The 144,179-nt window shown below is 41.1% G+C and overlaps 1 protein-coding gene and 1 long non-coding RNA gene across 15 annotated transcripts; both read left to right on the forward strand.

The window, feature by feature from the left end:
- Nucleotides 1-18,856: 18,856 nt before the first annotated feature.
- Nucleotides 18,857-91,270, forward strand: LOC132663666 (uncharacterized). 14 transcript variants are annotated; one of them, XR_013551495.1, is made up of 13 exons: nt 18,857-19,013; nt 19,308-19,564; nt 28,926-29,104; nt 32,423-32,623; nt 41,999-42,395; nt 42,945-43,048; nt 44,508-44,649; nt 52,625-52,700; nt 54,406-54,519; nt 54,692-54,851; nt 57,379-57,543; nt 70,317-70,425; nt 90,595-91,270. XR_013551495.1 is itself a non-coding variant. In XM_078436056.2 (11 exons), the coding sequence occupies exons 6-10, from the start codon at nt 43,016-43,018 to the stop codon at nt 54,813-54,815; spliced, it is 489 nt and encodes a 162-aa protein (XP_078292182.1). In that variant the 5' UTR covers nt 18,857-19,013; nt 19,308-19,564; nt 28,926-29,104; nt 32,423-32,623; nt 41,999-42,395; nt 42,945-43,015; the 3' UTR covers nt 54,816-54,851; nt 70,317-71,420. The 14 variants fall into 14 exon arrangements, 1 of the variants encoding a protein (XP_078292182.1); XR_013551497.2 differs by lacking the exon at nt 90,595-91,270 and adding an exon at nt 75,887-78,029; XR_013551498.2 differs by lacking the exon at nt 90,595-91,270 and adding an exon at nt 70,714-71,420.
- A 1,421-nt stretch (nt 91,271-92,691) lies between these two features.
- LOC132663668 (uncharacterized) lies at nt 92,692-99,303 on the forward strand. The gene is made up of 3 exons (XR_009603209.3): nt 92,692-93,301; nt 97,188-97,405; nt 98,509-99,303. It is a non-coding gene; the product is annotated as an uncharacterized LOC132663668 (long non-coding RNA).
- The last annotated feature ends 44,876 nt before the right edge of the window (nt 99,304-144,179 follow it).

A 144,179-nucleotide genomic window follows, 5' to 3' on the forward strand; every position in this document is an offset into this window, starting at 1 on the left:
CAGAGCCCGACGCGGGGCTCGAACTCACGGACCGTGAGATCATGACCTGAGCCGAAGTCGGACGCTTAACCGACCAAGCCACCCAGGCGCCCCATCACCTTTTTATAATCTAACTGGAAACAAGCAGAAGCAGATATCTAAGATTTAGGGAAGATGTAAAGGTAAAGAACTTTAAATTCTCTCTTAGAATTTTGTTATCCTTGAACATTTGAAAAAGTTATCATTCAGTCTTATTAGAGAATTGGTTTTGAGAACCACTGGTCTTGTCTCTGATCATCTTTGGGCATGGTATTCCTTTGTTACTCTGTAAGCAGTTTGAATTTAGGGACCTCGTGTAACATAAAACTTTTTTTCTACCCTTTAAACTCTTAAACACTTAACTGATCCAATCATCTTTTAAAAAATGATTACTTATATGATTTTTTAAGTAAAGTTTACTTATTTTGAGAGAGAGAGAGAGAGAGAGAGAGAGAGCAAGCAGGGGAGGGACAGAGAGAGGGAGAATCCCAAGCAGGCCCCTCAATGTTAGCTCAGAGCCCAATGTGGGGCTTGAACTCAAACTGTGAGATCGTGACCTGAGCTGAAATCAAGATCCAGACCCTCAACCGACTGAGCCACCCAGGTGCCCCATTACTTGTATGATTTTTAAATGTACTTATCATAGAAAAGATTGAAAAGCCAGATAAACAAAAAGACAAAAATGTTTGTTATCTTACTTCCCATAGAGACATCCTACTAAGATGAGATGTGCACTTCCAGTCTTTTTTCTGTACGTGTGTTTAAGTATGACTACAATATACACACACTTTTATAACAACGGGATCCTAAACATAGGGCTATAACTTAAAAAATTTCATGTATTAACATATCCATCCTTATGTTGGACATGTTTTTGCTAGGGTTTCCTTTTGAGCTTATTAAGAGTAGATTAAAAGTGAATGAATAAAAAAAAAAAGCACCTACAAGAAACTTACACCTGTATGTAAAACAGGACATCAAAGAGGAAGTAATGCAGAATTGAGGAGAATGGCTGAGGGCATTTTGTGTCTGAAGCAGATGTGGTTGTTAGTGCTTAGACCTGAGTTTAAATTCAATCAACCTAATAGTCATAATCACAATGTAGATTATTTTGTATGAATAAAATAGTTACAGTTGGGTTACATGTTCAAGTCTTTTTGTTCTGTTTTTTTAATGTTTATTTATTTATTTATTCTGAGGGAGAGAGAACACAGGGAAGGGGCAGAGAGGGAGGGAGAGAAAGTCCCAAGCAGGTTTCATGCTGTCAGCGCAGAGCCTAACGCTGAGCTCGAACTTAAACCGTGAGATCATGACCTGAGCCGAAATCAAGAGTCAGAGGCTTAACTGACTGAGCCACCCAGATGCCCCCGGCCAAGTACTTCTTTGTGATAAATAAAAGGCCAACATTTATATATCCTAGCTTTATAGTTTACTAACTGCAGTCTTTCTGGGCTAAGTTTTTCTTCTTTGTGAGACGGGCGTGAGGCTAGTCTGTACCCCACCGAGCTGTTGGGAGCATTTAATGAGCCAATACGTAGGAAGTGCCTGGTGACCAGCGATGCTCAATAGCTATTAGTTATCATGACACCGCATATGAATTAAAAAACTGTAGATGGTAGTCTCCCTTTAAGTAGGCTTTAAGTCAGTGATTCTCAGCCAGGAGTGATTCCCCTCACCTCATTCCCCAGGGGACGTTTGGCATGTCTGGACACATCTTTGGTTGTTCCAACTGATGGAGGGGGTGGTAGTGAAGGGGGTGTTACTGGTATCAACTGGGCAGAGGCCATGGGTGCTGTCGCATACCCTAGAGTACACAGAACACCCCCCATAACCAGGAATTCTCCTGCCCCAAGTGCCGATAGTGTAGGTAACTGTGTTTCTGCTTTAAAAGGATGTATATGCTGTACTGTCATAGATGGAGGGGGTGACTTTGCCACCAAAGTCACACAATTAGGAAGTAACCTCTGATGATCAATTAACATGTCTGGAAAAGAGGTTAATAGCACTCGATTCACCTGGTGTTTGTGGAGATCAAATGAAAAACTGTATTTAACTCTTCTGTAAACTCAGGTACTGTGCAAGTACAGGTTCATTCTAAATTGTTTTCCTTACCTTAAATTTTTTTTTTTCATTTTCCCACTGAAGTGTCTTTTTAGACATTGTTCCCCCTAATTACTTCCTCCCATCATGACATGTTAATACTACAGGTATGCTGGGTATCTATGAAGTCTGATAGGGTTGAGAGCCACAGCCACTATGATATGCAAGGTGTGTGTGTGTGTGTGTGTGTGTGCGCGCGCGTGTGTCAGAAGAACCAATTTCACCCCTCTGTGGCCCTATCCCCATCGCTGAGAATGCATGTCCTAAATAAAAGGGAATGAATTCTGAAAACAGAAGTATTTTTTTTTTTTGTGATGCTGTGATTACTTCTTAAATTAAAAGTAGCTTGTTATTATCTGTTTTGTATTTGGAATCACACTGAGACAGCAATAGGAGACTTGAAAATAATACCGTGGATTTAAAATGCCTGTAGTCTTGGGGCGCCTGGGTGGTTCAACCGATGGACTCTTGATTTCAGCTCTGGTCGTGATCCCAGGGTCATGAGATTGAGTTCCACATGGACCTTCGTGCTGGGCATGGAGCCTGCTTGGGATTCTCTCTCCCTCTCTCTGCCCCTCCCCCGTGCGCACACTCTCTCTGTCTCTCTCTCTCAAAATAAATAAATAAACTTAAAATACGTGCTCATACAAATGAGTGGGGATTTAGTAAAATCTGCAAATGCAAAAATAAGATCTGCTAGAGGACAAATATAGAAGACACACTGAAGAGATGAAAACTTTCTAGAGAGGCTGCTAATCTGAATCTAAGCTTACCGTGAAAAGGAAACATAAAACAGGGGATTGAGAGGCATAGAATGGAGGGGAAACTGCTGGATAAGGAAGCTGAAGGGAGTCATGTTCTCTTTTCTTTGTTTGTAGGTGACAGGTACTATAATAACTAGGTAGCTTTTTTTTCTGATGTGTACGAAAAGGCAGGATTCTGTACCACTATGTCTGCAAGGCGAGGGGCACGTCTCGTGTCAGGGAACACTGGGGCTTAAGCTGTACGTTAGCTGTCTGGTCATCCCACGCAGGTCTGGAAGGAATCTTCATGCTGCCTGGCCCGTGTCCATCTACTCCTGCTCTTCCTTACTTCCCCGCCTCCCGTTTGCAAATCCTCTCTTTCAGTCCCATCTCCCAGCCTCCCTGCAATCCTTGTGGGTTCCTACTTCCACACTCTTGCTTGTAACCCCTATTCCATCCGGACTGCCTTCTCAGTGCATCATTTTCTCCCTTCAGACTCTTCCTTTTCGTTCCCGCTACCCGACGCTGACCCTGAGAGGTAGGTGTGAGCCTCACTTTACAAGTGCACAACCCACCTTGGGTCCCACAGCTGATGTGTCCAGGCTCCAGGTCTTTGGCCTCGGGGTCGGATGTGCTGTCTGCTCTGGCTGCATGGGCCTCTCTGGAAACTTGTCTGAAGCGTTGTAGATGTTTGGTGAACATTTTTTTCTCCTGGTGAGTGTACAGGTAGATACGTTTTACCTTGAAGACGGACGAATGATGGTAGATAGAACGGCCACCGTTATCTGCATTATAGGTTTTGCATTTTATTTCCTGCCCACTTGCTGGCATCTGTCAGCAACTGGAAATAAAATTTTGTAGCTTCGCCCTGCTGTCTGCAAAAGTTTTGGCGTGAGGCAAGAAGAGAGCTAAGTGTTGGTTGCACGGTATGAATGCCATACGTGTTGGTTCTCTGTAGTACGCTGTGGGTTTTTAGGCATGTGCTGTAGGTAAGTGACCACATATAAGTAGAGGCCAAGGTGTCACAGGCAGTGCTGGGTGTTATGCTGCTTAAAGAAGGAACTTGCTGCACTTATTTTTGTATCCACAGGCCTGGACTGATCATGGAACATGGTTGGCGCTCAATACATGTTTATTGAAGTAAAGGAGCTATTGTTTCTCTCCTCCTCTATATGGGGTGTCTGCCAAGTCTGTAACAATTCTCCCTTCTCTGTGAACTCAGAATTGGCATTGGCTGTTTCTTCTCCGAATTCCTGCACCCACCCACCCCCAGCCATAGTTCATTGGCCAGGGTCAAACACCTGACCATCGCTGGCTCCATTCCCATCCTGGATTTTTGGAACTGAGACAGTGAGGGACTGAGGGTCAGTCTCTGTGGCAAAACCCAGGGCATGTAAATATGGGGACTGGTGCAGAGTGGTCGTACGGATTGAAGGTTGGAGAAAGCTCAAGTTACATGCTCAAAGTCTGAAACCACTGTGTTGAGAAGAGCAGACAATATGGAGAGAAATTCTGGACAGGTTCAGTTTGCCTCTGAGTCTTGGTTGCAGTTCCCACTTGATGCCTTGAGACGCAATTGTGTTCTTCTTAGTAAATTTATTTTTGTGTTAAAGTTGGTCCGAGTTGGATTGAATTATTTGTGACTAAAGATCCTCCACCACTATATCAAGATTTCAGATTTCCCATTTCAGTGAAGGAAACCGCACCACGTAGAGAAACCAGATAAAGGGGAGAGACCAAATTTAGTTTAAAAACTATTAACAGAGGGGCGCCTGGGTGGCTCAGTCAGTTAGGTGTCTGACTTCGGCTCGTGTCATGATCTCACGGTCCATGAGTTTGAGCCTCGCGTCGGGCTCTGTGCTGACGGCTTGGAGCCTGGAACCTGCTTCGGATGCTGTGTCTTCCTGTCTCTCTGTCCCTCCCCCACTCACACTCTGTGTGTGTGTGTGTCTCTCTGTCTCAAAAATAAACATGGAAAAAAATTAAAAACTATAAACAAATCATTTGGGAATTGTCTATATTAAAAACAGATTTGAGGGGATCGGTAGGATAATGCTGAGGGGCTTCTGTGCGTTGTTAGTTTTGAAGTAGCAGGAAATTTTTCCTTCAAGGTGAAAAACATGAGGTGAGAAAAACAGAAAGTGCCTAAAATCATAGACAGTAGTCGATGATACAGCCAAAGCCCAAATTGACACACAAGAAACCCAAGAGTCATTCCTCTGTGCTTCCCAAACTTCAGCCCTCCTATCAAACCCACTGCCAAATCCTGTCTCTTTTCCCACTTAGTGGTCTCTTGGTCTGTCTCTGTCCACTCTGAGCAGCCATTATTTCTCAAAAGGAATCATGCCATGACCTTCTGTAAGTGGACCGCCAGAAGCCAGTCTTGGCACCATTGTTTCTCCACACTGTGACTAGAGTAGCCTGCTAAACATGCCCAATTGATGTGTCACCTCCTCGAGGTAAGACTTGGAGAGGCTTTCTTTTGCTCTGCCCCACAAAGCCCTGTAAGGGACCCTGGCTGTCCAGCTACCAGCCTCATATGGCCCCCACTCCCCTCCCTGTCTGTGTTCTTCATGGGCTTCCATTCATTTCCTGGCCCCACCAGTCTTCTTTGGCTATGGGGACTTTGTACACATTGTCCTCTCTACTGGAATCTTCCTTTCTGCCTTCCTTGGCTTCTCTGACTAGACCTGTTACTCCTAGCAGAGCACTGTGTGCCCATCCTTTCTACCACATGCCCTAGATATGGTTTCCCTTTTCCTTTTTTCTCCTTGTTTTGTTGTGTCTCTGTTGTAGGCTGTAAGCCCCACAAGGGCAGGGAGTCTCTGCTTTGATCCTGGCCCCTGAGAGGGTGATCGATGAATATTTAATGAATGAATACATATGTGAAAGAGGAAAAGAAAGAAAAAGCAAGCAAACCCCAAAAAAGCATGTCCAATTTTCTCATTTTTTTTTTCAAAGACTTGTTTTCCGTAATTCAGTTGTTTGTAACTCAGTTTCTCTTAGATACTGGGCTAGTGATGAACAATATTATTAACTCTAAGCTCCCTTTACAAGTAGGAGTATAAGGTTATCAGTACCTAAAATATAATTCATGTTAGTAGGACTCCTAGGCTAGCCCATAAAGGCCTGGTTAACCCATAGTGTCTCTAAAATAGTAGTTTTAGGTCCTGAAACCTAAGCTTCTGTGTGTCTTGAGAGGGACACAGGCAATATGAAGGAAAGAGGACTCCAGTTACTAGTGGAGGCAAGATGTTCTGAGAGACATATTCTAAGGTCGGCCATTTTCGTGATAAGTGTGGGATAGGCAGATGGGAATGGAGGACAGGTCTGGGGACCATCCACGGGATTAAGTTGCTCATAACCGGTTGGAAGGACTGGCTAGGATAGGTCCCCTTTCCTCTTGTGTATGTCCCCTTTGAAAGTGTGTCCTCTTAAGCAGAAGACCCTGCTTGACAAAGACCTTTCTTTGCTCTTGACCACAGAAGTAGTTGTACTTTGGGCTCGAGTTTCCACATGAGCATTTTATCCTAAGAGGAAGAAAAGGGAAGGCGTTTCCCAAGGTGCAGGGATTGGCCCAGAAGCCCTCAGAGAGCAGGAGAGTGAAGTCAGTTTGTGGAAGTGATACTAGATATTGTTGGCTGAAGAGGAAGGTGCATGGTGCTTGGGGAATGTCAAGGCAGGAAGGGAGAAAAGAGAAAACACAGACTTCTTGCCTGAGAGTAAGGGACACAGATATTCTCTTAATTCAAGAACCAGGTTTTCTGACAAATATTCCCAGAGCGCACGGCTCAGGAGAAGGGCCAGTTACTTCAGATACACCTTTCTAGAGACTATCACTTTTATTTTTGAAAGAATAATCTGGCTGCAACGTTAAGAAAAATCTAAAATCCAGAAAATACCACATTATAGAAAGAGCTCCACAGCACGAGTTGTTTTCCTGAAATGAGATCATAGAACACTCCGCAAAAGCTTTTTGTGAAAATTCCAGCAAAGAGGATTGCCTGAAATTAAACCCAGTGTTCTTTCCAAAGAGTTTTGCAAATACCATCCATGCAGTAAAAAGCATAGGAATTCTGATGAGAACACATTTTGCCAGGATTCATCACCCCCTTCTCTTTCACTCCGGAGGTGGCCTCTTATCCGTGGTTGTTGGATGGAACCAGTGAACCAAATACTTGAAACCAATTTGCTGGTTTGAGAAGAAGTTACTGATTCTCACAGCAGGTGTATACTTGGAAAATTGCATTGTTTAACTCTGCATGTGGATGATTCTTGCCTCGTACTCCTTTAAGTCAGGCTGATGGAGTGAGGCATATGGATTCTTCTTGCTTTATTGAAGTCTTCAGAGGAGTTGAAAAATACTTAACAGGTCTGAATGTTGCCTGAGTTTAAAATACTTCATGTGCTTCCCAAAATGTCTTTTTAGGTGAGGGATACTTTTTGCAAGTATCTGCATTATTCGTGGAGGAGGATGTTGCAAGGGAAATTTCTTGGGCATTTTGTCCAGTACCAAGAAGGCAATGGAGAAGACTACCAAGTTAAATAGATAGATTTCTGGATCTAATTCAAAATGATCACTGCTTGAGCTCTTGGTGATTTATTGTTGTCAGAACTGCAAAGCCCAATCAATGTATTATTTACATCAAGTTAGAATTTATTGGTCATATGATCTAAATTTGTATTCTTGAAATAAAAGGAAGCTTCCTCTATTACTGAGGAAAAGGAAGAATAGAGAGGGTATGGTGTTGAGCACACGTATACTCTGTGTATTTGTATTATTTTCATTGAATAATAAAAGCTCAAAGGAATAATCAGTATTCAACTCTTGGGGTGAAAATAAACAAGAATTCAATACATTTTGGGTCAATATTTCTTCTGGATATTGTTTAAGAACATAGGGGTGCCTGTGTGGTTCAGTCGGTTAAGCATCCAACTCTTAATTTCAACTCGGGTCATTATCTCACGGTTTGTGAGTTCAAGCCCCACATCAGGCTCTGTGCTGACCATATGGAGCCTGCTTTGGATTCTCTATCTCCCTCTCTCTCTACCCCTCCCCCACTTGCTCTGTCTCAAAAATAAATGAACATTTAAAAAAAAACTCAAAAAGAACATATATAGGGGTTCCTGGTCAGTTTGTTCAGCGTCTGACTTTGGCTCAGGTCATGATCTCGCAGTTTGTGAGTTCGAGTCCCGCATTGGGCTCTGTGCTGACAGCTCAGAGCCTGGAACCTGCTTCAGATTCTGTGTCTCCCTCTCTCTCTGCCTCTCCCTGACTCATGCTCTGTCTCTGTCTCTCAAAAATAAATAAACATTAAAAAAATATGTAAGGCGATGAAGCCACATGCTGCTAAATATTCCCCTTTAAATCCTAGAAATGTGGGTCCCACCCCACTGAAAACCTTCCTCTTATACCTTTTTCCAAGAAACATCATTGACTCAGGGAAGGTTCATTTCAACAGGAGGTCTGCCATTTTGAACTAATTTGAGCAGCCTTTGTAGTAGGAGGAAATGATTTATTGTTCCCAGTCATCATTAATAAGACCATTGTGAGCAAGTCTGCTGATAAATGTACAGCCAAAAGGGAGAGGTTGTTTTTTTTTTTTTTAATTTTTTTTTTCAACGTTTTTTATTTTATTTTTGGGACAGAGAGAGACAGAGCATGAATGGGGGAGGGGCAGAGAGAGAGGGAGACACAGAATCGGAAACAGGCTCCAGGCTCCGAGCCATCAGCCCAGAGCCTGACGCGGGGCTCGAACTCACGGACCGCGAGATCGTGACCTGGCTGAAGTCGGACGCTTAACCGACTGCGCCACCCAGGCGCCCCAAAAGGGAGAGTTTTAATTTGTGATCAGGAAAGTTTCTTTCTGCTAAACGGGGAGAGACATCTCTGGCTCCTACCTATATGGGTGTATAGTAGGAGATAGGCCTTATGGGTATTTATCAACTTCAAACCAGGAGGCTTTTAATTTTTTTATTATTATATGTTAATGTTTTTATTTTTATTTTTGAGACAGAGCATAAGCAGTGGAGGGGCAGAGAGAGAGAGAGGGAGGCAGAGAATCCGAAGCAGACTTCAGGCTCTGAGCTGTCAGCACAGAGCCCAACGCGGGGCTCCAACCCACAAACAGTGAGATCATGACCTGAGCCGAAGTTGGACGTTCAATCGACTGAGCCACCCAGGCGCCCCTAAACCAGGAGCCTTTTTAATATAGAGTCCTCATTTGGGGTGAGTAGTTGTTGGAGAAAAGAATCCAGTTAATATTTTCTTCAAACATCTGCATTTTTGGCTTTTTTTTTTTTTAACTGACAAGTTATTTCTCCTTTGGACCTCATGGTTGACACACAAGACTGTCACATGAACCAGAGAGAGAACTAAAACCAAAGAAAGGATCTAGTCAAAGGCATGCCACAGGCAAGAGACAAGCCACAAGTGGACAGGTAGCAGTATGGGAAATAGTGAATCCCCTTGGTGATTACTGGTACAGGAAACTCGGGAAGTACATGGCCCCACATTAAGGATCTTGTGTTATAATTGTCTAAAGAACACACGGGCACACCAGCCATACACTGAACATAAATAAATAATTATATTTCTAAACTGTTTTATGCTTCGGTGATTAGCAGCTTTGGGCTTCTTCTGCATTTCTTGAGAAAACCTCTGGAGAGTCAGCAGTAACTAAGACCGAGGCAGCTCTCAAGGTATGAGGCTCAGCTTCTTTAGGAATTCAAGTCACCTTGGGATTCAACCTCTAGTCTAGAGCAGGTCACGTGGCAGTGAAATTCTCCTGAGACTCAAGAGCAGGAAGGAGGGTGTGGAGTGAGCCTTTCCTTCTTTGCTCAAGGGATGAGCCAAATTTAAAGGCGGCGGTAAGAACACTGATGGAATGACATTTTTAAGATCTTCACTGATGCTCCCTCTCTGGCAGTTGCTGTTGCTTCTGCCTCCCCCCCCCCCCCCCCCCACTGCACCCACAGGTCCTATATAGGCATCATTTACTGTATGGGGAAAAACGGAGTTTTACCAAAGAACGGGGGGGAGGGAAGTCTTATGATTTTCCAAAGCTAAGACCCTAAGGGCACTTAGTAGTTGAGATGAGTTGGAGCAAAGCTGGCCTCTGGTAGAACGTGAAGGTTTGCAGGTGTGCAGGCAGGGAGGTGGGGAGACATCTCGATGCAGGTGAGGCGGGAGCTCCTAGTTGTTGGTAGGGAGGTGAGGGGGAAGGAAAGAAAGTGGTGGGGAAGAGGAGCGACAGAGAAAGCTCCTGGAAGTTGGGAGCCCCTCCTTCCTCTGGAAAGAGGCTTTGTGCGGGGAGGAAAGCAGTAGGTACAGAAACCCGAGAGGCCTTGGGTCGCCTTCCCTTTCCTGTAGGGCTCAAGGAGACTGCCAACTCCCAGAACAGAAATGGCAAAGTGGCATCCAAGGTACAGGTGTCCAAGGAACCTGTGGGAATCGAATGCGCCAGCCCAGCGTGCAGGCGTTAGAAAGAATCCCCAGTGCTCACAAGTGCCACTGGCATGGTAACAAAGACCCCACAACCTTCCATCGGCCTCTGAAGTGAGGACAGTCTTGTGAGATTGAGCCCTTAACCTGTGGGCTCTGGATAAGTCCACACAGTGTCAGAAGTGAATTCGGGGGCGCCTGGGTGACTCAGTCGGTTAAGTGTTGACTCTTGATTTTAAGGTCATGACCTCACGGTTCGTGGGATGGAGCCCTGTGTCATGCTCTATGCTAACAGCATGGAGCCTGCTTGGGATTCTCTGCACCACCCCCCTCAAAATAAGTAAATGAACTTTAAAAAAAAAGAAGTGAATTGTATTGTGGGACATCCAGGTGGTATCAGAGAATTGGTTGGTGTGGAGGGAAAAAAAAAACCCATGTTTGGGGACAGAAGTGTTTTGAGTAAACACTGTTCAGATCTTTTGACTTCCGTGTTCTCCCAAGGTACAATTCAGATGTCATTTGTTCCCAGCCACCTTTCCATCCTTGTGTTCCTTTGGCACTTTACACATTGATTATGGCCCTTTATCGAAGTTGGCCTCGGGTGGCAGACTGGGTCAGTGTCAGCTGCTGAGTGTGAACCCAGGAGGGTTCCGTCTTGTGTCCTCACGGCACCTGCCATTCGTGTAGCATTTTAAGCTGCCAGGTATTTTGGGGCCTGGTACATAATAGAGCTTCAATACATATTTGTCAAACTAAATTTAAAATTCCAAAACACATAATTAGAGAAGCATGAGACACATCCTTGAAAGAATGTTTAATTGGCATGGCTTTGATTCCCTCACTGCTTTTCTTTCTCCAAAGCTTTATTTCAAACTTTTTCAGACATACAACACAGCAAGAATCACTCACTGAATACCCATATAACAACCACCTAGCTTGTATAATAGACTCTATTATTAAATGTGTCTTTATGTATTTACAATATATTTATCCATCTACCCATCCATCAGTCCATATTACTTCTCCCTCACTGCCTTTCCAACACAACCAGTGTTTGAGAGACCTTCAACTTGGGGATCAGATCTGGGATTAATTCCTAAATTCAGCCCTTGTTTGTTGCATGACCCTGGGGGTGTGGCTTAAGTTGGGTCTGTTTCTGTCACTGGGGTGGACCATGCAGCCTACTTCATGGGTTATGATGAGGATGAAATGAGATAATGTGGATAAAGGGCCTGCCACACAATGCGTGTTTCATGTAGTAGCAAGAGAGTAAGTACAGTGTAAATATTTATGTCAACCATTAGCACTGATTTGCAATGATGTGTGCCTCTTGTGTTCTTGCTTTCAGCTCCTGCTTTGGGCTGAAATTCACAGGAACAGAGTCTCAGACTCTTTCTTGGTTATAAGCAAGAGGTCCCCAGATCTAAGAGGTCAAGGGTGGTCTGGGCTTTGGTGTGGAAACTGCATTGTGCATTCCCTGGCACAGTGTAGAAACCATAGATCTAAGAGTGGAATCACTGGGTATTTACTTACCCCAGACAAGAAGGGGTAATACCTTACCTAGAATTCAGAAGAACATTTGCTAAAAATGGAGGTAAGGGGAGAGTGTCCCTCCCATAGCCATAAACACCTCTTCCTGAGTCCTTTAGTGCAGAGATTTGCATATTTTCTGGGGGAGAGGCCCTCATCAGTACAACCTTCCACTCTAAGGCTACAGACTGTCTCCCCATCAGAGAACCAGAATTATGCTCAGGTTGTTTTTTCCTAAAATGGGCCTATAAAGTTGTGGCCTGAGAACGAAGGATGAGGTCACCTTCCTTATGGCCTCAGACCAGGCAGCATTTGGGGTTGTTGGAAGGTTGGAAAAAGAAAATCTCATCCTTTATTTCCTGCCTTTACTGTGATGTGTCCATCCCATGCCGAGTCATTTGTAATATCCTTCCTATCCTTTGGTTTAATCATGTTGAGTACAGGATGCTGTGAATATTATGCTTTGAATAGAATCGGGGTCCATCCATAGAAATTGTTTTCTCCTGCACACTTAGAGTTGGGTCTTCTTGACTGCACATTTGTGTTGGTGGATGTCAGTAGACTTGTCCCTGCATAAACTGAAAAGTGCCTAATGTTCTCCTCCTCATAATGGTTCACAACCTACATGACATATCTCATCAATCTGTGGAACTCTTTTTAAATACAGTTCTGCTCCCAACCCTTCGAGTCTGAGTCAGTGGGTCTTGGGATAGCCCACTGGAATCTACTCTTAAAACATTGTTACAAGTTATTTTACTTCACAGCCAGAACTAAGAACTACCTCTCTACTCTCAAGCTGTGGCTTTTCTTCATAAAAACAGAGATGAAGCAGGGGTGCCTGGGGGGCTCAGTCCGTTGAGCATCCGACTTTGGCTCAGGTCTTGATCTCGTTGTTTGTGGGTTCGAGCCCCATGTTGGTCTCTGTGCTGACAGCTCAGAGCCTGGAGCTGTTTCGAATTTTGCATCTCCCTTTCTCTCTTCCCCTCCCTGACTCAAGTTCTGCCTCTCTCTCTCTATCAAATATAAATAAGCATTAAAAAAAAAGATGAAGCAGGTCTTTTTTTGAGATGGAAAATCTTGGTTGACCTTTCCATTTTTGCTTTGTCTTGCATCAGTTGATGGGCATAAAACAGAAAGCTAGCTGAAATGAAAAGATTAGGAAGAGTTCCAGAGTAAAAAGTTTGGGTGTAAAGGTTGGGCATAAACTCAGGAGAAGTCTTGAGGAGAATCTTACCATAAAGAAGAAGAGAGGTTATCACAGCCAGCTGGGAAAGCAGACTGGGGATGATCAGGGAAAGGGTATAACCCGGGACAGAAGGGCACAGGCAGACTGAGTTACTGTATTTTATTCCATAACATCCAGACTTCACATTGTAAAATCCCAGGCATCTGTTGGCCCAGTGCCATTTGGGATATAGTTGTCATTGTCCATGCAGAACAGATTTGGTTGTTCTCCATGGTGGCAGAATGGGACAGTGTCCCTCAGAATTTCAGTCAGCAAACAAGTACTATCTGAAGAAAGAATAAAATCCTGGTTGTTGTCTGAAAACCTACTGTTGTCATTTGCTGGTTAGATAAAAAAAGTAACAACATCAAACCTTCAGATCAAGTGTTACTTGTTTGGAAGAAAATTCTGGAGAAAATAGTGGAAAGTTTTTTTTATAGAAATGCTTCATTCATGATGCTCTTGATGACACAGATATAAATATCATATGGAAAATGGGAGCTACATGCCAATTGTGAGTTGAAAGGTGATCCAGGAGAGCTGGATGTGAAGGAGTTTGGAGTATAATTGAATTGGAGGAGTTTTTTTTCTTTTCCTTAATGGCAGATAATAGTGATACATCTTATAACCATTGGTGTCTTACATTCAGTGTAATAGGGTGTTTGTGTTGGTTTGTACGAAGGAGAATACTGGATAGAATTCTTCTCTAAATAGTCCCCTGAAAAAGCATATATAAAACATATAACTACAGAGGGGGCCGAGGGAAACACAGATCCTTGTGTAGCAAACTTGAAAAAAATAAGTTCTCTCTCAAAAGAGAGCTGCCACCATATATTTACACAATAATAACACTTTCAAAGAAAAGAAGCTGGGTTTCACTGGAAGCATTGCTATCTTCGTGGAATTTTTCAAAAAATAAGTAGGCATGTGAACCAGAAACTAATGGGTACAGCCAGATAGGCTCTCAGAAAGTCTCTTCTGTTGGAAGTCAGTTAGCTACCACTAGGTAACATGGACCCCAGTTTGTCCAGGATTCTTCACTGATGCCTATTTTCCAGGCTTAATTTACACCTGCAATCCCTTTCATTCTAAATCAGTGTCTGATTAGAACAATATGATGTATGGTCAACCTCCTTAGGTTGAATACACTGCATAATTGTGGGAGGGCCAGGGAAAATTAGAGCAGGGCTCACCCAATCCTAAGTGTAGATACTTCATAAAATGCAGTCAGATGGATGTATTAGTGATTCGGGGCACACATCACGCCCTTGCCTTTGTTGAGCTTGTAGCTGATTGCAGTCAAGCTTCTTCCATGAAGCCACATCTTCCCTGGGTGGTACTGCTTTTGGTGGTTCTGGGGCATCTGTTCCTACTCGCTTTCATGATGTTAGAATTCGACCCCTTGTCAAGAACTTTGTCGTCCAAAATGCTGCCTTAGCCCTTCTAATCTCCTGCTGTCTGAAGATAGAATCTTGCTTTTCTGCGTCATTTCCATGTTCTGATTAAAGATACTGCATAGGATAGCCTTGGTGACGCATCATTTCTTTTCAGTTTGATCCCCATTCACATCCTGGGAGTCATTTCACATCTCAAACTCCCCTGCTTCTTGCCTGATAAGATCTCAGGAGAGGCCAGCAAACGCCTGTTGAAGCTTCAGATGTCTGATGCAGTGTGGCTTTCCCTAATTTATGCATCTAGAACTTGGAACAAAAAGAAAGAAAACACAGTTAAGTGTAATGTGACTTCTTAGTGAGTGTGCTTCTTTTTGGCCCCTGCGGGGCCTTGGAAATGGGATGACTGACACAGAATAGGTCACTGCTCAATGAATATTTGTTGATCTGAGCATGATTTTTTATTTAAAAACAAGCAGAAGAGCTTGCTTGTGGCTCTTGCTGTGAATAAAAAGCCTATTTCTTTACACCTGTCAAGGACATCTGCTTAGGGAAGCCCCACACACAGCTTAGGTCCACACTGGAGTATGAATCGACTATTTGCTAATCATGTAAATATTATTGCTGAAACGAAAACATGATTGAAGCTGGAAGTGTGAACCGAATGCAGGAAATGCCAGCTCTTTAATGTAAGCAATTAATTAGACATCATCCTTATGTCTGGTGATGGGTCCCCGGGTGTTAATCAAATCAAGTATCACCAGCTGCCGAGAGAAGAGGCTCATTCAGGAAGCATTCTTTGCACCGAAGGGGAGAGGGAGGTGGCCCTGAGATGGATTTCCTGAGACCCCAATAGCTGAAGACCCCTCTAGAGGAATTCTGGGAAACTGCTTTGCAGGCATATGTGTAAGAGATCACACACAAACACTGTTTTGAGTCAGCTGAAGTGGTAGAAAGGGCTAGAAAGAACTGGGTTCCACTCCTGGTTCTGCTTTGTTTTAGCCTTGGAAATCCACATGATCTGTCTGAGCCTTAGTTTCTTAAACTGTAAAACAGAGAAGACAACATCAACCTTGTAGGGCTTTTAGAAGGTTAAGAGATGATGTAGATGGCACCCAGGGCAATGCCCAGCCTGTAAGAAGGATTCCCCAAGGCAGTCAGGGTGGTAGCGATGGTGCTGGTTAGCCACCAACTGGGTTCTGATCCCCACTCTGCTGCCAATGTGACTTCTTGGACCTTGGACATACCCTTAACTTTCAGCACTTGCTCTTTAAGTCTCTGGAAAGGCAGGAGCAGACTAGATGGTGCTCCAGGGCTAAGTGCCCATCATCCTGTGACAGACTAGGAATTGGGACAAGTCTGTGATAAGTAGAATGAAATGTGGGGAAAACCCCACTGATACAGGGCAAGGTGGTCTCGTCAGCAAGGGTGATGCTCCGCTGGGTGTTCCTTTTTTTCATTCCACCCCCTGCCCCCCAGAGCAGGCTGGAGGCCACCTGCAGTGAGCCCTCCTCTCTAGTCCTCCCCACCACACCTGCCTGGCTGTCCTTACCAGCAAGGGGTGGCCCTGGAGAATATCTCGGCAGGATTGGTAGACACTCCACACCATGACAGGGCCACCTGGAAGGAAAAAGGAAATTTTGGGAGGGAGGGACCTGTATTGAACCATTGGGATATTTATTTATTTATTTATTTTAAAAGTTTGTTTATTTTGAGAGAGAGAGAAAGAGCACACCAAGCAGGGGAGGGGGAAGACGGGGGAGGGAGAGAGAGAATCCCCAGCAGGCTCCACACTGTCAGTACAGAGCCTGATGTGTCGCTCCATCTCACAAACCGTGAGATCATAACCAGAACCAAAACCAAGAGTCGGTCGCTCAACCGACTGAGCCACCCAGGCGCCCTGAACTACTGGGATATTTAAAATAACATTTCCTTTTCTTTGTTTTTCTTAATGCAAATTAATACATGGCTGATGTAGAGAGCTACAAACACAAAATAGTTTAAAGCTGTCACCATCAGCTACGTACATCCTTCCAGCCATTTACATATAAAACACAAATGACCTATAACACTACCACCCTATCTTAGACTATACTCATTCAGGTGTCCCCCCACCCACCCACACTGCCCCTACTCCTACATCATTGCTGGTTTAACTTTTGCTGATCTCTGTTAATAGCAATGCCCTGGTTATTCAACAGAGGTCTTCAAAATAGGATGCTTGCCTCTAGGGCATCTACAAAGCAATCGATCTGGGAACAGGAAGAAAATTTTAGAATTTCTCTTGATATTTTTATGTCTTCTTTTTAAAATGGTGTGTGTGTGTATGTGTGTGTATGTATGTGTGTATTTCAAAACGTGTAAGAATATGTCTGGAGGTGGACTGTCCAGAGCTGGGATGGTGGCTCAAGGTTACCATCAGAGACTTAAAGCTCTTTCCAACTTTCTGCTCTTGTGCCTCATGTACAGGCCTTCATTCTCAGGCTCACAGCCTCATGTTTGCCAGCTGGCTGCTTATGACCGTGCTTTACAATCTACATTCCAGGCAAGAATCACAGGAAAGAATGAAGAGCAAAGGGTGTTCGCCTAGTGAGTCTTTGCTTTTCATTCAACAAAGGGTATTTTCCTTCTCGTTGGGCAAACCAAGGAGAGGTAGCAAACTGAAAATTTTCAGCCTCTCGGCCTGTGTGGCACTGGAAGTCAAGGGCATAGGGAATTGGGAATCGTCGGGGGCGTAGATAATCCATAGGGTCTGCCACAGTCCTCACTCCAGGAAAATGCGCGTACGTGTGCAGATGTGTGTGTGTGCATACAGCTTCTCCAGGCAATTTTAGGGACAGAAGGAGACATGCCCCATAGGGCCAAACTGAGAATGAATGGAAGCTCTGCTCAGCCAAAGCCAGGGAGCATGAAAGAAGCAATAGGAGAAGGAGATAGAAAAGAGAAGAGAAAGTAAAAATATACAAATGAGAGTGGCAGACAGGGAAAGGAGAGTGGTTGTAAGCAGCAAATATTGTAATAACAGTAAAAAAGAAATACATTGGCAAAGAGAAATAAAAAGGAAAAAGCAATACTATGATGGGGAAAAGATAAACAGTCCTTGGGTATCTGAAGATACAGGGAGTGTACCCTCTCTGCCCCCACCAAAGGACCAGAAGTCAGCTCTCCAATGAAGAGTGGGAATGATGAAGGTGGTCATGAAGGAGGGGACCATTTAGTAAAAGTTGGGCCAAGTTCTGTTAACTTTTTTAAAATACATATATATATATATATATATATGTATATTAAATACATATATGTATTTATATATATATAAATACATATATATATACATAATACAAGTATATGTATTTATATATATTTTATGTATTTATATATATATTGTATATATATATATACAAATACAAATATATGTATTTATATATATATAAATACAATATATATATATGTATATTAAATACATATATGTATTTATATATATGTGTTACATATATATATGTATATGTGTATTATTAGAGACAGAGCACAGGTTGGGGAAGGGCAGAGACAGAGGGAGACGCAGAATCCAAAGCAGGCTCCAGGCTCTGAGCTGTCAGTACAGAGCCCAACGTGGGTCTCGATCTCATGAACCATGAGATCATGACCTGAGCTGAAGTTGGACGCTTAACCGACTGAGCCACCCAGGCGCCCATGTTCTCTTCACTTCTATGGAACACAGAACATGCATTAGGACTTCAAAGGAGTTCTGTAGAAGGTTTGGTACCTTGGAGAGGTGAAGTCTCATGGGGAATAGTCCAGCGGGATAAGCCCAGGTCTGTAGAATGCAGCCACATGGTGTTCCATCAGGTATTGTAAATAATTTCTAGTGGAGTTGATGGTGGCAGCTTGCAGCTAGTTGCCTGCACATTTGTGGGAACTGATCACAGTGTTCGGATTAGGTATGTTGCAGATAATGTACAATTAAGCAGTAGAATCATTAGCAGGGTCCCTGAAACCATTCCATAGGCCTAGGACAAATTCTTCCCATTTGGAAAAATCATAGACCCTCCAGTATCTTTAGACATTGTACATAGCAGAAGCAAAACATTTTTTTTTAACGTTTATTTATTTTTGAGACAGAGAGAGACAGAGCATGAACGGGGGAGGGGCAGAGAGAGAGGGAGACACAGAACCGAAGGCAGGCTCCAGGCTCTGAGCCATCAGCCCAGAGCCCGACACGGGGCTCGAACTCACGGTCCGCGAGATCGTGACCTGAGCTGAACGCTTAACCAACTGAACCACCCAGGCGCCCCAGAAGCAAAACATTTTTAAAAACAACACAGGTGTCTGAGCCGCATGTATTTTCCTCTAGGGAAGTTGGTGATATCAGAGGAGGACATCACTTTGGAAAATGAGGAAGGAAGGAAGAAAGGGGAATTCCTGATATTTTCAGAGGAAGAAATACCTGATTGCTGAAAACAGTCCATATCCTGAACAGTTTCCTAGAAATGCAACTGGTTTATTTTTATAAACCATTCCATGCATCAAACAACAAGTTCTGATGCTTCCGATTGACCAAAGAGGTAAGGGGTTTAAATGAGTTGAATAGTTTTCCCAGTATCTGACTTGGAAGTCCACCTAAAGTAAATTTTTCTATGTACATGCCACCTACTACCTGTCTCTTGTTACAAGGACACAAGCCTTGGTGAATTTGGGCCCACACTTAGGACCTCACTTAACATTCATTATCTTCTTAAAGGCCGCATTTCCCAGTACAGTCACCTTGGGGCTTAGGACTTCGATATATGAAATGTTGGGGGTGGGGCACCATTCAGTCCATTGCAATCTGTTGGTACCTATTTAACTCTGTTTCATAGTGTCTAATAACCCCAGCATTACATATGCTCAACATCACGTGACCCTGGTTCTGCAAGAAAGAATAATCATGCTGGTCATACAGTTTAAGAAGACAAAGAAATGTGTGCTCATTTTGGAAAACTTATCATCTTCTGCAAATCAGTAACCCCAATGGAAAAGGGGCCAAGATACAAATCAAAATTCACAGAAAGGAAAAAGTAGAAAAAGCTAACAAGAATATGAAGAGATGGTCAAACACATTAGTTGCCAGAAAGATGCAAGTTGACAATGAGGTATCTGTTTACATGTGCCAGACTGGCAAAACCAGGATAAGGCCAGTGTTGGTGGGGATACGGGAGCATGGGGGCCCTCACGCACTGCTGATGGGAATGTAAACTGGTGTAGAAATCCTGCGTGGGACTCTGGTGGTAAGAGCAGATGAGGTCTATGAGTACTTCCTGACCCAGCAAATCCACTGTTGGTACATATGAAGAAGGGATTCTCACAGAGTTCCTAAGGGTCCTGTCTGAATAAGGTGACGAGGCATTTCAGCTCCCCTGGGATGATCACAGGGCACACCTGTTGTCCTGGTGAAATTACTCATAGCACCCTTGTCACCCTAAAATGTGTTCACTCTGGGTATGAGGATTGCCTTCAAGACATACTTTTGGGGGTGAGTGTTGGAGGCAGTTTGGGGAGTGGATGGCAGAGTGTCCCGGGTTCATGCTCTTTAGAGACAAGTACACACGAGATGTACTGAATGAAAAAGGAAACAGGTTTATAACAATAAAAGCAACAATGATTGCGTGCCATTAAGACTCATGCATGTAAAACCATATGTTTTATTTTTTTATTTTATTTTTATTTTTTATTTTTTTCATTTATTTTTTACTTAAGAAATTTTTTTAAACCATATTTTTTATGAGAACACAAAGTAACAAAAGGGGTTGCAGTACTGAAATGGTTGCCCAGGGGCACATGAAGAATGTCAGGGGAAGAAAAGGAAGGAAGGAAGGAAGAAATTGAGAGGGTTCTTCTTAGATTAAAAAATGATAACGAACCATTGAGAAGTACGATAAACTCGGACCACAGTATCTGAAATCGAAAAGACAAGAGTTCCGTCAAGATAGATAAAATTGAAGAATTCTTTTAAGTATTCAGAAAGGTTACAGCTTTCTTGAGAAACTGGCATTTATTTGTTTGCTTATTTATTCTCTTAGGCTCTAAAAAGTATTTAAGTCTGCTTAATAAGTATCTTAAATAGGACAAAATAAACAAAAATAATTGAGTGAAGAAGGCAAAACAGAGAGTCTACAGAGCTAGGAAAGATAAAGCAAAGTTAAGTGTGAGGTTAATATCTAATATTCCTACCAAAAGGTCCTATAGAGTTTCTAGAGCTGAGTCTCTGCTTTGATGTTAAACTGCCCAAAAAAGAGACGGCTGTCACATACATGATCCAGAATATCTGTAATAACAGCCACCACAAAATCACTCCAAGTATTAAACAGCCCAGCTGTTTCCCATTCTGAGAGCAGAGAGAAATTTCTCCCTTGGGCTCTCATAAGGAGGGCATTGTGTAATGGAATAGCGACCTAGAAACTTCATCTCCACAGAAAGACGCATTTTGAAGCCATGTTGAATATCTCAGTGCTAATTTACTCTAACAGAGTTCGGGCTCCTTGAATTTCTGCAAAAGAACTAGGTTTCATTTCCAGGATACTTCAGAAAATGTTCCCGTGAATGCAGTAAACCTGTGTGGCCCACAGATGTTTGGGCTCCCCCACTTGGATAATAACCACAGAGCCATAAATTTCTGGTTATTACAGCGATAGCTGATGGAAGAGAAAAGGGTTCTCTCTCCTCCCAAATTTTGCAAGTGCCCTTGCCTTTCTGCTCCTGAGTAGGGGGCAGGAGAGGAAGAGACAGTGTCTTCCTCTATCTCTTCCTGAAACAGCTTCAGCAGCAATTAAATTTTTATGAACTAAAAACCAGACATAGTAGTTACTGCAGAGGCTGCCAGATGTAAATCTACTACGTGGAAACAGATGCCACCATAAGAGTGAAACCGGCAAAAAGCAATGCATAATGGAAGGGTTTGGTGGCAGGCATCTATAGAAAGAATGCACTGTGAGAGAACACCTACAAATGGACATTTAGGGTGTGTAGGAGGTGGTATGGGGTGGTGGGAGGTGGTGTGGGTAGGAGAGGGAAAGAGGCAATCTAGTGTTGGGTACCTTCTGGGTTTGGAACAAGTACAGTTCATCAGAGTGTGTGGAAGCCTAGTTGAAATAAGCCCTAAGTCGTATCCAATTATATTTGATTTTTTTTAATGCTTATTTTATTTTTTTGAGAGAGAGGGAGCATGAGCAAGCAGGGGAGGGGCAGTGAGAGGGGGACAGAGGATCTGATGTGGGCTCTGTGCTGACAGCAGAGAGCCCGATGGGGACTCGAACTCAAGAACCACAAGGTCATGACCTGAGCTGAAGTTGGGCGCTTAACCGACTGAGCCACCCAGGCACCCTTCAGTTTGTTTTCATCAAGTGACCTCTGCTTATGAATTCAATTTTTAAGAGCCCCAACAGAGGGAGGCATGAAAGATTAATGCCAAAATAGCTGTAATTATTGCTTGTATGTGACCCGGCAACTCAGCTTGTCAATAGGTAGAGACTTCTTAACCCCTCGAATATTGGCTGGCTTGTGACTTGATTTGGCTGATAGAATGTGGTGGAAGTCATGACGTGCCAGCTGTTTTTAAGTTTATTTATTTTGAGAAAAAGAGCGTGTGTGCTCATGTGAGTAGAGAGAGAGAACCCCAAGAAGACACCATGCTGTCAATACAGAGCCAGACCCAGGGAACCAAGAGCCCGACACAACTGGCTGAGCCAACCCGGTGCCCTGTGATGTGCCTCTTCTGAGCCTAGATTCTCAAGAGGCCTTAAGTACTTTATCCCTCTCTCTTAACATTTCGCTGAATATTGCATTGCACAGCCACCATGGAAACACGGCCAGGCCAACTTGCTCAGTGATGAGAAACAAAACTCATTTACTCACACCATCCTGGCCGATCGCCAGACTGTGCTAGACGTATGTTACATCAGCCAGCCTGTGGCCCAAGCACCAGGTGAGCATGAGACCCTGAGAGAGCCCAGGAGAGATCAGCTGAGCTGCCCTGCGACCCTAGATATGTGAGCAAAACCAAATTCTGATGGTTTTCAGCCTCTGAGTTTGGGCATCCTTCCTCCACAGCAACCGCTAACCGACACAGGACGGCTTCCTGATAATAGCCCAATAACTAACAGAAAAATGTGTCTATTATAAATGAAAGAATCCAAACAACAATATTAGAAATGAAAAACACCCAGCACACCTTGACATTCTGGTTTGTGTTTTGGGATCTTCTAAGCCAGGGAGCATGGCAGCCCCTGAGTCTCTGAATAAGTAGACAAAATGTAGTTTCTGGACTTGGCACATGGAGGACCAGACCCCACACGAGTGATCTTTAGACACTCCGCTTGGGATTCCCCGCATGGCTGCAAGGCGACAGCCATATGTCTCCCTTACAAATAAAGTGTCTGAAACTGAAGTTACCATGTCCCCATCTCCTTCTAGTTTACATGACAGAAGGTTGTTTTCTCTTAGAATATCTTAATTACTTCTAAATTGCTGTGCACCTGGTACTGTGAATTCTAGAACAGTTCCTTTCTTGGGGCACTGTTTTCCACTCTGCTGGTTTATGTCTCATCACCCCAGGGAAAGGAAGGAGGGATGCAGGCAGGCAAAAACACCTGTCACAAGCAAAGCCGGAAAATACCAGCTTTTAATTGGGTTCTACGGTGGTTTCTGTGGCCACTTCTGACCCCTGACATTTTCTCTTTGAGTTTTGTCATCAGTTTTATTTGGTTCGGCTTAATGTTTGCAGCAGGAAGGAGAGTCACAGCCAGACATGGCCCCTCTTTCCTGTGAATCACCAGCATCTGCTACACGGTGGCAGAGTCTCATTAGTACTGCTTCTGCTGGGCTGGTAGGTCTTTTGAGAGGAGGTACCGGGGGCTCCGGGATTCTCTAATGACTCTTAGGGAGGTGCCAGAGGAGGGTTACTGTCTTGGGGAGGCCATTGTAAAAATGTGCCTGTCTGTGTCCTGCAAGAAATGAAAGAATCCTTTCGTTTGAGCCCAGTTACCAGACTTCTTAGGATACCTATATTAGAAAATTAGTCCAAATTAGGGTTCCACTCATAAGATATCTAGTAATTTTGGGCATCTTTTTTGGAAGTTAAAAATGTTCTCACACTCTTTCTCCTTTTCAGAAATTAAAGAATTTGAGCATCATGGCATAATGGTTTTTGAGATGGGGCCAGAGTGCCTGGTTTTCAGGTATACTTGGATGGCTTCCTGGCTCTGACATGTGAACTGTATGCTTTGTGGCACATTGAGTAGCTTTTCTAAGACGTCGATTCTTATCTATGCAGTGAGAATGGTATTAAATTTGCCACGAGGATTAATTTGTTTAAATGTGTATAATTCTTAGCATGCTTGGAGCATAGATGTAGATGGTAAATGAGTTCTTTTATGTTTCCTTCTTATCACCCTTCCTGACTTTTATTTTTTGCTTGTTTGCTTGATTTCTTGCTTACATACAGTATTTTTTCTCTGTAGAATAAAGGAAGAGTTTTTTGGAAAATAAGACGTTTATACGAATATCTGAAACTGTATTGTTTACCCAATAATCTCACTTAGGGGAATGTGTACTGTAACAATGGCCCCAATTATTAAAAGTACAAAGGTGTATAGTCATAAAGAGATCCCATTGTTGCTTCAAAATGTCCTTCCTGGTCATTTTCCTGTTTATTTTTTAAAAAGGGCACTTTCCTCACCCTCTCTCTCTCTTTTTAATCGTTTGTGCCATTTGCTACTTATTCTCATTATTGTTTCCATGCAGGCAGTAAATTCCTATCCCTTCAACAAATCGTTAAAAAATAGACCAGTATTAATTCCCCATGGGCTCAACATGAATCACTTCCTTCTAAAAAAGATTGTCAAACAGGCTTATTTCTTCAGGCTGCCGGTTTCCGGGGGAAGCAACACTGGCTTATAACCCATCTTATATGGTTACATATCTATTGGGAGATATTTCATAATAATAAACTATGCTAGTCCTTACTAATATTTGGAATGCAATGGTCTAAGAGCACACTAAGAAAACAGTCAAGAAGGCATTGGAAGTGAAGAAAAGGGAAATCATCTTGACCAGTGAATTACTGCTTGTTCATCCCTATGCTGGGGTTGTCCAAGGTATTGCTTTTATAAAAACAAACAAAAAACCCTGCCAGTAAGCATTTTAATCCCCCATTTCCTGAAAAGGAAACTGAAGCTCCAACATTTCAGATGGCTTGCCTGAACACCAATAATTTAAACAGAGGGCTGCTTGACTTGAAGACCATGTTCTTTTGTTTTTTTTTTAATTTAAAAAAAATATTTATTTATTTTTGAGAGAGAGAGGGAACAAGTGAGGGAGGGGCAGAGAGCAAGGGAAACACAGAATCCAAAGCAGGCTCCAGGCTCTGAGCTGTCAGCACGGAGGCCGACGTGGGGCTTGAACTCATGAACCGTGAGATCATGACCTGAAGTTGGATGCTTAACTGAGCCACCCAGGTGCCCCTAAGATCCATATTCTTCCTTCTATTCCCAGCTGCCTCCAAAGCAGTGATTCTTACATTGGCTATACATTGAACTCATTTGGAAAGCTTAAAAAAAATAGCAATGCCCAACACAATACTGAAAAAGAGCAAAACTGGAAAACTCATACTACCCAATGTCAAGACTTATGGTAAACTTTCAGTAATCAAGACTGTGTTCATTGGTGAAACAAGAGACACATATATCAGTGGAACAGAATAGAAAACCACAAAATAGACCCACACAGATAGAATCAAGTGACTTTGACAAAGGAGCAAAGGTGATGGAATGGATTAAAGATGAACTTTTCAACAAATGGCACTAGAAAAACTGGACGTCCATGTAACATAAAATTTAAAAAAGTGAACCTTGTCCCAGGTGTTACACTTTTATAAAAATAAACTCAAAATGGACCATAGATCTAAATGTAAGATACAGAACTTTCAAACTGTTAGAATAAAACACAGGAGAAAGACTATGTGACCTTGAGTTTGATGATGAATTTGTAAGTATATGATGCAAAGCATGATTTGTTAAAGAAAAATTGAGAAAGTAGACTTCATTAAAATTAAAAACTGTGAATGCACTGTAAAGAAAAGCTAAGGACATGCCACAGACTGGGAGGAAATATTTCCAAACACATACCTCATAAAGGTCCTCTATCCAAACTATTCAAATGACCCTTAAAACGTGACAGGAAGAAAACAATCAAATTTTTAAATGGTCAAAAGAGCCGAACAGATGCTTCACCAAAGAAGAGAAACAGATGGAAAATGATCATGTGAGAAAATACTCAACATCGTTTGTCATTAGGGGATTACAAATTACAACAATAATGAGATAACACTACACATATATTATAATGCCTGAAATTTAAAAACTGGCATCAATTGCTGATAAGGATATGGAACAAGAAAGAAGTCTCATTCACTGCTGGTGGGAGTGCAAGATAGTATAGACGCTTTGGGAGATAGTTTGGCACTTTCTTACAGAGATAGGTGTAGTCTTTATCATTTAGTGATTGAATTACCACTATTTACTGATTTGAAAACTTAAGTTACCATTTTGAAAATTTATACCTGGGGATGCCTCAGTGGCTTAGTCAGTTTAGCGTCCGACTTCAGCTCACGTCATGATCTCATGGTCCATGAGTTCGAGCCCTGCATCAGGTTCTGTGCTGACAGCTCAAAGCCTGGAGCCCGCTTCAGATTCTGTGTCTCCTCTCTCTGCCCCTCCCCTGCTCGTACTCACTCTCACTCACACACTCTCTCTCTCTCTCTCTCTCTCTCTCAAAAATAAGTGTAAAAAAAAAAGAAAATTTATATCCATACAAAAAAACATGCATGGGAATGTTTATAGCCACTGTATTTATAATTTCCCAAACTAGAAGAAACCAAGAGGTCCCTCAGTAGGTTAATGGGTACATCTATACAATGGAATATTATTAAAATAATAAAAGCAATGAACTATCACACCACAAAAAAAGACATGAATGAATCTTAAATGCAACTTGCTAAGTGAAGGAAGCCAGTGAAAAGGCTCCATATTATATGATTCAAATTCTATGACATTCTGGAAGAGGCAAAACTATAGAAATGATAGAAAGATCAGTGGTTTCCAGAGGATTTTTTAGGGGAAGAGGAAAGGGTTGAATAAGTGAAGCACAGAAAACTATTTAAGACAGTGGAACTATTCTGTATGATAGCTATAATGGTGGATATATGATACTATGCATTTGTCAAAACCCATAGGACTTTACAGGACAAAGAGGAAATTTTATGCAAATTTTAAAAAGTTATTTAGTAGATCAGGATCCCGGGATGAAGTGTAGAATTGTGACGGAACAATGTATTACAAATACATTGAACAGCCTCACTGAAGATACGGAGGAGAAGAGGTGCTGACCTAAGTAACCTTGGAAATGAGTGGAGTCTGTAATACGAAAGGCAGAAGGAACTGTCCATAAGTCTGTACTGTAGTTGCTAAACTTGCTTCCCATGAGGGTCCGGGTTAACAATTCTGATACCACTACATACTGAAATTCATCAGTGAAGTAAACAGACAATGATGGGAGCCAAGTTTCTCAGTGTGGAGTAGGAAATTACAGAAAAGCAAGAGGAAGAGTGGAAACATCCATGTGATAATTGGATTAGAGTTGGAGACATCAATATGGACTCATAGTAGCTTAATGTAGAGGAAGACAGTTCCATACAGAAGTACTTACAGGTAAGCATATATGCATCGGTTATTATACACACACGTAATTTCCTCATTTTGTCAATGGAAAGAGTTTAGGAACGATGACACCTCTGTAGCAGTGAGCACACCCAGCATACAGATCTTGGCTTCTAATATCATTCTTCAACAAAAGGAACCAGGACTTAGATAAATGGCTGATTCTAGGACTAGGGTAGGAAATAACTAAGATGAACACAGAGCATCATAAAGTGCTCAAAAGTAAGAAAGTGCTCAGAAAAACACCACCACTACCACAAAGGGATATAGGGCCAATGAAAGAACTCCCGATGGCCAAAGCTGGAACACTGGAGCAGCAAAATAATTAAAGTAGTATTGGATTGAAATCCAAAGTAGAAAATAAATGAATCTCTATAATATAAATAAATGGAAGAAAATAGACAAATGTCCTATATCAAAGAACTCTAAAAATTTCTTGTAAATCCTAAGCCCTCAAGGAACTGGACTATAACCCCTGAAGTGTGGGTTGCACATGGTGACTTCCTTCAGAAGAGTACAGTAAGAAAAAAGGGACAAAAGACTGACTTTGTCCTGGAGAAGCCTGACAAACACTAGCTCAGCCAAAAGGTTAGGGTCAACGTTGCTAGTGACAAGGCAGGCCAACATATGTGCCCTTGATCTGGTGTGATGAGAATGGTTTCATCTCAGTGGTGTTCTTCTCAAAAGCACATAACCCCAGTCTGATCATGAGAAAAACATCAGACAAATCCCCACTGAGGGACATTCTGCAAAATATCTGGCCAGTACTTAAAACTATCATGGTCATTAAAAACAAGGCAAGTCTGTGAAACTCTTGCAGCCCAGAAGAACCTCAGGAAATATGACAACTACATGTAATGTGGCATCCTAGATGGAATCCTGGGATACAGAAAGCAAACTAGGGAAAAACTACAGAAATGTGAAAAAAGTACGGACTTCAGTTAATAAAAATGTATCAGTATTAGCTCAGCAATTGTAACACATGTACCAGACTCCTATAAAATGTTAATAATAGGGGGAAATGGCTAGAAGGTATATGGCAAATATCTGTAATCTCTTTGCAATTTTTTCCATAACCCTAAAGCTGTTCTAAAATCAAACGTTTATTGGAAAGAATTGGCTAATGCCTTGTACTACCCTGAGATTCCGATTTCATCTAGTGTGTGGCCCAACCCTCAAGACTTTAAAGAGCTGCCCAGGTGATTCCAGTATGTCTCCAGCAAAGTACTCTAAAGGAAGGGATGGAATTTCCCTTCTCCTTTCTTGTCTAATTGTAATAAATGCTCTGACCTTGTGCTTGGTAAAATAGCAGTGTGACTTAATGATTCTGGTTGTTTGAATAGAGCAGATCTTTAAGCAGACAGCCAGTGTTCTGGAACTTGGAAAGTGATACTTTTCATTAAATAAAAAATCTTGTCCAAGAAGCTTTAAGTACCATAAACAGTTTAGGAAAGTGGTGAAGGGCAGACTGTACCAAACGGATTGTCCATTTAAATGTGGGCACGGTGGGAATGCCTTCCATTTCCTTCTGCTGGGCTGCACCGTGTGTACATGGTGGGAAGCTGTCCCCGAAGTTTTAGGTGCCGTGGGTTTGGCTTTCATGAGATAGCAGGCTTATTCTCCAGGGTTTGGTTGTGACCTGTACAATAAAAGAGTCACTTTCTGGGGAGTGCGGCTTAAGGGCTCAGGGACTGTGAATTGAAGCCACCTGTCTGGTTTTCTTTGCAGGGAACCTGGCAGCAAAGGTTCTTGGGAGGGGGGTCTCATCTGGTGCTGGAGATGATTGGCTCCCCAGTCGGTGAGGAAGGGATCCTCCTGACCCAGCACCTAGACCAACCTCTGTTGGAAGAGACGGAGCTTGAGAGGCATCCCGTCCTCGTGCACAATCATGGTGCTAATCAAAAATGGTGAGACTTATTTTCAGATTTGCACTGTTTGCTTAAAACTGCAACAGGCCAGGAAATTGCTTCATGTACATAAAGGGATAAAAAAGATTTATTTTCCCCATCATTTTTCTTCCTCAGAAATGGTCATTAGTAGACATTTCTGCTTTTTTAAAAAACCTGTAGAAATATTAACCAACCGGAAAATAATTATTGATTCTTACACTATGCTAGGCACTGAGGGAGACTTGTAAAAAGTTAAAAAATAATAATAATAGTGGCCTTTAAAAAAATGTTTGTGTCTGAGAGAAATAGCACACAAGCAGGGGAGGGGCAGAAAGAGAGAGAGAGAGAGAGAGAGAGAGAGAGAGAATATCCCAAGCAGGCTCCACACTGCCAGCACAGAGCTCAATGTGGGACTCAAACTCATGAACTGTAAGATCATGACCTGAACTGAAATCAAGCATCAGTGCTCAATGGACTGAGCCACCCAGGTGCCCCTAAAAAAACTGATAGTGACCTTCTATTCTTTCCTCTAAATGATGCTTCAGTGTGTATTGAGTAACAGTAACTATAGATTTAAATTTTTTTAATGTTTATTTTTGAGAGAGAGAACATAAGCAGGGGAGGGGCAGAGAGAGAGGGAGACATGGAATTCGAAGCAGGCTCCAGGCTCTGAGCTGTCAGCACAGAGCTCAACGTGGGGCTCGAACTCACAGACTGCAAGATCATGACCTGAGCTGAAGTCAGACGCTTAACCGACTGAGCCACCCGGGCGCCCCTGGACACTAGAGATTAAAAAAAAATGAAACAAAAATCTAGGATCGGTTTCCTTTATTAAGTGGCCTATTAAGTAGTCCAAGAACTTACTGTCTAAGAGGTTCCCAACTGGGGATAATTTGCTCCCTAGGGGATATGTGACAGTGTCCAGAGAAATATTTGGTTGGCCCTACTGAGATGGGTGGGGAATGCTACTGGCATCTGATGAGTGGAGACCAGTGATGCTGCTAAATATCTTCCAATGCACAGGACACCCTCCAAGAGCACAGAACCACAATGTTACTAGTGCCAAGACTGAGACACCCTGCAAACCCAATGGGCTCTTCCTTAAGAGCACTCTGCAGGTGCAAATTAACAAAGCAAGCCTTAAAGCCACCCCCTGCCTTCCCTTTCCCCAGTGGGCTTGGAACAGGGGAGGGTCCATAGCTGAGGGGTGAAGAAAGGGTATGGGCCATGCCATCCAGGTGGGGCTTGGTGGCCCTGTTTCAGAGGATGGTCATCAGTTCTGTCGTCAGGTCCCAGCATTTTAACTGTGACGGCACAGGACAGAGGGCACGTCCAGTTAAGTCTGGCTGTTCCACAGATGACCTGAGCCCTTCTCCTTTTTGCTGCAAGCAGTCAGGTTTCCAGTCAGCCCTCAATGTGCAGAAGGCTATTCAAATACAGCTGACCTTTGAACAGCACAGGGCCAGTTATACGTGGATGTTGTCAGTAAACACAGGACAGTGCTGTGAATGTATTTTCTCTTATGACTGTCTTAGCATTTTCTTCTCTTTAGCTTATTTTATTTATTGATTAATCAACAGATCTATAAAGCTACTTGCTTTATCTATCCGTAACATAGATAACATAAAATACATGTTCATCGACTGTGTATGTTATCTGTAAAGGCTTCTGTTGACTAGTAAAGTTTTGGGAGAGTCAGAAGTTGGTGAAGGCTTTTTGAGTGTGTGGAAATTCTGCCCCCCTAACTCTGCTGTTCAAGGGTCAATTGTAATATTACTGAAAGTCAATGACACTCTTAAAATGTAAACCTAACATTGGCTCTGAAGTTGAAACTACTATAATACTTTTCTTTTGTCTTACATTGTGTAAGTATTAATTATAAGTTCAATTTTTTTTAATGTTTGTTTATTTTTGAGAGAGAGAAAAAGAGAATGTGGGAGGGGCAGAGAGAGGGAGACACAGAATCTGAAGCAGTCTCCAGGCTCTGAGCTGTCAGCGCAGAGCCCTACCCAGGGCTCGAACTCAAAAACCTCAAGATCACAACCTGAGCTGAAGTTGGATGCTTAACTGACTAAGCCACCCAGGTGCCCCAAGTTTAAATTTTAAAAGTGGCCCTGCAACGATGCTGTTCAATATTGCCACTAGCCACATGTGGCTACTTAAAATTTAAAATTCATTCTGCAACCACACCAGTCATATTAAAAGCACTCGGTAGCCACATGTCCCTACGGACTACTGAACTGGACAATGTGGACAAAGAACATTTCTGTTACCATAGAAAGTTCTACTGAACAGCCCTGCCTTATAAGCCATTTCTAAGGATCCTTGCCAGTGTATACAGTTACTGCTAAAAAAAAAAAAAAAAGGCTTGTTTTCTAGCAGCTAAGGTACCAGGGCAAATGCTTTGCATGACCTCGTCATTGTCTGTTAGAAAGACAGACATGTTCTGCTGGGAGGGACCATCTTTTGTCAGACAGGCAATTTGGGGAAGGGTTTCTGTAATGGATGCTGGGTAATGTATCAGATGATTGAAACTGATTTTCCAGAAGGCGTAACGATGTAAGATTCAAGTAGATAACCTCTGTAAGGCATTTCTGATCTAAGTCAAGTGTGTATTGTTAAATATTAATTCCATTAAGGTATGTCAGCAGGGAATTAAGATATGTGACCCAAATATATTTCTTTCTAGTAACTGAGTGTAATAGCGAACTAACGCTCAGTGGATCTTAACTGGGGGTAAGTCAGGGAGGAGGGAGGATCAGAAAGTCCTGGGAGCCCCTACCAAATGCAGAGGTTGCCTCCAAGTAGGGTTTGCCAGAATGGTGGGGCGGGTGGTTGGGTGGGGAAGGTCTTGCACACGTATATTTTCACAATGTTCCCCGTGTAAGTCCACTGTACCCAACCTGTATGAGTATTCTTTAGAGATATTAAAGATAAATAATTGGGGCACCTGGGTGGCTTAGTCGGTTAAGTGTCCAACTTCGGCTCAGGTCACGATCTCACAGTCTATGAGTTCAAGCCCTGCGTCGGGCTCTGTGCGGACCGCTCGGAGCCTGGAGCCTGCTTAGGATTCTGTGTCTCCCTCTCTCTGACCCTCCTCTGTTCGTGCTCTGTCTCTCTCTCTCTCAAAAATAAATAAACATTAAAAAAATATTTTTAAAGATAAATAATTAATTTGCCTCTTTTCCCTTGTGTGATGGGGGGTGTGGCTTAAAAAAAGATCTCTGGGCTCCACTTCTAGATAGGATTCTGTGCCCTTTGGGTGAGGCTGTTCTCTTTCACTGTCCTTCTTTCAAAAGACTCACTGGTTGTTCCTGGCTACCTGTCCCCTCTAAGACCTTTAGGATGATCCACTGGCTTTGGAACAACTGCCTGGGACATTTCCTTCCAGTATCAGGTATCTGTCTCCAGCAAACCTGTGCAAGCTGAGTATCACCATCTGGTCCTGGATGCATTTTGTTATCAGTGCTGGAAGTGATGATACGGTATGCCGCTGTCATGTGCCCAGAGGATGTGGGGGCCAGAGAGGACACTCAGGTAAGGAAATTCAGGAGCCCCATTTGTATTTTTTGCTCAGGTTTGAAGGGAACACTTCCACAGGAAGTTGGGCCCTGGGTATGTGAATGGGGCTAACCATGTTCTCGAAAAATACCCCTTGCACATCTGTTTACATTGAGAGTTCAGAGTTTGGTCCTAGACTTCAGCTCATTTTTGTTAAGATTAGAAGGCTGTTATTAACTATAGAGAAGCCTAACACTCCATCAGATTGAGAGCCAGCTCTGATGACGGATGGAAGAGTTCAACACCGTTATCCTAACCTTCTTTTAAGAGGGAATTTAAGGGGCTCCTGGGTGGTTCAGTTGGTTGAGCAACTGACTCTTGATTTTGGTTCAGGTCATGATCCCAGGGTCATAGGATCGAGCCCTGTGTTGGGCTCAGTGCTGAGCATGGAGCCTGCTTCAGATTCTCTCTCTCTCTCTCTCTCTCTCTCTTTCTCTTTCTCTCTCTCTCACACACACACACACACACACTCTAAAAAAAAACAACTGAAATTTCACTCCAATTTTCAAAGCATATTAGCTCTGAAGGAAACTTTGTGCATTTTTCACTTTTGTTTTCTCTGCGAATGCATTTATTTATTTATTTATTTATTTACTTACTTACTTACTTACTTACCTACTTAGTTATTTTGGGGGGGGTGGGCAGAGAGAGAATTCCAAGCAGGCTCCACACTGTCAGCAAGGAGCCCTACGTGGGCCTCAACCTCAGGAACTGTGAGATCATGACCTGAACCGAAATCAAGAGTTGGATGCCTAACTGACGGAGACACCCAGATGCCCCGATGCATACAAAATAGCCCTACTCCAGTCTGTATTTTCCTCATCCTGAGGTTCAGATTTTCCTTTGGCAGAAATCCAGTTTTCCCTACGATAAGTAAAACGCTGATCACTTGGGATTTTGAAAGCATAAGGTGGGACTCCTATCACTGGGAACCTATCCAGAATATGAAGTCCTTTTGATGGCATGTTGCACAACATATGACATAAGCAAGAAACCTTCCAGCAGCCCCGGCAAATGTCCAACCCTACCTTCCCGCATCTCTTTAGGGCAGCAGCACTGTCGTTTGTGAAAGTGAAAAGAAGGTATGAAATCAGGAGATGGGAACAGACTGTAAATCAGCAGGTTTGGTTCCTTCTCTACAGAGTCTTTGTGGTTGTTTCTCCTTTGAGTTTTCTAGGGCTGGAGACGTCAGAGGCATGAAATGCCCTAAGGTTGTAGAAGCCCATCAGGGTTTGTCTTTTTAGAATACCCAACTAAAAGGGGAACGAGAATCTTAAAGCATGTATAGTTTTGGCTTAAAAATTTCACTACTCTCTTGGAAGGAAGGAGGGAAGGGAGAGAGAGAGGGAGGAAGCATGGATGGAAGGAAGGGAGGGGGGAGGGAGGATGGATGGGAGGGAGGGAAGGAGGAAGGAATGAAAGAAGGGAAAAGAACTCCAGAGTGGCTTGCTGAAACTACGTCATTCATTAGCAAATGTAACTGTTATGCACCAGACAATATGGTAGGTTGTGGCGATGTGGCATGAAATCAAATATATTTGGTCTCTGTCCCCATCCTCCGCATGGGGCTCCTAAAATCCTTGCAATTGCGTTCCTTTGGCAGCACTATACTAAAATCCTTGGAATTTCCTGAGTGATAAGTGTCTTTTGTGTGCTAAAGAGGTGACTAAATATGGGTCCTTAGTTAGCATGGGGGGGGTGGGGAACCCACCAGTGAGAGAGCTCCAGCTATCAGCCTGGCCTCCAACCCCAGGCAGAAGAGAGGGCTGGAGGTTTAATTCAATCCCCAGTGGCCTGTGATTTAGGAAATCCAAAACTAGAGTTTCCGATTCGGAGCCTCATAGCCTCCGAAACTATGAGGCTAGAGGTGCTCTGAGGTTGGTCAAGACATTGATTTGCTGGGAGGGTGGGCACTCAGAAGCTATAGAAATTCTGGATCCCGCACCTCTCACCACTGTCCCTCTGTACCTTGCCCAATGCACCTCTTCCATTTGGCTCTTCCTGAGTTACATCCTTTATAATAAAACGGTAATAGAAAGTAGAGAGCTTTCCTGAGTTCTAGCAAATGACTGAACCTGAGCAGGAGTCATGAGACCTTAACTAATAAAAGCACAGTTCACTTAAATAAATGCTGGGTTGATGTTTGTCTGGTAGGTTGATTTTTGTTTTAATAGAGTGGACGCTAAACCAGCCATTTAGCTGCTGCTTAAGAAGGTCGCCCTGGTTAGCAATGACAAAATCACTGCATAGAATGCTTATCTTGGTAGCTCCATTGGCAGGAGAGTGTCTACTCAGTGAGGGAAAGAGATGGGGAACTGGGACATCAGGTCTGTTTAATAGCATTTGGAATTGCAATTTCAGTTGCCAAAGCAGTCTTCTTACCCATTACAATTCTGGCATTAATACTATATTCCAGGCTTTGAAGATGCATTAATAGCCCAGGATTTAATCCAACAGGATACATGCTGATGAGAGACTGATAAATGTTGCAGAAAGTCATTGTCATTACCTTGTTTTATGGGTGAGATAGAACAGGATAGGAGCACTTGGAGGCTGCCTAGAACATGTTTCCTTTCATAACCAGCATTCGTTTGTTACTGATCTTTTCATGTGAGCCCACCCCAGCACCTCCCCAAAAATCTGTCACAAGCCAAGTTTTCCTGTTGATGAATGTCTTGTAAAAAGATATACATTTATAAGTTCGTGGCCTTTCCTAGGAGTTATGTTGAGCCTCCTTTCTTCCTCATTTTGCTTCCCAAAGCCATTACTGAAATAAAATTAGGATGGCCACACCAGACTGTCAGAGATAGTTTCAGCCTGTATATTCATTGATCCGTAGATACGAGGGAAACTTTTCTCCAAAGATAGTGTGTGATGACCCCTCAGGGGAATTGGTGAGGGGCGCCTTCATCCTTGATCATTAACCTTTAGAGATAAAAGCAATTTCAAAGGTCATTTGCCCCCTAATGCTATAGGAGAGGAAACTGAGACCCAGAGATATTAGATCAGAAACTTTGCTGAGAACACAGCTTGTGTTCGTATATTGGGGCTGCCATAGTAGAGGACAGCATACTGAGTGGCATAAACAACAGAAATTTATTGTCTCCCACTTGCAGCAGCTAGAAGTCCAACATCAAGGTGTTGGTAGGATTGGGTCCTTTTGAGGGCGAGAAGGGACAATGCTGTTCCCACTGTCCCTCCTTGGCCTTGTCAATGGCTTTCTTTTCCCCATGTTTAGTCACATCATCATGACAAAATGATTTGAAGAGAATTAGATGCAGGATTGGCAATGGCTCTACCAAAGCCTCATCACAGGACATCTAGAAGGAAAGGTGTGTCTGTCCAATCTTCTCTTTTTACAAGTATATCAGTCAGACTGGAGTAGGGCCCATCCTCATGACCTCATTTTAACTTGATTACCTCCATAAAGACCCTATTTCCAAATGAAGTCACATTCCAAGGTGCTGGGTTTAGGACTCCAGCATGGGAATCGGGGTGGGGGGGGTTGGGGGTGCACAATTCACCCCATAACAAGAGCTGCCTAAACAGTAGCTAGAACCTCGGTCTTCCGATGCCCTTGTCCGTTTCTTCCCCTTTTGCACCACGTGCCCTTTCGTATTCTCATTACTGCGGAGGAGATGTTTGATTTTTGCACAGAGGCAGGATACAGGGGTGTGGTCAGAAGCTTCCATTTTCTCAGACATTTCAAGTGATTCGGTTTAGGAGAATATCAGGTCGAGTTACGTTCAGAGGAGTGAGGATGCTTATTAACACAGCCCAAAAAGAATCATCTTGGGGGTAAGCAATGAATTTTTTAGTATTCTGTGGCTGATGGTGTTGAACCTTTTCAGCGAGAGATGAAGTTCTCCCAGACTTGTTCCACAAACTGCAGCTGATACTATCACACTGTGATGATAAATGTGTTTGTCCAGTAATTTTCCTCTTTGATGTGGATCTCTCTGTCCCTGGAGCAAAGGCTTCCAGGGAGCAAACTTTCCTTCTGGATGTCCCATGATGAGGCTTTGGTAGAACCATTGCCAGCCCTGCATTTAATTCTTCTAACATCCTTTTGTCAGTGTCAAGATGCTGAAAGCATCTAAATGTTATGAGGGAGCCACGTTGTTGCCAGATATCTTAGGAAAGTGTTTGCACATTTGTAGGCAAGATATTTTTGTTATGTTTTGCCAAGTGGTCTTTTAGAGAAGGCAGATCTAAATAAAACAAATTAAAAAATAACAATAAAAACTTAAAAGTTTTTAGTTCGTGTTCTGTGTCACCAAGGTCAGTGTGGCTTGCATTAATGAAAATTGCTTTTGTTAAAGGTCGGAACAGAAGAAAAATGGCAGGATGCTGGACTCTTCCATAATGACCACATTTTCCCTGTTGTGATGTGGCCCACCATGCTCATTTTGAAACAGAAAAACATCATCAGCTCAAATGTCCTCCCTTCTAGACCAGGGTGCTTTTCACCCAGGGCAGCAACGGTGATGTATGACTCTGACCCAGTGGACTAAGGGGCCATTCTAACTATCTAGGACCTTCACAAGGGGTATACTTAGGTTTGGACAAACCCTACTTAACCAAGTCACAGAATATGCCTCTTGGCACTGAAAAGAGGTAGTAGTTTCTAGGACTTCCCTCTATATCCCACTGATTCTCAGTGTTTCCCAAAGCATCACCAGCCTTTCAAAATATACCAAGGGAAAAAATTTCAGTGTTTAAATGAATTTGGAAGATGTCATATTCTACACCCCCCCCCTCTTAGCTATTCATCATGCATATTGGGATTTTTAAAATTTTTTTAATGTTTATTTTTGAGAGAGAGAGTGAGCACAAGTAGGGGAGGGGCAGAGAGAGAGGGAGACCGAGAATCTAAAGCAGACTCCAGGCTCTGAGCTGTCAGCACAGAGCCTGACGCGGGGCTTGAACTCAAAAACTGTGAGATTATGACCGGAGCCAAAGTCAGATACCTAACTGACTGAGCTAACCAGGCACCCCGGAAGATTTTTTTTTTAATGTTTATTTATTTTGAGAGAGATAGAGCAGAGGGGAGGGGAAGAGAGAGACAAAGAGAATCATAAGCACTGTAGCACAGAGCCCATTATGGGGCTCGAACCCACAAACTGTGAGATCATGACCCAAGCCAGAACCAAGAGTTGACTCATGATGCATATTGGAATATTGAAGGCTTTTGTGATGCCTTGTGATGAAGAAGCCATTTAACTGTCTTTAATCAGGTGTTTGCAGAGTCATCTGATCATGGGACCATTTGTTCATGTAAAACCTATAAGTTGCACACAACACATTTTTGAGAAATACTGTCTACGATTTACGTAAGTTGAAGAGATCTATTAAAGCACCATGTATATACTGGAAAAGAATGTAGATAAGTTCGTAGATGATCGAGCAAGAGCTTTGCAGAGATATCCCTGTAGATACTCGTGTGACAGTCCTTATACTCGCCCACAAAAGATTCCTTGTGGCTGTTGGCGGGGATGGAACACTAGGCTGGGCTGGCCAGGCTTTTCATTCATTAGGTTCTTTCTTTATTGTGAGGGTGTGGATGACTGTGTGTGTGTGTGTGTGTGTGTGTGTGTGTGTGTGTGTGGACTGGATAATCAGATGGCTTACAAAAGAAAAAAGTATCGGGATAACAATCAGAAGGCGTGAAGTGTTTGTGGCCTTTGTCATAGATTTGTGATGTGACCTCTCACAGTTCTGTCCCTCCTCTGGTCAGGGTGGGTGCCACTGAATAGCCTGGTACCCCTCAGACATAAGGCAGGCCTTCCATACCCAGCAGGCCTCCCTGGATACTTGGGACCTCAGCAGAGCTGCCTGAAGGTGAAGAGGGGGAGAAGGAGGTTGTCAGGCTGATGACATCATGTCTAAGTGTTTGGGTCACCTCCGGAGGCGCAGAGTGTTGGGTATAAAGGGCTGCGACGTGGTTGAAGGAGGCGTGAATAGACTTTCAGATGTCCTAGAGCAGCCACACACCCCAGCCTGATTGGGCAGGATGCTCATAGTTAGATGCGGCTACAACAAAGACCCTCAGAAGTGATTTTGAGCTAACTTAAGGAAAAAAGAAAATATTTGGGGTAGGTATTTGAGCACGTGATGGAATTGAAACAGTTTGAACAGCCACATCTTAAGAAAGTTCAGAAGCATGAGAGCTCCAGGGATCTGCCTTTAATTCTGTTTTTGTGAGGCTCAGCTCTCATTTTGGGTAAACATCCACTCTGGTCCATTTAGCTATGACACATCTGTTTGTTTGGGAGAGAGTGGCAATACTTTGATCTTGAGGGAAATCGGTCCTCTCTCCAGCCCCAGGGGATGAATGGTGACAGTCTAAACCAGTCACAGTAATGTAATTTCCCTTTGTCAGTAACTGATCTAGGGGTGGCCATGTGACCCAATACTAATGTAGGAGATGTAAATAGAAAGAGGCTGGATACGGATGCCGGAAAAGCTTTTGTCTTCTCAATAAAAAGGAGCAACAGAATCATGGGACATGGCTCTTTCTTCCTTTGCTTTGCCCCGTCTCTGGCATTTGGACCCAATGCCTGGCGATGCAGCAGCCATGTTGAGACCATGAAGTGACAAGCACCGGATGAAAGTTGTGTTCTAGAAACAGAGGGTGCAAAGGAGAAAGAGCAAGGTCCTTCTACAGCGAAGCCGCCACAGTGACACTGGACCGAACACCTGATTTGTGCTTATTCGAGAAAAATGGTACCCTGGTACTTGAAATCACAGTACACTTTACCTAATATACTTGCAACCAAAACCATTTCTAGGTGAAAAATTAGTTAGTATAAATACAGATGGTGGGAGCCAAGTCCCCATGATCAGAGCAGGAGTCTCAGATCTTTAAGGGAGAGAGAGAGTCAAAACTGTCTACGAAAGCCATCTGGAGCCTTGAGATCTCACCACGGCTGCAGAACCCGTAACACCTGTCCTAGATAGAATTAATCAACTCGTTAATTAAGTAATTGTACTGATTTTATTGATCCCTTGCTATCTACTAGGTGTTTTTCCAGGTACTGGGGATAGACTGGAGAAGACAGAGAAGGTGCTAGCTCTCATTAAGCTGACATTCTAAAGGGAAAACAGGCACTAAACAAGAATAATAAACCAAGGGAGTCCTTTGAGAAAGCGGGAGGTGCTGTATGAAATGGGAAAGGAGTGTCACGATGGGAATTTATAGGAGGTGTGTGCGTGGCAAGCCTGAAATGGTGATATTTGAAGTGAAAGTTGAGTTGCAGAAAGGAGCCAGCCGTGTGAGAAGAGACCCAGGCTTTGGGAGGGATGCTGGTGCAGAGTCCTGGGTAGGAGCAAGCTTGCCTGCTAGAGACACAGAATGCATCCTTAACAGGGGTCCCCTGGGCTGCCCGTGTTCATCTCTTGCCAACCCCTCTGGCCGCTGGGTTCTCGGGCTTGTGATATATCTCAAGGCTGCCGACAGGATTTCCTGTGGCACAGGCGACTTTTCCCATTGCCTCTGCTTCAGGCTGTGAGAGCCCAGGGGATGGGATGGCTGGGGAGGGTCTGTGTAATAGACTGTGATCAGAGTGACTGCTGTCCTTTCCCTTCGAGAATGGACCCGTTGTGCTTGGCCACAGCACTGAGGCTCCCCGGGGGCCCGACTTCCTTTGGAACGGAAGACTGGCATAGCATTCTGGAAAGACTGGCATAGCATCCAGCGGGCTCATAGCTGCTTCAGCACCATGCCACAGTCACCTCGAATTACCGTCACCACACTGGACGTTTCCCTGTGGAAAGGCCAATGCAGAGAAGTAGGAAGCCTGGTACCTTCCCCTCCCCACCAGCTGTGGCTCCCAGCCTGCCATGGCTGGTCAGACCTGACATCATTTTCTTCCCTTCCCTTCCCTTCCCATCTCCCATCTCCCATCTCCCATCTCCCATCTCCCATCCCAGTTTATTTTTGAGAGAGACAGAGCATGACCTGGGGAGGAGCAGAAAGCAAGGAGACAGAGAATCTGAAGCAGGCTCCAGGCTCTGAGCTGTCAGCACAGAGTCTGATGTGAGGCTCGAACTCAGGAACTGCAAGATCATGACCTGAGCCGAAGTCGGACACTTAACCAGACCTGACATCATTTTCAAGGGATACTTATCAGTAAAGCAGTCCCCTGAGGTCACAGGGCTAGAAGCTTCCTCACAGGTCCTCCTGCACTGCACTCCGGACCTCATGTATCTGTCAGTATCCAGAACAAAAGTGGCAGGTTGCCTGAGGAACCAGATATTCACCTAGTTCTGGTAGAGAATCCAGTTCTCTTTTCTCTAACACTTGAACTTGGGGGCAATGAGAACCACTGTTGCAATCTCCCTGGGCTGTTAGGTTTCTTCCAGGGCCCTGTGTCATTAGCAGGACCCCAGGATTGTGATGACTGCTCCCCTTAGGAGGGCAAGCTGGTGAGGAAGTGCCCAAACTACCATTTTGAAACCTGGTTCACTTCTAGATCTGGGACCAATCCCCAAATACCAAAATTGAAAGACACTTTGGTGATTAATACCCCTCCTCTTACAGATGGGGATAAAGGGGGAATGGCCCGACCCACTACGGAGAAAGACTGTTTGGGACCCACAAGCATCTTTCTCAGATGTTTACAGCGTCTTGTTGTAACATTCGCCGTGACTTAAGGGAACAAAGAATACAAGCTCACGCATCAACGCCGTGTATAAAGCTCCCCGTGCCTCTGTCTGGTTTGACTTCCCATCCTATGCGGTGGCCATTTTCTCATTTCACAGGCCAGGAAAGTGAGGGGGATGAATCCATTTAGTTAGTAGGTGGCAAAACTCAACTCCAGCTTGGTTTTTATTTAATGGTCCTCCCAAGTCCATTTCTACTTTTGTCCTTGGTAGGGGAGGTGCAAAACAGAAATTAGCCGTAACTCAGGCAGCATGGGGTGCACAGCTGGTGTTCTCAGGTGCCAGAGCTCTAAGGAGAGGCTGTGACTTATAGTGAACCACCCCTTACGTTGGCGGGTGAACACTTCCCTCTTCCAGCCCCCAGATCTGAGGCAGGGCCCCCACGGATCCTAATGTAACTTGGTGCTGTCATCTCAATAGCTGCCTCCACTTGGTTAAATGCCACCTCCCGGACACAGTATGGCATGTAAAAGCCCAGTCCATTAGAACCAGCGGGCTCAGTTCCAGCACTTCAGGTGACTGGAGGTATCCATCACTTAACCTTGCCCTGCCTCAATTTTCGGAGCTATAAAATGGGGCCAGCAGTAGTACCTTCCTGGGAAGGTAGGTAAAAGACGTAAAGCATTCAGAAAAGGCAAGTGCTCAGTAAATGTCCGTTGTTTTCCCCATTTTCTCTCCACACAACAGAAGAAACTCTGCTAAAGAATTCTGCATTTTCTCCAGCGGTACGAAGAGTGTGTTCACAGTTCCTGATGACTGGTAGACATCCCAGGGTGAGAAGTATCTATAAGACACAGTCATGTGCAGTTCACAGCTTGACTCTGGAGAGTGATCTCTTCCAGGCCCTCTACTACAAGGGTATTTTCTTTTTCTGTCACTGTCACCCCTCCAACAGCAGAAGTTTCTGGCTCACCCACTGGAGAGGCTAAAGCTTGCCTGGAATTATATTGCTTACAGAATAAAGAGAAGTCAGAGCCTCTTATGTAACTTGAAGAGTAGGAAAGATCCAGTGATAAAAACCAGTGCCCTGAACTTTTGCAAAGCACGATCAATCGCTGCGTACGATCCTCCGGTCCTTGGCAAGGTATCCTTCGTCTGGTTTTTGTAGACTAGGAAAAAAATTAATGAACCCACTGCTATTAGATTGTGTATTCATGCCTAAAGGCTGTAAAAAGGGTACTGTTTCAAGTTAGTCCTGTCATCTAAAATACATCCCCTGTTTGCTTAAGGTTTCTCAGTAATATTCTTTAATTTGATCGCTACCTGTGAATTTGTGTATTTCCTCACACAGAACTGATTCTCCCTCCCCCCTTTGTGTTTCTCTCTTTCTCTCTCTCTCTCTTTTTTTTTTTGCTTATACTTTTTTGTTTAGATTATCTCTCTACTGACCTTTCAGTGGCTTACCTTTTTTTTTTTTTTTTTTTTTTTTTGCAATGCACAAACAAGGCTGGAAAACAGAGCCAAGATGCAAACTATGAATCAGCCGCTCAGCTTCACATAGTGAGTGCACTATGTGCTATTTCTGGCCAGAGCAGATGTGGCCTTGGTGGGCTGCAAGGAACAGTATCTCTCAGGTAAAAATAAATTACGTAGATAAGGACCAAGATGATGCATATCCTTCATTCGCAAACAGATCATGAACTGGGAGCTGTGTGGAAAGACAACCGGATTGGGAGCTAGTGTCCTGCCCTGGGTTTCTTCCACATGACCCTACCACCCGTCAGCCGTCTGGTCTTGGTGAGTACGTGTGACTGACAAATATGTTTTTTTCATGTTTGTTTACTCATTTCGAGAGAGAGTGAGCAGCGGGAGAGGAGCAGAGAGAGGGGAGACAGAGAATCCCAAGCAGGCTCCACACTGTCCATGCAGAGCCTGATGCAGGGGGCTCGAACCCATGAACCGTGAGATCATGACCCGAGCCAAAACCAAAAGTTGGACACTTAACTGACTGAGCCACCCAGACACCCCTATAAATACATTTCTTTTTAAATCAACAAAAGCATAGGACCAACACAGTAATAAAACAGTGTGCCACCATTGAGTCCCGGGCTATCCTGACATTTTGACCAGCTCACTTCAGACCTGGCTGAGTACTATGTGGATTCCTCCTTGATCCTCTTTGCCTTCCTCCTGCCCCCAAGATAAATGCTGCCTTAAACCTGCAGACTTGCCTACTTCTTCTGTAGACACCTACATCTTTCAGCTGTGGCTGCTGCATACATTCTGCATGTTTGAAAACTTTAAATGAAAGGAAACACGCTGTATATATTCTGTGACTTTTTTTTTTTTTAATTTAGCATTAGATTTCAGCAACATAGCTCTAGTCCATTCATTTTAACTGCTCTTTGCTATAGTGTTTCGTGAACAGACCACCATTCTCTTTTTGAGCAATTAGATTGCTTTGAATTTTGCACTTTCATTATAAACGCTTCAGTGAGTGTCCTTACCCATTTCCTACACTCACATACAATTTCTCTAAGATAGCATTTTTTCAAAATATTTTGGCTACACCCACAGTTAAGGACATACTTTACATGTAAACCCAGCACATGCACAGGCTACGTTTGTGTGTGTGTGTGTGTGCACATATATGTGGAATAAAAGTTCCTCAAATTGGGACCCTTATTTTGCATTCAGGTATAATCCAGTTTAGGCTGGTCTAAAAAAATATCCTGGTTGCAATTTACTAAAGTGATCCTCTGACCCCCGTTTCCACTAAGAATTGGGTAAACACTGTTCTGGGACCTGTACCTACACATGGAATTGATGGATCATAGGTTAGACCCATTTTCAAAGTGAGGAGTTGATGCCTTTGTGAGTTCTTTTTATGCACTGAAATGGATATTTGCATGTAGCTAGCACTCTAGCTAAAGGAGGCTTTCTAGCATTCTAGAAGGAGGCTTTTAGGGTTATTTTATGTGTCGTATGTTTAGAAATGGAAGTCCTGTTTTAATTTCCTGAGCTTTAATTTTTCATATGTCACAAGATGCCAGAACAAAACAAAAATACTGGACTTTTCAGTATTTTGCAAACTGCTTTCTCTTCAGCCCCAGGGTCCTGGGGAAGATTTCAGGGACTGCCATAGGGTGTGTAAACTGGGGGTGGGCATCAGAACAGGGAAGGGGACAGAATGAGTAGACGGGCGGGGGAAGGTGTGCAGCTTGAAAATATATATTTTTTAATGTTTATTTTTGAGGGAGTCCAAGTGGGAGACGGGCAGAGAAAGGAGGACAGAGGATCTGAAGCGGGCTCTGCGCTGACAGCAGTGAGCCCCGAGTGGGACTTGAACTCACAAATCGTGGGATCATGTTGGATGTTCAACCACTGGAGCCACCCAGGTGCCCCAGCTTGAAAATATTCTTAAGTGATGGGTTTAGATGCTCTCTACGGCTCTTTCCAGATCTAAACTTGAATCAAAATAACTTTGGGATCCCTGGACCATTTAAACTTGCAACCAGAACTAAAGAACATGACGGTTTGGGGTATACAGTTCTGGTAAGCCGTGCTGGCCCGCCTAAGAGCTGGCCTGTCCCTCCTGTCACTCTAGGAGTTGGTGTGGACAGGGTGTGGTAGGTCCTGGAGGGCAGTGGCTTGGGACACTCCAGATGGGGCTACCATTTCTCTTCTGTCATAGGGGCTTCACCCACACGGGGCTGCTCTAAAAAAAACTTCTGTTTTCATCATGCTTATTGATTCTGTGATGACCAGGGGCCTAAGATACATTTTTTTGAGCTCCATTTCTGCCACACCGAGTGTCGCACATGCTCACAGTAAGGCTCATTCACTCAGCGGGGTACACGTATGGTTAATCATTATATTCGCAGAGACGGAATTTTATTATCAGTTTAATGAAACTCTTGAGCTCCTCACAGGTTTATTTTTGCCTTCCCAATAATAGTAAAGGCATTAAAAAAAAAAGCCTGGTAGTAAGTTGGTAGTAAAGTGACTTCGGGGTGGGCAGATGGTAATTGATGTAGACTCATAGATTCCTTCATAGGCTTGCTCTCTGTCTCCTCCGCCTGCATGACTGCCTCCTCTCAGATCCCAGCCCCTCCCTGCAATCCGTCCTGCCTGCATTTCATCTTCCTTAATCACTGTTTTCATCACCTCACACCCATGCTGAGAAACTCTCTGGGGATCTTCATTCTCCACCACATCCGAATGCCAGCCTGTTTTCAAGGCTTCTCTTAATCTATTCTTTCCTTACCTCTCTGGCTTTATTTCCTTTGCCAGATGTGGTTCTGGTTCCTGTGGTTTAGAGAGAATGGGATTTGGGGGCACACATCACCCCCCACCCCCAAAATTTAAAATCTGCATCATTTTTCTTCAGCACAGTTGAGCCTACTTGCCCTAAACAAAAACACACATCAGCAGGGATTGCTTCCCTCGTGCTCAGGCCAGGGCAGTGGGGCTGGGGGGCCCTCCGGGGAGAGGGCGTGCAAGGAAGCAGGGTATGCCCCTCTGCCTCGTATACTGGGAGAGGATAAGCACTGAGAAAGGTGACTTGACTCACTAAAGTCGTTTGTGGAAATCTCTTCTGTTTGACAAGACAGGTAGAATGCATACAACTTAGAAGGCAAATAGGAGACAGATAAATTTGAAGACAGATAAGGCTGGTTAAAAACCTTGGAAAATGGCACACTCCGTATAGGGCAAAATTCAGCAGATCACTGAGCCCCGGAGAAGATGCCAGTGGGGGCTGGTGAAGGAGACTCCAGAGAAGGCTTACCTACTGGAGCAGGCTTATCCCATCTGCAAATAAATTCTTTTCAACTTTTTCTTTGTGTGTGTGTCTGTGTGTTTACTGGCCATTTCCATTGTTTTCCAGAATGATTTCCAGAAGTCCTCATTCTTCCACTTAGCAGCTGTATGATTTGGGGCAAGTTTCTTTACCCATAAAGTAGAAGTAATAATGGAAATAGTTATTTGGGGTTGTTGGGAGGGCTCAAGGAGATAACGTATCTAAAGAGCACAGGGGCACCCGGGTGGCTCAGTCAGTTGAGCATCAACTCTTGATCATAGCTCAGGTCTTGATCTCAGGGTTTTGAGTTCAACCCCACCTTGTGCTCCACACTAGGTGTGAAGCCTTCTTGGTAGGCAGGTAGGTAGATAGATAGCACAGAACATGGTCCAAGATAAAATATTAGCTATTATTCTTATTGTTGTAATTGTTACAAGTATATATTTTGATTTGAGCAGCTGCTGAAATTCTACTTTCTCTTAAGATACCTTCAGGTCACTCTAGTTTAGTAAACATTTACTAAGTGCTCAGTATATGCTGGGCACTGATAGGACACTGATGATCTTGTAGATGCTGACCTTGCCCTTGGGTAGCTTACCTTCTAGTAGGGAAGGCAACCCTGTAAGTGGATGATTCCGGTTTAAGGCTGGGCTGCCCTATACACTCACCACCAGCTGCATGCAGCTGCTGAAACTAAATTGAGATGTGCTCTACATATAAACTGGATTTTGAAGACTTGGTTTGAAAAGAGAATGTAAAATATCTAATTAATAATGGTTGGTATAGGGGAGCCTGAGTAGCTCAGTCTTACTTACTTGTTAGTATAGTCTTGATTACCTGCTGAAATAACATTTGGGGTATGCTGGGTTAAATACGCGATTATTTTTTTTTTATTGAAGCCCAGTTGACACACGATGTTACATGGGTTTCAGGTGCACAATGTAGTGTTTCAACAAGTCTATGCATTATGCCGTGCTCACCACAAGTGTGGCTACTCAGTCACCATATGATGCTATCACAATACCACTGACTACATTTCCTGTGCTGTACCTTTTATCCCTGTGACATATGCATTCCATAACTAGAAGCCTGTGCCTACCACCCCTTTACCCATTTATCAGTCTATTTCTGCTGTTTATTCCCTTTTTGTTGATTCCATATATAACTGAAATCATATGGTATTCGTCTTTCTCTGACTTATTTCACCTAATATATGCTCTCTAGGACCATCTATATTGTATATTTAGGACCATATGTTGCTATATGTATATATATTCATATATATATGTATATATACACACATTTATATACATACACACACACACACATACTACATGTTATTTGTCCATTAATCTATCAGTGGACACTTAGGTTGCTTATACATCTTAGCTTTTGTAAATAATGCTGTAGGGATGCATATATCTTTACACATCAGTGTTTTCTTTTACTTAGGGTAAACACCCAGTAGTGGAATTACTGGATATATAGGGTTTTTATTTTTAATTTTTTGTGGAACCTCCATACTGGTTTCCACAGTGGCTGCATCAGTTTACATTCCCACCAACAGTGCACAACGGTTCCTTTTTCTCCATATTCTCACCAACACTTGCTATTTCTTGCTTTTTGATTGTAGCCATTCTGTTAGGTATAAGGTGATACCTTTTTGTGGTTTTGATTTGCATCTCCCCGATGATAAGTGATGTTGAGCAACTCTTCGTGTGTCTGTTGGCCATCTGTAGGTCTTCTGTGGAAACATGTCTCTTAACATCCTCTGCCCTTTTTTAAATCAGATTATTTGAGGTCTTTTGGTGTTGAGTTGCATGAGTTCTTTGTGTATTTTGGATATTAACCCTTATTGGATATGTCATTTGCAAATGTTTTCTCCCATTCAGTGGTTTGCCTTTCTGTTTTGTTGACGGTTTTCCTTGTTGTGCAAAAGCTTTTTATTTTGGTGTGTTCCCAATAGTTTGTTTTTGTTTTTGTTTCCTTTGCCTGAGGAGACAGATCTAGAAAAATGTTGCCAAGGCCAATCTCAAAGATATTATTGCCTTTTTTTTTTTTTTAAGAGTTTTATGGTCTCAAGTCTCCCATTTAGGTCGTTAATCCATTTTGAGTTATTATTTTTTTTTTTTTAATTTTTTTTTTTTCAACGTTTTTTATTTATTTTTGGGACAGAGAGAGACAGAGCATGAACGGGGGAGGGGCAGAGAGAGAGGGAGACACAGAATCGGAAACAGGCTCCAGGCTCCGAGCCATCAGCCCAGAGCCTGACGCGGGGCTCGAACTCACGGACCGCAAGATTGTGACCTGGCTGAAGTCGGACGCTTAACCGACTGCGCCACCCAGGCGCCCCTTGAGTTATTTTTGTATGGTGTAAGCGGTCCAGCAAGTAGCTGTCCAGTTTTCCAAACACCATTTATCAAAGAGACTCTCTTTCCCTCCTTGTATGTTCTTGCCTCCTTTGTTGTAGATTAAGTGACCACACAAGTGTGGGTTTATTTCTGGACTCTCTATTCTGTTACATTCATCTATGTGTCTGTATTTGTGCCAGTACCATACTGTTTTGATTACTAGAGCTTTGTATTATATCTTGAAATCTGGGAATGTGGTACCTCTAGGTTTATTCTTCTTTCTCAAGATTGCCTCGGATATTTGGGGTCTTTTGTGGCTTCAGACAAATCTTAGTATTATTTTTTCTGTGAAAAATGAGGTTGGTATTTTGATAGGGATTACACTGAACCTGTAGATTACTTTGGGCATTATGGATATTTTAATAATATTGGTTCTCCCAATCCAGGAGCATATTTGTGTCATTTCCACTTACTTGTGTCATCTTCAGTTTCTTTTATCAACCTTTATAATTTTCAATGTACAGGTCTTTCACCTCCTTGGTTAAATTTATTCCTAGGTGTTCTATTCTTTGTGGTGTGATTGTAAATGGAATTGTTTTCTTAATTTTGCTCTCTGTTATTTCCTGTATAGAAGTGCGACTGAGGCACCTGGGTGGCTCAGTCGGTTAGGCGAATGACTTCGGCTCAGGTCATGACCTTGTGGTTTGTGGGTTCAAGCCCTGTGTCGGGCTCTGTGCTGACAGCTCAGAGCCTGGAGCCTACTTTGGATTCTGTGTCTCCCTCTCTCTGTCTGCCTCTGTCTCTCTCTCTCCCTCAAAAATAAATAAACATTAAACATAAATTAAAAAAGAAAACAAATGCAGTTGATTTCCAGGTATTATTTTTCCTCCTTCAACTTTACAGAATTCCTTTTTTCTAAATGTTTGTTTGAGAGTGAGCCAGAAAGCGAGCCTGTGTGCAGGCAGAGGAGAGGCAGGGAGAGATGGGAATAGAGAGAATCTCAAGCAGGCTCTGTGCTGACAGTCCCCAGAATTCTTGTAAGTTTTTTAGTGGTGTCTCTAGGGTTTTCTATGTAAAGCATCATATCATCTACAAATAGTGACAGTTAAACTTCTTCTTTATTATTATTATTATTATTATTATTATTATTATTATTATTATTGGCTCCTGGGTGGCTCATTCAGTTAAGCAGCCAACTCTCAATTTCTGCTCAGCTCGTCATCTCGTGGTTCATGAGTTTGAGCCCTGTGTCAGCACTAGGATTCTCTGTCACCCTCTCTCTGCCCCTCCCCTACTCACTCACGTGCATGTGCTCTCTCTCAAAAAAAAAAATTTAAAAACTGTAGTATTAGAAAACTTAAATTTATGCAGCCCCTGTTGTGCTTCTGTTGGGTGGCAATGGTCTACGTTGATAGAGGGTGCTGTGGGAACCAACTCAGAAGGGCAGCATGTCAGGGGGTAAAGGAGTGCTTCCTGGAGGACCAGATGCGTCCTGAGCTGAGTCTTAAAGGATGAGCAGAGGTTACCCAGGCAAGGACACAGCTTGAGGATATTCTAGATTGAGGTGACAGGAAGGCCCAAGGAAAGTGTGCCATTGGGGAGGAGCCCTGGGAACAGTTGGTTGTTACACAGCCTAAAGTGTTAGGAGCTGGGGACTGGAAGATGATGAAGCTGCCTGAGAAGTGAGGCCTGTCTTCCTACCATTTAACATCTAGTCGTCATTAAATGCCCTGGTTCTCGTCTTACACCTGAGGTCTGACTATGTGTCCACTCTTTGTTTGAAGTTTTGTGGACTATTGGCTGTTGAAAGTTTGAGGTTTCTGTCTCTACAAGAATAAGACGATCCTGGAAGATAAAACTAAGGCATGCACGTACGCTCCTCGGAAGGCAGAATGTTATTTTCCCTTCTGTACACAGTCCTGGAGAGTGGATAGCAGGCTCACATTTCTGCTTCAAGTGTAGACCTAATGAATGGAAACCTAGAGGAAGGTGAGAGCTTTTGGTATGCTCTCATTCATTGGGTCCAAGGAGAGTATACACGACTGCATTCACACCCATCTCTATGTCAGTGACCTTCAGTGGACTACCTCCCACCCCCAGATTTCTACCAATAAGGAATATAATTGGTCTTGGAACAACACAGCTTTGAACTGCACTGGTCCACTTACATACAGATTTCTTTACAGTACTGTAAATGTATTTGCTCTTAAGATTTTCTTAACATTTTCTGTAGCTTACTTTAAGAATACAGTATATAATACATACATGAAATATGTGGTAATTGACTATTTAGGTTATCTGTAAGGCTTCCAGTCAACAGGCTATTAGACACATCTGGGGGGAGTCAGAAGTTATACATGGCTTTTCGACATGGAGAGTTGTTGCTCTTGACCCCTGCCATTATTCAAGGGTCAATTGTATAATCATTTATCAGATTACACTAATTTGGAAGCTCATTATATCCACTCTATCCCAAATCACCCTCAGGTCTTCTGCCTTTAATAACTAATTATTAAATGGACATTTAGTAGGTCATGCAGGGTGAAAGAGGAGTACCAAAGGAGACTGAAAACCTAAGTGGATGGAGAAGCTGGAGAGTGACATCTTCAACATCTGCTTCTCACTCTTTAACGTGCACGTGAATCAAACAGATCCTGCGAAGATACTGGTTCTAATTCATTAGGTTTAGGGGTGGAAGCAACAATATGCATTTTTTTTTTGAGCTTCCGGGTCATGTCAGTGCTACTGGTCCATGGACCTCACTTTGAGTTACAAAGTCTTCAGAGTCAATTTAGTACAAATCTTTACCCACAGCTGGAAACTGCATTGCAACAGCCCTGATGAATCATTAGAAGCCTCTGAGGGAAGACCTATCGCGTGATTCACCTCCTCCTCCTTTGTGGCGTAAGTCTAATTGTTGGAACAGTTTTTCTTGTCCCTAGACGCTATCTGGGAAATTTCTATGCATTGGTCCTTGTTCTATTTCTGGAACCACGGAGATAATGAACCTGATCTCTCTTTCTCATGACAGCCATTTGGAAATTTGAAGAGTATTTTTATATTTCCCTTAATTCTTTTCAGTACATTAAATCTCATCTCCTTTCGCTGTTAATCATAGGACCCTCTGGGCTGTCCTGGGAATCTGTTCTTTAAGTGTACCTCTTGTAATTGAGCACAGCAGTCTTGCTTTGTCTAAACATCAGAGAGTAAGATGGGCCTATTACCTCCCTGGCTGTTGATTTTCTGCTTCTGCTAGAGCCCTCCGTCATCTTGGCCTGTTGACTACTCTTTGGGTGTCACTGCTTGTAAGCCCCTCTTAGTGAACAGAGCTAGAGAATACATGTATGCTTATGTGTACGTGTATGTCTGTGTATTTTCTCATTTGTCCATCCATCCTTCTGTCCATCCATCCATCCATCCATCCATCCATAGAAAACTCTGAGTTCAGCATGATAGATTTACTCCAATCCAGTTGCATAGGTAGATTGTAGTTTTCTCCCTTTCCATGTTTACAAGTCCCTTCCCTGGAAGTAAAAAAAACCTGCCTTCTTATATCCTTAAGATAGTTACCTGTGTGATCAAACCCTTGGGTAAAACCAATCGTCTATTCATCACCGCTGTCCTTCCCCTGTGCACACTTGCCTCACACCACTCACTTTCCAACACACTCCCACTTCTTCTGGGACTCAGCTAATAGTTTTTGGGCTGAACTATTTGGGAAGGCAAGGGGAAAAGGAGGAGGAGAAGTTTTTTTTTCTCTTTTGACTTGTAATTGAGTGAATTATACTAATAGGTTTTTCTAATATTGACTCATCCTTGGACTCATGCATTGTGCCCTGCTTTGATTTTTCTACTCTTTCATTTAAGATTTCTTGGTAAGTTAATTTATTTTGCTAATCTGAAAAGGCTTTGTCATGCAAGAAATGTTCTTAGACATTCCCTTAATTCCATTCTCTTTGATTTCTACAGGGGGAATATAAAGATTTCTCCTGACTTGTGTGAATTTTTCCAGAGTCCTTTCTTTTGGAAATGCTACAAGATGGCTGTGTTTTCAGTGGTGGAAATTATCGATAGGACTCAAAAGCAAGGAATCACAGAATATCTGCTTTCCAGTAGTGATGTATGACTCACCAAAGCTACAACATTTTTTATAATACCCTTAGTTTTTTTCATAGAAACAGAACTGAGATTCCTAATATTTCCTGGAATTTTTTTAAAAAGGAAGGAAAAAAAGAATTCAAGGAGATGTCCATTGGTTAGCCCATCACTGGCACGCATCGGCGTTGAAGAGTAATTGGTGAGTAAACCAGTACCGATACCACTATCCTTCATGTCCAGCCTGCCCCCAAAGATTTTCTTGGAACCGACAAGAAGGTTAATTGAAAATATAAATCTGCTTTGGAAAGCATTTGCATTTTAAGCAGAGATGGAATTTGGGGAAGCGCCATGTAGACGTCTGTCATTCTACAAGTCATAATTATTGTCAGTGACCCGAGACCTGGAGCAGATCATGATGGTTAAATAATGTCCATGGTTTTGCTCTTGGGGAAAGCCTTTGTCCCCACCTGATCATTCCCACATTGCCTTGGGTCTTTTATGCCTAAAGTGCATATGTTGCTTCTGTTTATCTGAGTAGTTAATTTTGGAGGCAACCATTTTGCAGATCTGATTTCCTTCCTCTGACAGACAAGGCCTGGATTGCTCTCGCTTTTATATTTCATTATTCACACATTCTTCCCCATCTCTCACCAATCGTCCCACCATTTCTGTTTAAAGAAGATCTTTAATATGTATGTAGACCCATCCCAAAAGGTCTACATGCTACATGTGCACATGCACATATACCCACAGTGCACGTGTACTTCTGTATATGTTCTTTTTAATTTTTTTTTCTTGACTAGATCACTCCCAAAAAAAAACATTTGAGTATGACAAAAGCTGGTAAAAGAGATGAAAAGGATGATACTTTTTGGTTAGGGAGTTTGAATTAATTTTTGCCATGACAAGTTGACTATTGGGGCACTGTGTGTCCCTGTGAATTGCACGCTTCAGCTACGTCCCTGGCTCTGTTGACCCACAGAGAGAGTAATCCAATTATCCAAATAGGGAAATGCCTCAAAACAATGAATAATCAGAAGTTGCATTTTAGAAGCATGTTCATTCATGAAACTGGTAGGTCACGTTCATTTTAGAAGTGCATCAGCAGGAATGTTGTCTGAGCCTGCACTTAGAACATTCATTCATTCAGTCAGCAAACACATATTGAGAGCCTTCCATGTGCTGGACACTGTCCTAGGTGCTGGAGATGTATTAATTAGCAGAGAGAAACATGGTCCCTGATGATAAATTTAACAACTGGTTTTTTTGAACCAAAAGCTCTGATGTTTCATATTTTGCAATGCCTGTGCTCTAGATACTCCCACCATAACCAATTTCAAGCTCCCCAAGTTCTGCAGTGCCTGGCACATAGAAACTGGCCACCATCATCATGTTCCTATCTTGATCATCATTAGGCTTGCTTTGACAACATAATAAAAAGAAGCTCACGACCTACAGGGGAAGAGTCTAAGATGTGCTCAGGGGAGTGTGTGGAGAAGGGTCTGAAAGATGAGGGACATTCCTTTTTATTTTTTACTTAAAATCTGTAAGATGTGCATTTTTAGAAGTATGTATTTTATAACCTTTAAAGAAAGAATTTACAGTGCCCAAGTGACCAAGCATGGCTTTCACATGATGCTGGCCAGATGTGACCACATCGTGGATATAAGACTGTTATTCCAAGTCCCATATCACAATATGTGAATCCTTGATAAATGGCTGTTGAATTGTTTTCCTGGTGAGAAGTGACTTAAACTATTCACAGAAGATAAGCATTCAATTTGCTGCAGACCAAGTCACCCCAAAACAGTCACTTATGCTACTGATGATATTTATTTTGCTCACAGGTTTGCAATTTTGGTGGGGCATGGTGGCCACATTATGTCTCTTCTCTTTGGCATCAGGTGGGGTGACTGGAAGGCTCTGAGTAGAATCTCTGAAGGGGCATGCCTGTGTTGGCAGGGGATGCTGGCTGTTGGCTGGGACTGCAGTTCAATGGGGTCATTTGTCTCTCCAAGGTAAGTGTCCCAAAACAGAGCCAGGTGGAAGCTATTATCAGCTTCTATGACCTAACCTTAGAAACCCTACACCATCACTTCTCCATATTCTTGTCCGCGGTGGGGGTGGGTCACAAAGCATCACCCAGGTCCAAGGAGAGGAAAATTAGATTGTACTTCTGTCTCTATGCAGGTTCTGCAGGAAGGTGTGGGACTGGAATATTAATGTGGCCACTTTTGGAAAAGACAACCTGCTCCAAGAAATTCTCACCTTTTCCATGTCATCTGTACCAGCTGTAGCTGCAGAAAAAATGTGAAAAGTGAGCCAGATTCTCTCAGCTGCCCAGCTGCACGTGAGCATTGCAACTTCTTCACGCCAAAAATAAGGCACGGTGTAAGCTGTCAGTGCTTAGCTGGGAAACCCAACAAATTTTCATGTTGTATTTCCCATGCCTAGCACAGCCATGAGTTTTAAATTCCCTGTGAACTGTCAAATATAGCTTAAGCAAAAAAAAAAAAAAAGACAGATGAACTCATGACAGGGATGGTGGAAGTCTACCTTTGCTTGGTTGGGCTCTGTATTTTAATTTTTGTTTCTAAGCTTTCTCAAAGAGCACAGCTAGGAGATTCTTCAGTGCATATAAGTGTCTTTATGCTTGCCAGCCACACGATGGATAAGGCTGTGTAGAACTTCATGTAGTGCTTGAGGGTCCAATGCATTCTTCCTATTATCTACTTACTAGGGTTGGAGTTGGTTCATTCATTTGTATCCTCAGTGTCCCTTGGTTCCCCACTGGGGCATGCATAAATAGAACATATTAACAGGAGACTAACAGGTAATTACCAGATATGTATGGATTGCCCATAGAGTAGCACTTAGAGAATTGTCAGAAAACATCCAGTTAATGCAGTCTGCTCAATTGGAATCTTAATTTATGGTATGAATTGGTAGCCCCAAACCAGTGGTGTATTAGACCTTCAGGGATTCTAATTTTTAAAGACACTATTATTATAATTTTATACTTCTGAACCAATCCAAGTTCTTTCCTAATATAAGAAGATGAGGTCATTGTGTAATAGAGGTCTCAAAAACTAAGCTCTTTTGGCAATTCACATTTAAAACAAAATGGTTCATGGCTGGATAAATCAAATGGAATTTTAACAAAGTTTTGTCCCCAATCTTTTCTTGTTTAAGCTGAAGACAACCATGAGGTATTTCAGCTAAGACAAGTCAGTATTTTGCTTTGCAGAAATTTGTTGACATTTTTAGCAGTCCCTTTTCTCCTGTAACTACAATGCCAAATGAGCAAAATGAGTGTACTGACAGCCAATACTGTCCCTGCTTCAATGGAATTCAAATATTGTGTGTCCAGATATTTCTGTTCCTTGACATATACTTGTGAGGAACATTGCTAATATCCCCAGCTCAGACAGTTAATTATAAAAATGATCAGTGAAGATAGCCTGGTGGTTCTTCAGTTCACCTAGGGGGATCTTGGGGCTCACTCCCCAAAGATGCTGTTTCACAGGCCCATATGAATCTTGAAAATTCCCCTTATGATTCTGGGTACCAGCCCAGCCTGGGACGGATTGAACTAGAATATTTGCTAACTCCTAAAATAATTTTTGTGAGGAGGGTTTTGCCTTGATAGAAGTTACTATGGCTCAGGACAAAATAGTATTATGATTCAATTTCTATCCTTGGTAAACATTTTAGAGTAGGAACTCAGGTTTCCACTAAACTTTTATATATTGACTCACTTTATAGTAGAGGCTATAGCTTTGAGAAAGAAATGGGGGAAAAGAATTCCAGTTCACAAATCACTGTTTCCCTCTTTAGCTTTGTGTTTGGGCTGAAATATTTCTTTTATATATAAATGTTCTATATGATGATGGTTATCATTATTGGCTACAAGTTTTTGTGTTTTTTTTTTTTTTACATTCTTCAGGCCCTTTCAGCTGGAGTTCCTAAAATAAACAATTATATTGTTTTTGGTTAGAAGTCACCAATGGGGCATGCCTCACAAAAATGGCAATTGTTGTGTAGAGCCACAAAGAATAAATAAGATTTCCACAGGTAGAAGAGTAGATAAAAGATACTTCCAGGTAGAGGGAACGGAATAAACAAAGGCACAAATGCTTGAACTTGCTTGGCACACTCAAGCAGAGGTGATTAGCTCAGGGCAGCCAGGGTACAATAGCTAGGGGAGATACCCATGGCTGGAAATATTCAGCCCTAAGTGATGGAAGCAAAGAATTCTAAAGTTCTGTTCCTAATTGTCCAGAGTGGCCTTTTCAAGAAATGTGTTTAGATAGATTCTGAGGATGCATCTGGCTCTGGGATTAATGAGGGCTCACAAGAAGGGTCAACAGAGTATCAGGGCCCCATAATTTCTCTTTCATACCTTCTCTTGATTAGGCATATAAATATGCTCAGTGTCTTTTTCCTGTATCTTGGAATATGTTTTGAGATCCTTGAGGGAGTCGTGAAATGTTGACTCTGTGGACAAGGGGGTTTTGCTTTTGGTTGTCATTTTAACCCTGTCGGTGGGTACTCTGGCAGGACTGTCCTGGAACATATTTAAGTGGTGAGAACCATATGAAATACACCCTAATGTTCACATCTGAATTTCTGAATCAGTGATCCAGTCAAAGGGATGACCGAGTAACTATTAATCTGATTGGCTGCATGTATATATTTTCATTTAAAAGCTGATGGGGCACAGCCCTAATTTTTTTTTTTTTCCCAGAAGATAATAGCTAAAGTAGACATTAGATCCTACTTCAGTGTTTACCAGAAAAGTTCACACTATCACAGCACTTGCATGATGTGAAATTTTATTTTGCTTTTTTTTTTTTTAATGTTTATTTCCTTTGGAGAGAGTGAGCTGGGGACAGAGAGAGGGAGACACAGGATCCGAAGGAGGTTCAAGGGTCTGCACCATCAGCACAGAGCCCAACACAGGGCTTGAACTCACCAACAGTGAGATCATGACCTGAGCCAAAGTTGGACGCTTAACTGACTGAGCCACCCGGGCACCCCAGGTGAATAATTTTTTAATAAACCAATGCAAATATTTTACATGCTTCAAAGAAACTTAAAATGTGTCTTTACCTGCTCAAAATCGTAATTTATGTGAAACCTCTCTTTGTTGTTCCCACTGTCTTTCAGTTCTGCCCAACAATCTCCTGGGGACAACAATATGTAGGTTTTTGAATAATACTGCTTGAAGATTTTATATTTAATTAACATTTTTTTTTCAATTCGTGGACTTTCTTGGGGGAACACATTCTAGCTAAAATCAGGATGTGTGCATCGTAAATTCTGTCTGCATTTCCTGTTCATCTGTCACCTCCTATTCCCTCCCCCTGGTACTAGTTATTAATTCCATGCTAGTTGATTTTGCAAAAAGAAGAGAATAAGAACATGATAAATAAGGCAGAAGAGATCTTCCAGTTCCCCTCCATTTTGAATGTGGCTCTTTGTATATCCGACAGTGCAAAGTTTGAGATGACTGTTCCACAGGGTCTTTTATTTCCAATATTTTAAAATTATTTTGATTTAGTAAGCTAATAAGGTCAATTAGTTCTTAGTGCTGGAGCAAACACTTTGACTTTTAGCTAGATATTAAGTTAAAAACCTTAGAATGTAAATCTGTGGGGAATTTTAAAGGTTGTCCAGTCCAGCCACAGCTTTGGAAATAGGGCCTCGTTCTTGAAGAACCTTCTCCACCCTTTAGGCCTAGAGTTGTGCTTGGTCATCCCTCAAACACTTCCTGTCCCATTATTCTGACCTTAAAACAGCAGTCTTCAAGCCAACGTAAATTTTCTAGTGGCCACATATCTGTGGCATACAGGTAAGTTGTGTAATGCTCAGCAAAGTACCCAGTTTGGGCCTCAGGTCTACCACCTCTTAGATTTGTAACCAGTGAAGTTACCACCACTGAGCCTTATTCATTTATCCAAGGCATTCAGAAAATCATCCATGTGTCAGCACTAGCCCAGATGCTGAGCATACAGTGTTCAACAAAACAGACATAGTTTCTGTTCCCAAAGAACTCTGCTTCTGGGAATATACAACAAAGAGTTACCATTTGCAACCCAGAAGGTCAGTTCTCTGATAGGGAGAGCCCAGGCTTGGAAATGGGGCATGCTGGACAGGCAAACTGTTTGGTGTCGTTACCTCAAAGCTGAGACAGGAATAATTATGAGTTCCTTAACTTTCTTCCCTGTAAATGGTGACACACCTACCTTGTTGGGTTAGAGTGAGAGACCGAAACAATGAATGTAACATCCCAGAGCTGTGCCCAGCCGTTCATTATTGAGCCAGAAAACATATATTGAATAGATAGCATTCCAGGCAATTGGGATTCAAAAATGAGTAGGGTGCTGTCCCCATCCTCATGGGTCTTACAGGCCAGAGGTCCAGCCCTAGCTTCTGAGGCTGCTGTATTATTGCTGTGCCCCCCACCCTTGCCTGTTCACCTGTCTGCATCTCAAGAGCACCAGCTTAGGGAAGGCAGGAATGCTTCTTTCTCTCTTGTCTGCTGTTGTATGTTCAATGCTCAGCAGTTCCTAGCTGACCTTGGCTGCAAAGATGCAGCCCATGCCCTCCCTCACCTTTTCAGTTCACACCTGCCCAACTTTTTACTGCCACACCCTGCATTTATTTGCCAGAAGGTCTCCTCTAGCTGCCAAAGCCCACTCAGGCCACACCTGGGGGTGTGATGGGGAATTAAGCCCCATCTAGTTGTCCCACATCCTACCCCCTCTGAGGAATTATACTTACCCCCATGGCAATAGCTTGATTAGTAATTTACCCTTCTTTGGCTGTTTTCCCTCTTTTTTTTAAAGTTTATTTAGTTTGAGAGAGAGATAGGTACTAGCACCAGTGGGGGAGGGAGAGAGAGAGAATCCCAAGCAGGATCCACACTGTCAGCACAGAGCCCAATACAGGGGCCCGAACTCATGAACCGTGAGATCATGACCTGGTATGAAATCAACAGTTGGACACTTAACTGACCTAGGCAGCCAGATGCCCTTCCCCCCAATTCCTAACCAATGATTTCAGAGGGTCCCCCAACTCCACCAATTGCATTTGAATCTTTGTCTAAACGTCTGCCCAAACTAAAATGTCCACACAGCATCCAAATCTTTATCTTCTATCTAGATAATTCTGGTGCCTGTAAAGAGCCCATCTCATGATGGGAACTGAAAATGTCAGATAACCTTGCAACAATGGATGGATACTTGACCTGCACTGAGCTAATCAGACGCATGTACTCCATTCCCTATGTCATGAAGAAGGAAAAGACCAGAATCGATTCTGTTGACAGATGGTCGCAGAGACCACGACCTGAATGAGCATTTCCAGCATCCAGTGTCGGCACTCAAGGCACAACACCCTGCACAGAACATGGCTTCCCTGAATGGTTCTACCTGGATATTTTTGAGCCCTGCTCTTTTCCTTGCAACCTCCGAGCTTCTACTTCTCTTGTCCTCACAGAGATTCTTAGATCTCTCCAGTACCTTTTGTGATCAATTCCTTTCCTGCCAACCCATCACGTTCAGTTCCTGTAGCATGTGCCTAAGAAGGTGGTCTTTGTGGGTCAGGACAGAACCAAGAAAACAGTCCTCTACCTCTTGCAAGCAGTTGGGACTTAATACAGAAGATGATGGAAGATCTGGAAAGCCAACCAGGGAGCAATGAGGTAACCCACAAATCAGTAGCATCTGGAAGCTACCATCAACCCTGGAGCTGGAGGAACCATGGGGGAAGGAAGGAGCTAGAACCACAGGATGGGGGCTACCCAGAGAGGTGACCAGTTGGGTCCCAAGACCTGAGGCCACACCAGGAAAAGAGCCAGAAATAGACCTGAACGCCAACAGGCAATTGCCATGCACAAGTAATGGGAGCTCACATAATTTTTGGCTGAATGAAGAGGGTCAGGACCAGAACCTTGTGTTATACCAACTTTTAAAGGCTAGGGGAATTAGACCTTGGCCCCTAAGGAGAAGCAGTCAGAGAGCCAGGAGGACACCGAGGCAAGAGTAGCATTCCCCATGCCACAGCTCTGAAGCCATCAAATCTGCCAGACCCCTAAATGGATTTCCACCAAACAGACCTCTGAATTATTCATCGAGTCCAGACAGGATACTCAGAGTGCTTATCCATGAGCTTCGGGTATCATAGCTTCTAATCCAGGCTATTCCCTGGGTAACCTGAGTTATTAAGTAAGGATCACAGTGCTTGCCAACTTTCACTGGGCAAGATAAGAAGCAATGCATCATGGAGATTTTTAAATAGCTTGGCAAGATGGGGAAACACATCACAGCAGGAACCTTAATTGATAAAGTAGAGACAAGTGCACTCATTCTCACGGTTGGAAATTACGGGACTGTCCTATTTGACTTCTGTGAGTGGATGGATTGCAACATCTTTGTTAGTGGCAAAGCAGAAGACAAAACAAAGCTCTGTGTCTGGATTTGGGAGAAGGAACGTGGTGTGAAGGAAAGAGCACCATTTCAGATCAGGAGAACTTCATTTGAATCTCACCTCCACTGCTTGTTAGCCTTGTGATTTCAGATGTTGTTTTCAACCAATCGTTAGCCTTTTCGTGGTTAAAAGTGATGATGTGGGCCACTTATCATTCTGGGCACTTCATAAATATTTGTTCCCAAATCCCCTTTCTTTTTACGATAACTCTAGCCTAGGAAAAATTCTTTCTCCAAAAAAATAGCTGGGATGAATCATTTCAATAGGAAAAAGTTTAAAATGAATTAAAATCCAAAACTCGGCACTCCTGGTTATTATCGAAAGCACCACTTTCCCTGGGCAGTCTACATCCAAGGCTATTTAGTCAGAATTTCAGATGGTCTAAAAAAATTTTATCTGTGCCTGTTTTTGTTTCTTGAAAGAAAAACCTCACTTCCCTTGCATGCCATCAAATATCAGTTCATCTATATTTTGAGTGGGATTTCATCCTCTGTTGGTGCCTGGGTGTTTCTGTGACTTGAGCAAGGGGTCCCTGTGCCTTTATCACCTGGTTTCTGCCTGACGTGGCTGGAAAGATGATTGCCTCCAGGCCCATCACAAAGGAGCGGGGCCTCCACGGTGCATTAGCAGCACCAAGGAGTATTGCCAAGATACAGCATAAAACACAAGACTCCATGGTTCCCCTCTGGGTTTCTGGAGCAGCTGTCTCTAGCTCAGCTGTGGAAATTTCAGTTCCTTCATTGAAACCCAAACACCTGTGTCCCCAGACAGGAAAATGCCTAATGAAGTGACTTCCTCCATGCTGGCTAGTCCTGTGATTTTATTCAGCCCTTAAGGACAGTGTAGGGGCTGAGGACTACACACCAGCCTAGCCAGAGAGGGAGGCAAGCCCCAGAGATGGTCACTGAGGTAGAAAAGTACTAGCCCACGTTGATGCCTGGGGGCTGCGCTCAGAGTACTCAGGGCTTACCTTGGCTTTGAAGCATCAAATGGAGGGATGCCTGGGTGGCTCAGTGGGTTAAGCGTTCGTCTTCAGCTTAGGTCATCATCTTGCAGTTTGTGAGTTCCAGCCCCGCATTGGGCTCTTGGTTGACAGCTCAGAGCCTGGAGCCTGTGTCTCCCTCTGTCTCTGCCTCTCCCTGCTGACACTCTCATGCTCTCTCTCCAAAATAAATAAACCTTAAAAAAATGAAACATCAAAGATCAGACAAAATCAGGTATCACTTAAACTTTGTCATTGCATGGGCAACCTGTATGCCTTCTCTCTCATTCTGCTGGCTCATCTTTGGGACGATACTCTTTAATTTCAGAGCACCCAAGGGATATTTATCCCTTTGGTTACATATCAGTCATCTGCCTTTAAATATCTTACTTGACATGACTTTGTTTTAGAAAATAGCATTTCAAACCCAAATTTTTTATATTTTAAAGATTTATTTTTGAGGGGGGCAGAGCAAGAGGGAGACACAGAATCCAAAGCAGACTCCTTTTAGCACAGTGAGTAGAGTAACTCATGTAATTTTTACTGTAACACAGTGAGGTGGGCCCAGTACAATCCACATTATCAATGGGAAAGATACAGCACAGAGAGTAATTGACTAGCAGAAGATCCTAAGTGCCAGAGTCAGGATTTGAACCCGGGCCCTCTGCCTCCTACATCTCTCCCAAGCTCAAGAAAATCCACCAGGTCATTTAAAGGTTTTTATAGGGGCATCTGGGTGGCTCGGTCAGTTGAACGTCCGACTCTTGGTTTTGGCTCAGGTCATGATCTCACAACTTTGTGAGTTCAAGCTCCATATGCTAGCCTACTTGGGATTCTCTCTCTCTCCCTCTTTCTCTGCCCCTTCCCTACTCGTGCTCATTCTTGCTCTCTTTCAAAATAAATAAATCAACCTAAAGTTTTTATAAAGCTCTTTCTGCTGTGTGTCCTGTGGTTTCACCCAAATTGCTTGCTGTCATTTATCCCTATGCCCACTGCTCACACTGGATTTCTTCTCACTATTGTCCAGGAGATTTCCTTCCTCTCCCTCTTGCATCGATTCCAGGTTTTTGGGGTGTCGTTCCTTCTTTCTTGTGGAACCATCCTTTAGAAGACATCTCAGAAAATTTTTGCATTCTGTCTTGATAGTGTGGGGTATGGCGTTCCAATGTCCTTGGAATATTTCTCTTCTGATCTGTTAGTACGATGTTGGGCCTCCTGGTTTCCTCTGTATTTCAAATTTTTTTGAGGTTTATTATTTTTGAGAGACAAAGGGTACAGAGAATCTGAAGCAGGCTCTGAGCTGTCAGCACAGAGCGCAATCTGGGGCTCGAACTCACAGACTGTGAGATCATGACCTGAACCAAAGTTGGACAAAGCCATCCAAGTACCCCCCCCCACCACTTTTTAATATTTATTATTTTTGAGATAGAGGGAGGCAAGGTTTCCTCTATATTTTAGAAAAATGTTTTGAGTTATTTCCTTATTGTCCAAATCTTTTACAAATTTTATATTTATGAATATAACTTTAGCTCTCACCTGTAAATTTCTAAGAACTCTTTCTTATCCTAATAATAATCTCTCCTTATTTCTTTTTCTTAATAGCATCCTGACCTTTTTAAGGATAAATAGCTTCTCTCTCTGAGGTCATTACACAGTTTTATTAAACTTTTTTTGAGTTTCCTTTCTTCCTCCTTTGTTTTGATGTCTCATCTTTTATGTTAGAGACTTTCTTCACATGCCAAGTAATCTTTAGCTCTCTCTCAAGATTTGAAAAAGTGAGTAAATGCTGATGGGAAACTCTATGGAGTTGGGCATGGCTTGTCAGATGCACTGGACGTGACTGGATGAAGATTTGTCTTTTTCATTAGGAGGTTTCTAAGTGTCTGTACGTATAGGTTTGTCTCCAGGCACATGAGGTATTTTTTTTTGTGCTGAATTTACTAAAATTCAACGTTAGATGTGGGGGTTCCTAAAACCTCTTCTGCTATTTCTGCAACTTGGTTTCTACTTCCCTGCCATCTTGCTTGTCTTTTCTTTCCCCACTACTTGCTTCTGAGACATTTTAATGTAGAGGGGTTTGGTTCATGCTGACCCATGTCCTCAGAGGGCTCTTCTCTCTCTCCTTTTTTTTAATGTTTATTTATTTTTTGAGAGACTGAATGCCAGTAGGTAAGGGGCAGAGAGAGAGGGAGACACAGGATCTGAAGCAGGCTCCAGGCTCTGAGCTGTCAGCACAGAGCCCGACACGGGGCTCAAACTCACCAATCATGAGATCATGACCTGAGCTGAAGTCAGATGCTTAACCCACTGAGCCACCCAGGTGCCCCTACAGGACTCTTCTCTTACTACCCCTTATCAGCTTTACAAATTTCCTAAATGCAAATGGTGCTATCAAATGATAGTATGAATTACTGTTCCATTTGTGCCACAAACCCAAACGTGTCAATTGTGGAGTGAAAAACTCTAATTGTTCTGTGATAGCTGTGGATAAACTTGACTTCTGGACTGGTGCCAGCTTACATATGATCCTTATTTCCTTATAATGTGTAATTATTGCATTTAGATCCATTCATTATTATATTTATCTTGAAGCACATTAATCTCCTTGTTGTAGTGACTCTGATAAAACCACGTGTTTAGTTATCTTCTTGTGTATTTTAAGTCCCGTCTATTGAGTTTCAGTGGAACTCTCTCAACCTCTTGGCAAACTTATTATTAAGGACTCCTTCCCAAGCCCTTAAGTGCTGTAGAAACTAGTAGCTGTAGATACAGCTGGATCCTTAAACATGATTTCCTTCATGCAGCATTTCAAATACTTAATTTTCTGGCCTCACACTGGGTTGTTCTCTGCTTCTTGAAGCTTACCACACTCTTCTGATTTCATTTCTTTCCCCATCACACTTTTTCCATTCTCCTTTGGTCCATGTACTCAACTTGACCTCTGATGTAAGACTGCTTTGAGATTCTGTACTCACCTGTTCTCTTCTCTACCAAGTCTCTTTAAGGGATTCCAACCAGCCCATAGTTTTATGCTGATCAATCCCAGACATTTATCCTTAACTATGTTGTATCCCTAGGACTCCTGACTCTAGTTGCCTTTGCAACATTTTCAGATGCTTAGCAGTGACTCAGAAGTTCTATACGGCTTGTGCTGTCTTCACACACACGGTCTACCCCTTACACACCTCTTTCTTCCCGTTTTGGAAAATGGTTCCAACATTTAGCCGCTTGCTCCAGCCCCAAATCTGACAATTTTCCTTGATTCTTCTCTTTCACCCAACTCAAAAAAGCCATTTATCTACACACTACTGATCCTACTCCAACATTCACCTTGGATCTGCCCAGTTCTATGCATTTCTAGGACTCTTGCCTCAGATAAAAATATTCTTTTCTGACCAGCTACAATGGATTTTAACCTGCCATTTCTGCTTTCAGTCTTGCACATAGCAGCCACTGCAAACTTCTTGAACCATAGATCAGATCAACCATCAGTTTAAAATTTTCTACAAGTCTCTATGACTATAGAAGATAGGTGCTCTGGCTTTTGCCTACCAAGTCTTTCTTTGGTTCCTCACCACTCCAAGCTTATTCCCTCCTCTGGAGTCTTTAAACTAGCTCTTCCTCTGCCCACACACATGGCATATTCTTACTTATATTCCCTTCTAAAATGTCACCTCCTCAGAGAATCTTTGCCCGGGTATCCACCAAGAGTGTTCAGCCATTTTCTTTCCCTTCAGCCTATTTTAATTCTGTGGATAACACTTACCACTATCTGATTTTTTATATATATACATATAATTTTGTTTTTACTTATTTTCTGTTTGTTGCCCCCACCAGAATGTAAATTCTTTGGGAGCAGTGACTTTATCAGTGTCATTCAACTTAGTATCGTGAGTGTCTGGCACTAAGTAAACAGTGCTATTTGTTGAATGAACAGACGAATAAGGTGGATTAAAGGCACTTTAGAAGTGAGAAAAAAGGAGTAAACCTACTTGCCACAGATCACATAGACAGCAGGCTATTTGGCCTATTGCTTTGAATGGGATCATTGTCCTAATGACCTCTACTGCATCCCATGGTAACTAGCTTTTTTGTTTTTATTTTGTTTTGGTTTTGAGAAGGGAGGGTGCACTAGTACATGCGGGAGGGAGAGGGAGAGAGAATCTTTAGCAGATTCCATGCTCAGTACAGATCCCAATGCAGGCTTCCATCTCACAACAGTGAGATCATGACCTGAGCTGAAGTCAGACCCTTAACCAACTGAGCCACCCAGGCACCCCTATGTTTTAAGGAATTTTTTAAGGACATTTTTAAAGGAAAATGTTGAATGAGAAACTTGCAGTCTTCCCCAGGTTTTGTAGGAATGGAGGATGGAGAAAATGGAGGTAATTTAGAGCAAAACGGAAGAACATCTAAAGAAGATCCCTAGTAACATTACCTCTATTTTCCTGAGGAGAAACCTACCGCTTGAAGAGGGCTTAAGTCACTCAGCCCTTACTTACTCAGAAAGGGGTGAAACCACAGTTCAAACTCTGGTTCCAGTTTCAAAGACATGTATTCTCTACCACACCTGTTGGTGGTGATTCTCAAACCTGACTGATCTAACCCTTTCTAATTCCATCTACTTAACACGGACATCCCTCTATATGTCACAGACACATAAAAATGCTGGATGAAATATAATGAGACTATTTCACATACAGGCAAGGAAGAATAGAGGGAGAAATTTTGTCTCTTAGTTTCTTGGTCTCTATGTGCCAAAAATAAAGAAGAATCTCATAACTAATGTGTGAGTACATGAGTTGAGGCCAGAACAGAGGACATCAGTCATGGCTAAGGGACATACAGGGGTTGGGTCTTTTTACACATGTCTAGAAGACAGGAGTGGCCCTTAGGCCTAAGAAAGATAAGGATTTGCAACTGAAATTCACACAAAGCTAGAACCCAGAAAGACCTGTTCTCACTGTATTAAGGTACTATAAAGCATTATTCCCTTACTAAAGCTACTGACAAAATTCTCACTGATCAGATATGGAAAAAAGATCCCACAACAAATGGCAATTTAAATATCTATATCCAGTGTAAGTGTAGAATTCAAATTTTAGACCATTCTCATAGCAGAGGAATCCCAAGTGGAGATATTAATGTAGATATAGTAAATATTTCCGGCCAGTGAAATTCCTGGACTCCACAGGAAAAATCCAGTGTAAGACTTCTCTGTAGGACTACTACCAATCTTAAAGTACACAGCATTCCACAAGGACACTACATCCTAGCTGAAAAAATACAAAGTACAGATTAAGGAAGCCGTCTAAAAATGGGGGAGTTGACAGATGCATGTGGGAAGAATAACATCGAAAGAATAAGATAAACTAACTGTCTAAAGCTCTCTATAAATTTAAGTATAATTGCAATCCTGAAAGAGATAGAGACATAAAAACCCTCATGAAAGAACATAGAAAGAACAGGCAGATATGACAACCCAGTAGAACAACTCAAAGTGAAACACTGTAAATAAAATTGAACAATGACCAGTTTTGAGAGCAGATTGGCACAGTTAAAGAGAGACTTGATAACATGGAGGATGTATCTGAGGAAATTACCCAGAGTGCTGCAAAGACAAAGAGGTATGAAATCAAAAAGACAGGTTTGGAGATAGGGAGAATTAAATTAGAAGTCTGAACTTAAGTCTAATTGGAACTTCAGCAAGAGAAGATGGGAAGGCGCAATGCTTTAAGTGAAATGGCTATGAATTTTCCAAAACTAAGGAAAGTCCTGAAACCTCACACTGAATCGGCAGAGTGCTGCATACCATGTACAAATCTGGTAGATTCATCGTATGAAGAGAACACTGAAGCAAACACTAGTTGAAGATCCGGTAGAGAAAACAGATAACATACAAGGGAATGATCATTAGAATAGGAGACGTCAGCAAAATAGAGACCAGAAAACAAATCTACATTCAGATCATCAAAATCACCTGAGAAGCATATGAAACTATAATATTATGGTTTTATCCCAAATGCTTTGAGTGGTGGTCAGGAATATCCATTAAAAAAAAAGAAAAAAAAAAAAAACTTCAAGGAGGTTTAAAACCCTTGTATTCCTGAGCACCAAATACATAAGCACACACCTATATTCACATTATCACACTGATCTCAAGTATGTGTTAGTGAAATCTGCCCCCCCCCCCAAAAAAACACCATGGAGAGGTTTAATCCAAAACCAAGGATAATTTCTAATTTTTCTCCACGCAGTCTCCAGGAGATTCATGCTCAATGGTGCAAGATGATCTCCAAAGAACTAGGTGAAGGAGTGAGTGCAAGCATCTCTGACCTCACACTTCCTCACATTCCCAATTCCATCTCCTCCAGCACATGTACAATGAGAATCAGAGGACACATCATTCTCCATCAGACCTCCACAATCCCAAGAGCATATGTGAGGAGAGCATTACGTGACACACGATTCCCGACATACTTGATACTTTATATTACATCCAAAAAGATACCTTAAGACACAGAAATGTAGCCTATGTTGCCTTTATGGACATCTGTTTTCAGACGACTGGCTTTCACTGCTGTAAAAAAAAAAGCTAATTCTACATTAATACGAGGTTTTATTTTCTCTAAACCTCTATACTCAGAGGTGTTCATTCCAGTATTATATACATGTAGGTAAAAACCTGGAAAACTCCAGCAGGAGGGAGGGCAGTGAGGTTTTGTCACAGTGTCCTACGCACATGCAGTAATCTGTTTGCTCTTTGGCCAGAACTCCTTATACTTTGCTTTTCCCCTTTTCATAAACAGTGCTTACGTAAACAGTAGCACATCCACATGACAGAACTATGCTGGTAGAAAAATGATGTTTTGAACAGATAGTTCACAAAAGAATAAGAATGTACCATAAACACGTAAATATTTAACCTCATTAGTAATAAAGAAGATAAAATTCCATTTTCTTCTATAAGATTAATTTGGGGGATAGGCACTACTTTGCTACTAGTGTTATAAATTGGTCCATAATTCTTGGCTCAAAAGTTGGTGACACATAGACACTTAAAATTTTACTTTGTTTTGTTTGCTGAGCAGTTCCATGTAAAGACTATAAAAAAAAAAGACTATATATTTTTAAAAATTGAACAAGCATAACATTGTTTATATTAAGAATATTTGGAAACTTAAGTGTCCAAAAATAGGAATTATGCCAATAAGACCTGGTGTTATACAATGGAATACAGTTAGGAAGGATACTAAATAATACATGGTAGTAACTCAAAAGTTGCAAAATTGAAGGTAAAGCAGTATTTTTATAGTTAAGAACACACAATGTCAAGAAAGAGACGTACTAAGAGTGAATAGTAATATTCTCTGGGTAGCAGGAACATATGGGTGGGTCTTTTTGTATAGAATTTTCTTTAAGTTTTGAAATGACATTTTAATTGTTTCATTAAGGAGAAAATGGTCAAAAATTTTTAAGCAATAGGAGATAATGCCAATAATGGCAAAAATGAAGGTTGCCTTATGATTACAACTATATAGAAATGTGTAGATAGAAGAAAAGTGGGGGAAAGAGGGGAAGAAAAATCTCTCTGAATAATGGTTTTCTTTGGCCAGGGGCATGTGGGACAAATGTTTGCTGCTTTTATGAATTTTTCGTACTTTCTAATTTATTACAAATTTCATACTTAGAAGAACTAGAAGGAAATTTAATCAGGTTTTTTTCCCCATTATAATTTCATTTTAGACACCTCTCTGCCATAGCAAGGAGCCATTCTGAGTCCTAACACCAATTTTCTGGGCTCCATCCAGGCCACTGTCTTAGCTAAGTTTGCATAAAATATTACTCCTGAAGTTATGATTTCAATCAAAGGAGGCTGGGAGACTTTTCTAGAATCCTCTCCTGAGTCTATCAGGAAGCTGGGGGAGATCAGAACCTGTTTGTTTCCACTCCGTATTCTGTCTGGGTCTCCAGAGGGGGCGGAGAGCAATGAGATCTGGGCACCACTGCTGGAGTTCCATGTGGTAGGACAGTTGCTTTCTGGCATCAGTCCCTGACACATATGCTTTGCCTCTCCACTTTCGAGCAGAGGGCTCCTTGCCTGCACTAGTCTGGATGTCAGCAAAGTGGCCTGCTGGCCCCAAAAGCTTTCCATATGAATTGCTGTGGGTGGTTTCTGCACATTGAAACTTGGCCCACAAACACACCCCTCCCCACACACATACGACATATTCCGTTAGAAGCCATCCAGGTTCTTGGCCTGAATATTGGCCAAAACCAGACTTTAAAGAATCACCTATTTTCCGTCTGCTATGATACCACATTCCCTTCTCCTTTCAGCTTCCAGGCCCTTCTCCTGTCTTGTCTCCACATAGCTACGTGAATGAACTGATCTCTCACCTCCATGGCTGGGGAATCTTCTGCAGCGTCCCATCACATTCAGGATAATGTATGTATTTCCAATGATGGAAAGCAAAGTCCTTTATGACGTGTCTCCAACTTACCTACTCACCCTTCCCCTTCACCAAGCATTTCCAACCTTCCTCTATTGCTCTAACTCGCAGTCTGTGGCCTTGACCCACTTCCTCACTTATCTCTGCTTTTCTACATGCTATTCCATAGCCTTCTCCACTTTGTCCCTCCTTCACTATCTTTTCATCCTTCAAAAGTCAACTTGAGTGTCATTCCCATTGGGAAGGCTTCCTGACTCACCGCCCATCTTCCTCCTCTGTCCTAGGTGCTCTGGCACTTGACCCCTACATATGCAGCTCAGCTCTGTCTTTCACTGGATTGTGAGGTCCTTGCAAACAGGGACTGGGTTTTCCTGTGGTCTTATTCCAGTGTCTAGCCTACTTTCATAGTTTCTAGTGAATAGCAAACACTCAAAAAGGTATCAAGCATTTCCACTCCTGGTATAAACCCAACAAATCCAAGACATGTACAACAACATTCACAGCAGCATTGCTGGAGTTAGTCCTAAACTGGAAAGAACCCACAGGCCTGCTCACCATAGAATGAGTAAATCACAGCATTTTAAGTAAATAAATCCTATACAACAATGAGAAGGAATGAATGAATGTTGTGAATTCATCTCGCAAACATAATGTTGAGTGAAAGCATTTGCAGAAAGAAGAGTAAATGATCTATAACTCCGTTTATGTTAGAAATCATGTGAGTAGTTACCCTCGAAGGTACAGGGGAACTGACAGGGGCGTCTGGGATCCCAGCAATGTCCTGTTCCTTGACCTGGATGCTGGTTGCATGGACATTTTCACACCAAGAAAATCCATCCAGCTGTATATTTATGATTTGTGCACATATCTATCATACCCTAATAAAAATTTTAATTGAGGAAAGTTCCCTTTGTGAAACATGTCTCTCTGGTGTTTTGAACAGTGACAGAATGGGCAGTGTATGTTTGCTTCAAGTGAATTGCCAGCTTGATTAATGCTCTTTTCCCCCCCACTCATGATGGTGTCACATGGTAGAATGGAAAAAAAAATTTTAAGTGAAAATCTCTTCCTCTACTGGGTCTAGCATTTGCTTTAAGAAATGTGATGCTCATTGGTGTCACAGGTGTTCATTTGGGTAGTTGGGATTCTCAACTTGAATTTTGGCAACCTCTAATAATTTGGGGCTGTATCACCGTATAAATAACTATAACTGGCATTTCAATCTTTGTATCTTCATCCTTTTGTATTTAAGGTTTCTGTCACCAACAGGCATAGGCTTATTGGCCTGCACACGTCAATCACACCTTCTATATACTTTATTGATTCACCTTTCATTGCTACATTTCAAAATTGGTTTTCTTCTTGGTACAAAGATAAATTATCTACGTTAATCTTTCTTCCCCTCCAAATTTTAAAGGGTCTAGAAATACCCAGACTAGGGGACATGTTTAAAAATACATTTCCTTCTCTTTCAACAAACCAATACATGTACAAAAGGAGCCTGATGACCCTGGATGTTTGAAATGGCCATGGCCATCTTGGCTGTTCTCTGGGCACTGCACACTGGAGCCCGTCCACCCATCCCTGCAGGGACTCACCGAGTTTCTCTCTCACGTTCTGAAATAAAAGCCTTTCAGTGTCTGCACAGATGGGAATTCTGCTGCCACCTTCTCATTTCACATTTCCTGCACTTTTCTTCCTGAGCACTTGACTGCCCAAAATAGAATCATGGTTTTTTGAGTCTGTGTGTAGGAATTTAGTGGGGGAAATGGCCCAGGTTTCTGTCATTCCCTGTAATTACCACAACTTGAGGTAGTTTTCCTCTTGGCTACAGGGTAGATCACAGATTCAGAAGAGTGCTCAGAGTGTCTTTCAGAGAAGAGCGTGGATTTTCCTTCAGGAGGTGGTTGGGGAGGGCTCCCCTCATGGCAGGGCATCAGTGTCCAAGGAGGACACAAGAGGGCACAGAAAACAAAGCCTTTGCATGCTTTGCCACCCAATAGCCCCCTTCTCCTATTCTCTGCCTTTCTGAGGTCTCTTCCTCACTGGATATCCCCTCTTCTCTGCCTTTTTAAACTCAGCTCCCAAAAGGATCAACACCCCTGCTTCTGTCTGCTCAATTGAATTATCTCCATCCTTCCAAGCCTAGTTTAAATCCCGTCTCCTCTGGGTAGCCTTCCTGGATGACTTCCTCTGAAAGTGATTTCCCACTTGTCTCATTTTCTAGAGCCCCTGCTAGTATTAACTGAATACTTCCGTGCCAGACTTTATTCTTAGCACTTTACATACACATATACAAAGTCAGAATCCTTACAATGACTCTATAAAATAGGTTTGATTGTTATTCCCATTTTATAGATGAGGATTCTGAGCCATAGTGATACCATAGCTCCCTAATTAGATGAGAAGCTCCGTTTACCAGCTCTGGCTTAGGGACTTGTCCCTTTCACAGCACAAGGATTGGAGACTTGCAATCACTAATTCTTCACCTCATACTTGTCCACTTTGCTGTGTGGTGAACTTAAAACCATGAGAAAAAGATTTTGAAAATCACTTCTGCACATTGTATGTTACCTTTCCATTTCTGTAAACATGGGGTACTGTGCAACAGAGGCAGGATTGATAAAAAAAACCCACAATAACAAAAAAAAGTCCTTATTTGGTAAGTGATGGCACGGTGGTAAGTGATGTGCATTCAGTAGTCTCCTAATCCCAGCTCTTCTCTCCCAAAAGGATCAGAGAGAGGTTACAAAAGCTTGCAATAGGATCAACTAAGTAGATTAAGCCAAGGGAATACAAATGTAGGAAGTCAAACAAAATCCTGAGTTCTGTCATCACCCAAGAACACATGCCCTAAAGACCCTCCTTTGGAAGTGGAATTTGACTCTAGGCTTCCCACTGTTGGTGACAGAGAAGGACACATAACAATTCGAACACCCCCATTGCCTCTGAGATAAAGACCAACCCTCTGTTTAAACGAAGCACACATGAATGGCTCAAACCATCTCCTATTACACTTCTCAGCACAGACCAATCTCTTCTCACTGAAAAATATGATCATAATATCCATCCAAGGAGGCGGCTGAACTGTTAGGTCCAGGTATACAGTTTAATTTGATTTGACTTCAGTTATCTAAGAGATAGATGGGCTGTACGTGTTTCAGGAGATTCCCCACCAATGTTATTTCTCACAACCAGGTTCCCTACTATCTTCTCTGGATGACTACCTTTCCATCTTTAACTAAAAGCTGAATAGGTATTGTGGTATAACCCCTTTGAACGTCTGATAGAACTTGCATGCCCAGGAACAGCCTCTGGGAAACCCACTCTTACAGGCAACATGGAGCTTTAAAAATGGAATTTTCAATGGGAAAAATGAAATTCAAACTCCTTTGTGTGATTTATGATGCTTTTCACAACCCAACCTCAGCCTGCTTTTCCACACCTGATTTATTAATTCCCTTTTAGCATTTTCATGCCTCATCCAACTAAACTCCAGCATGTTCCATGAAGACACTCACTGAGACCCCGTAGATGCTTCCTCAACACCCGTTCCTGTTTCCTCTACCTTCTCTGCCTACTGGGTCCTCAAGGATGGCACCTTTTCTGGGAATCCTTCCCTGATTCACCTAACAATTAATCTTACCCTTTACTAGATTCCAGTAACACTTTGCTTCTGCCAGATCTTAATATCTCCTTTTTAGCTTCTCTGATTTCCCCCCTTCCCCGGCACATTGTGAACTCCTCCAGGGTAGAAATTTGTCTTATTTATCTTTGTATTCCGGCATCGGGGACTTTGTCTGACCTGGATTTATTACACCAGATATTTTTTGAGTGCATCCTGTACAGACAAAGCAAGTTGGGACAGTTCCCTTCCTGTGATGTTAGGTTAAAAACAACAACACCACATGAGTTACTCCACAGGTGACCTAAATATGCTTCCATTTTTTTCTGAAGCCACCCAGATCTGTGGAAATGGATTACTCAATATGGTTTGATATAGAAAAGGGAGGCCCAGTACATAGTTAGGTTGAACCACTAACTGATTCTACTGAACTCTGTTTCCTAACTTGGTATTTCCCGGATTTGAAAAGCTCCAAAGAATGCATGTTGCCACTGATTCCAAGTGTCTTCTCCTGTTTGTGCAACCTCCGTCAGGTCAAAGGACTTTGCAAAATTATATTTGGCATGTGGATACATCACTTCATCCGCCAGTAAAACACACATGCCCCCTTACAAGTAAAACAGAGCAACTGTCCCAAGGGACCTTGGCAGTTTTATAGCAGAGGTAAGAGAAGGGTCAGGGAAAAAAAGATAGCTACTCCTCCTTGATTTCCTGACATAAATAGAAAATTTAAGAACTAAGTTACCCAATTTCATTGTCATTCAAACGACCTATTTAGGGGAAGGCTACAGTAAGTATTATGTGAATCTGACCTCAGTTCAGGACTTTGAGACTTTTTAATCAGCCATCCATCACAAAAAGCCATATTATGGACCTTCAGAGCAACATGAGCACTGCACAAATCTACAAAATTTCCATAAGTGCAGTTCCAAAAATGTGTTGATCAATGAAAGCATTCTGAATACAGAAACTGGAAGCTGGTATCTGAAGTTACTTTATATCATATTGTTTATATATTAACCAATCTAGAAAAAAAGTTGTTTTTGCTTTTTTGGGTACATATGCAAAGTCAAATCACACTACCAACTTTTGTTGGGAAATAAGTTATTTTATTTATAGTAAAGTTTCCACATGATAGAGTAAGTGCAGGGCTTTATAAATTTGGCATTATTTTTTCTACTTTTCTATTCAAAAGTTTATGAAACTTCCATCAGGTGTTAATTGTGGGGGTGCCTGGGTGGCCCCATTGGTTAAGCATTTGACCCTTGATTTCCACTCAGGTCATGATGTCACAGTTGTCAGACTGAGCCCAATGTCAGGTGCCAGGTTGGGTGTGGAGCCTACTTAAGATTCTCGGGGCACCTGGGTGGCTCAGTCGGTTAAGCGTCTGACTTCAGCTCAGGTCACGATCTCACGGTCCGTGAGTTCAAGCCCCGTGTCGGGCTCTGGGCTGATGGCTCAGAGCCTGGAGCCTGCTTCCAATTCTGTGTCTCCCTCTCTCTCTGCCCCTCCCCCATTCATGCTCTGTCTCTCTCTGTCCCAAAAATAAATAAACGTTAAAAAAAATTTTTTTTAAAAATTAAAAAAAAAAAAAGATTCTCTCCCTCTCTTTCTGCCCCTCCCCTGCCCATGTGCACACATGCACACTCTCTAAAATAGTGAATGGTGTGACAGCCTCTGTAGTTTGCACTAGAGAAAGATCACTAAAATCTTTATCCACATATAATATACAGTATCCTAGGGAAGACAGACCAGCTAAGATATCATTTCAATACATTATGATATAAGTTCTTAGATACAGGTGGTCATGAGTGCTCTGGAATCTCTCTCAGAGGAAAGGCAAAGATGAGAGCTCACAGGAAGCCCTCCCCAAAGTGCTGAGCCTTGGAAGATGAAAACCATGAGTACCATGCATGAGATGGAGATGACAGTGCACCTCCTTACAATGAAATGAGAGCAGGAGGAACCAAGGACAGGATCTGGATAGCCCACAAATGAAGGGGTAAGTGAAGGAAGGGGAGACTTTGAAGGGGATCAAGCAGCGAGGAGAAAGGTAGAAGAGCCAGGAGAGAATAGTGCCACAGAAGCTTGTTGTCCAAGAGATCACAGACAGCATCTCAAGGAGGGAGTCAATAGTCGATGGTAACATGCAGAGAAAAAGTAGAGAAGTGAGAAGAGTAGAGAAGCTGATATGGGCTGATATGGGTGGAGGAGATAACCATGAGTAAGAGGGAGGAGCTCCAGTGTTCCAAGACAGTGGGCAAAGACCCAAGAAAGGGAGCAGGGGTAGGTAAATACATGGGTGGGAGGAACAGAAGTTAATGTAGTTCAAAGGCAGATGGCTTTAGTTTTTTTATTCAAAGTCGGCAACAAAATATCATCTGCTGCTGCTGAGGACGTAGGGACTGGGGAAGTGCCTGGAGGAAAATGGTAGTTTGGGGACATCAGAGAACGAAGAAGAAGAGTATTACTGAAAGCTGGGGAGAGCACTGGGTTTGAGATGCCTCGGATTCACATGGTTGTGGTTTCCTCCATCTGAAAGCAGAAGCCCAGAGATTGAGGCAGGGAATAGTAGCAAATGTTTCCTGAGCATTTACTATACATCAGACACTAATTTCAGCATCTTTATGTTGTGTGGTAGGCAGAGTAACAACTTCCCCGAAATGTCAAATCCTAATCCCTGGAACCTGTGAATGTGGTACGTTATACATGGCAAAGAAGAATTAAGGTTGCAGATGAAATTGAAATGGCTGGTCAACTAACTTTAAAATATGGAGAGTATGGGGCACCTGGGTGGCTCAGTCGGTTAAGCATCCAACTCTTGATTTCGGCTCAGGTCATGTGATTCCCTCTCCCCTTACCCTGCTTGTGCATTCTCGTTCTCAAAATAATAAATAAACAAACAAACTTAAAAAAATAAAATAGGGAGAGTATACTGGATTATCTGGGTGGGCTCAATATAATAAGGGTCCTGTTAGGCAGAAGAAAGAAGCACAAGAGAAGATCACAATGATACAATGTGAGAAGGACTGAACCTGCCATGGCCGGCATTAAAGGTGGAGGAAGGGACCATGAGCCAAAGAATGCAGGTGGTCTCTAGGAACTAGAAAACATAAGGAAATGGATGTTCTCCTAGAACCTCCCAAAAGGAATGCAGCACTGCCAACATCTTGATTTTAGAGCCTCAGGAGACTGTGCCAGACTTCTGACCTACGAAAGTGTCAGCTAACAAATTTGTACAATTTTATTTTGTAAATTTGTGATAACTTGTTACAGCAGCAATAAGAAACTAAAATGCACACGTTTTATTTGAATTCTCACAACAGTATTTTACCGGTTGGGAAACTTAGTGAGTCAATCCTGGTTATTGCCCTGGATGCCATAAGAGAGGTGGGGGACAAAGCGTAAGGAAGTAATGTTATTTTATAAACATCTGCCTCAAGGAGAGCCTTGTAATATTTTTTAGGCAAGAAATCATAGACCACTTCTGAAGGCACCGAGTTCAAAAGTGATGCTGATAATGTGGGGTTCTCAGATTCTTCCATCTAGATGGCCCTATGCTATCCCTATCAGTTTTCTGCTTTACTATCCGAGATTTGGTAAAGCTGCATTTCAAGCCTTCTCTTCAATATGACTCACAATTAGGTCCTGGGCCTGATTTTCAGCCCAATCTGCCTTCTGCCTCCAGTAGTGGGGGGGGGGGGGGCTCTTTAAGGCCACAAGAGAGGGCTTTAGGGTTGCACATTATGCCCTGAATTAGTGGTTGATTATGTTGAGCCCACCAAGTCAACGGCCTTTATAATTACTGTTGGTACCATATCTTTCAAGCGTTATTGAGTGTGCGAATGCCAGTATCCCAACCCATTGGACCCCAGGTAAGATTCTTAGCATCTGTGATGTTTGGCAAGTCTGGGGATAACCCCACTCTACTTCTCTCCTCCAGGGGCCATCTTTTCCAGTTAAGACAATATCCAATTCCAGAAGCACCTGCTACATCTTAGAATTAAAATAATTTTACTTCCAAGTCAAGACAAAATGTCATGAAATACAGAAGACAGAAGTCCTAGATATGGCAATTCCCTTGTGTTTTACAAAGTAAATGATAAATGTAGTTAACTAAAAGGTCCCCAACAGCTTCCAGTAGTGGATGAAGCTAAGGAAGATGAACCAGAACTGCTCTTACAATGTTATGTTCTACGTTTGCCTTCTTGGTAGTGACTTTCTCATTTTTTAAGGACTGCTGATTTCTACTTTGCTTTGCCATAATTTCTTTTTTCCTCATTTTTACTGTACTAGAATTTTGTCAGGGCTCATTGATAAATTAATCGACAGGATACAATATAAAGTAAATCCACGTGTAGCCTTACCACAAATTTTCAAGAGCCCAGGTACAATGACTTTTGTGCCCTTTATCCATCTTTTCCCTTATCTCCCTGTTCTTAGGAGAGCAGGACAGGCTTGGGATTGACTATTAAAAGGCCAAGATATCATGCGCAGGTTGGTTGGTTGTTGCTTCTGTCTCTCTAAACAGGTGCTCTCTGAGCCCCATCTTCTTCACATCTTATATAGGGATGATCAGAAAACCCAGTTGGTATCATTCTACTCTTCTCGTTGCTCAGGCTTCTCTAGTGACACTACATTGAGTTTCTGCAACATGCCAAACTCCCTTGAAGGGATTCTGTACTTGCTTTTCTTCTAACATACCCTTCCTGCTAATATACCCTAAGTAGGTGACTTCTCATCTTAGATCTCAGCCTAAATGTTATTTTACTTAAATACTAGGGTGTCCTTCCTTGACTGTTTTATCTAAGTAGATCACCTCTTAAAATTCAGCATCACTGCACACTATTTCCTTGATAACCCATATAACATTCTAAATTTTATACACACATAAATAAAATATATTGTCTATATATTCAGCTATAATGATACCCTTTAAAATGCTAGTTCAAGGCTTTGCACAGAACGCTCTTAATAAACATTTGTTTATTAAACAAACAGGTCAGTCTATTTCATTAACCTTGAGGGTATTGATGATGCAGTATATGCAGGAAACATTTTAACCATAAAGTATTTTTATCTGTACCAAATACTAGATGCAAATAATATTTCATAATGTTCAAAATTGTTCCTTATTAGATCAATTATCAGATGCTATGCCAAAAATAGCAGTATATCTATGAACTTTACAGATTTTAAATGCTCACATCTGTAATTCTCACAATATTTCCTGGAAGCGTGCCAGGTATTTCATCCTAAATAAATGGATTATGTGCATAATTTAAGTTAGGAAAGAATGACACATTTTGAGGGCTCTAAATGTGTAAATGATTACATATTAAGTGAGGAATTGCTTTCTCTTTTGCCCACCAGCCAAACGGTGCAAATTCCTTTGATGCTGGAGTTCAGAGAGAAAGGAAATAAATATACCTCTGAAATGGCAGTCGCAGAAGTGCCCATCAGCTCTGAGTTCTGCCTTAATTGAGCATTGGATATGCAGGAGAATAAGCTACTTGCCAATGTCACATGATTTATATCCATAATCAGAAAAAGATGAGGCTTAAAGTTCAGGTGCAGATTGACATTCTCTAGCCTGCACAAAGCTGATCATGACCTTTCGAAGCCATGAGCAATCACTTAATGTCCATTTCTTCTCAGCCACCTGGAACGTCAAATCAAGAAGCATCTTTGGAAAGCTAAGATTTTGAATTGCAAAGTGATGCCCAAATGATCCAGCTATGAAGCTTAGAGCTGGGCAGGGAGAAATTAATCAGGCAGTGGGTTTTTAAAAGAGAAACGTGGCTTCCATCTTTTATGTATAAGAAGCAAACAAGTTGAAAACTTTTTTCCAAAAACAAAATCCTTTGTGACTATGATCCCTTGAACAGTCTCATGATAGTAAGTCCTGGAATCGACATTGGAAATGCACAGAACAGGCATGCTGACCCCTGAGTGCATGACATTTCTAGGATCAGTCACAAGTCCACATACATGTGACAGTGTGCTGAATTTCGCAGGCACAGTATCTGCCTCTAGTCCTTTATTTAATGGTTTTTCCAAATGACAGCTTCCTAGATTATTTCCATAGGAATGTAAAAAGCAGGCTACAATTCAAGGACTCAATAACTGGCTAGATGCCCTTGGAGTCTCATGACCTTCATTTCAAGTAGGTCCAGATAGAAAAGAACACTACTGGCTGTCATATTTGCAGTACCTGCAATGTACTAGCATCTATTACATGTCTTGTCTCATTCAGCCCTCTCTCTAACACCATGATTGGATATTTTAAATGTTGGCTACAAGGAAACTGAAACACATCATCAATGAGCACAAACTAATGAGTAGCAGAGCAGGTACACAAACCTGTCTCAAATAGGCTCCAAGGCTCATGCTCTTTCCACTACACTATCTCTTCTTCACTTGATCTCTACTGAGTGTCAACCTATTTTTCTCATCAGTGTTATGACTAGTGTCTGCTAGGAGGGCAGATTGGGTCACTGGCCTCCAAAGAATGCTCCCAGTTTTTTCATCTCAATTGAGCTCCCTGGAGGGTTTCCTTTCTGGCTCAGAGCAGTGTGTATTGACCTTGCCAGTCATGGTTGCAGTGTCTTCAAGAAAAGCCCAGCTGAGTTTGCTCCCATCAATGCTGTCAGGAGCACAAGTTGGTTTCCCCTGAACGCTATACTCTGGAGCGTTCTGTGGCAAGAACTCTTATCAGGGGCAGTTGTTCTCAGAAATGGTGGCTCTCAACGGTGGCTCTAAATTGCCTCCTTGCCAACCCTTGCCTTCATTCCTAACAATGGGAACCCTTGGCAGCCAATAATCCTTCTAACTACTATTGACAAACCATCAGCATAGTCCTTTACCGGTCTTCCAGTCTCATGTAGCTTTGGCTACCAATAGGTAATTATAAATAAGGCCACACAGCTCTTTGGAGAAAATGTTAACAATTCCTATGCACATTTCTACTCTGATTCATACTTTTGTCTGCTGCCTCAGCCCTGTTTTACTTTGGTTGATGCCAGGAAGTACTCACCCTTCTCCGCATCAGCAAAGGAGACTATTCTCCAAGGAGACAGCAATAGGGAGCCACTTACTCTTCTCTGGAAGTACCTGGATTCAGGTTATATGAAGATGTAATGCTATAAAAATCTCAGACTCTCCCTTCTTGGGGTACAGAACCATCTAAACAAAGCAAGGCCCCAGAAGAGTCTGAGAAATACGTTAGTAATTCCAGGTAGATTAATCAAATACTATTAGAAACCAAATCTAAAGCAAGCCACATATGGGATATTTTTCTTTTTCATCTGCTTTCAATGATAATTTGGTTTTTCTTGACTTGAAAGAAAGCTTTATCTGATTGAATGGTCTCTCTGGCTATCAACCCATTTCTCTCCTGCCTTTTACTGTTTATTTTATAGACTAGAGATAAACCTGCTTCAATAACCCCCTTTCCTCATTGCAGTGTGGTTCCGTTCATCAAAACTCTAATATTCTTGGATTCTAATGTAGGCAATTCCAATGACCTTTCAAAATCTTCATTTTCCTTGCCCTCTCTTTCTAGAACTTTCCAGGAGAGAAACTAAGAGCTCTGGTTGAGCTGCTCCCCCAAAGCCGGTACCGATTTACTAGTCATACAAGGGAGCCATCTTGGAAGCAAATCCTCCAGCCCTCAGTTAATCACCAGCAACCACCAACTACCTCCAGCTAACACTGCATGGGGCAGAGACAAGCCTTACCCCACTGAGCCCTGCCCAAATTAAAGATTTATGAGGAAAAAAAATTACTGCTGTTTTAAGCCCATTTTAACTAAAACATGACTTTGATCCTAAAGCACGAGACCCTCCTCTGAACCCTCTGTACCCATCTATCATTGAACTATGCTATACTGTGTTACAAGTTATTTTTTAATGTGTTTAGATATTATCCTCTTGGAGACAGGTATTGTGTACTACATTTGTTGAGTTCTCGCACAGTGACTTTTTAGGCAGTAGATACTCTATAAATATTTCCTGGTTAATTAAATCCAAGACTATGTGTTCTATGAGATAAAATTGCTTCTTATTGTGCCAGCTCTGCAAACATGAGAGAGGGCGCAGAGAAGACATCCTGAAACCCACCCAGACTCTGGGTGGATAACTGACATTTAAGATACTAAAATATGTGTATCATAGACAATGCATATAACCACCCATTCTTCAATCTTCTAAAGTGCTTATTTAATGCTCTTTTGGAATTTGGTATCCAAATCTTGGGATTTCTTTAAAAAGTCAACCTACATTAGAGCCTTATCACTCAACCTATTTTTTTTATTAATGCGTTACAACAGAAATGAAGTTTGCAGTTAATGAGCTACGCATAATCTATCTGTAAATAATAACCACCACTAACGGGCAAATTAATTAGACTTCAGGTTTCTTCTCTTTGTTTTTACACTACTTTGTTTACCCTAATACATTTCATCTAAATATCATTAGACATAACTTCCGGAATGGCAGTATGAGGAGCTCTGAAGACTCACTTCCTAACAAAACAAACTGAACTAGTAAAAACCAAAACACCAACAACTATTTAAAATCTCTATGCAGTGCCTAAGAGAGTACAATAAATGAAGAAGCATTTATTCAACAAAATCTAATAAACTGTGGTAAGAACAGTGAGAGCCTATGTCACTTGAGTCATGATCTACTCCATCCCTTACCCTTCCCCCCAACTCAGCATGCTTGAGATTCTGTTCCAGAGAGGGGTCCCTCTCCCCCAAGCTACCAGTCAAGTGCTATTTCTCCCTGGGATGGACATGTGCCAACATTTCTCATCCTCTCCAGCTGCCTGTTGTGAAACTAATTTCTAAACAAGGGTGACCAAGAGGTCAGGGGATCCCTTCCTTCCTCTAGTCCCACTGTTAGTCCCACTGGTTCTACTCCAGGCAAAGGTAGCTGAAAATACTAGAGCCAATTATCATCACCACAGTTTGCTCATACAGAGGATATTCCACACTGGGAGAGGCAAGCTGGGAAGACCAGAGGCTACTGCTCCTGCCCAGTGCCCTGCTCATTAGAGGAAAAAATGGTGCTCCAAGAGAAGAGGGTCATTGTCTCTGCTCCCACATCCAAAGCAGTTTAACTCTGAGATTTTTTTGCATAGAGAGAGGCAAAAAGAAGAAAAGATGTAGAAGCTCTTACCAGACCAACTACATGTATTTGGAATAGAATGTAAGTTTAATCCTAAGAGATTTTCAAAGAACAATGATGATTTGGGGGTAGACAATTAAGAGGAGGCTGATATCTCTATGAAAGCAACAAGGAAAAACTTTAAGGCAACTAGATTACCAGAGAAAATCAGGTAAAGAGATAACTGCTAAGATGAGCCCTTCTGGAGTCAGAAAAAACCTCCAAGACTAGCTCTATAAAAGGTCCCAAATTAGTTGGATCAGACTGTGGAGCACTGTATGTATAAGGAAATTATCAAAAACCATAGAGTAATCAGCCAGCAGTAAGGGGAGCCTAATTAAGCTGGATGTGATACCAACGGACAAAATGGACTTAGCAGCAAGATCAGGAAAATAGCCAAAGAGAACCCTGCTAAAACTGGTTATCCAAAGGTGACTGTGCCCACGCCCAAGGCTGCAAGTTCTCAAGAATGACATCACAGGCCTCATGCTGCATGGGAAATTTCACTGAAGTTCTGCAGCCAAGTTACTAAACAAATAAGCAAATAACAACAACAAATCTGAGAGATGAGAGATGAGAAATCAGCATCCATAGTTGCTACAATATATTACCACAAATGTTCAGTTTTCAGTAACAACAAAAAATTATGAGACATGCACAGATGCAGGCCATTGTGACCAGTACAGGGGGTAAGGGCAAACAGGCAACAAGGACTGCCTCTAAGAGGGCCCAGATAACAGACCTAAAACAAGTTTATAGCAGCCACTATACTATGCTCAAAGAACTAATGGAAACCATGGTTTCAAAAATAAGTATAATCATAATATCTCATCAAATTAGGAATAATAATATATAAATTATAAAAATAAACCAAATGGAAATTTCCAAGTTAAAAATCAACTAAAATGAAAAATTTACTAAAAAGACTCAAAAGCAGATTTGAACTGGTAGACAGAATCAAAGATCTTGAAGATGGATTGTATAACGTGTATCAACCTAAGTAACAGTGATACTGAGTAATGCCTTAGAGAAATGTAGGACATCATAAATAGCAGCAATATACTCATAATGAGACTAGGGGAATGACAGGAGGGGGAGAAGGGAGTAAAAAATATGTGTTTAATAAAATAATGGCTAAATACTCCCAAATTTTATTTTTTTAAAGTAATCTAGACATCCAAGAAACTCAACATCTTTCAAGAAGGATAAATGCAGAAAGATATACAACCAGACACTTCATAACTAAAATGTTAAAAGACAAAGAGAAAAATCTTGAAAGCAGTGAGAAAAAGAACTCATCAAGTACAAGAGAACCCAAAAAATTAACAGCTGACTTCCCATCAGAAACAATGAGACTGGAAGGCAGTGGCATGATACATTTAAAGTGCTGAAATTTCAAAAATAGGTCTCCCAAGAAACTTATATCCAGAAAAACAATGTTTCAAAAACGAAAGCAAAATCAAGACCTTCCCAGATAAATAAGACTGAGAGAATTTGTTGCTCTCACAATATCTTATAAGAAATACTAAGGGAAGTTCAGGCTGAAAGCAAGTGACCACAGACAGTAATATAAATCTATGTGAAAAAGAAAAGAGTACTGATACAGATAATAACATAATTGTAAAACACAATATAAATGCATGTTTCTTCTTCTTTCTCTTAGCTTATTTAAAAAGCAGCTCTGTAGGAGCACCTGGGTGGCTCAGTCAGTTAAGCGTCTGACTTCAGCTCAGGTCATGATCTTATGGTTCGTGAGTTCGAGCCCCGTGTCGGGCTCTGTGCTGACAGCTCAGAGCCTGGAGCCTAGAGCCTGCCTCAGATTTGGGGTCTCCTCTCTCTGCCCCTTCCCCACTTGTGCTCTGTCTCTATCAAAAATAAATAAATATTAAAAAAAAATTAAAAATATAAAATGCAGCTGTGTCAAGGTGCCTGGCTGGCTTAGTTGGTAGAGCATGTGACTCTTGACCGAGGGCTTGTAAGTTCAAGCCCCATGTTAGGTGCGGAGCTTACTTAAAACTTAAAATCTTAATAAAAATAAAATAGAAAAAGCAGCTGTGTCAAACAATATGCATGTAATTGTATTTGGTGGTCTATAATATAGAAATGCAATCTATTTGCTAATGGCAAAAAGGAGATGGGAGCAAAGCTATAATGTAGTAAGGTAACAACACCATATGCTAACTGAAAGCAAGAGCAACAAATGAAGAGAACCGGAAATGGCAAATCAAATAGTCGATAAAACAAACTCTACAAATATGTACTTGCTCTCCTTTCCTCTCTCAGTTTCTTAGAAAGACATCAATTATGTAAAGTAATAATTACAACATGTATTTTGGAAGTGGTTACCTAGATATGGTATGCATAATGCATAACAAGAGCAGCACAAAAGAAGGGGCAGAAACAACAGAGCTATATAGGAGCATCTTTCTTGTATTTCCCTGGAGTCAGTAGAAATCTGATCTAGAGTCTGCAAATTAAGATACAGATGGTAAGTCCTCAAGCAGCCAATAAGAAAATAACTCACAAATATGTATAGTGTAATGTCACACTAGAAAAAAAATCATGAATGTGAAAGAAAGAAGTAAAAGAATAGAGGAACAAAGTGTTGTGGCTTGATTTACATCCCCCTAAAATTCATACGGTGAAGTCCTAATCCCCAATACCTCAGAATGTTACTTTATTTGGAGGTAGGGCCATTATAGAGGGAATACAGCTAAAATGAGGTCATTAGGATGGGCCCTAATCCAATACAACTAGTATCCTTATAAGAAGGGAAAATTTGGACACACATACACAGAAGGAAGATGATGTGAGTAGATACAGGGCAAAGACAGCTAAGTTAAAGCCAAGGACAGAGGGCTGGAATGGACCCTTCCCCCACACAGCTCTCAGAAAGAACCAACCCTGTTGATAACTTGATCTCAGAACTTCAGGCCTCCATGTGTGAGACAACAAATTTTTGTTGTTTAAGCCCTCCAGTTTGTGGTACTTTGTTATGACTGCCTTAGAAAAATAATGTCTACATAGAAAACAAAAAGTAAAATGGCAGATGTAAATCTAACTCTATCAATAGTGACATTAAGCATGAATGGATTAAACATTCCAGTCAGAAAGCAGAGACTGTCAAACTAAATAAAAAGACAAGACCCAGTTATATGCTATCTATAGAAGATACCTTTTAGATTCAAAGATACAAATAAATTATAAGTAAAAGGATGGAAAAAAAGATATATCTTACCAACAGTAACCATAAGAAAGCTGTTGTGGCTATAGTATTATCAGTCAACAGAGGCTTTGAAACAGAAAGTGTTAATAAAGATAAAGAGATACATTTAATTATTACAAAAGAGTCAACCCACCAAGAAAGATATAGCAATTACAAACACATATACACCTAAAAACAAAGCCTAAAACACATGAAGCAAAAACTAACAAATGAAGGGAGACACTGAAAATCAACAATGGTTGGAGGCCTTAATACTCCAATTTCAATAATGAATAAACCAAATAGGCAGAAGATGAACAAAAAGAAGAGTTGAACAACACTGCAAACCAGTTAGACCTAAGAGAGACTCTCTCTACCAACAACATCGTATGTATTTGTTTTGCAGGTGCACGAGACAATCCCCACAAATACATTAAATGATAAAACAAGCCTTGATAAATTTAAGAGGATTGAAATTACAGAAATGATCATCTCCACAATGGAATCAACTTTAAAGTCAATAACAGAAAGAAATTCGGGGAATTCAGAAATGAGTTGATATTTAAAAACACTCTTAAATATCCAATAGGTCAAAGAAGAAACCGCAAAGGAAATCAAACAATACTTTGATGGATAAAAATTAAAATACAATATAGGAAAACATATGGGACAGTTAAAATCGTAGAGAGAGGGAAATTTATAGCCTATGTTAGAAATGCCTCTACACAATAACCTAACATTCCACTTTAAGACACTAGACAAAGAAGACACACAAACTTTAAAACAAACAAACATAGACATATAATAAAGATTACAGTACAATCAATAAAATGGAAAATAGAAAAACATAACTTCACTAAAGAATTCTATCAAACATTTAAAAAGTATCAGTATCAATACTTCACAAATTCTTCTAAAAAATAGAAGAGGAAGGAACATTTCTCAACTCACTTTATGATGTCAGTATTACCTTGATACCAAAACCCGACAAATATCACAAGTAAACTATAGATCAGCATCTCTTATGAATAGACACAAAAATCGCTAAGATATTAGCAAACGAAATCAAGCAACATGTTAAAAAAGTTATGTCATGATCAAGATATAAAAAGGATTATACATCATGAGCAAGTAGTTTTTATCCCCAAAAGATATAAAACTGGTTCAACATCCAAAAATGATTTACATATTAATAAAAATAAATGACAAAACACATCATAATCTCAATAGCTGCTGAAAAAGGCAAAAATGAAAAAATCAAACATCCCTTTGTGATAAAAAAAAAAAAAAAAAAAAAAAAAAACACCTAACTAACTTGGACTAGAAAGGAACATCCTCAATCTAAAAAGGAACACCTATGAAAACACCAAAGTTAAAGGGAACTGACAGGAAAATTCTGCCATCTGTTAGGTAGGTCTATTCCAGTTATGCATTATTTAACTGGGGAAATCACCACCCACTGGACCCACTGCAAGATGGGCTTGACCTAAAACTCCATTGACCTAACTTCTATAAGCCCTTCCTGTGATTGATGGGGCACAGTCACAGATGTTGGGTGTCTTGTACTTAGTTCAAAGCCAGTGTCCAGTAGTCCCCAAAGGGTCTGATTACTTCTTTCCCCCAAGTATACAGCTACTCTAGTAAAAAGGCTATAGGTCCCTCTAGGGAGACTAGAAGAAAGATTAACAATATAACCTTTTGGTAGTCCTAAATTCTTTCTTCAAGGGGACATTCCCCCCCCCCCCCACTTGTTTAATTGGTTCTGGGTCTGTAAGTTGGCTCCAGTCTGGGAATTGATTGAGGGGCCATGACTCTGCCTTTAGGATTCAGGTTGAACTTTCTGGTTCATTCAACTCAAAATTTTTCTGCTTCTACCAACAAAGAATTTAGTAGGCTTCCTACCTATTTTACTTCTAGCTCACTCTAATTAATTATCCAGAGCCATAGTCCTATACAAGTCAGACTACTTATTGCTGCTTTGACTCTCCTGTCCATTACAGTAGCCATCTCACTTGGCCTTTGGTGGTGAGGGTTTCCAACTACTCTCACTCTCACTGCATATCAGTTTTCCATTTCAGTGACTTCAGTTTCTATGGGGGATGTCTGGCCTACAGAGAAGAGTGATAGCACAGTTCCCCTCACACACTGATTCCTCAGAGCGCTGGTGCAAGGTGTACATTTTGGCCCCTTCCAGTGTAGGTGAGTAGGTCTTAAATACACTCTAACATTCCAGTCTCTCCCAGTCTTTGAATCCCTTGCCCTACATTAAACCAAGGAATGTCTAACATTTCCAATTCACTCATGGTGAGCCATATTTTGGCCCGTGTTTCATCATCCTGAAAAGAAAAAATCTGAACGCATCCCTCCTAATATCAGGAACAAGACAAGGACAAGTTTTCACACCACTGCCATTCAACATGCTAGTGTAGGGCAATTAGACAATTAAATTCTCCCCAGGACAATTACACAACAAAACGAGAAAAAAGTGATCAGATTATAAAGGGAGAAGTAAAGCTATCTCTGTTTGCCCATGACATCATCATGTATACAGAAAATACTAATGAATCCACTAAAAACTATTAGGACTAGCAGAGGTGTTCAGCAAGGTGGCAGGGCTCTAAGATCAATACACAAAAATCAAATGTGTTTCTACATAATAGTAATGAATAAACCAAAAATGCAATTAAAAAATAACTTCATTTACAATGGCATCAAAAGGAATAAGACACTTAGGAATAGGTTTCACAAGAGAAATGCAAACATTATACTCTGAGTACTACAAAATACTGCTGAAAGAAATTAAAGACCTAATGAAACAAAGTATCCCGTGTTCATACATTGGAAGACTTAATATTGTTAGTATAGCAATACTCTTCAAAATGATCTGTAAGCCCTATCAAATCGAAACTGGCTTTTTAAATAGAAATAGACAAGCTGATCCTAAAACTTATATGGAAATTTAAGGGACCTTAGAAGAGCCAAAACAATCTTGAAAAAGAACAAAACTGAAAGACTTACACTTTCAATTTTAAAATTAACTACAAAGGGGCGCCTGGGTGACTCAGTCAGTTAAGCGTCTGACTTCGGCTCAGGTCATAATATCACAGTTTGTGAGTTCAAGCCCCGTGTCAGGCTCTGTGCTGACAGCTCAGAGCCTGGAGCCTGCTTTGGATTCTGTCTCTCCTTTTGTCTCTGACCCCCACCCCCAATTGTGTTCTGTCTCTCAAAATTAATTAAATGTAAAAATAAATAAATAAATAAAATAAAATACAAAGTTACAATACTCAAAACAATGTGATACCAGCATAAAGACAAACATACAGAGCAAGTGAATAGAATTGAGAGTCCAGATTTTACTCTCACACTTCTGGTCCATTGATTTCAAAAAAGGTAGTAAGATATTCAACAAAGGAAGGAATAGTCTTTTCAACAAATGATGCTGGGACAACTGGACAATCATAAGCAAAAGAAGTTGGATCCCCTAACTCACATTATATATAAAAGTGCAACAACATAAATGTAAGAACGAAAAGTAGACAATACTTAGAAAAATATCACAGGTATACATTTTCATGACCTTGGATTAGGCAACGTTTTCTTAAATATGACTAAAAGCTCAAGCAACGACAAAAACAGAGAAGTTGGACTCCATCAAAATGTAAAACTTCTGTGCTACACCATTAAGAAAGTTAGAAGACAGTCTATAAAATAGGAGAAAATATTTCCAAAGTATATATTTGAGGAGTGATAAAGAACTCTTACAACTCAATAATAATTAAAAAACAGTAGGCATAGGATCTGAATAGACATTTTCCCTAACAAGATTTATAAATGGCCAGTAAGCACATGTAAAGTTACTTGACATTAGCAGTCATCAGGGAAATGGAAATTAAAATTACAATGCAATATCACTTCCTTCCACTTTTTTGGATATTATGAAGAATGCTGCTATGAATATTCATGAGCAAATTATTGTGTGAACATATGTTTTCATTTTTCTTGACTATATACCTAGGTATCAAATTTCTGGGCAATACAACTACTGTTTAACCTTTTTAGAAACTGCCAGACTATTTTCCAAAACAAGTGTACCGTGTTTCATTCCCATGAGCAGTGTATGAGAGTTCTAATCTCATCGACACTTGTTTTTCCTTTTTAATCCTAGCCGTCCTTGTGGATATGAACTCAAGTGTCCATTAACTGATGAATGAATAAAATGTGGTATATCCATACCATGGAATACTATTCAGCCACAAACAAGAATGAAATACTATACCTGCTACAACATGGATGAATCGTGACAAAATTTTGCCAAATGAAAGAAGCCAGTCATAAAATGTCATATATTGTGTGATTTTCTTCACATGAAATGTCCAGTTGAGGCAAGTAATGGAGAGACAGAAAGTACTTTTGTGGTTGCCTAGGGGTCAGGGCCTTGAAGGCATATGGGGAGACTGCTAATGGGTCTGGGGTTTCTTTTAGAAGTAATATAAATGTTATAAAATTGATTTGTGGGGCACCTGGCTGGTTCAGTTGGTACAGCACACAATTCTTGATCTCGAGGTCGTGAGTTCAAGCCCCACATTGGGTGTGGAGCCTACTTAAAAAATATAAAATTGATTATGATTGTACAACTTGGTGAATATACTAAAAATCATTTAACTCTGTATTCTAAAGAGAGGTAAATTGTATGGTTATATGCATTTTATCTCAATAAAGCTATTATTTATAAAAGATCATTATAACATGTTTAACTTATATAAATATGTTCATTCCTTATTTTAAGTTCTTAAAATGTCCCAGAAACCAGCTCACAATTCCCCAATGCTTTGGGCTGCTCTAAAAAATGGTTCCGGACATATAGACTGTTTTTAGTCTTAAACAAAAGTACTTCTCTGGATGAATAATTAAACTCAGAAGGTGGTAAATCTTCTCCCTTCTCAGCCTTTTTGTTAAAATGGGGACTAGGCGCAGGACTTGGCCACTACAAGTGACCAAATAAGTGATCACTGAATTTTAGAGCAAGAAGGGGGTCTAGTGACCAGCTAAGAAGCATCCCATGAACAAATTTTTAGCTTGCTATGGATTCTACCAAAGCAAATAAGGGCTTGGATTCTGATAGTTTCCTCAAGTGGTAATTGCAGGAAGAACTAATAAGTGGAGAAAGACACAAAAGGAAGAAAAACCAATAAAAGATATGATGAAACATGGGTTGCCTTAAATGGGCAATTGGGGCTCAATCCCACTGGGGATACTCTGTGAAGATATGTACAATATGTCTCAAAATTGCCCCAGAGGAGTATAGGGAGGCTGAGACATTTAACCACCAGCTCACATGTCCTCTTAGTTGGGGACTGGTGTTGAAGAGTTAACTCTCCCTCACATCTGGGCTTTGTCTGCCTGCCATAGAAGAAGCTTCTGCTGAAGAAATCCTTCAGGCTTAGAAAAAGAGCAAGGCAGATGCTTGAGGGGAAAGCCGTCAGCTTTCTGGAACTTTCTACAGCTTTGAGTGAGCTTAGGTGGGCTGTGGAGTTGAGAGGTGGACAAACAACATCAACTACAGTCTCTTGTGACAAAGGACACATAAGAGGGATGGGATTTCCACCACTGCTCTGGCTCAAAAGGGAATTTCCAATTCACCTTTCCTGCCCCATCTTGATTAGGAGGTGGATTTCCCTTCAGTTTCATCACCCCACAAGTGACAAAGTCCTTTTCTGATCTGTGGGACTGATGAGCATCTAGGACCTCCACCAGTAGCTTGTCTATACGAGATGGATGCATGCAGAACAGTGGAGGGTTCTAGGCAGAGTCTCACAAGCAGCAACAAACCTCACTTACATCCAGGGACTCCAATGTCCAGAGATTGGTCCATAATGAGAGAAAAGGGACATTTAGGTGTGGAGTCAGTGTCCTCATAGCTTCTTGGCACATGAAAGGTGCCTACCTTCTTACCACGGTTCTCAGCTTCTCCTTTTCACCTTATTGAGGCTTAGCTACTGAGAGAACTCATTCTGCTGACATCAGTGCAAACCTCTCTGTACTATAGCCCCCAATGATCCGTGGTAAAACATTAATTTTGGAAATTAATAATGTAAATTCCACATCTCAAGGTTAGAAGAAGTCAATGTAAAGAAAGCCAAACAAGGTTCCTTACCACAGGATTTCCAAGACCCTTCAGTATGCCTATAAGCCTTGACTATCCTCAAGGAGAAGTTTCAAGGTCATAGTATTTCTTAAAACTATTCTCCCAGAAAAGATTTTCCTATAGATTTTCATGGAACTAGTGTTCTACAGAACACACTTGGGGCAACACTGGTATAGCCCAATCCATTTGTTTCACTGATGAGGAAACTGGAGTCCACAGAACCAAGGTGACTTGCACAAGTCATGCTGTAAGTTGCCGATGGAGCCAGAACTTAAACCCACAATTTCCATCTTTCATATCTCCATGCCCTCTGCTCAGTGACAGTACAATGGTCATGGTTTCACCTGTGATGGAAAGCTCCTGAGTTGTCCTTTCCCTGTCCTTTGTGTCTTCGAGAAATGTCATCCTCCATCACTATCTGAACCAGAGAAATGAAACGTTTGTGTCATTCCTATGGTCAACAACTGTCAACTAGGAGAAGCTAAATGTGACAAGCTCTCACTAAGGATATATAAATGAGGTTTCTAAGCAGCAAAGATACTTTCTCCACTCTCTCTTGCCCCCTCTACTAGATGAATGCTAAGAACACTGGGACCCTAGCGACTGGCAAAGCCATCCAATAGAAAGAAGTCTGCTTTCTTGAACCTGCATGCAGAGGGAAGCCACTGGCTTACCTGCAAAGAGTCCCACATGAGCAAGAAAGAAACTTCTATGAGGATAAACCACTGTAAGTTTTGAGTTTGATACAGCAGTTCACATTGCCCTAGTTAATACACTTAAAGACAAATATATATTTATATATATATATATATATATTTATATATATAGATAGATAGATAGATAGATATATGAGGGTGGATTCATAAATTTGGGGACACAAAGCAATTCTACCTCAATTAGAAAGAACCTGGAACAAAACGTATCAGCCCTTATTCTCAGGGACCAAGAGCCTGGCACAGACATAGCCACCCTGAGCTATGCCCTCCCTCACCATACCTTCACTGAGTCTTGATCACAGCACCTCTCTCAACCTCCTTCAGTGTCACCCACATTTCCCCAGCCCCACTGCCAGAACCCCAGGCTGAGTCATTTTCATCTTTGGGCTGGACTATTCCAAATGCTCTCAAAAGGGTTCTATCTTCTGTATGCTATCCTCCTCCTTTCCCCCGTATTAAACCATTCTCCATGCTGTGTTCAAAATCACCTTCAAAACACACGAATCCCATTTTGACCTACATTCTATCCCCCATCCCCCATGGCATGAATCCCTTCAATTAATTCCAGATGTGATTGCAATGAAATTCAAACTCTTCTGCGGGATATATGGCCCTCCTTTTCAGCTCTCACCAACCCTGTCTTTGGACCCTGTTCCCCAGCCATTTGGAACTTCCTTTGGCTCCTTGGTTGGATCTCGCCTCTCTTGCCTCTTAGCCATGGTATAGGATGCTCCCACGTCCTGAAGTGTGCTGCTCCTTTTTTTCCTTCCCAACCAAGGCCTCATCTTCTCCTTTGCAACAGTTTGACTCTAACTCAACTTAGCTGTCACTTTTGGGAAGGCTTCATTAATAATCTCAGACTGTGTTAGCTTTTTATTGTCTACTTGTCCTTAGTACCCTGCCCATGCCCTAACACAGGACGTTCATGATCTAATTGTATACCTATTAACATATTCCTCTGGAACAATCCTGGAGGGCACAAACACCTCATTCACTGTTGGATCTCACCACTGCCTGGGGGCTTGGAGCAAAGCAGGTGCTCACAAATTATTTCTTTTAGAGATGGTGGAGGGGGGTGGATGGTTGGATTGGATGCCCATTTTGTATGAGCCAAAGAGAAAGCTTTACTTAAGATAGTAGGCAGTGTTGTTTAACAATTAGTGAATATAGGATCCCATTTTTGTCCTATTCATTCTTCTCCACAAAACATCTTTTAACATACGATATTCTAAAGTTGCTGTGTTCGCCTGTTTTAAAGGATTTAACTGGTTTTGTTTACTAATGTTAGTGGAGAACCCAGCACATCTCGTTCTCTGCCAGTCAGGACTACAAAGAAATCTGGCTGGTTGGTCACGAGGAATGAAGCACGCATAGGGTTAAGATCTTGGCTCTGAACTCAGGATGTCTGTGTTAAGTCCTGCCCTAAGATTTACCATAGCCAGATGACCTCAGGCGATGAAATAATGTTTCTACAATCCTTAGCAGAGTGTCTGGTATTAGGAGCTTAACAGCTGGTAGCAAGTTATTAATGTTGTATTTGCTACAGAAACTAGTATCAATGTTATCATTATTCTGCCCTAATAATGTCCTTAGACCATGACAGAGACTACTGGGGGGAGGGGATGTACGCTGTGTGCAGGAAAAGTAACCAACCAAGACCAGTGCGTGAGATTATCAGGGAAGACCCAATTCTCCTCATTGGACAGACAAGAAAAGCCACAGTCAGCAGGTTGAGGAGACCTGCTCCTAGTCACGTAGCCAGTCAGGGCAGGGCTGAGACTCAAACCAGAACTGATTCCAAAGCCAGTTCTCTTTCCACCACACTGCACTGCCCGTGGGCATTAGCATTTCCAGGTCCTACAGGCTTCCGAATTTCTGAGATCAAATAGGACTTAGGATTCCAAATAAGCACACCACAACTGACTGTTGCCCTCTCTCCATTCCTAGCTGCTTGAGATTGTGGGCTTGCAGAGCATTCTGCCCATGAGGTGCAGCACTCATGGATGTAGGTCCTCTGCTCAGGGTGCCCTCTGCCACGAGGACAGACTGGCTCCCACAGAGACCATAGCGTCCTTTTATAAAGTAACTGCTGTGTCTCCCCCAGGACGAGGGTGGGAGTTCCATCTACCTCCTGCACTCCAAAGGCCAGAGATGCTGGGTAGATGTATACCACTGAGACCAAATACAGTGGCCACTTAAATGAACGTTAGGGTGTGCTAAGTCTCTGAAGTCTGGTTCTCAGTGCAAACGGCCAAAGCAGATAATGTACAAAGCCCTCGAAAAGTCATAGATTCTCCAAGCTTGACAGGATCTGGAGCCTTATCTTAATCTGAACTGTTTATTTTGTAGAGAAAATCTGGGCATAGCAAAGGGCAGGAAGAAATACCCAGGCTTTGGTGGTGGTGGTCATGGGGGTGGTGTTCTGAGTTTCATTCCAGTGTCCTTTCCATCACACCAATAAACATTTTTCTAGAGCATTGCTGTAATGGGATGGCACTTATGGCGACTGCCTGACTCAGATGGAGAAACCTGCTTAGGGCATTTGCCATCACTGTAGCAAGCCATTTCAACATAGGTCCTCTTGGGTGATCTGGAACACCTTCTCAGGATGGGATGATTTTTGGGTGGTGGGGGAGTATCTTAGTCTGAGGAATTTGTGTAACAGGAACTCTAAGAGAGGCCAAATAGAAGTGTGGACGATTCTAGAGGGTAAAGAATGTTGCTCATTGCTAGGTTTTCAGTATAGAGAGCAATGCTCTGGAGAGATGAGACCTTCATTCAGATCTACGAGTCAAGACAAAAGGCCAGATCAGGGACATGGCCATCAGCCATCCAGTTGCCACAGGTAGCTCTTGAATGGGCTTAGAGAATTCCCAGGCACCTGCTCTACCCATAGTCTAGTGCCCTCCCTAGGTGGGAGGGAAATTTTGATTATTTTTGATGTTTTATTTTTGAGAGAGAGGGAGACAGAATACAAGTGGGGGAGGGGTAGAGAGAGGGGGAGACACAGAGTCCAAAGCAGGCTCCAGGCTCTGAGGTGTCAGCACAGAGCCCGAGGCAGGGCTTGAACTCCTGAACTGCAAGACCCTGCCTTGAGCTGAAGTCGAACACTTACCTGGCTGAGCCACACATGTGTCCCTGGGGAGGGAAATTTTAAAGGGACCAACCTACGTTCATTAGTTCCAGGAAACTCTGATGTCTTTGAGATCCTATGGAAACTCACAGGACGTCCCTGAACCAGGATATGCTCCAATCAGACAGACAGACAGACACTGGGGATTAGATACGTCCTCTGTTCTTCACAGTGTCCCAGTCACAAATCAGGGACAGGCAACTCTCTATAGTAAGGCAATGCCAGAGAACTAAAGGAGGTCTGCCCAGAGCAGACAGCCCTTCCCAATAATGGAGAGCTGAAAGCAAAACTAAAGAAGAAAATCTCTATCTCTTAATTCCATCCCATCTAAGTCAAGAGGACGCGGCTTTTTGGTTTTTGTTCGTTTGTTTGTTTTTAAGTCTTAAACCTTCATTATCCTTTTTGGTAGGGGTGCATGAAAGAGTCTGAATAAACATTTGACAGGTGACTAGGTAAATAAATGAAGGAAGGAAAGAATAAAGTGAGCGTTGGAGTTAGTGACGAAATGAACCAACTATCCAGGCAGAGAATGACTATGGAGATGTACAAATGAATTGCAAGACCTTCATAATGCATGCATAAATTTGCATGATTCTATGCTGGAAAAAGAAGTTTATCTGTTTGTATAATTCCTATCGGCACAGCATTTCCTCTTCTTTACTCCCCTGAACTGTGTTTAACAAGAAACCTTTAACTATTTTGTTCTCTGAACATTTGGGCAGAATTAAAATAACTCTTTGGTGTTGTTTCTTTTATTTCCCTAGCCAGCCGAATGAGCTATTTTTCACTTCAACTCTCTCCGTCTTGCCTGCTGCCACCACCTGGTCTTGTCACCACAACATTCCTTAACACCCCAGTAGGGAAAAGGCAAACCAGAGGCAGGCAGCCCTGGGCCTTAGAGTCTCAAGTCCACCATCTGATGAAGTGGCTTTGGGCAGGTTACCAATCTCTGGGTCATAATGGAACATGCACTGTGAATATCGTAAGTAGTCATGCAAGGAGAGTACATTGTAGCAGGTGTATCACAGGATGAGTGCTCAATAAAATTTAGTTACTGTTGTATTGATAGATAGGATTATATTAGGTTACATTACCTCCTATTACATGCCCTACCTTATTGCGTATTGCGTTTATTGCACTGCCTGGTGTTGTATCGTATCATATTACATACAGTACTGGTAAATTTACACTTCCTTGCAGAACCTGTGTCTATCGGTGTGTTGGCCAAAGTAACACCCTTCAAAAATATGTCCTCTAAGTGCTTCTTGACTTTCTTCCCCAGACTCAAGACCACTCCTTAGTTCTCTGTTGGGTGCTTCTACGAAGTAGAACGCAGTGCTCGTCACGAAGAAAATCTACTTGTCCTTCTTCTCAGACTTTTCAGCTGCATCCGTGGCAAATTCTGGCTGTCTTGCAGGGCTTTCTCTGTCTTCCCACTCAGAAGTCATGGGGGTTCAGAATCCTCAAGGGAGCTCTGTGTCTGTGGAAGAAAATCAGCTTCGATCTCCTCTGTTGACCTGACTTTCACCCTTCCCCTCCAGCATTCCAGGCTCCCACTCACATCAACAAGCTGCATTTTTAAGAGTTGGTTGAGACTGAGCAGTTAAGGTTAAGAGAGCTCAAGAATGGGGCCAAAGCACTGGGGGGGCCCTGGGAGGGCTCAGTCAGTTGGGTGTCCCACTTTGGCTCAGGTCATGATCTCATGGCTTGTGAGTTAGAGCCCTGCATTGGACTCTGAGCTGACAACTCAGAGCCAGAAGACTGCTTCAGATTCTGTGTCCCTCTCTTACTTTGCCCCTACTCTGCTCATGCTCTGTCTCTAAGAATAAATATTAAAAAATTTAAAAACAACAAAAATAAGAAGAATGGGGCCAAAGCAGAGTCTGACAGCACTCAGGCCAGTGTTCGTGAAGGGCCAGGGTTTCCCAGTAGCCTTGGACTGTTTGCCTTACTCTGGAAAAGGGATTTAGAGGTGAAGACAGGGCATCAAATCAGAGAAATAAGGTATGTTGACCTGGCACAACTCTAAGCTTAAGCCAGGGGCACACACAGTCGGTGACTTTCTCTTCTTTCTATCTTCTTTAGGTCATGAAGTCCCCATTTCTAAGGAGTGAAACATGCTCAAGGAAGAGAGCAACTTTCCCCCAGCCTGACAGAATGCAACATAATTGGTTTATGCCAAACATGGCAATTCCATTCCCTTTTCCCTATGATTGACTTGGGAGCTGGCATGTGACCCAATTCTGACCAGTGAGACTAAAGAGACAATCTGTTGATGATGTCTTCTCCCAAGATTTATGTTTTCTGCTACAAAGAGTAACAGCCAGTTCACTCCTGCCTGACTTGAATGTAATTGCATGGGAACATGATACTTGGAGCTACAGCAGCCATTCTGTGATCATGAGGCAACAAGCCAAAGGGCACAGGATAAAACAGTGAAAAGACAGAATGATATCACTAGATTAGATGATATCATTAAACTGCTGAACCAATCTGGAACCAATGACTTCTAGACTTTGATAATTCGTGAGATGATTAAAAATTTCTATTGTTTTACCCACAATTCTTTTCCTGCTACTTGTAACCAAACACATCTTACATGATACAAACACTATCCAACATGTATTACCATTTTTCTAGTTCATGTCTGTAGATGCGGTGTCTAACTTTTGTATTTTTAACTTTGGGTATGATCCTGGCACTCAGGAAGAGTCACTAAATGTTTGTTTAGGAGGTGTTTTGGTTATAATAACTTCTGAAACGTGTGTATGCGCACAGTGGAATATCACACAGCCATAAAATGAGATCTTGCCATTTGCGACAGCATGGACGGACATAGAGGGTGTTACGCTAAGTGAAGTAAGTCAGAAAGACAAATGTCATAGGATTTCACTCATATATGGAGTCTAACAAAAAAGGAGTAAGTCAACAAAAAGCAGAAAGAGACCCATAAATGCAGATAATAAACTGACGGTTGCCAGAGGGGAGAGGGATGGGGAGACAGGCAACCTGGGTGAAGGGGAGTGGAAGATACGAGCTTCTAGTTATGGAATGAATAAGCCATGGAGGCGAAAGGCACAGCATAGGGAATATACTCAATGGGACTGTGACAGCGTTGTAGGGTGACAGATGGTGACCACACTGGTGGTGAGCATAGCATAAGGCATAAACTTGTTGAATTTCTATGTTGTACACCTGAGATTAATTTAACGCTGTGTGTCAACTATACTTAAAAAATTAAAAACAAACAAACAAATTTCTGAAGTTGGTGAAGCATGAAGATTAAGATTCAATTTTAGGTTTTACAAAATTCTTGCTTCCCTCCCTGCTAGGAACTTCTTTATTTCTGTCTGACCCTTACTAGAGCCAAAGAATGGTAGAGAAGAACTATCAACACTGACTGGTATTTTGGCTTCCACTGAGAAGTATTTCCTGAGAATTCTCAGCAGTTTTCTCCAACCACAGTTCGATCAAACTCTACAGGGATCAAAGGTTCTGAATTTAAATCAGCGAATATAGCCAATGGAGTATTTAAATTGGCATTGTCCTGGAAAATTCAGGACATGTGTTTTATACATTTAGTAAGCATTTAGTCAACGTGTTGTACCTGCCAGGTGCTTTAGGATGCACTGGGATGTAGAAATGAATTACCACAGAGCCCCTATCCTTGCAAATCTGAAAGTGACAAGACAGGACGTTACGACCTAACCAGAGGTATTCGCAAAGTATCACATCCAGCCGTCAGCAGATCACGGAGTATGCATGCCAACTTGCCACCACTGAGTTAATTAAGAAAATCAATTCGTGGGGCGCCTGGGTGGCTCAGTCGGTTAAGCGTCCGACTTCGGCTCAGGTCACGATCTCGCGGTCCGTGAGTTCGAGCCCCGCGTCGGGCTCTGGGCTGATGGCTCAGAGCCTGGAGCCTGTTTCCGATTCTGTGTCTCCCTCTCTCTCTGCCCCTCCCCTGTTCATGCTCTGTCTCTCTCTGTCTCAAAAATAAATAAACGTTAAAAAAAATTAAAAAAAAATCAATTCGTAGGCGCATGCCTTTGACAAAATGGCGTCCATTAAAACTTCCCAAGCATGGTCCTCCCCAGCTGACTTTCTTTTAGGGTGTGTGTGTGGGGGGGGTGGCTTTTATGCCGTCATCACCCAAAGTTCTCAACATTTACCACCTATTCTCCAGAGGCACCCCTTGCCCAGAATACACCCTGTGCACGGTTCACAAAGAGCAGTTATTTCACGGGGCGAAATAAGTTTGGTAACTGTGCGAAGATTTGGGGTAGGGGTGTTTTTCTAGGTGAAGGGGGTTATAAGGAGTGCCGTGCTTGCCTATGCATCAGTAAATGTAAAGAAAAAACAGGTCAGATCCCATTCTCCTACATAGCTGTGATTTCTGAACAAGGCTAGAGCTCTTGTGCTCTGCAGCCCTGGTCCATTAGCCCCAAGAGCAACTTTCAGTTCCACATGGCCCTTCAGTGCACAAATGTAGACTTTCTAATTTCCCCGCTGTTCTACCTTTTATACACGTTGCCAGGAACTGGTTTTTCTATTACTCTTTCCTAACCTGCAAGCCTTCCCAACTTCCCTTATATACCTTTCTCCATCCCTTCTCCTACTGTGTAGTCATCAAGCCCTTCGGAATGTCCTGGTCTTCTGCTGGTTGCCCAGCTGTTGTTTCTTCTTCTTGGAGAAGCACTGATTCCAGAGCCTGACAGCCTAGCAACATCCCTGAGCTTCTCCACTCGGGATTCAAATTACTCTTACTCCCTTTCTCTCAGTGATGGCTTCTGTAAAACACAGATTCACCACTCTCCTCCCAGAGTCACCATCACCAGCTTCCAATTTGCCAACTTGGATCACTGACTCCCTGTCCACTCCTCTCCTACTCTGTTCACCATCCAGATTCATGGTGGGGAACCACAAGCAGAACCACCACTATTTAAAATTCATTCTGCATCTGGGTCTATGCACCTTGTGAAGAGTCAAACTGTGTACTTAGTATTTGTGTATTTTTTTCTGTACGTGTTAGACTTCAATAAGGTATTTGCTTAAAATTTTTGCATTTGTGTTAAATCCTCTTTGCCAGACAAAGCATACTGCCTCACTCAGCTCCTTTTCTCTCTTGCTTTCTCTGATTCAAAAGGATTACACATGTATACACAGTTATTTTAGAAAAAGAGTATAAAATAGAAAAGCAAAAGAACAAAAATTAAAACCCATCCATTATCATTCCCGGCAGCCAAAAACAACCCTTTTAGGTGTGAATCATTTTTACAAAGAAAAAAAAAATCCTACGTTAATAGTATTTTCTAACCTTTTTAATGGTATCCAAATTCCAGGCTATTATTTTTAAAGGCTGTGTTATACTCCATTAAACAGGTGTAGCACAATTATTTAACCAAACCCTACTGTAAGACACGTAGGTGGTTCCAGTGTTGGGCAGTGTGGCTCTGAACAGCTTTGGGGCTAAATCATAGCACGGCGCTGGGGTTTCGTTCAAATTGCATTTCAATTATTCATACCATTCATTCCAATGCAGTTTAGATTTCTGGGTCTGTGCAGGAGTTCAGAATTGCCTTATTATGCACTTCATCTTCTGGGCTTTCCTTCTGAAAGATTTGTATTTCACTGCAACAAATCATGAGCTTTGATGCAGCCGTTTTCAGAGATGTGATGGGAAGGAACAGAGGCACTTTGGGTCGTATGTCCCCTTTGCAGCAGTGACCAAGCACAGGGGTATCACACTGTAAGACCCCTGACTCACTAGGGACTGATGTGGCTGGGAAGCCCTGTTCCAGCTCAGAGTGGTATTTGCTTCCTGAGTGTTATTTGCAATGTTTCCATGGTGCTAATGACTACAAATTGCTAATGGCTGTGAAAAGCTAATTGTTGTGCAAGGTGTTTCTGCTCTCCCCCACCTGCCGGCAGAGCTCACAGCCACGGTTAAACAGAGATCTCATTAGTGTCTCAGACACAGTCCTCAAGGGGAGCCCGTCCTCGCAGCCTGGCAAGTAACCAAGCCTCCTCTGCAGACCCAGAGCCCCGAGGCCTCGCGCCTGGCCAGCAACAACTAAACGGGGCGGCAGAGATGTAGAAAGCACTTCCCAAGAGGAAACAGAGGAAACGGGATGGTGTGTGCCACGATCTGGCTGCAGAGTCAGAGAGATGGAAAGGGTGTAGGTATATCTCCCAAAATAGCTGGCCATGCCAGGCACCCTGCTGAATGCCTCCTGGCTTTTTCTCTTTTCGTCATACCCACTTTTAAGAGGAACACGCCGAGGCTCAGACACTGAATAATTTCCCTCAAATCCTTCAGCTGATTACAGACCTGGGACATGCCTCTTGGCCTTTTTACTCTAGAGGCCAGATTCTTCACCACTGCCTGATAGTACTTCTTAGAAACCAGTGGGCTAGCTTCAGAACATGCTTAAGTGTGTGTGTGTGTGTGTGTGCACGCATTAAGAATTTGAACCTTGAATTTAATGCATCATAGTCCATGATTACTCAAGAAAGGTGGTCCCATTAAAAAACCAACAGCAAGCTCACATGGTTCATGAATGTTTTTTCATATAACCTAAGGTGAAGTGTCTCCCTGTTTCCACTCAAGTCCTGTATGCTCAGCTCTCCATTTAGAACAATCTACTCTGTTGATAACCTATTATTCCCCTGTCCTTTGACTTAAGATGAACAATCTAATGACACAAACTCAGGCACAGTAATGTTTATGTGAATTAATTGTGCTTCAGGTTTTGCAAACTCTCTTTCCCTTTCTCAATGGGCTCAGTGATTCAGTTGGAAACCTGAGTTTTAGAACTACCTTCCCCCAGCCCACAAGTTTAAAAGTGTACCCCCCAACACTCCACTTTCCTTTTCCCGGGCCCTGTGGCAATTTGATGCTTTTTTGCTGGTAATTTCACATGCAGAATTATGCTTTCTGTGCTGTACAACAAAAACATTAAACCAACGGCAACAGAAATCGAAAGGGAAGCCATGCCTTGAATCGCCAAGATGATGGCTCGTTCAAGTTCATTCTATATCCTCTTTGAGAAAATAAAGACGAGAGGCCAGTTGATTTGCTAACACAGGACAGACAGAAGAACGTTGAAAAGCAAAACACTGCCATTTGCAGTTGTGGGAGAAGTTGCCTGGGCAACGCAGACACTCAAGAGACGAAGGCTGGCCGCACCTGCCATCCTCAGTGTTTCCCCTGCCTCATTAGCTTAACAGAGAGAGCGGTTGCCTTCATCGCCTTGACTATTAACAGGGCCAAGAACTGGTGTTGAAGTTAATGTTCAACTCACAACCATCTCGATTCAATAATAAGATTTGGTGTGAGCGAAAAAATGAACACCAACAGAGGAGTCCGTAGGATTTCCACTGCCTTGGGAAGTGACATGTGCTGATGGCAGCTGATAAACTATCTCGGCCACAATTATTCCAGGCAGATGATTTAGGGCAGGGAGAGAACTGGATGTAAAGGATGTGATCTGAAAGTTCAGAGCAAGTGAGGCTGCTGAAGTGCTAAGAAAATGGTCCCATGAGAGAGTCAGTCCTGTGCCCCGCCCCACCCTCAGGTGCTAACAGGTCTCAGTCTAGGCTGGGTTACTCCGCTCAGGTTGAGTACAGAACAGCTCCTACCATCCCTGTGCTTTCACCATGGGCTCAGGTAACATGAGAATAACTCTTTCCCCAAGTTGTTGAGCTGACAATTGTCCACAGTTGTCACCCACTGGTTGGTTGGCTAGGACCATCAACATGAGAAGGTCCCTCTAATGCTTGTATCTGGGAAATCAGCAGCCTTCCTCAGTAGCTGAGTTCACAGCTAGGGTGGGAGTGACAACTTGCAAATGATTTCACAAAGCAGGGTACATCCTTGTGGTTTCTTTTTGCTGGAGTTTGGGACAAGTCCAAGCACATTCATGATTCCCAGAAGAAAACCCTTTCCCCCTGTGTAAATGAGAATCATTTAGGAGACAAGGCAAAGCCATCTACTCCCCAGAATCTGTTCTCCTGGGTTTCTTTTCTTGGTGAAAGGCTCTACTCCCCATCATTTGCCTAAGCCAGCAACTCAGCAAACGTCTCCAACCCTTCCCCGTCCCTTCACCAGAGATTTCAATTTCCCAGGCCAGCAGCTCCTACCTCCTTAATATTCCACTCATGTCTCTTCTCCATTCTCATGTGTTCTGCCCTGCTTCAGGATGCCATATTGTTATTGCTTGAATTATTCACTACAACAGGGATCCAAAGGTCTCCCTGCTCCCCAGGCTTGTTAGCCTCTAAGGTATAGCATTAAGATAATTTTTTAATCCAAATCTGATCAGGTCACTTCATTGCTAAAACTATTTGGAGATTCTCCCAAGCTCTAAGGCTAAAATTCAAACTCTTTAGCTGAGAGCCAACCTTTGCCCACCTTGTTTCAGAAGGTTGCAGAAGGCCCTGAACACAGAGAGGTCTAGCATTGCCCTCTGTGCAGGCAGAACAAGGGAGTGTTATGTGAGCACCAGCCAAGTGGTTAGATGGAAGGAGTGGGTTCTATAGCATCAAAGCCAGAGTGAGAAGCTTCATTCCTAGCATGGTTGCCAAATGGAATATCAGATGACCAGGTTAATTTGAATTTCAGGAAAACAATAATTTTTTTAGTTGAACTATGTTCTATGCAGTATTTGTTTCTCTAAAGTTCAGACTCAGCTGGACATCCTGTATTTGTATTTGCCAAACCTGTCAACCCTATTCCATAGTGCTGGGTGTGGGGTAGAAGGTGAGGGTGAGGGGGGCCTCCAAAGACAGAGTAGAAATCCAGGGGTCAGTGTAAGGAAAAGAACTGTCAGTTAAATATGGCCATCTGAACATTGCAAGTCTATCTCAATTCTGTCCAGGAAAATTTTCACAATGACAGAGAATAAAGAAGAAAATCCCCAAGTTATGAAGGCAAATAGAGTAGGGCATGACAGTAGATGACAGATTTTGAAAAATTGGAGGAGATAGACAGTAATAGTGGTAACTGACTACATAGTGGATAAAGCCTGCAGGGGGAGAAACTGATTAAAGCTGCAAAAATCTAGAAAGTCCAGGAATTAGGAGAACCCAGGGGCCTCAGAAGGCATTGGGGGTGGGGAAGCCTTAGTCTGCCTAGAAGTGAGTCATGCCCAGACACCTTCACTGCCCCAAACTCAGAGGAACTGGCAGGTATATTGGAGGACAGGAACAGGACAGGCTTTGTAGCTGAACACATCAGGCACAGAAAAGCATGGAAGAAAACACAATACTGCTGAAAACACAATATTTAGGTCCACACCGCAAATGCTAAGATGCCCACTCCCTTCCTTCAGATTGCCAGTACCCTAGCTTAAGGGAAAACATCCACTGATATTTGCGAGCAATTCACAGGAAAATTACTGGATCCCTGACCTATCGCTTTACCATACTACCTGCCATCAGCCAGCCCTGCCTTTGCAGATAGATCACTCATTCTGCTTCTTCTCACCATATTCTTAGCCAGGGATGGACCACCAGGGGTGAATGATATTTAGGGAAACTTTCAAAAATGGGAGAGAGACCCCAAAATTAACAGAAAAAGATAAAAGAGCCTACGAAAAACATTCAGGAAAATTTTAACTAGTAATCTCAGAGAAATAAGAGAATGTTTTGCATGAAGGAAACAATGAGGTATCATTTTTTAAAAAAGATTCAGAGCAAGAAATAACAAATACAAAACTAAAAATGGGGTAACAGAAAACCTTCTGTAAGATGATCAGAAGGCCAAGTTAAAGAAACCTCAGAAAGAACAAGTGATCAAAGAGATGAAAGATAGGAAAGGTGGCTGAAAACTAGAGAAAGAGTTTGTATTAGACCTCTACCCAATAGAAATTCCAGGAAGAAAAAGGGAGAAAAATGGAGAAGGGTAAATTATTTGAAACAAACAAAATAAGAACATGAATCTCAATTTTCAAAGAGCTGATCAAGAGTTTTTTTAAAAAATCCAATTTTTAATTTAACTGAATTAAGTCATGACTTAAAAACAACTAAACAGAGGGAGGGGGCCAAGATGGCAGAACAGCATGGAAGGTTTTTTTGTGTGTCTCTAATCCCTGAAATGAAGCCAGATCAACACCAAACCATCTTGCACACCTAGAAAACTGATTTGAGGATTAACACAATCTGCACAACCTGAACCACAGAACTCAGCACACACATGGTGCAGAAAGGTGAACTGGGGGAGAGAGAACTCATGGAAGGCAGGGAGCTGTTTTGCTTTTGGAGAGAGGACAGAGACAGGGTGTGATTTGCCATAGTCCCTGAAATGCTGCTGGTACACGATTGCACTTTTTCTGGGGTGGGCTGGCACCCAGCCGCAGTCTCTGGGCATTGGTACAGTCTCATGGACATTCTTGGGGGTGGGCTGGCACCTGGCCATTGCTCAGCGAGACCTGACCCAAAGGGTCAGAACAGGTCAAAGCCACAGTCCCTCAGAAGCGAGGGGTCGGGAAACACAGATAAAACTCAGGAGGCAAATGGTTCCTGGCAGCCTAAGGGCTTGGTCACAGACAGCATAGAAGCAGAGAGTGGACAGAAACTAGAGACAAAGGAATAGTGCTTGATTGCCTGTCAGGGAGAGCACAGAGTTCTGATACTAGAGACTGAGTATCTGGGTGATGCCATTTTCACCCCTCCCACTCATGTGCATACGCACATACATGCACCACAACAATCCACCCCAGTAAGCTAAGCAGCGCCATCTAGTGGAGAATGGAGCTGTTACACTAAGCCCCGCCCAATTGGGCCAACTAGGCACTTGAGGAACAGCACAAGTCTCTCTGCCTGCTTAGTTTATGGACAATAAAGTGCTTCATCGTCTGACTTCTAGGGGAAACCGGTTGTAATTTCAAGAGTATTTCATTCAGTTTGCTGGTCCGTCTATTCAATTTTTTTTTCTTTTTCTTGTCTTATTCTTGAATACAGAATTAGAAAAAAATTATTTTTATTTTTCATTTTTATCAAAAAGGTTTTTCATTATTTTCTACATTTTTTATCTTTTTGTAAATTTTTAAAATTCTATTTTACTTCCATCATTTTATTTTATTCTATTTTATTGTATTCATGTTTTCAAATTTTCAAATGTTTTCCTTTTTTTTCCTTTTTTCCCCTTATCTTTCCCTTTTTTTCTCTAATCTATCAAGCTTCTTTCAACAACCAGACCGAAATACACCTAGGATAAAGCATCCTTTGATTTTTTTTATGTTATCTTTATTTATTTATTTAATTTTCTCATTTATTTTTATAAATTTTTTTATAAATTTATTTATAAATTTTATAAATTTATTTTTATAAATTTATTCATTTAATTTTTTAAAACTTTATTAATTCCTTTTCTTCCTTCAAAATTACAGAATGAAGGAATTCACCCCAAAACAAAGAACAGGAAGAAATGGCAGCCAGGGACCTAATCAACAAGCAAGATACAAACAAGATGTCTGAGCCACAATTTAGAATCACTATGATAAGAATACTAGCTGAGGTTGAAAACAGATTGAATCCCTTTCTGTGGAGGTAAAAGCTAGTCAAGATGAAATATAAAAATGTCATAACTGAGCTGCAATCTCACATGGATACCAGGGTGTCAATGATGGATGAAGTAGAGCAATGAATCACAGATACAGAGGACAAACCTATGGAGAATAATGAAGCTGAAAAAAAGAGGAAGACTAAGACAAAAGAACATGATCAAAGAATTAGAGAACTCAGTGGCACAAAAAACACTCAAATCAATGTAACAGAATAAAGAACCCACAAATGGACCCACAAACGTATGGCCAACTAATCTTTGACAAAGCAGGAAAGAATATCTAATGGAATAAAGGCCATCTTTTCAGCAAATGGTGCTGGGAAAACTGGACAGTGACATGCAGAAAAACGAACCTGGACCATTTTCTTACATCATACACAAGAATAAACTTAAAATGGATGAAAGACCTAAACTTAAAACAGGAAGCTATCAAAATCCTCGAAGAGAAAGTGGGCAAAAAACTCTTTGACCTTGGCCGCATCAACTTCTTACTCAACATGTCTCCAGAGGCAAGAGAAACAAGAGCAAAAATGAACTATTGGGACCTCATCAAAATACAAAGCTTGGGCACAGTGAAAGAAACAATCAGCAAAACTAAAAGGCAACCAACGGAATAGGAGAAGATATTTGCAAACAACATATCAATTAAAGGGTTAGTATCCAAAATCTATAAGGAATTTATCCAATTCAACACCCAAAAAACAAATAATCCAGTGAAGAAATGGGCAAAAGACATGAATAGACACTTCTCCAAAGACAACCAGATGACTAACAGACACATGAAAAAATGCTCAACATCACTCATCATCAGGGAAATACAAATCAAAACCACAAAGAGATACCACCTCACCCCTGTCAGAATGGCTAACATTAACAACTCAGGCAACAACAGATGTTGGCAAGGATGTGGAGAAAGATGATCTCTTTTGCAATGCTGGTGGGAATGCAAACTGGTGCAGCAGCTCTGGAAAACAGATTGGAGGTTCCTCAAAAAATTAAAAGTAGAACTACCCTAAGACCCAGCAATTGCACTATGAGGTATTTATCCAAGGGATACAGGTATACTGTTTGGAAAGGGCACTTGCACCTCCATGTTTATAGTAGTGCTATCAACAATAGCCAAAGTATGGAAAGAACCCAAATGTCATTGACAGATGAATGGATAAAGAAGATGTTGTGTGTATACACACACACATAATGGAGTATTACTCGGCAATCAAAAAGAATGAAATCTTGCCATTTGCAACTACGTGGATGGAATTAGAGGGTATTATGCTAACTGAAATTAGAGAAAGACAAAATCATAGGACTTCACTCATGTGAGGACTTTAAGATACAAAACAGATGAACATAAGGGAAGAGAATCAAAAATAATATAAAAACAGGGAGGGGGACAAAACATAAGAGACTCTTAAATATGGAGAACAAACAGAGGGTTGCTGGAGGGGTTGTGGGTGGAGGGGAAGGCCTAAATGGGTAAGGGGCATTAAGGAATCTACTCCTGAAATCATTGTTGACTATATGTTAACTTGGATGTAAATTAAAAAATTAATTTAAAATGGATGAAAGCAGGAATCAAAAAAGAACAACTTCAACAAAATAACTAAACATATTAAGGTACATTATCATTGATACGAGGGGCAAAGAGAGGATACTAACAAATGGGGCCAATGGCAGAGGAAAAGGTCACGTATAGAAAACAAAGAATCAGGAGCTCTTGGGTGACTCAGTCAGTTAAGCATCGACTCTTGATTTTGACTCAGGTCATGATTTCATGGTTCGTGAGATCAAGCCCCTCAGCACAGAACCTACTTGGCATTCTCTTTCCCCCTCTCTCCCTGCCCGTCCCCAGCTCATCCTCTCCCCCCTCAAAAAATAAATACACATGAAAAAAAAAATGAAAACAATATGAAGAATCAGAAATGGCATATAACTCTACACATAGTGAAAGCCAGGAATAAGTGGGCAATGCCATAAGAATTCTGAAGGAAACTTCCCATCATGAACTGTTATCTCCTGCCAAAGTATCAATCTACAAAGGATAGAATAAAGTCATATTCAGATGTGCAAGGTAGCAATGGAATTAGCTCAGAAATGCAAAAGGAAGGCACCACAAACTGAGGCGACCAGCTGACGATGAGGCTCCTTACTTGGGTGTAAGAATTGTGAGGTGTGTAGTTGCCCTGGGCTGCCTTAAGCTCTAGAGAGCTCTCCTCCTTTGTTCACACTTCTTCCTCATCCAAGCCCCCAGTCCGATCACATCATTCCCTGGCAAGCACAGGAATGAACATCCCCTGACTCTTGAAATTATTACTTCCCCTTGACTTTCAGTCCTCTGTATCCCCACCCTGACAGATATAAATCCCTTTACATGCTGGCCCTTCCCCTTTAGACATCAGTTCTTGGAGCGTATTCACTTCAGGGGAACCAGGCAGTAGCTCACAGTGAAGTCCCGAGTAAATATTTGATGGATGGGTAAATGGATGTATGGCCTTCAGAGAAACATACCATTAGCCAATTAATAGCCACAAGGGAGGAAGACTCTTCATATTGAACGTGGGTGCTAAAAAAAGAAAAAAAGAGTTTCATCCTGAATCTCCCCTAAGGAACAAAATGCCTGTATTTTCCCATTCATTCATTCAACAAGTATTTACTGATTGCAGTGTCTTCTGCTTTACTACAGTTAATACAGCATATTGGATAATGTCTTCTGCCATGTCATGCCTTTAATTTCAGTTGAACAGAAAAGGAAGTATGTCTATTAAATCAGTAACAGAGGACCTACATAACAACACAAGAGAGATTATAATGCAGGACAAAACCAGGTGTCGAAGTAGAATTCTAAACGATGCGTTCAGACTGGGGAGACCACTGAGGGCTGTATTAATCAAAGGCGGCTTCACAGAGGAGGTGTGACATAAGCTGATCTTTGAGAGAGAAGATTCAGGATTAGTAAAGAGAAGTGGGGCATCCAACTGAGGAATAAAGAGGACAAAACTGAGAATAACACAAGCTGAGTGGAGTAAAGAGATTGTGTCAAGCATCGTGGATGGAGAAATTGGACTAGGGTAGACACAGTGACTGAATGTTTGTCTCCCCTAACAATGCATATGTTGAAAACCTAATGGCCAAGATAATGGTATTAGGAGGTGGGGCCTTTGGAGTACTAGTGTATATTAATTAATTAATTTATTTATTTAGAGAGACAGAGTAGAAGAGGGGCAGCCAGAGAGGGAAAGACAGAGAATCCCAAGCAGGCTCCATGCTGTTAGCACAGAGCCCAATGAGGGGCTGGAATCCATAAACTGTGAGATCATGACCTAATCTGAAATCAAGAGTCAGACACTTAACTAACTGAGCCACCCAGGTATCCTGGACTAGTGCACTTTGAAGAGAGACCACAGAGAAAGCCTTTGTCCCTTCTGCCATGTGAGAACACAGGCAAAAGAGCAGTCTATGAACCAGGAAGCCCTGACCAAATAAATACCAAATCTGCCGGTGCCATGATCCTGGACTTCCCAGCCCGCAGAACTATGAGAAATAAACTTCTGTTGTTTGTAAGCCACCCAGGTCTATGGTATTTGTTATACCACGCAGTAAATGGTATTTGTATATGGAATGGTTACAGCAGCCCAAACTGAAAAAGACACACGTATTGGAGACCCTGGAATGCCCCACCGAAAGGGTTGGGGTCTGTAATGGGAGCCATATGTGAAGGCTTCTCCAAATTTCAATTCCTCTATAATTAACCACACAGAACAAGCAACTTCCTCCTCCATATTCTCACAACCTCCTGTACGCATTTCCAATAGCAAACCCATGGCAGTGAATGGTGATGATCTGGTTTTGTAGATGCCTTCTCATAGAGACTGGGAGATCTTGAAAGGCAAGGCTGTCATTTTTGCCATGACAGCTTGGCACCATGCCACGAGCTTAGTGGAGGCCTGGGGTATACTTGTTGAAGGGAGTAAGAGGCTGATGATAGGGGCAGATGCCGCTCAGTGCAGGGAGAGGTATCTGATGCCCTTCCTGTGCTATCTCCTGCCGCCACCACCCCTGGTTACCGAGACTCCTCCCCCAGCCTAATGCTATGAAAACTCTAGCCCTGGACAAAAAACACAAACAATTAATGCTTCCACCCCACTCAGATGTCAGCCCCAAATCAAAACCCAAAGTAACCCCACGAGTCTCTGTGCCCATGCTATCCTTTATAGACCACACTACTTCTGATTCTGAGAAGAGCTGCCCTGTCCTGTCACATGCCTTGGTGCGATCAGCTCTTCCAATCTTGCACAACAGTTTAAGTAGGCTCGTGTACCTTTAACCCACCCACTTCTTGGCCGAGAAGAGCAGGCTCTCCCTTCTGCCTAAATATATACGACTTCTCAATTGTTCAGGCTTCAGCCTTAACTCCTGGCTTGGAGAATTCTGCTAATTTAGCATTAGTCAATTCCTGATCCCTCACACAAAGGCCATTTAGCATAAGGAGCCAAGTATCTGCCTTATATATCTGAAGCCATTTGCTCTGACCCCCTCAGAGTACTGCCTACTTCTGGGAAGTGACAGGAGCTACATAAAAATGCACGCTGTGCTGGGGGAGTTGACCAGATGAATTTTCTGCATCTCTAATTTCTGTAATTACCACTTGGGGAATATGATCTACATTCATTTTTATTCCTAGAAGCTATGCCACAAAAGTCTTTTAAAAAAAAAAAAACCCTCAACGATTACTGCATTACCTTGTTTTCCCTTACATAATAAACACACAGCTTCAAGCAGTTACAACTTGGTGAGTTTCATCCTGAAATGGTGCCACAGCCAAATGTAATTAAAATGAAAGAACTGAGTTTTATTTCTCCCTCACCCTCAGCTCAGAATCACTCTGTATTTCTTCCCCTATGAATCAGGAAACAGCTGGTAAACTAGTTCATCCTTTTTATTTCTTTTAGCTGATGTTCAAGCTGGGAAGGCCTTCTAAGCATAATTTCTTCCTAAATAAATAGTTCTCTGGGTTCACACTTGGAATAATTTACTGAGCAGTTACTTTAGGGGGGAAAAAAAAGTTTTTCTTAGAAAGAGAAAATGACCTGTGGTTTTTGCCCTTAGCAGCCCATGAGGGAAGGCAGACATAAAAGGGAAATTAAAATGTAATGTTTTAAGTGCGATGCAGAAGTATCCACATGGTGCTGGGGAAACCCAGTTGCCAAAGCCTTGCTACATCTAGGGGATGTTAGAGAAGCTTTTCCAGAGGAAGTAACACTTCATCTGGGTCTTGGCACAAGGGATTCCTGGGCAAGAATGGGCTTTTCATGCCAGGCAAATAGTTCAGGCATTTTTACAAAGGTATCAAATCACTAGGGGTATATGTGAAAAAATTTAGTGATAATCAGCTAATGGAAAAATGATGTTACCCATTTCAACAGGTAATGGGGGATTAAATTTCCTTCCCTTGGCTCTTCAGTCCCTCAGCTGGCTTCCCTTAGAATAAAGGGCTTAATGCTTTAATTCTACGTTTTGAAATTCACATTTGTCAAGGTTGTGGTTTGTAAGGTGTTCCTAACCATTTACTCTGGCAAACATCAGTTTATGCTAGTTTTCCTGGTATAATCTTTCATTCTCAAACATCTCTACGTCTGGAAATAAACAATACGGCTCTTCCACCCATGTGAGAAAAAAGAAATCCATAAGATATGTGTGTGACCAAGAGACTAGGACATTCTCTTGATAGATCCAATCATCTTATTTCATAGAACAAGAATGGCCTCATATCTTCTGAAAATCAAATACCCTTTCTGAGATAGATTACTTGTAGGGAATGGAATGGATTCAATGAATGCCCAAGTGTTTCCCACGCACATAATTCTCCAGTCAGAGATGTTTCCTCATTCTTTTGAGCTAAAAGACAAAAACCTTACCTCTTCTCTTACCTAGAATCATTTCTCAAAGGCCAATAGAACATCTAGTGTTTTTAGGAAATACTGTAGCAGGTGACTCATCTTTTGTATTGCTTTTTCCAATGGGCTTTGTACCAAACAAAATGATTTTCATTTGTGACTAAGTCAACTATAATTATCCCTCTCTTCAGCTGGAAAGGTGGATGGAATATATTGGGGATTCACAACCAAATCTCACAGAAGATCAGAGACCCCATCACTGCAGTGTCATGACTGGGTTTAGAGAGCTCTGGTTCTCAACTTTGACTCAACAATCTACACTTATTGTTCCAGGACTTGTGCTAGGATACGGAAAAGACAATGAAAAATAAGTTATCCCACTTACTCGAATCCATCAAGAAAGGTTGGGTTATGCTGCAGTAACACACAACCCTAAATCCTCAGACAACAAAGGCTTATTTCTCACCCAGACTCCATGTCAATTATAATTCAGATATAAACTCTGCTAAGTTCTCATACTGGAACCTACGCCAAAGCAGCAGCACTATCTGGCACATTGTCTGTTTCTATGAAAGAGGAAAAAGAATGTGGTGAAGCACACATTAACTCTTATCGCTTCCAAGAAAGAGTATCATCTATCAGTCATATGGCCACATTTAAGCTAAAGAGAGAGGAGTATAACAATCCTACCATAGGCTTCAAAGACAAAAGAGAGGAAATTACTGTGAACAGATTTAGTGACTATGATAGCCAGCACAGAGGTTACTCTTTGGAAAGGGAGATAGACAAGGTAGTCAGTCACACTATCCTAAGTTTGCTAAGAGGCTTGTGGTTGAAACTCCTAAGATAAAATTTTCTGGTCTTAATGAATCAGTAACAGGTAAAGACCACAGAATTTAACATGAATATACATACATCAGAGTCAATGTGAACACCACAAATAGAATTTCCAACATACAAGGGACTTTGGACCCACGCAGATCCCTTGTTTTGTTGGCATGGGATTTACAGTTCCAGCATCATCATGAATTGAATGTGGATTTCTCCATTCCCCTTCCTGACACAAATATGTCTAAGAGCAAGATTTAAAAAAAAAAAACAGTGAAAATAACTGAGCTTGATAAAAAGAATAATACTTAGAGTATATGTCTAGAATGATGAGTTTAGAAGTTAATGGTGGGACACCCAAGGTGGTATTAAACTATGATATGGGTCCTATTGGAAAGACATAGGCTTGCCTAGAATTGTAACATACATGCAAGGATAGGAGACATAGTCTATAGCTCAAGTGGAGTAGGAAGACTGCACCAAAACTTCATAAAGCAAGGATACCAAATGGTTATCCCCTTCGTAGAAGAAAGATTAGAAAAACTCTATACTCTGGCCTAGGAAAGTGGCAGGAAATCTCTTCTCTTGGCCTTGAGATTGGACTAAAAATTTCCTATTACACATTAAAAAAAAGCTCAAATATACATACACCATATAAAATACAGGTATGATATCCTCATTTAGATTACCCATGTGGTATGAAAATCCTAAGCAGATGAGTTAATGTGTGAATTGGTTCTGGTAAAATAAAACCCAACCTGGGGTCCTGGTTGAAGAAAATTCCTATTGCATCCGAAAGAAAATATTTTTTGTTTAGTGCATATGGATTTTCTAAGGAGAAAAGTAGGAAAGGGGAAAAAAACCTGATGCGCTCAATATAAAACTTGTAAATCTATAAACCATAAAACATATAAACGTACCTACCACAAGGAAGAATTGATAAAATGAAGTGGAATTTGTACTCCCCCTAAAAAGTGAGGTAGTAAGGTTCAAGAAATTATAAAATAAAGGTGTTCCTAATCATTACAACAAAGTTAAAGGAAAACACAGTGAAAGAAGAGAATACTATAAAAAGAGACTAAGCAGAACCAAATAGAACTTGTTAATAGTTTAATAGTTTAAATAATAGTAATAGTTTAAAAACACAATGAAATGGCCAAATAGAAATCAAAGAGAAAACAAAATCCAAATACATCAGTAATTGTACTAAATGTGAGTGAACAAAACATTTCAATTATAAAAGACCAAGATTATCAGATTAGATATTTAATGTATCAGCCTCATTATCTGCTATATTTGGATCACAAAGACTTAAGGTTTGGAGTGCCTGGGTGGCTCAGCTGGTTAAACATGTGACTTCAGCTCAGGTCATGACCTCCAGGTCCATGAGTTCAAGCCCAACATTGGGCTCTGTGCGGACAGCTCAGAGCCTGGAGCCTACTTTAGATTCTGTGTCTCCCTCTCCCTCTGCCCCTACCCCACTCACACTGTCTCTCTCTCTCAAATATAAATAAACATTTTTTTAATTAAAAAATATAAAGATACAGGGTATGAAAATAACATAGAAAAATATAAAACACCAATGAGAAGAAGTCCAATAGCATTATTACTGACAAAGTATACTCTAAAAAAGGAAACATTAAAGAGAAAAATGGGTATTTTGTAATTTATAAGGAGGTCAATAAATCCTTTATAAATGTTTGTGCACCTACTAACATAGCTTCAAAATATATAAAGCAAAAAAGTAACAGAATTCACTTCACACCCATTAGCATTGCTACTATTTAAAAAAAAGAAAAAGTAACGGCTGTTTTCAAGAATGTGGAGAAATTACAACACTCAGGTACCACTGGTAGGAATGTAAAATAGGGCAGCTACTATAAAAAACAGCATAGCAAAAATGTAAATTTTCCTAGATTATATGGCATTAGCATATAATCTAGGAATTCTATTTCTAGCTGTCGAGCCAAAAGAATTGAAGGCAATGTCTCAAAGAGATATTTGTACACCCATGTTCACTGTAGCATTATTAACAAAAGCTAGAAGTAACTCAAGTGCCCATTGATAGGTGAATAGATAAAATGTGGTGTGTACATACAACGGGAAAAGGAAGCAAATTCTGACATATGTTACGACCCTGATGAATCTTCAAGACATGCTAAGTGAAATAAGTCAGTCACAGAAAGACTGATACTGTACAATTCCATTTATGTAAAGTACTTCAAGGAATCAAATCCATAGAGACAGAAAGTAGAATAATGGTTGCCAAGGGCTAGGGGAAGGGGGAAATTGAGAGTTATTGTTTAATGGATATAGAGTTTCAGTCTTCCTCCAGAGATTGGTTGCACAGCAATGTGAATACACTTAACACTACTGAAATGTATGTTTAAAAATGGTTAAGATGGAGAATTTTGTTATGTAGATTTTACAATAAAATTTAAAAAAATTTACAAACACAATACAGTAGATAATTCCACCATGAAATCTCTCTTGCATTATCTATTACTGTATCACAAATGGCCCCAAGATGTAGCAGGTATTAAGTAAGTACTTTAAGCAAGTAGCAGCTTAAAAGAGTAATTAATTATCATTTCAGTTTCAGATCATGAATCATGGTATGGCTTAGAGTTCTCTGACTTAACATCTCTCATAGGGCAATATTTCTTGAAGGTCCAGCTGAGGGAAAATCTACTTCCAATGTGATTATTGGCAGGATTCAGTTCCTCACCAGCTGTTAGGCTTAGGGTTTCTGTTCCTCTCTGGTTGTAGGCCAGAAGAAGCCTCAAGTGGCTTGTTCCTTGCCACAAGGGCTCCTGTATAGAGCAGTCTTATGTTTGACCATGAAGCAAGTAGTAACATATTTTAACAACTGAAAAATAGAGTAAATTTTCTTACCACAGTGGAAGTTAGAAATCGATAACAAAAGGTAAGTCGAATATTCCCAAATGTTTTCAAATTGAGCAATATACTTCTAAATACCACATAGGACAAAAGGGAGAAAAATCAATGAATTTTAGAAAAATATATTAATTATGATGAAAATAAAACATATTAAAACTTGTGGTGTATAGGTAAAATAGCGCTGTGATAGAATTTTAAAGACAAAGAAAAAAAATCTTAAAATTAACTAGGCAGAGGATGTAGTAATGAACCTTAAACCATTAGTAATATTAAACATTACCAAAAATTGAGTGAAAGTAATAAATACCAATACGTAGCAAATAATATCTGCAATTTTGTGGGAAATAATTGCCATCCCAGATTTCTAAAGAAAATAGAAAATTACCTTCAAAGATTAACAGCTAAATTACCATTCCAAGGTAAAATTGGAACTTCTCTTTCTGGTAAATAGATTTGGCTTGGTATTGGGGCTAACTCTTCTAATGTTGACAATTAAAATAAATGATCGTGTATAGAAAATATGCCTTTTGAAAATATCTAAGAGGCAAAAAGGAAAAAAGATTTTATCAGTACTAAATCTTAGTAAAGGTCGAGACCCATAGATGCAAGAGGAACTTGAAAGTTGCTTCTGCCTTGAGGGCATTTATCAGATCTAATGAACTTCGGTTTAAGTATTCATGGGATCATCAATAAGGGGTAGAAGATAAATCTCAGACTTTTCCAAAGTAGTAAGTCTAAGAGGTAAATCTCCCATAAGGCTGGAATACCCCCCAAATGGCTATACTTTAAATATAAGAGCAGCCAGGAAATAAACTACCTCATGTCAATATGCAGCCCCAATTCAAATCACCAAGAAAATCCAAAATAATCACCAACCATCAACCTTTTAAAAATATCATTATTAAAGGAACCTCAACTGGTAGTACTCGTGGGTTTATCGCAAAGGAAAAGCAAATTTGGTCCAGAGGAATGCATCTTTACCACAATTCTCAAAGAATTTCCAGAAATAATTTCTCCAAGGAAACTCTACAACAAATGTAGAAAAGTTTTAAGAACACAAGGAAATAATGCTTCATGAACAAAAATATTAACAGAAAAAGAACTCAAGTATTTCAGATATTGGTATTATCACTAACAGAATTTTAATAATTATGTCTACTATTTTTTACCTCATAAAAGACAAAGTTTAAAACATCTACAGGAAACAAGAATATAACCAAGTAGCTATTTTTCAACCCCCAGAGATTCTAGAAATAAAAAATAGAATAATTTAAATGTAAGATGTCAGATTTGATAGCAAATTAATTTAGCTGCAGAGTTGACGAATTTGAATTCTCAAAAAATTTATCTATGATGCAACACTGAGTATAAAACGGAAAAGTAAAAGTGAACTTAAAGGACTTGAAGAGAAGAATAACAAGTTCTAAAATACATATTTATGTTAGATTTCATGGAAATAAGGAAAAAGAGCATTTGGAAGTGGCAATATCTAAAGGTTTAACAGCAGAATACTTATCACAATCGATAGGTTTTGTTTTGTTTTCTTATGAATTCCAATGAATCCCAAACAGGGTACACAAAAAGAAAGAGAATAGAGAACAGAAAAATTGTAAGACACTAAAGACAGAAAGAAAATCTAACAACAGCCACAAAAAAAATTATATAGTATCCTCTAGGAGTAAAAGACTGACAGTTGATATCTCAACAGTAAAAATGAATGCTAGAATATACTGGAGTGGTATCTTTTTTTAATTTAAGAAAAAAAAATTTAATGCTTATTTTCGAGAGAGAGAGACAGACAGACAAAGTGCACAGGAGGGGCAGAGAGAGAGAGGGAGACACAGAATCTGTAGCAGGTTCCAGGCTCCAAACTGCCAGCACAGAGCTTGACGCAAGGCTTGAACTCTCAAATTGTGAGATAATGACCTGAACCAAAGTCAGATGCTCAACTGACTGAGCCATCCAGGTGCCCCTACTGGAGTGATATCTTTAAGGTGCTGAGAAATAATGAAGTCCAACCTAGAATTCTATAGCAATCCAAATATCTTCCACCAGTAAGATAAAATACAGTATGTTCAAGAAACAAGGACTGGGAAAATATGCCATTACTGATCTTCACTATAGGATATTTTGAAGGCTGGTCATTGGAAAAGAAAGTGATCTAAAATGGAAAGTTTGAGGTGCAAGAAGGGAAGAATAAAGAAACAGAAATATGTGGGATATCTAAACAAATATTGACTGTAAATGGCATTTCAGTTAGGGGATGGTGTTAGCTAATAGATTTAAAAAGGTCTAAGAACTTGTAAGGGAGATGGTAATGGTATTGATTAAATATAGATTAGATAAGCTAAATCTGTATGTTGTTATTTGTGGGTTAATCATTAAATGAATAGAAATACAATGTGCAACTTTCAAACAAGTACAGAGACAAAAGAGAATAAGAAAAAAATACTTAAAGCCAAAGGAAAACAAAATGGAGAACACAAAATATGATAGTACGTAATAAATCCAAACAAAGGAATATTTGTATTAATTGTACATGAACCAAGTACTCTACTTAAAAGATAGAGATTATCCTACTGGCTTTATAAAAAGAAATCCAAACACAAATTTTTTATAAGATACCTAAAATAAAAGGATACATAAAGGTTAAAGAGTTAAAGAATAAAGATACATCATGCTAACAGAAGTTAGAATAAAAATGTGTATGTATGTTAATATCAGGCAAATGAACCTAAAGGCAAAAAGAATTACTTAAGTTAGCTGTCACTGCATAATACAAGTTCAATTTACCAAGAAGATATAACATTTCAGTACATGTACATAGTAACACAGCCTTAAAACATATGAAGTAAAGAACAAAAGAATTCCAAAAAGAAATAAGCAAATCCACAATTGCACTAGGAGATATTAACACACCTCTATCAAGAACTAATGGAACACAGATCAACAAAAAACTAAAGCTGTAAGTATTCAGAATATTTTAACAACATGATTAACAAATTTGACTTAATGTATACTTATAGAATGTTGTGCTAGATATTGCAGAATACTTGTTTCAAGCAAGATTGGAACGTTCACAAAAATTAGCCATATCCTGGACATCTCTTCACAAATTTCAAGGGATCAAAACAGTATTCTCTAACCATAGTGCAATAAAGCTAGTAGTCAGTAACAAAAAGATACCTGGAAATTTTTCTACATGTTTGGAAATTTAAAAATACCTCTCTCAATAGCCCAGGGGTCAAAGCAGAAATCTTAACGGATATGAAAAACATTTTCAGCTTAACCATAACAAAATGGGATGCAATTTCGGTGGCATTTAGAAATTTATAGCTTTGAATGCCTGTAGTAGAAAAGAAGTTAAGTTAAAAATTAATGGGCAAAAAAAAAAATTAAGGGCATCCTTCTCAGGATATTTAAAAAAAAAACAACAACTATAAAACAAACCTAAAGAAAGTGGAAGGAAATCATAAGGAAAGAATTTAATAAAATGGAAGAGGCATAAAATAGAGAGGATTAATAAATCCAAATATTGGTTTATTGAAAAGCTAATAGACAAGCCTCTAGCAAGACCAGTCTAGGAAAAGAGAAATAAGGCATAACCAATATCAACATGAAAGAGGCTACCAGTGTAGATGCTGCAGATATTAAAAAGATAAGTTATTCTAAATTTTGTGTGAATAATTTAGAAAGTTTTGATGAAATCCAAAGAAATACATAATTTGCTAAAAATATCTTTGACCTGAGAGGCAAACTCAGACCAAGACACTATTTCTCAAGCTCAATTCTAAATTCCCTGAAGAGAGAATTCAATCGGCCCTCTCTTTAGTCCAGCAACCACACCAGACACAATTAAAACCAGAGTGTTGGATTAAGTTGCAAAACACATCTGCCAGGGGTCAACACTGAGGGGAGAGTAAAAGCAGAGTTCTCAGAGAAATGGGGTCATTGTGGAGCGCAGATGCTTCAAAGGAAATGTACAAGTGTTCAGGACTTACATATATCTATCTATGTAAATACATAACCCGTTTTTACTCATTTGTTTCCCATCTATAGACTTCTTCAATGACAGTTCTTAGCAAAGTATCTAGAAGAGGGTGGGGATCAGTCTACTTTCACTGAAAAAATGCTTCAGTGAATGCACTTAATATTTGAGATTGGATACTTTTACCTCTAAAATGGGAATAATAATACTTTATACCTGAAGGAAAGAGCTTGGACCAATAATACTGAGATTCTTTTTTTAGATCTATGATCACATCTGAAACTTCCATGTATTTCTATGTGATGTATATGTATCTCAGCCAGATTTATTTTTATTAAAGGCCTATTATTAAAACTTATTTTTAATTTTATTTTTTCAGGTACATATAGGTACAGCTGACCAAAAATTATATATACTTAGGTGTACAAAGTGATGATTTCATATAGTTATACATTGTAAAATGATTACCATGATCAAGTTAGTTAATATGGCCATGACTTCTCCATAGCTTTTGGTTTTCTTCTTATTTTGAGGGTGAGAACACTTAGATCTACGCTCTTGGCAACTTTCAAGTATATGATATATTATGTTGCAGTACATTACAGAACTTAGTCATCTTTTAACTGAAAGTTTGGATCCTTTGACCACCATGTAAACATGTATGTTACTGGAGACACATCTTGAAGTTTGAACTGAATTGAGTTGCATGACAGTGGCATTTTCTAAGCTGTTGAGGGTGCACCCAAAGCTGGTCTCCATCTCTGATCTCTCATTCCTTGGGCACAGTCTTTAAGATGTGCTCACCCTACCTGGGAAGGGCTGACTTTTCTAGAAGAATAATATTTTTTTCTTTGTGCAACTTCTGTTCCTTTGTCCCCTTTTACCAGTTTGTGGAAAAATCTGATTCTCCAATTGCAGTAAAGTTCACAGATATTGGATAAATCCTCTCAATCATTATCCTTTTGTCACGCCAATCTGATGATGTTATTTTCCTTTCGAAAATACTTTGTGGTTTTACTCCTTAAATGTTACTCCACAGACTTGGGTGGTTTGAGCAATATCACATTTTTAAAAATCCAATTAAATCCAATTCTAAGCCCCTATTGTTACAGCTGGCAGGAAATTCAATCAGCATACTTAATGGAGGTTCTCCTCTTTCCCTAGAGGAGCGCCAGAAGCCAACAACTGAGAAGTCCAACCTCTACTCTCTTCCCAGCAGAGGGACTCTCTTTCCCTCCCCATCCAGGAAAATGAGCATAATCTCATCCAAGACAGGAGTCTTTGGGAAAAAAAAGAATGTTGGTCTTCCAATAGCTTCTCCTTGGGCCCTGCCAATGCCCCAGGATAAGGAAAGAGAAAAGCTCAGGCTACCTTCTGGAAAGAAGAGTGGGGTGGAGTAGGGTTGTTACAAAAGGCAAATGCAAGTTAATAATCAGAGTAAGTTATCTTGCCACACCCTCAAATACTCTTTTTTTTTTTCTTTTACAGAATAGAGTTCAAAATTTGTAGCTAGACTTCTAAGGCCTTCATAACCTCGATTCTGTCTTCTTTGCTAGTCTTTCTCTCCCTAACCCTGCAGAACTACTAATAATCCCATATTCTTCTAAGCCTGTTTCATGTTTAAGCAACTACGTTTAAGTTTCTCTCAGTGTGGCCCCTATCTCCCTAGGAAATCCTATTCATTCATCTACAAAGATTCAACACAAGGATTATCCCTTTGGGGAGACTTGTCCAAACTTCCCCAGGCAGGAATGATCACTCTCTACCATAGACCCCACTGTTCCCTCTAACGTTTCAATAAACTTTTTAACATAGATATCTGTCTTCCTCAACTAGCCTGTAAGACCTTGAGGAGAGCAATCACGTCTATTTACTTCTCCATCCCAGTATCACCATCTTCAACGTAGGATCATTTTATATGTAGGAGGCACATTCCCTCCAACTATGTTTATGCCAGGATCTATTTTTTTCTTTCACCACATTTGGCCTTGAAATACTTGCCATTTGTGATTTGAGTTTTGGCTTAAGTTCCCTGCAACTACCGTTGGAGGTCTCCTCAAGAGTCTAGACCAGAGGTTTCCAACTAGTAAACCAATCATTGAAATAGAAGCAGCCTACAATATATATTTATATATTTAAGTCTGGGTTTGAATGTTCTTCACATAGTCACATCTGCTCATCTCTTGAAGTCATATAAGTCTATGTCCCCTGATCAAAGCCAGCTTTCTATACAAACCAGTTGGTCACTAAATTCTTCCCACACTCAAGCCAAGACTAGGGCCCAGCTGACCATTTTACTGTGGGTGCATGCCTGTGGATACACATGTGTTTAGATGGAAAATAGTGCAGGGAGTAGAGGCAGAGAGAACAGGACAAGATACAAGAGAAGAAACAAAAGAAAATGGAACCGGTCAGTTCTGCCTCTACCTTGTGGCTAGCCCGTCTTTGTTCTAGTGCATGTTTGCTTCCTGTTGATTGCCCAGGTGGATACTTGCCAATATCACAGGGTCACCCTAGCTTCCAATCCACTTTGGGTGGCTTTTAGCCACCTATATACAGTAAGTGCTTTAATGAATTCAATTCTGTTCAGTTTAACAATTATTTTGAACTTATGCTGTGTTGGGCTACATCCCTAGAGCTACAGGGATTATATAGACAGCATCTGTACTCTTAGGGAACACATGGCTTAGTGAAGACAGACATGAGGACAGATCACTACGAAATAAGATAGACTATGCAGAGGGTCATGTGGGGATCTACAGGAGAGGCATTTGGCCCAATATGGAAATTCAGGATAGACTTTCCAGAAGAGGTACTATATATGGCAGGGAAAAAAAGGCAGCCAGGGCCATGGTGGAGACGGGGGTTGCCTATGAGGATAGGGTAAAGAGTAGATTATAAAAGATATAACATGTCAAGAATATAAACTTTAATCCAAAGTCAGTGGGGATCCCTGGAAGATTTAAGTAGGGAAATAAAGTAATTAAACCTGAATTTTAAAAAGCTGGCCTGGTTCTCTAGATAGATACCTTGAACTATACGAAGACATTTTAATAAGCGCAAGATTAAATGTTTGTATGCTCTTGTCTGTCAGTGTTTGTGTAAATATACACGCATGTATGCTTCCAAAAAATTTGAAATGTTCTTTGTCTTCCCTTATTTCATTTTTATTCTTGCTCCAGACACTGAGATAAAGTCACTTGGCCAAAGACAATCAAAAGCTTCCAAAAGAAAAATGAAACCTAAGATATTCAACTTTCAAGCTGGCAAGTCAATAGGTCATTTGGAAACTTACCAGATCCTACAGGAAACGTGTTCTAACTCTTTCCATACTCAGTTCTCATGCCAATTCTGCTCCAGATTTTTAAAAAGATTTAGGGTCTATCATTGTGTGTTTTTGTCACCATAGTAAAAGTACCTTTATAGATTTTTTTTAATGGATGCCAGTTCTTGCAAATTGCTTCTGCATCTGTTTTCCATTAAGGTTTACATGAGTGATTAACAAACAGGATCTCAATGAGGAAAAATTATGGGGCTTATTTACAAGGATGTCACATTGAAGCTTACCTCCAAGCTGTGGTTTTTACCTCCACTGCTGATATTTCGGAGTTTGAGGACATTCTGGCTTTCCCCAAATCACAAATTCAAGCAGCTGAATACTGCTTCTATGAGAATTTCCCAGTGGGTTACTTTCTGTAAACCATGAAGATAAATCAGTAGGAGTACGTGTGTTTCCAGGGCAGGATCTTTCTCTGCAACAGGATACCAGGGAAAGGAACCTCATTTTATCTTTTCTTCCCAAATCCCAAGCGGGCCAAGGCATAGGATTTGTTACTGCCAGAGGCCCTTTACAGGCATTTTTAATACTCTTTGGGTTGGGTACCTTTCCCTTTTTAAGAATTTTGAGAATATAATTGCCATACTAGGGAAGTTAGCCCTCTAAGCTTTCCTACCCTTCACTCTGGCCCTACTAGGCACCATGATTTGCTCCCTGGTTACTCCCAAACTGCTCCCAGATCTCTCCTAAGCACCCCTTGACAATTCAAAGCAGGTGTTGCCTTTTTCTCTCCTGGTTCAAATTTTGAAGTTGGTTGGAAAATTTATTCCCGCTAACCTATTAATGGCTAGAGGTGTTTTTCTATGACTCATCCTAGAGATATTCATATTTTCTTTACTAGGACTGGATGGCCCTCATCTAAAGAAATACATCTGCAAGGATTGTGGCAAAACTCATTTATTTTCCAAAGCAATTTACTTTCATCCCTTCATTTGGCAAATAGCTACAGTATTAAGTTACTACTGTGACAAAGGAGCTCCCAGATGGAACAGACATAGATCTTGTTTTTAAGCAGCTTACAGTTGGGTAAGTAGCATAGCCTTTCAGACCCGAGGCACCAAGCTGGTGGGGGTCTTAGTTAATGCTACAGCTGGGCATCTGAACGAAAGCCTGCATTTCATAGGTGCCCAGTAAGACATGTTGGAGGACGAAACAGAGAAGGGAGACATGAAGAGACCAGAGACCAGTCAGGCTTCTGATTCTTCTGCAGTCTTGCAGGGAGAGGTGGAGGGAATAGAAGTTAAATAGGACCCTGGTAAAGGCAAAAACACCTTGCTTAGCTAGTGCTACTGAAAAGTAGGCAGGAGAGAGACTGCATGTTAGACAAAAATGAAACATCAGGGGCGCTTAGGTGGCTCAGTCGTTTTGAGCAACTGACTCTTGATTTCAGCTCTGGTCATGTTTCCAGGGTTGTGGGATCAAGCCCCATATCAGGCTCCACACTCAGCTTGAGATTCTTCTCTCCCTCCGCCCTCAGTCTCTAAAATAAATTAATTAAAATGAAAAAAACAAACACACAAACACACACAAAAAGCCTTCAAAGTCTGTAGCTTGGAGATGGGAAGGAAAGTCCACTGAAGTCTTTGAAACAGTAAATGGAAACTCCAGAGTTTTTGGCTAAGAGCCAAGAGGAGGAGTCTAAAAACAGCTACTGATCAAGTTCATCAGGATGGGAATAAACTGAGCAAAGAAATGTTAATGTTTAGCTAGATATTTTTTTAATTCAGCTGATTTTTGAATTTCTATTAAAATGGTAGCATTCATAGGGGCGCCTGGGTGGCTTATTCAGTTAAGCCTCCAACTTCGGCTCAGGTCATGATCTCACAGTTGGTGAGTTCAAGCCCCTCTTCAGACTCTGTGCTGACAGCTCAGAGCCTGGAGCCTGTTTCAGATACTGTGTCTCCTTGTCTCTCTACCCCTCCCCCCGCTCATGCTCTCTCAAAAATAAACGTTAAAAAAAAAAAGGTAGCATTCACAATATATGATGAAAAACTATGTAGCACTTGAAACCATGTATACATTATGACTACAAACATATATGTGCATTGAATCATGTAGAATACGCCAAAATATTAACGATGATTATCCCTAGGAAGTAGGATTATGGGTGATTCTTTAATAATAATAATGAGTGTTTAAATAAGGAGTTTTAAAGTTCATCTTTTTTCAAAACATATTTATTCATCTTTGAGAGACAGAGCATGAGTAGGGGAGGAGTAGAGAAGGAGAGGGAGACATAGAGTCTGAGGCAGGTTCCAGGCTGTCAGCATAGAGCCCAACACAAGACTGAACCCATGCACCCTGAGATCAATATCTGAGCTGAAGTCAGACGCTTAACTGATTGAGCCACCCAGGCGCCCCTAAAATTCATCCTAAGTAGTGAATTATAATGTTTAATGTTTAAATGATGAGTGTTTATTGCCAGAAAAAAAACATTTAAAAATATATTATTTAGTGTACCTTAAACACTTTAGTGATAGGGTAAGGATATATGGGTTTATGTGGAATGCAGTATGGAAATTTCAAAAAAAATCTGGGTGTTTAAAGAGGCTTGAAAAGACATCTGCTTTTTAAAAGTCAGTGAAAGCAAACATCTTGCTCTCAAGTCAGAAATTCTACTTCTGATCTACCTGCAAGTGTAATTATATACTCTTTGCTTTTACCTGATTAGAAGACAAAACACCTCAACAATACCTCTAAGAGATGAAAAGGTGGCAAAGATCCCATTCTCTGAAAGGCTCTTGGATTCAGGGAGGGTGGGGGGGGGGGGTTGGAAATAGGAAGAAGGGATTGATCTTAAGGTGCCAACTATGGTAATTGTAGGTTTGAAAGTTAGCTCTTTTTCTCAAGAATTAGAGCCATATGCAGATGTCTTATATAAATAGCCCAAGCTACACTGATGTGTTGGTGATATTTAACCTTTTCTGCTGAAATCAAAATATGTTAAAAATTCCTTTGTGACATACACAAAAACATAAACAACAAATGTAGTTTTAGGGACAGATATTTAGGTAATTTTTATTTCATTTGCTCAGCTATAGGTCCTGCTTTTTAATTGAATTTTTACTCTGAACGTATAGGATTTGTATGCCAATGATAAGAGGGATAACACTCAGTCGGATCACGATTAAATCAAACCAAGTATGTGTGATAAGAGAAAGACCACCGGAAAATATACCCATTACTCCCAGGGGCTGGCTTTGGGACGTATAATAAGCTATGGATAGGTTTCCACTCCTTTCTACTCTGGCTGTTCTCCAGACTTTCTAAAATGGACAATCAATCCACACAGCATGATCCCACTTTGTATAGAGTACACTCGCACAACTATACAAAACACATAGTTTTTGTATATGACCTACACAGGAAGTCTGTCCAGCTATACAGTTCTGTTCCAGCTTTGGCTCTCAGCTTTTTAGCCCTTCACACAATTTCAAATGCATCTTAAAAATAAATATTTCTTTCCTATGGAACTTCCCCCACTTTTGCTGTGTATTTGAAAATTGGTGAGCCAGGAAGTGGTCATTTGAAATCTGAGATTTCTATTTATGTATCTATCATATAGGCGGTGATAGGACCTATTAATATTTAAAAGCTCTCAATCTGGCATGTATTTTCACTTGTGAAAAACAGACTGATGGATGAATAGCACCATATATCCCATTCAGTGGTGGCTCCTTGGATCAAACCAAAATCTCCAGAGGTCATAAGTTTTATAATCCAAGTACTAGAAAATTCTGCACAGTATTTTCATTTATTGGCTTTTTAAAAATGACAATTCTGTCACTTAAGCCACTAGGAAATGGAGTTCACGGTACTGTTTTAGTATAGATGCCATGTTCCCAAGGGGAAGCCAGACTCTACACTGCACAATCACTGGACATGGGCTACCAGTGGTCCTGAGTGTTGGCAGCTGGCCAGGTGCCATGGATGATAACGGTTGGTAAGGAAATTGCTCTTTCTTCATGATTTCACCCATTTCTCTGCTCATTTTTCTTTCTCTTTCCCCATTTAGCACCCCCTTCCCCTTCTTCTTTTCTCCTACTAACAATTTTCTCTTTCTTCCTCTCAGGGGTTGAGTCGTGTCAACCACACCCCTCACACACACAAATAAGGAAGATATATTGACGTTCCTAACCCCCAGTAACTCAGAATGTGACCTTATCTGGAGATAGGGTGTATCAGAAGCACTGAAGTGAAAATCACGTCACTAGGGTGGGCCCTGATTTATTATTTGTCCCATATGATTTGACACTATAGTATATGTCCTCGTAAAAGGAGACATTGGGACCCAATGAAGAAAATGTGAAGACACAAGAAGAACGCCATCTTGTGTCAAGGAATGCCTGAGGCTACCAGAAGTGGGAAGAAGGACATGGAACAGAACCTTTCCTCACAGCCCTCTGAGGATACCAATCCTGCTGACCCCTTGATTTCAAACTTCTAACCTCCAAAACCGTCACACTATGTATTTCCGGTGTTCAAGCTGCCAAATTTGTGGTATTTTCAGCAGCTCTAGGAAATGAATATATCTGACTCCTTCCCCAAGCTCTTGATTTCTCATGCTCCATGCCCAGGTTTGTTTTCCTCCCCCCCCCCCTACTTCTTTCCTCTGACCTTTCTTGTCCTAGGACCGCCTATATTTCTGTCCTCTGCTTTGGGTGCATTGGATAGTCAAACATGTGATCAATGTCTTCAATGAAATAATCCAGACCCCAGTGAACCTCCAAAGAGGAGAAAACTCTTGTTTGGAGAACCCTTGAATTGGTCATTATGTTTTGGGATTCTTTATACTTTAGCTATTACCAGAGCCAGCCTGTCTGCTTTATTTCTAAAATTTTAAATCCATGTAGTATCTAGTGCCCATCCAAACTCACATTTGGACAAGCACCTTCTAAGTAAGAAATGAGTGCATACAAAACATCTTCCTCAAAAAGAATTGAATTCTGTACACTGTATGCACTATCAATAATGTCATTATCTATGATAATCAAGCACCTCCATGCCATTTTACTTTCTGCCCACTTAATAATTAAATAGACTTTTTCATGTTGACAGCAATTGATTTTTATCTTGGCAGTCAGAATTACATAGGAGATCACTTTGATGTAGAAACCTGTCAAGACTATAGATGAAAAAAATCCAAAGCAACATATCAGACTACCTAGAAAGCAGTACTTTCCAAAAAGTACTGTGTTCCGAGTTATCAATCTTGATCTTAGAAGCCAAATTCCCAGTCAGGGTTAAATTGAATTACTCCAGTGACCCAGACAATAAACTTAACCTGGTTTTCTTTGGGGGACCAGAGGGAGGAACATCAGTAGCCTGTTTTCTCTGAAAAGGATACATCGTGTCCTGATATCCTGTCATTTGTTCAGTCTTCATTTTGAAGATCATTTATGCCTAATACCCAAAGGTTTGGGAGAAATTTTAGCCATTGAGGGCAGCTCCTCCTACCGACAACACAAGCACGTGTAGGTCCACTGGCTGTCACTGAAGACCACCCCACAGCTTCTTACCAAGTGCCATCCATTTGTTTGCACTGCTGTCCTACTTGTGCTAAGGAATGATTTATCATGAAACCTAAAAGAAAGGGTTCACATCATCACTGCTAGTATATAAACTAATTTTAAATGCAGTTCTGGGTTATATTTGTGAAGTCTACCTACCACACCTGTGTCACACTGTTGAACAATTTATAATTGTCTAATAAGACTCTGTCGCTTACCTCCTGCTGAATACCACTCACACAGGCCAGGACTTCACCATCAGACACATCTTGGTTCTGGGTCATATTCTCCTGGTCACACTCACTTAACCTCCCTGAGCCCCAAATTCCTCTTCTGTCTGTAACTCAGGAGAATGGGGAATGTTATACAGAATTATACTACTTTCTGAAGTAGGCAGATCAAGGTTAAGGGAAAAGACATTCATCTCAGGGCTTCTGTAGGTCCTTTGGCACATAAATCAATGGGTCTTTTGTTTGGATTTTTTTTTTTTTTTTAATATGTAGTGGTTCTCAAAGTGTTGTTCCCACACCAATGGCATCCTCACTACTTGGGAACTGGGAACATGTAAGAAATGCAACGTCTCATCCTTCTCTATAGACTTAAAATCCAGAAAGGTGTGCCCTACATAAGGCTCTGGGGGACTCAGATACTTGCTCACATTTGGAACCACTGATGTAGGTAAATGAAGGCCTGGATGTGAATGTCGATGTGGAAGCTCACAAGAATGGAATGATGGTCTGTTAGAAAGAGTGAGAGGAATCTGGAGTTCCTAGTACAGACTGGGAAAGGAATATATGAAGACTGGAGCCAGCAGGGTGCTAAGAAGACAAGCGGTTACATGATGACACCCCCTGCCCCCTCACTCCAACGATGCAGTGGCTGAAAGGGGTCAAGAGCAGGGTCACCTTATGAACGATTTGGCTCATTTGCTATGCAACGTGATTTCGCACCCTCTCCCTTTGACCTATAAAGATTTAGTAAGGTTTCTTCTGCATGCAGTAACCCCACATTAGTGGGGCCTTGGACATTTGGAGATAAATCTGTATCCACAGACACGCACGCACACACACCAAGGTGGGATAAAGAAACCAATGGATAAAGAACAGGGCAAAAGATAACAATGAAGGCAGGAAATCAGAGTCAGAGAGGATTATATTCTAAGGGCTTTTTAACCTCAGCACCACTGACATTTTTTATTTTTATTTTTTATTAATTTTTTAATTTTTTAACATTTATTTTTGAAAGAGATAGAGCGCGAGTAGGGGAGGGGTACAGAGAGAGGGACATACAGAATCTGAAGCAGGGTCTAGGCTGAGCTATTAAGCCCAGAGCCCGATGCGGGGCTCGAACTCACATACTGTGAGATCATGACCTGAACCAAAGTTGGATGCTTAACTGACTAAGCCACCCAGGCACCCCTGTTTTTATTTTTTAAATGTTTATTTACTTTTGAGAGAGAGCAGGGGAGGGACAGAGAGGGAAGGAAACAGAGGATTTGAAGCAGGCTCTGCACAGTCAGCACAGAGTCCGATGCGGGTCTCAAACTCACAAAGGGTGAGATTATGACCTGAGCTGACGTTGGAAGCTTAATCACCTGAACCACCCAGGCGCTCCCACACCACTGACATTTTAGACTGAATAATTCTCTTTTTGTGGTAGCTCTTACCGTAATTATAGGATGTGTGACTGGATTCCTGGCCTCTAGCCACTAGATGCCAATATCACTCCTACTCCAAGTTGTGACCACAATGTTTTCAGCCATTGCCAAGTGGGGCAAGGGGGAAATCACTTCCTTTGAGAACCACTGTTCAGAAGTCTTCTGGGGGCTCTGGATTTTCTAAAGGACATGTGATGAATGAGGCTTTTAGGATGTGGGGAGTCAATTTTACCTGAATTATAAGTAACTAGGTTATTGTAGCTGACATCTAAGTGGCCAGTAAAATGGTGGTTTTATTGTCAACACTCAACCAGTATTTAAGTATTAGCAGAGTAGTTGGAATCTGATAGACATAGTGTCTCTTTTCCATATCGATTATAAATATATTTGGAGACACTGACCCATGGTGATCATAGAGATTTGTACATTGCTGGTTACTGCTGGTCAGCAACTGTGAAAGATCTGACACTTTACCCTATTTGTAAGCTAACAAGTTAACCTATTTCAGTTTCGTGGATGCAGAGGGAAGACCTAAAACCCTGGGGTCAGAGACAAAGGACCATTGACTCACAGAAATGGCAGCAGCCAGACCATCAACATTTCCTTGAGATGGTTTTCCAATCCCAGTTCTCACAGGGCAGCACAAAGTGGGCCAGATGATACTTTCACACAGTGGGTTGCCTTATAAGAAACCCTGAGCTTAGGAAACCTGAATCCTTTATACTGGCCTCCAAGCCTCTCTGGCCCGTGCCCTGGATGTAGACACTCTATCTTCCAAGGCTGTTCGCTATACAGACAGATTTCCTTTAAAGATAGTCTTGACCAAAAACCATCAGTGCCTCTGCCCACAAGCTGCACCAAAACACCAAAGACTGTTTCCAACACTGTTCTAGAAGCTCTTTGGGGACTGAGACCGTGGTTATTCATCTCTGTAACCCCAGAGTTCAGTATCCAGGAAGTCGCTGACTGATTCATTTTAATAAAAAGGAGTAACCAAAAATTTTGCAAGGAATTTAAGGAGTTATGTTTGGTCCACTCAGATACTCCACCCAGTTGACAGTTGTACCAGTTTTCCATGTGCTATTAGAACAAATTGCCACAAACTTTGTATCTTCAAACAACACAACTTAGAATTCTGCAGGTCACAGGTCTGAAATGCCTTTTAGTAGGCTGAAGTTACAGGGAGGGCAGATTGCATTTCTTCTGTAGGTTCTAGGTGAGAATCCATTTCTGGCCTTTTCCAGCATCTTGAGTCCTCCAACCCTTGGCTTGTGACCCCTTTTCCCATCTTTAAAGCCAGAGCATAGTAATTTCCAATCTTACTCTGATCTTCCCGTCTCCCTTTTTCTCTTATAAGGACCCTTTTGCTACATTAAAAACACTCAGGTAATCCAGGAAAATCTCTCTACCTCAAAATCCTTAGCTTACTTACAGCTGCAAAGTCTCCTTTGTCAGGTAAGGGAACATATTCAGTCTCTAGAAATCAGGGTATGAAAATCTCTACCTACTCTTTCATAGACAAAATCAGGTGTTTATCCCCTCAGTAAGACTTCCTTGAGGTATAAAGCCCAGTCATTCTGGTTTAGGAATCTGGAATGAACTTTTTCCTTCACACTTTTTTTTTTTTTCCTTCTTATAATTTACATTTGGAACACATTTAAAAATAATTTTTCCACACGTCCTCTGTTGAGCACCCAAAGTATGCTGAGGAAAAGTGCTCTCCAAGAAATAGTAGGCAGCATACTATTTTTGCTTCTGATGTTTATTTGTGATTTCCATATTATATATAGAGAGGATTATGTATATTTCCTATTCATCCATAAACTCCTTCCCTAGGAGATAGTTTTTATGAACAGCAAGAATTTCTTTAAAGTCTTATTAAGAGTGGTTAATGTCTTAATTATACCCTGAGAAAAAAAATTTTTTTGAGCACTCACTATATGCTAGCTGCTTTACCAAGCCCCTAACCTCACCATCTCAGCTAACCCTCTAACATATTGGGTAAGTATTATCGTGACCATAGTTTTATAGGTATACATTATATATTTGTCCAAGGTCCAATACATTTTGAGTGGGTAAGTCTTTCTACTTCCACAGCCCTAAAGCTTAACTCCTGAGCTAATTTTCTTTCTTGGGTCTGAATCATTTTTGTGAAGTAGGACACACACACCAGAAAAAAAAAAAAGCATCAAACAGATAAGTATAAAGCAAACATCCATGCAATCATCATCTAGAACAAGGGTTGGCAAATATGACCCATTGTCCCAATCCAACCCACTGCCTTTTATTTTTTTCAAATAAAGTTTTTTAAATTTTTTAAGGATTTTTTTAATGTTCGAGAGCGAGAGCGAGCAAGAGAGAGCGTGTACAAGCAGGGGAGGGACAGAGAGAGGGAGACAGAGAATCTGAAGCAAGCCACATGCTTTGAGCCATCAGCACAGAGCCCAATGCAGGGCTCAAGTCACCAACCATGAGATAATGACCTGAGCTGAAGTTGGACGCTTAACCAGCTGAGCCCGGGCGCCCCTCAGAGTTTTATCTGAACTCTTCCAGGCCCAAATCTGCACATATTATAGTCTACTTTCAGGCTATCATTGTAGAGTGAAGTAGTTGTGACAGAAGCCATCTGGCCTATAAAGCCTAAAATAATTACTATCTACCCCTTTACAGATAAAGTCTGCTGACCTCTGACCTAGATCAAGGACAAGGGCATTGCCAGCATTTTCAAAGACTCCTCTATGCCCTTCTCATCCAAAACCCAATCTGTAACCACTATGTTGCCTTTTGTGATGATTTTTTTTTTACTCAATAGTTTTAGAACCTAAATGTTGATGAAGTGTATAATTCAGTTTTGCCTGTTTTTGAACTTAAGAATAGAAGCAAGCATACCATATGATATTTTTTCATCTTGCTTCTTTTGCTCAAGATTAATTTGTGAGATGAATTCATGTTGTTGCACTTAGCTGTAGTTTGTTCATTATAAAATTATACTCTTATTGTATGGATAAAACAATTTATTCCTTTTATTTATGAAAATTTGGATTATTTCAATATAACGAGTCCTGGTACTACGGACATTCTTATTCACATTTCCTAGTCCACGTGTATACGGATATATATGTAGCAGATATGCTGGATCCTAACACATTATTTCCAGTTCTGATAGATCATTCCAGATTACTTACCAAAGGGTTTGTGCCATTTTACACTCTATGGTATAACCAACTGGTCCATGTATCCATTGACATTGACATTATCTAGTACCTGAGTTTTCTTTGCCAGTTTTTTTGAGGTTATCTCCAAGGTAAAATTATCTCGTTTAATTTATACATCCCTAACAACAGGTGAGATTGAGGACTTTTTTCAGGTTTACTGACCACTTGGATTTCCTTGTTCTAGAAATGCTTCAAGTTTTCTGCCCTTTTTTCTGCTGGGTTGTTTCTGTTTTTCTTCTTGATTTGTAGCTCATTATACATTCTGGATCCTAGTCCTTTGCAAGTTATATGTAATGTAAATAGCTTCTCTCACTCTAGGGCTTTCCTTTTCATTCCTTTTATGTTGTATTTCAATGAACAGAAGTTCTTAAACTTGGCCATGTGTAAAAAAAAAAAAAAAAGAAAACCCTCAATCTTCTCTTTTCCGTGTAATGCTTATTTGTCTTAAGAAATTCTTCCTCATCTTTGAGATACTCTCCTTTATTATCTTCTTAAAGCTTTTTAATTTTGCCTTTCACATGAGATAAAAAGATCTCACATGAGATCTTTAATTCAACTAGAATTCTTTTTGTTGTAGTGTGACATAGGGGTCCAGTTATTCCCCCCACCCCCACCCATGTTGCTACCATTGGTTCCAAAACCATTTATTGAATATACATTCCTCTTTTCCTCAGGACTTCTCTTCCATAAACATAGTGGCCATACATGCATGGATGTGTTTTCTGGGTTCTCTTTAAGGTCCCATTGGTAGGTTTGTGTATCTTCACACCCAATATCATAACGTCTTGATTATAAAATAGGTTGTGAAAACTGGAAAAAAAAATTCTTCCCATCTTCAAGAGAGTTTATGGCTATTTTAGCCATTTGTACCCGAATGTAAACTTGAGAATTAACTTGTCAAGTTCCATAAGCTCTACTGAATCTATAAATCCATTTGCAGAGATTTGACAATTTTTATAATAACAAGTCTCACGGTCTGCAAACCTAGGCTCTCTCTATATTGATGAAACTTCTTTTAAAAAGTTTAAAGAATACCTAATCATGGTCTTTACAGGTCTTTCACTGATTTTGTTAGATTTATTCAAGAGCTTATTTTTAAAATTTTCCTGTAATGAAGATACATAGGAGTACGATGATTCTGTATTACATTTTATATCTCGAATGTTGTTAGATTCTAATCCTAATAAATTTTGTATGTTTATAATCATAAAATTTTATCATCCGTAAGTAAACGGAGTTTTATTTCCAATTGTTAATTTCTTTTTTGACTTACTGTACTTGAGGTCCTAGTCAGTGCCATGTTGAATAGCAGTATTAATTCCAGTCACTTTCTTGCTTCTGATTTTAAGGGGAAAACATTCAATGTTTTGCCATTAAGCATAACATTTTCTGAGTGGTGTTTTATAGATACTCTTTATCTGCATCAGATAGTTGCATTTTTACTACTAGTAGCCTCAAGATTTTTTTTTTTAAACCAATCATAAGTGATGATTTTATCATCTTTTTCTTTATCCGTTGATTATTCTTTATCCATAAGCTAACCTTGCATTCCTGGAAAAAGCCTCATTTTGTCCTCATGTGTTATCCTTTTTACTTACCTATTACTAGATTAAGTTTGCTAATGTTTTGCTTAGGACTTTTGTACATGTATTAATTAGGAAGACAGGACTATAGTTTTCCTTTCTTTTTATTGTCCTTGTGAAGTTTTAATAAGGTGGTGATGTTAACTCACAGAACGAGGGTTGTGTGAAGCAAAGACCATGCAATTTCCACATCCTCTACGTTTAAGACTTTATCACCCAACAGGGAAATGAATGAAAAAGACATGCCCTTCAAGACTTTCATTTAGGAGTGGCCCTAGCTTCTCCTTTTTTCCTACAGGAGATCACATGTATTTCAGATGGTAAAATTATAAAATGGAGGAAGGTGAGGGCACAGCATTAATTACCCCTACTAATAGACAGTATGTTCCTTCTCTTTGCATTCTCTTGAAGAACCACTTCTTCTAGACAGAGTATGGCTGTGCTCTAGCCCTACTAATAGACAGTATGTTCCTTCTCTTTCTATTCTCTAGAAGAACCTATGTAAAATTTAAGGTGTTTTTTCCTTAGATTTGTGGTAGAAATCACCAATGATTTTATTTGGAGAAAGATTTAGGACTTATGGTTCCATTTTATTAATGGTTGTAGGCTTGTTCAGATTTTCTACCTCTTTGTAACTCAGTTGGGATCAACTTTTAAAGGAATTGATCCTTTCAAAATTTTCCAAATCAAGCTACTTACAATATCCCCTTATTACATTTGCAAATGTTTACAACATCTATAGGATATAAATTATTTCTAATATTAATTATTGGCATCCTTTTCTTGATCTTGCATCAAGTCTCACAATTTTAGTAGTCTTTATGAAAATCTATTTCCAATTTTATGAATGCCTTTTGTTTTGTGTGTGTTTTTAAGTTACTTTTCATCTAGCTTGATTCCTGTCTTTGGATGTTTGGTTTTCCTTTTTTCCCCTTAAGTTTGTTTATTATGAGAAAGAGCATGCTTAAGGGGCAGAGAGAGAGGGAGAGAGAATCCCAAGCAGGTTCCACACTGATGGTGCGGAGCCCAAAGAGGGGCTCAAACTCATGAATCATGAGATCATACCATGAGCCAAAAATCAAGTCAGACACTTAACTGAATGAGCCACCCAGCACTTGGAGGATGTGGCTTTTATTCCTTTTTCTTCACATAAATGCTGAACTCATTAACTTGAACTTTTAATTTTTTTTTCACATACATATTTACATTATAAATTTCCAACACTGCTATGTTGGTCCCCTTATAGGTAGGACAGTCATTTTTGTTCAATTAACAATGTTACTAATTTTTTGTTTATGATTTGTGCTTTGCCCTATAGATTGGAAGTAGAATTATTAATTTGTAATTCAATAAAGATTTTCTAATTATCTTTTTGCTATGAATTTCTAAATTAAGTGCAATGTGTCCTAGAACATGGAATAGATCATTTTATCCTTAAAAATTTGTTGAGACTGGCCTTGTCTAGGACATGGTAAATTTTTGTGCAAAGTCCATGTGTAGTTCAAAAAAATAAAGCACATTTTTCTTTTTTTAGTGTGGTGTTCCACAAAAGTTTAGTAAATTTGTTAATCATCTTCTTTAAATCTTTTAGATCATCACACATTTTTGGGTCTGCTTTTCTATTAGTTCCTAAAAGAGATGTGATAAAAATCTCCCACTATGATTGTTATTTCTTATAATTCTTATCAACTTTTACTTTATGTATTTTGAAGATAAATCATTACATGAAGACCCATTTAAAACTGTGCAGAATAGCCTCCTGGTGACTTGAACTACTTGAAGGAACTTACTCATCTGTAGAAGCATATCTTGTCTTAAAATGTGTTTAATATAGGAGAAGCCCAATCAACTACACCTTAGTATTTCCATCTTCTTTAATTTTTAACTTTTCTGTTACTGTTATTTTAGGCATCTGTTTTGTAAACAACATATAGTTAAATTTTAATATTATTTTCAGTTTCTTTTTAAAAAAATTTTTTTTTTAATGTTTATTTATTTTTGAGAGAGACAGAGACAGAATGCGAGTGGGTTAGGGGCAGAGAGAGAGGGAGACACAGAAGCAAAAGCAGGCTCCAGGCTCTGAGCTGTCAGCACAGAGCCTGATGCAGGGCTCGAACTCGTGAACTGCAAGATCATGACCTGAGCTGAAGTTGGACGCTCAACCGCCTGAGCCACCCAGGCGTCCGTTATTTTTAGTTTCTAATCCAGCCTACAATCTATGTCTATTAACTGGAAAATTCGGTTTGCTTACATTAATGTGATTACTTATATACTTTTTTCAATCTAACATTTTATTTTGTGGTTTCAATTTTATTTTGGCCTATTCTATAGTTTCTTTGTTTTAAATCTCACAACCTTTAATCCTTTTATTCCCCCCTCATTTTACTTATTTTTCCTTTGGCTAAAATGGAAGTTTTATATAGTTTCTCCAGTTTTTCCGATTACTGCAAGTATCAAATAACATTTAAAAAATGAGGTTAATACCTGGGGTGCCTGGGTGGCTCAGTTGGTTAAACATCTGACTGGCTCAGGTCATGATCTCCTGGTTTCTGGGTTCGAGCCCTGCGTTGAGTTCTGTGCTGACAGCTCGCAGTTCAGAGCCTGGAGCCTGCTTCGGATCCTGTGTCTCCCTCTCTCCCTGCCCCTCCCCTGCTCATGCTCTGTCTCTCTCTCTCCGTCTCTGTCAAAAATAAATAAATGTCAAAAACAAAAATTTAAATTTGAGGTTAATACCACTATTCCAATCACAGAATCTGAATATTTTACAATATTTAAATCCAATCCTTTTCCCTCCTGACACACATACTGTTGCTGCCTGTATTTTTTTTAAGTATTTGTTTTTATCAGAGAGACAGACACAGAGCACAAGTGGGGGAGGGGCAGAGAGAGAGGGAGACCCAGAATCCAAAGCAGGCTCCAGGCTTTGAGCTGTCCATGCAGAGCACAACACAGGGCTTGAACCTACGAACCGTGAGATCATGACCTGAGCCAAAGTTGGACACATAACTGACTGAGCCACCCAGCTGCCCCTGTTGCTGCCCGTATTTTACTTGTACCGTGTGTGTGTGTGTGTGTGTGTGTGTGTGTATTTAATTTATAAGACACAGTCTTAACATTTTATCCAATCTGCCCTTTTAGGGTTTCATCATATATTTACCATTTCTTTGCTCCACATTTCTTTCTATTTCTTGCATTTTAGACTTTAAGTCTTAGATCAATCTCCTTCTATCAGACATTTATCTTTTAAGCAGGATGGAGGACAAGGAAATCCCAACGCTGTCCCTCCCCCCCCCCCCCCCGACACACACAAAAAATGAAAACAATGAATTTACTACGAACTGATGAAAATAGCTCTGGGAAATCTCTGGACAAGAAAAAAGGAACAGCAAAAACCATGTGGAAATCAAGGGTTGAGGATGGTCACAGAGACAAACACAGGAAGCATATTACCTGTGTCACTCCATCCCTCAATCGGGAGTGGCTGGGCACCAGGAGGGATCTCCTCAGGGGAGCTGTACCCCAAGGGGAAAAAGCACAACAAACCTCCCACTGTGGATATTTGCGGCATGTATTACACAGGTTTACAATGATCCCAACTGATGGAGCTGCCCAGGAGTCCTACCACCTGCATCCATTCCCTGAGGCTGTAGCTGTAGCTGTGGGGAGAACTGCCCTTAAGGGCCCCTGTTGCTGTGCCCTGTGCCCTGCTCTTCAGAATCAGGACACCACTGCACCTCATCCTATATGGGACCCAAACTAATGCTTCTCTGGGCTCCATCCGTGGTCCCAGGTTGGAACTATTCCTACCATTTCCAGGACAGCCTCTGTTGCCCTGAGTCCCACCCCCAGAGACCCAGGTTGTGGCTGTGACCCTTCATTGCTAGGAGAAATAGAAACAGAAAATCTGAAAACATCAGCAACAAGTAAGCAAGTTGAATCAGTAATCAAAAACCTACCAACAGGGGTGCCTGGGTGGCGCAGTCGGTTAAGCGTCCGACTTCAGCCAGGTCACGATCTCGCGGTCCGTGAGTTCGAGCCCCGCGTCAGGCTCTGGGCTGATGGCTCGGAGCCTGGAGCCTGTTTCCGATTCTGTGTCTCCCTCTCTCTCTGCCCCTCCCCCGTTCATGCTCTGTCTCTCTCTGTCCCAAAAATAAATAAAAAACGTTGAAAAAAAAAAAAAAACCTACCAACAAACCAAAGTCCAGGACCAGATGGCTTCACTGCAGAATTCTACCAAACGCTTCTGGAAGAATGAATACCAGTCCCCTTCAAATTCTTAAAAGAAAAGAAAATGGAAGATGGAATATTGCCCATCTCATTTTACAAGGCCAGCATCACCTGAATAGCAAGGCCAGATAAGGGCACTGCAGAAAAAGAAGATTACAGACCAATAGTCCTGATAGATATAGATGTAAAAAGTCTCAGTAAAATGGTAGCAAATGAATTTAACAACACATTAAAAGGATCATTCACCACGATCAAGTGGGGTTTATCCCTGGGATGCAAGGATGGTTCAATGTACATAGATCAGCAAATATGAAACACCACATTAATAGGATGAAAGATAAAAAGCATATGATCATCTCAATAGATGCATAAAAACCTTTGACAAAATAGAACTTTCCACGATAAACACATTCAACAAATTGGGTATAGAAGGAATATTCCACAGTTTAATAAAGGTCGTATCTGACAAGCACACAGCAAACACCACACTCAATAGTGAAAATACTTTCCTCTCAGATCAGAAACAAGACAGGATGCCCTCTCCCACCATTTCTATTCAACTTACTACCATAAGTCCTAGCCAGTGCAATTATGCAAGAAACAAAAGTCATCCATATCAGAAAGGATGAAGTAAAATTAGCTGTTTGCAGAGGACATGATCTTATGTAGAAAATCTTAAATTCTCAACTAAAAAAAAATGTTAGAATAAATGAATTCAATAAAGTTGCAGGATATAAAATCAACATATACAAATTGGTTGCTTTTCTATATGCTAACAACAGACTATTTGAAAGAGAAATTAAGAAAGCAATTCCATCTATAAGAGCAAAAAAATTAATAAAATACTTTGGGTAAGCTCATTCTTAAGAGGTTAAAGACCTATCTACTAAAAATCAGAGGATATTGATGAAAAAGAATACCCATATTACCAAAAGTGACCTACAGATTCTATGAAATCCCAATCAAAATCCTAATTGCATTTTTCATAGAAATAGAAAAAAAAAAACAATCCTAAACAAATTTTTGGAACCATAAGAGACCCCAAGAGCCAAAGCAATCTTGAGAAAAAAAAAAAAAAAACAACCCTGGAGGCATCACACCGTGTGATTTCAAGCCATATTACAAAACTATAGTCATCAAAGCAGTCCTGGAATAACAACAGCCATCAGACCAGTGGAACAAAATAGAGAGCCCGGGCATATATAGTCAACTAATTTTTGATGAGGCCTGCTGGAACACACAATGAAGAAAGGGCAGTTTCTTCAACAAATGGTGTTGGGAAAATTAGGTATCTCTAAAGAAAAGAATAAAAATGTCTCCTATGTTCTATCATTCACAAAAATTAACTTAAAATGAATCAGAGTTCATTGTAAAATCTGAAACCAGGGGCACCCGGGTGGCTCAGTCAGTTAAGTGTCTGACTCTTAATTTTGGCTCAGGGAATGATCTCAAGGCTCAGAGATCAAGCCCTGTATTGGGTGCTGTACTGATAACATGGAGGCTTCTTGGGATTCTCTCTCTCCACTCCTCCTTCCCTCTCTGTCTCAAAATAAATATACAAACTAAAAAACAAACTATTTTAAACCTGAAACCATAAGACTCCAAGAAGAAAACATGAGAAAAAGATCCTTGACATTAGTTTTGGCAGGAAGTTCTCGGGTAAGATACCAAAAGGACAGGCAACAAAAAGACAAAGTGTGAGTACATTAAACTAAAGAGCTTCTGTTCAGTAAAGAAAACAATAAATTGAAAAGGCAACCCACAGAATGGGAGGAAAAAATTCACAAACCATGTAAGTTTATATCTAAATATGTAAAGAACTCCTATAGTTCAATAGGAAAAGGGCAAATAACCCAATTTAAAAAGGGGCAAAGGACCTAAATAGACATTTTCCCAAAGAATACCTACTCATGGCCAGTAAGTGTGTGAAAAGAATGTGAAAAAAACTATGAAAGAAGCTCAACATCACTAATCACCAGGGAAACATAAACCAAAACCACAAGGAGATATTGCTTCACGTCTGTTAGTAAAACAACTATCAAATGTTGGCAAGGTTGTAGTACAAGGAAAACTTTAGATTTTAGTTAGAATGTAAAATGGTACAACTGTCACCACTTTTAATCAACAGAGTACTGGAATCCTAGCCACAGCTGTCACAAAAGAAAAAGAAATAAATGGATCCAAACGGGTAAGGAAGAAGTTAAACTGTCACTATTTGCAGATGACCTGACAGTATACACAAAAAACCCTAAAGAGTTAACCAAAATATGCTTATCACAAAAGAATTTAGTGCATTTTCTGGATACAAATATGCAGAGATTTGTTTCTGTACACTAAGAACAAAGTAGCATAGAGAGGAATTAACAATTCCATCACAATTGCAACTAACTAAATAAATAAAATTCCTGGAAATAAACTTAATCAAAGAAGTGAAAGACCTCTACTCTGAAGACTATGAAACATTGATGAAAGAAATTGAAGATCACCCAAAATAATGGAAATATTTTCCATGCTCATGGATTGGGATGGTTAATACAGTTAAAATGCCCCTATTACCCAAAGTAATCTCCAGGTTTCATGCAATCTCTATCAAAACACCAACAGCATTTTTAATAGAACTGGAACAAATCCTACTAAAATTTGCATGGAAGCACAAAAGACCCCAAGTAGCCGAAGGAATCTTGAGAAAGATGAACAAAGCTGGAGGCATCAAAAACCCAGATTTCAAGATGCATTACAAAGCTACAATGAACCAGACACCATGGTACTGGTGCAGAGAGAGACACATACATCAGCAGAACAGAATCGAGAGTGCAGAATCAACTGACGCTTCTATGGTCAATCTACAACAAAAGAGGCAGGAACCTACAAGGGGAAAAAACAGTCTCGTTAGTAAGTGATGCTGGGACTATGATAGCTACATGTGAAAGAATGAAACTAGATGACTTCTGCATAAAAATAAACTCAAAATGGATTAAAGATCTAAATATAAGACTAAAACCTTGAGTCTTCTAGAAGAAAACATAAGCAGTCATCCCTTGGACATCAGC

The sequence above is a fragment of the Panthera onca genome, chromosome D4, assembly GCF_046562875.1.
Source record: "Panthera onca isolate mPanOnc1 chromosome D4, mPanOnc1 haplotype 2, whole genome shotgun sequence".
Lineage (NCBI taxonomy): Eukaryota > Metazoa > Chordata > Mammalia > Carnivora > Felidae > Panthera > Panthera onca.

Coding starts and splice junctions, on each gene's coding strand:
- LOC132663666 (XM_078436056.2), top strand. CDS start 43,016: ATGACCCTACCACCCGTCAGCCGTCTGGTCTTG. Junction 43,049..44,507: donor CCGTCAGCCGTCTGGTCTTG/GTGAGTACGTGT, acceptor TTTATTTTTGAG/GGAGTCCAAGTGGGAGACGG. Junction 54,520..54,691: donor GGGTCATTTGTCTCTCCAAG/GTAAGTGTCCCA, acceptor GTCTCTATGCAG/GTTCTGCAGGAAGGTGTGGG.